General features: G+C 45.5%; 1 protein-coding gene across 1 annotated transcript; it reads left to right on the top strand.

Annotated features, from left to right (window-relative positions):
- The first annotated feature begins 37,186 nt into the window (after nt 1-37,186).
- On the top strand, nt 37,187-134,716 carry LOC129716224 (remodeling and spacing factor 1-like). The gene is made up of 16 exons (XM_055666094.1): nt 37,187-37,411; nt 81,190-81,281; nt 83,916-84,008; nt 87,630-87,835; nt 92,657-92,811; nt 93,344-94,689; nt 96,190-96,375; nt 98,566-98,670; nt 102,576-102,655; nt 107,389-107,443; nt 110,955-111,040; nt 113,889-113,956; nt 117,389-117,596; nt 123,069-123,262; nt 128,439-128,624; nt 133,796-134,716. Exons 1-16 carry the CDS (start codon nt 37,282-37,284, stop codon nt 134,383-134,385), a joined length of 3,780 nt encoding a protein of 1,259 aa, XP_055522069.1. The 5' UTR covers nt 37,187-37,281; the 3' UTR covers nt 134,386-134,716.
- Nucleotides 134,717-144,179: the final 9,463 nt, after the last annotated feature.

Below are 144,179 nucleotides of genomic sequence, written 5' to 3'. Positions count from 1 at the left end.
AGAAGGGCCGTCCGTCTGCGTGCGCGTCAATCTTCAAAGCAGCGGTGTTAAATCACAGATAAAGAGAAGACCTGAGAATAGTAAGATTGTGAAGAAACTAGGACTTCCATATGACCTTGATAGTATGAGGGTGGGAGCGGTGGGCACGTAATCGCCCATCGTAACTCCTCATAAAATCAAGATCAAACGTCAAACTGGTAAGTTTTCATTTAATCTTACTATTTTACTTCGGAGTCACATGAGTGACTATATGAAGATTTCAAAGCTCTGTGATTTCATGCCGGTTACGAATCCAGGCGTCTCACACTAAATGAATTGACCGTGGATGAGTATAGTTCTAAAAGCATTCAGGCATAACGTAGTTAAGTAATGACACTTGAAAATGTTTTTTTTTTAATAGTTACCCCTCCCAACCTGGGGGAAATAGGAAAGAACTTAAAACGGTACGTGCAAACACCCCCGGTCCGGTTATAGGTTTATTGTAAAACCGGTGGAATATCCGTTCATTCGCTCATCCTGCAGACACTAGGATGTCGTCGAGGGGCACGTCCATTGCTCTTGCTGCCGATGTAGATGCAGCCCTGGTGGAGTGAGATTTTAAAATGTCAATGTTCCCTCCCGCTTCCGCCATTACCTCCTTTAACCATCTGGAGATGGTTTGTGTTGATACCTTCTGATAAGGTTTTTTGTGACTAATCAGGACCGATTGCTCAGAGCCTCTGAGGCTCTTCGTAACTCTCAGATAATGATGGAAGTATGTTACCACACATAACCGTGGGTCCTCCGGATGTGCCAAGAGCTCTATTTTTATCACTGGCATTCCTGGCCTGCTCTGTTTTATCAGGTCCCTGATGACAAAAGTTATCTTGTTGAAATTGGTGGTCCTGTAGTCCAGTCGCAACTTATGCAAAGTCTGGACTCTCTGTGCTGTTACCAGTGCCATCAGCATGACCACCTTCAGGGTGAGTTTTGATAATGGTAAGGCCATCGGCGGTCCGCACTGTCGAAGTAGAGTTAGCACCACGCTCACATCCCAGGTGTCCATGTACCTTGGCCTTGGAGGTATAGAATTGTAAATACCCTTCATAAATTTGATTATGAGAGGGTACGTTCCTATGGACCCGTGCCCTGCCTCCAGCATGAAATAGGAGGATAGTGCGCTTCTGGCACTATTGATTGCATTATAGCTTAATTTATGGTCATAATACAGGGTGGATAGGAACTCTAGTACATCCGTGATCCGAACTGTGTCGTATGAAATTTTGTTGGCATTGCAGAACATTTCCCACTTCTTTATATGTTAGATGTACTGGTTTTTAGTACTGTCCCTCCACACTGTAGTGATCACATCCACAGTTCGTTCGGACAGTCCAAGACCTCCTCAGAATCTGCAAACCAATAAATTAATTCGGTCATGTTGTGGATGATTGCTCCCTGTAATTGGGTCCAATAGGAGGTCCCTGCTCTTGGGTACAGCCATTAATGTCTGGGTTATAATTCCCAAGATTTTCGGGGACCAGGCTTGTGTAGGCCAATCTGGCACTACCAAAATGCCTGTGGCTTTGTCTTGCTTGATTTTTGTCAAGCACCGGCTGATGAGACAAAATGGAGGAAATGCATACATAAACATTCCTTCCCAATTGAGGGAGAAAGCATCCACTGCCACTGCTCCTGGATCCGGCTCCCAGGACACATATCTAGGTAACTGATGGTTTCGTCTGGATGCAAACAGGTCAATTTCTGGAATGCCAAATCGTGTGGTTATTTCGTTAAATACTGCACGATTCAACATCCATTCTGTGTTGTCATTAAATATCCGTGACCTGGCATCTGCCACCGTGTTATATCTACCTGGTAGATAGACAACCGTGACCCAAATATCTCTCTTGATACACCAGTGCCAAATGAGATTTGACAATTTGTCACAAGATACAGATTTAACACCACCCATGTGATTGATATATGCCACCGCTGTAGTGTTCTCTATCTGAATCTGAACATGTACATGTTGCATGTTCCTACAGAAAGTATTGAGCCCATAATGTGCCGCCAACAATTCTAGGTAATTGATTCCATGTTGTTGAAGAATGACAGACTCCTGCTCATTCCATCTGCCCCCACAGCTCTTGACTGTGTCAGTGGCTCCCCTTCCTACACAGCTTGCATCGGTTTGTAGGACCATCGATGGGGTTTCGAACAAGATTTCCCTTGAACTATGACATATGTTTCATCATCCACCATTGTAATCCACCATTGGCCTCAGATGGCAATCGCATAGGTTTGCCAAATTGACCCGAGTGGGATCTGAGTGCTCGTTCCTTTGCTCGTTGTAAATTTTGGTAATGCAATGGCCCATAACGTACTGCTGGAAATGCAGCTACTAATTTGCCAATCACACTCGCTGTCTGCCTGACAGACGGCTTATATAAGGTCATTGCAGGCTTTTGTTAGATCTAGTTGTTTGCCCCTGGGCAACGTCACCAACATATGAACCGTGCTAATTGTAAACCCCAGGTAATCAATAACTCTGGTAGGTGTCAATTTTGATTTAACTGGATGAATGAGGAAACCGTTTCTCAAACATGGTTTTAGTTGCTATGACTGATGATTCTGCCAATTCTTTGGTGACTCCAAAAATAAAAATGTCATCCAAATACGCCATGACTATGTGATTCCGAGACCGTAATAGACCCAGAATTGGTTTCAGTAGTTTTGTGAATAGTCTGGGGGCTGACGTCAGCCCATTTGGCAGTGCATTGTATTGCCATTATTGACCCATCCAATTAAACTTCAAATATCTCCTGTAGTCTTTGTGGATAGACACCGAATAGTATGCATCCTTAAGGTCGATGCATGCCATGTAACCCTTTTTGGAAACCAACTGAATAGCTGTTCCAAAACTATCCATTTTGAAAGGTTTATAGTGCACATATGTATTGAGTTCCGTAAGATCTAAAATGATACGACACCCTCCATCTTTCTTCTCTTTTGAGAAAATATTGGATATGAATTGGTGAGGTTATGTATGTGACCTTTCAATTACATTTTTGTCAGATAAAGTTACAATTTCTTTCTGTATATCCATGGTTTCTTGGTGAGAGAAAACATATGTGCGATTAGATGAATGTTGTGTGGGTGGTAATGAATACAAATTGAACTCAATTTTGAACCGTTGTGTACTGTGCAGAATAAACAGATCCGTCGTGACCCAACACCATTCATTCAAGAAGTATTTCAACCTTCCTCCCACTGGAGGAACGTGAGGCCTGTCTGTAATGTTCCCCAAGGAACTGGTTTGACTCACCTCTGACGTTACTGGCGGTATGGCGCTGGTTTCCGTTCGCGAGGTTTGGAAGGTTGAGCTGGTGGTTGCTCTCTCCGCATCCTCGCTGTGAGCCGGCTGGGGCCTGCCCCAAAAAAAGACCTTGATGATTCTTGTGTTGGTCTTCCACCAGTGCCTGGCCCGCTGGGCGTGAATCGCCCGGAGCTGTAAGGGTGCATCCTTTGAGATGGACCCTTTTGAGTGGTCTAGCCTCTGTTTATGAGGCGGACTGTTTTTGCCTCATCGTCCAAATCCCGTACCTGCCTCGGCAGGTCTTCCCCAAACAGGTAGTTTACTGGTTGGACATTACTGGCCTTGCATAGCACAGCAAAGTGTGAGTTAATTGTTGGCCTTATTGCGTTCTTTCGCAAGCAATTTATCTCGAAATGGGCATTGCATAATAATGCCATTGTGTCTTGCTCTCTATTGCTGAGAAGTCCTCCTTCAACTCCTCCTGCGAATGATGTTATGCCAGAAGCCACTAATTTTAATACTTTTTTGGAATTTCATCTCCTGATTCCTGATAGTTGGTCCAATCTGTCCCCAGATGGCATGATTTACAGCTTGGACATTTAGGGAAGCACAGTTAGCAGGGGGGGGGGGGGGGGGGGGTACCTATTCATGGTTTCTTCCATGGCCAGGTCTTTTAACTGATGGCCTGCTAAGTAATTGATGTTGCTGGCCAGATCTTCATCCAGGGAAGCACCCAGTGGCGTTGTAATGGCAAACCTGGATGACTGCAGAGGCACTTCCTCTCCACGTCCCTGGGAATGTTCCCCCACTGTGCATCCATATTCCGATTCAGGATAATGTCTCCCTGATGAACTTCCACCTTCCATGGGGAAGACATTGTGCTGCCCTATATAAGAGGCTGCTGGCACGGTCTGCTGTGGAGACCAGTGCTGATACTGCTCCCTCCTACGGAGCAGATCATTGTGGAGCAACTTCTCCCCAAGTTGCTCCATGTGGGAGAGTCGTCCACGGATGCTCCCCGTTGAGGGAGGGTATCCCTCTTCCCCGGACTCATCTGAGTCAACGGGTCTGGTAGAATTATGTGTGGCTTTATGCCCCGCCGGGACCACGCAATGTCGGCGAAAGAGACTGTCGCCCGCTACCCGGAATACCGCGGTCTTCGGTAGCCGACTTCCCCGCGGACCGTCTCTTTACTTTGGACATCTCGGGTTCCTGAAAATACAACAATTTTCACACCCGCAAAAGACCGCAGATACGTTTTAAAATCCTTACCTGCCACTTTTTAAACGTAACCGCTGGGAGGCCGCAGCACCCCTGCCAGTCGGTCGTTGCGCGTAGCTTTCTGACGTAATGACGCACACGCAGACGGACGGCCCTTCTTCACATAGTCACTCACGTGACTCTGAAGTAAAATCATCAAGGACCCGCACCATCTCACCACTGCCATCAGGAAGAAGATACAGGAGCCTGAGAACAGTAACGTCCAAATGCGGGCAGGTGGGACCAGTGTAGATGGGACATGTTGGCCGGCTTAGGCAAGTTGGGCCGAAGGCCCTGTTTCCACGCCGTGTCACTCAATGACTCTGCCAAGCTAAGACAATTCTCCTGTGTTAAAACATTACTGCTTACCTCTAATGACTGTGCAACGGGTGGGAGATTGCAACCTTCACGTGGTCCGCCCTGTTTTGACGAATGCAATCAACCCGGCGTGCACAATCAAATAAGAACTTTAGGCTGTGCTCACCATACGCAAGAAAAAAAGGAATGAGCAATCTTAAATTTTATTTTCTCTACAATGCAGTGAAAATCTGGCAATAACTATCCATTTTATTTGGTGTGGTATGGTATGGTACGGTATGGTATGATATGGTACGGTATGGTATGGTATGGTACGGTATGGTATGGTACGGTATGGTATGGTATGGTATGGTATATACGGTATGGTATGGTATGGTATGATACGGTATGGTATGGTATGGTATGATACGGTATGGTATGGTATGGTACGGTATGGTATGGTACGGTATGGTATGGTACGGTATGGTATGGTATGATACGGTATGGTATGGTATGGTACGGTATGGTATGGTGGTATGGTATGTACGGTATGGTATGGTATGGTACGGTATGGTATGGTACGGTATGGTATGGTACGGTACGGTATGGTATGGTACGGTATGGTATGGTATATGGTATGGTATGGTATGGTATGATACGGTATGGTATGGTATGGTATGGTATGGTATGGTATGGTATGGTATGGTACGGTATGGTATGGTATGGTACGGTATGGTATGGTATGATACGGTATGGTATGGTATGGTATGATATGGTATGGTATGGTATGGTATGGTATGATATGGTATGGTATGGTACGGTATGGTAGGGTATGATACGGTATGGTATGGTATGGTATGGTACGGTATGGTATGGTATGGTATGGTACGGTACGGTATGGTATGGTATAGTACTTTATTTGTTTACTGAGGTACACTGAAATTCATTTTTACAATACAATACAATTATTTATTGTCATTTGAACCTCAAATGAAGTTCAAACGAAATTTGGTTTCTGCAGACATACAACAAGAAGTCACACAACCAACACAATTTACAGAAACATCCATCATAGTGAATCTCCTCCTCACTGTAATGGAAGGCAAAGTCATTGTCTCTCCCCTCTGTTCCATTCTTCTCCCGATGTTAAAGCCCCCGGTGGGCGATGGCAAGACCCCCGGCCGTTATTATATACAGTCCAGTACAAGTATCACCATACATAATCACATAGAGATACGGTACATTGTGGTGGTTGGACCACTAGCTACACAAACACTCAGGGGGGGGGTGGGGGGTGGGGGGGGTGGGGGGGGGGGGGGGGGGGGGGGGGGGGGGGGGGGGGGGGGGGGGGGGGGGGGGGGGGGGGGGGGGGGGGGGGGGGGGGTCACGTGACTGTGCAATGGCAGGGAAGAGTTGTCGGGGTATAGGGGTGTGTACCGGGGACCACTCTCCCTGTCTCATTGAGCTGACTGGCTCTCATCTCTCTTTGGGTGAGTGTCCTGGCACCTCAGCAGGGGCTCAGCTCGAGCCCATGAGGCTACAGTCTTGCAGCAGCAACAACAACATCTTTGTGTTACATGGACAATAGGTGCAGGAGGAGGCCAGTCGGCCCTTCGAGCCAGCACCGCCATTCATTGTGATCATGGCTGATCGTCCCCAATCAATAACCCGTGCCTGCCCTCTCCCCATATCCCTCGACTCCACTAGCCCCTAGAGCTCTATCTTAAGGGCCTGTCCCATGAGCAAGTGCGACCAAACCGGAAGCGGGGGCCGCGCGGAGGTCGAGTGATCCCCGTACAGGGCCGGTCCCACCAGCATGCGTCTGCAGGCGGCGAGCTCGAGCAAACCGGAAGCGGGGGCCACGCGGAGGTCGAGTGAGTGGCGTGAAGTTCGAGCGAAGTCTGCGGGAAGTTCGCGCGTGACGTACGGCGTCAAGACGCTGCGTATTGCGTCAAGACGCTGCATCAAGGCGGCTGCGGGCCGGCAGGCCGTTGCCGCGCGGAATTTTTGAACACGGTCAGTTTTTCGGAGCCCCGCGCGATGTCGGGACCAGCTCCGCACAACTCCATACGGTTCCAGCGATCGAAGTGGGACCGGCCCCGCGAGGCCATACGGCTCAAGTGACCACGTTAAGTCGCGCTTGCCGCATGGAGTCACATGCTCGTGGGACAGGCCCTTAACTCTCTCTTAAATCCATCCAGTGACTTGGCCTCCACTGCCCTCTGTGGCAGGGAATTCCATAGATTTACAACTCTCTGGGTGAAAATGTTTTTTCTCACCTCAGTCTTAAATGGCCTCCCCTTCATTCTAAGACTGTGGCTTTATTCTAAGACTTTGTGTTAGAGGACCAATGTGTATGTATTTCAAACCGATTATGCCTGAATAAAGTTTATTCACGACGTTTGGTGCCTCCACAACATCTTAGATAAGCATCTCAGATACAGGACAAGTGTGCAGCAGCAGTGTAGATCTGCTCTGCAGAATACTAACACACACATGCCATACACCATTCGGATATATGATCCAGTCCGGGTTTTACCATACAGTCACCATATATTACTAGCGCTTCCAGACACTAGCGGGTAGTCGGGATGAAGCCACAGTGGTGACAACTTGTAGTGTAACTTTATTATATGCTAATAAACTTGTTGGATTGCTACTTTGCCGAGGGCCGCCAGCGTGAATCTCCGCCCGGCGCGGCCTGGGGACTTCGGGAGCCGCGGACTCGGGTGGGAAGCGGCGGCTGTTTTGGAGGTCCAAGCCGCTGAGGTTGTCCTCCCGTTCCGACGTCGGAGTTCCAACATCGCGGCGAGCGGGCCTGAGTGGCGCGCTGCCCGTAGCGGCGACTGTGGAGGGCTCCGCAGGCCCCGACCACGGGGGAACAACAGAGGAAGATGCCTTCCCTCACAGTGGGAAACTTTTGATTCTGCGGTGTGGGGATGTTTTATGTTGGACTCTATCGTGTGTTGTGTTCTTTATTTTATTGTATGGCTGTATGGTGAACACATTTCACTGTGCCAACTGGCACATGTGACAAATAAATGTATCTTGTACCTTGTGTATCTACTTGGAGTATTTGTTCATAGGTCTACAAGCAGCACTCTGAGACAGTGTACAGATTCGCCCGTTTGGTGCCATTTTCAGATCCCGGTTGGTGTATGTGCAGGGATCTTGACCAGACCATGAAGGCCCGTTGCCCTGGCGACGTTGCAGGGTCGGCCTGGCCAAGCATAGCCTTTCGCAGTTTGCTCTCTACTAAAAGAAGCTGAGGGTTAGGAGACATTTTCAGTTAAATTCCCATGAAATTCTATCATAAACAAGCATGTCATAGATTCCTGGAGTGATACAGCGTGGAAACAGGCCCTTCACTGGCCAACAAGTCACACCTACCGTAGTCCCACCTGTCCGCGTTTGGTCTATAACCCTCCAAACCTGTCCTATCCATGTGCCTGTCTAAAGGGCCTGTCCCACGAGCATGCAACTCAATGCGGCAAGCGCAACCTAACGTGGTCGCTTGAGCCGTACGGCCTCGCGGGGCCGGTCCCACTTCGATCGCCGGAACCGTATGGAGTTCTGCGGAGCTGATCGCGACATCGCGCGGGGCTCCGAAAAACTGACCGTATTCAAAAATTCCGCGTGGCAACGGCCAGCCGCCTCGACGCCGTACGTCATGCGTGAACTTTCCGCGGACTTCGCTCGAAATCCATGTCACTCACTCGACCTCCGCGCGGCCCCCACTTCTGGTTTGGTCACGCTTGCCGCATGCAGTCGCATGCTCGTGGGACAGGCCGTTAACTGTTTCAAGAGACAATAGGTGTAGGAGTAGGCCATTCGGCCCTTTGAGCCAGCACCGCCATTCAATGTGATCATGGCTGATCATCCCCAATCAGTACCCCGTTCCTGCCTTCTCTCCATATCCCCTGAACGTTTCTTAAACGTTGGGATAATCCCAGCCTCAACTACCTCCTCTGGCAGCTTGTTCCATACGCCCACCACTCTTTGTGCGAAAAAGTTACCCCTCAGATTCCTATTAAATCTTTTCCCCTTTACCTTAAACCTCTGTCATCTGGTCCTCGATTCCCCTACACTGGGCAAGAGACTGTGCATTTACCCAAGCGATTCCTCTCATGTTCTTATACGCCTCTTTAAGATCGCCTCTCATCCTCCTGCGCTCCATGGAAGAGACTCCTAGCCTAATCAACTTCTCCCTGTAGCTCACACCCTCTAGTCTTGGTAACATCCTCGTAAATCTTCTCTGTACCCTTTCCAGCTTGACAATATCTTTCCTATAACACGGTGCCCAGAACTGAACACAATATTCTTAATACGGCCTCACCAACGTCTTATACAATTGCAACTCCATTCTCAATACTTTTTGATCATCTTATCTACCTGTGACTCGACCTTCAAGGAACCATGCACCTGTACTCCTAGATCCCTCTGCTCTACAACACTACCCAGAGGCCTACCATTCACTGTGTAGGTCCTGCCCTTGTTCGACATCCCAAAATGCAACACCTCACACTTCTCTGTATTAAATTCCATCCACCATTCCTCCGCCCACCTGGCCAATCGATCCAGATCCAGATCCTGCTGCAATCGTTCACAACCATCTTCACTATCTGCAAAACCACTCACTTTTGTATCATCAGCAAACTTGCTAATCTTGCCCTGTATGTTCTCATCCAAATCATTGATGTAGATGGCAAACAGTAACGGGCCCAGCACCGAACCCTGAGGCCCACCACTAGTCACAGGCCTCCAGTCTGAGAAGCAACCTTCCACCATCACCCTCTGCTTCCTTCCATGGAGCCAATTTGCTATCCATTCAGCTATCTCTCCTTGGATCCCATGCGATCTAACCTTCCAGAGCCTACCATGCGGAACCTTGTTGAAAGCCTTACTGAAGCGATGCAGGGAGTGTTGTAGACAGCGCGGAAACAGGCCCTTCGGCCCACCGAGTCCTCACCGACCAGTGATCCCTGCACATTAACGCTATCCTACACACACCGGGGACAATTTACATTGATACCAAGCCAATTAACCTACAAACCTGCATGCCCTTGGAGTGTGGGAGGAAACCGAAGAACTTGGAGAAAACCCACGCAGGTCACGGGGATAATGTACATTTTTCAACATATTCTGATCCCACACGTCTTTGGGGTGTGGGAGGAAACTGGAGCAATCCCGTAGTCATTGGGAGAACGTGCAAACTCCACACAGACAGCACTCGAGATCAGGATCAAACCCAAGGCTCTGGCGCTGAGAGAATGCAGCAACTCTACTGCTGCGCCACCGTGCTGCCCTTGAAAGCACCACCTTCTCTCTCAGGTGCATATAAATACCTAACAGGCACCATTTTGAAAAGAGCAGGGAATTTCCTCCTAGAGGCTGCAGGCAATATTGATCTCAACTACTGTCATCAAACGAGTTTGTTGATATTATTAAGGGCAGCACAGAGTTACAGCTGGTAGTGCTGCATTCTCTCAGCGCCAGAGTCTCAGGTTTGAACCTGATCTCGAGTGCTGTTCGCGTGAAGTTTGCACGTTCTCCCAATGACTAGGGTGTTGCTCCAGTTTCCTCCCACATCCCAAAGACATGCGGGTTTGTAGGTTGGATGGTCTCTGTAACATTGTGGGAGTTGATGAAAAAGCGGAATAACGTATAACTAGCGTGAAAGAATATCGGCGTGGACTCGGGCCGAAGGGCCTGTTTCCGTCCTGTTTCTTACAATCAATTAGATCTTTCCACCTAATGGCACAGATAGGGTAGACAGTCAGAACCTTTTTTCCCCAGGGTGGAAATATCAAACATTAGAAAGCATAGCTGTAAGGTGAGAGGGGAAGATTTGAAAGGAAACTTGATCAAGTGGGTCCCTGTCACACGAGAGGCCTGGTCCCCCAACGCAACCCGTTCCACCAATGCAATATTCCACCACTCACCCATAAACCCCAACTGCGCAGAGGCGGCTCATCTCCCCTTATCCCCCAGAACTCCCTCCCCCTCCTCTTCAGCCTCCCTGTTGTTAAACTTTAAAACTCGCTGGCAGGACTCAGTGTTCTGTGATTGCAACATTGTTGCGGGCAGGGCCAGCAAGGATTTGGATCCCATTGTGACGTCATAGCTGTAACTGCCAGTGCAGATGGAAGACATTTTTCTCAAAGTGGGATTTTGTAAAGTTAAAAATGTGAATAACTTGTAAAATATAACACCAATCTGATACACCACAACACAGGACAATTGTGAGTAAGTTGGTCCAAAAATTGTAGCGCTATCGTGTACCGTTTTGGCGTAGTTCCGGGATCACATAGGCAGTTGGGCACACAAACACACACACGTATAGAAACAAACAAGATGCGAGTTTTAGTAATATACTAGACCAAGTACGTTAGGGTCTGCTACCCCAACACACCCGTTCCCGACCCGTAGCCCCCAAAGGAGGCGTGGTCCTCCAACTCAAGCTGTTCCCGAACGTAAGTGAAGCTGATCACTGCTAGCCGAGCCATTGTGACGTCATCAGTTGAAGCTGGTCGTTTTAAATTCAAAGTCTTTTGATTTTTTTAAACTTTTAATCAGTAACTAATCGAGAATAAGTCGAGAAATAAAGCATAAAATGTTCAGTGAAGGCGTTCTCTGCCTCGAGGGGAAAAATGTCAATCAGAATATGTAATCATTACCCCGTAGTGTTTTTGCGAAGATGTAAAGACAACCACATATACACCCACATATACACAGGTACAAGATCACAGTTTAATAAGTATATGATACAGGTGCACCAGGCAGTGAAGAAAGAGAATGGCGCGTGTTGGTCTTTATAACAAGAGGAATCGAGTATAGGAGCAAAGAGGTCCTTCTTCAGTTGTATAGGGCCCTAGTGAGACCACACCTGGAGTAATGTGTCCAGTTTTGGTCCCCTAATTTGAGGAAGGACATTCTTGCTATTGAGGGAGTGCAGCGTAGGTTTACAAGGTTAATTCCCGGGATGGCGGGACTGTCATATGCTGAGTAAATGGTGGCTATGCTTGTACACTCTGGAGTTTAGAAGTATGAGAAGGAATCTTATTGAAATATCTAAGATTATTAAGGGTTTGGACATGCTAGAGGCAGGAAACATGTTCCCGATGTTGGGGGAGTCCAGAACCAGGGGCCACAGTTTAAGAATAAGGGGTAAATCATTTAGACCCGAGACGAAGAAACACATTTTCTCACAGAGAGTTGTGAGTCTGTGGAGGTCGGTTCTCTGGATACTTTCAAGAGAGTGCTAGATAGGGCTCTTAAAGATAGCGGAGTCAGGGGGGTATGGGGAGAAGGCAGGAACGGGATACTGATTGGGGATGATCAGCCATGATCACATTGAATGGTGGTGCTGGCTCGAAGGGCCGAATGGCCTCCTCCTGCACCAATTGTAATATAATATAAAATATAATGAAATGATATAGATATAGATAGATATGTGGGGCAAGTCTTTTTCAACTTAGAATTTGGTGAGTACCTGGAACACACTGCCAGAGATGGTGGTGGAGGCAGATATGATAGTGGCATTTAAGACATTTTTAATGTAATCATTTTGATCCTCATTGAAACTTTCAGAATAGTGAAAGGCCTGGATAGAATGGATGTGGAGAGGATGTTTCCACTGGTGGGAGAGTCTAGGACCAGAGGTCACAGTCTCAGAATTAAACGGCTCTCTTTTAGAAAGAAGGTGATGAGAAACTTCTTTAGTCAGAGGGTAGTTAATCTGTGGAACCTATTGCCACAGAGGGCCGTGGAGGCCAAGTCAGTGGATATATTTTAAGGCAGATTCTTGATTAGAACGGGTGTCAAGGGTTAAACATAGAAACATAGATGCAGGAGGAGGCCATTTGGCCCTTCGAGCCTGCACCACCATTCATTGTGATCATGGCTGATCATCCACAAATGGGGGGAAGGCAGAAAAATGGGATCAGGAGGCAGAGATCAGTCATGATTGAATGGCGGGGTAGACTCGATGGGCTGAATGGCCTAATTCTACTCCTATTACTTGAAGGTGAACGTAAAGAATGGAGGGATATACCTGTAGATCATGTACAGTTGTTCTTGGGCTCATGTTTGGTGTGGACATTGTGGGCCATAGGGTTCCTGTGTGTCCTCCATGCTCCAATCACTATCACACTGGCACAAGCGAGATCTTACTTTGCAAGGACTAACTACCATTCCCATGATAGAATCATATATGACTTTGTAGAGTCATAGAGTTGTGCAGTGTGGTAACAGACCATTCGGCCCAACTTGCCCACACCGACCAACATCTCCCAGCTACACTAGTCCCACTTGCCTGCATTTGGCCCATATCCCTCTAGACCTGTCCTATCCATGTACCTGTTGAAATGTTTCTTAAACATTGTGTATCTGGAAACAATTGTAAATGAAGTCTCAAACTGAGAAATTTGTCTCTCCTATTGCTAACAATCCCTCGTTTAAACCGTCTACTTTAGATAAGCCGTCTGTGCAATTGAAAAGCCTAGGAATTAAAATGGTGGGAGACCTCTATATGCAGGCGACTTTCCTCTCTTTTCAAGAACTACAGCAGAATGATCATTTGAGAACAAGCAATTTTTTTTAGATATCTTCAAATCCGCGATTATATAAAAACACACACACAAGACTGTTGTTTCATGGGTCCAGATATATTAGACGATTGTTTGAATAGACATGCCGACACAATGGGAAATTATACACATTATATAATTATAGACATTATACAATGGGAAAGAATGGGAATCAAAACGCTCGAAGATCTGGATGAATTGAGGAATTTACTATCATTTCAACAACTACAACTGAAATATAATTTGAAAAATAACCAATATTTTAAATATCTTCAAATTTGTGATTATCTGAAAAAACACACAAAAGACTATCATAATATGCCTTTCGACTTATTGGATGAAGCAATGAAGACAAAGGCGGAATCAGCTAATTTAATATCGTACCTATATAATATCATTTTAAACATAGAAATACCCTCAACAGATGGAATTAGAAAAGATTGGGAACAAGAATTAGCCATAAAAATCTCAAAAGAGACCTGGGATAATCATTTACTACAGGTGCATAAATGTTCGATCAACGTACGATATACGCTCATCCAATTTAAAACATTACATAGATTATATTATTCAAAAACTAAATTAAATAAAATCTTCCCTAATGTTTCACCAATCTGTGATAAATGCCTGTGTCAAGAAGCTACCATAGCGCACTCTTTTGTTTTTTGTACAAAAATCCAAAAATTCTGGTGTGAAATATTTGATATTTTTTCAAAATTAATCAAAATAAAACTAGTACCAAAACCAGAATGGATTATCTTCGGAATATCGGAAGGTAACCCTGAACTAAACGTGTTTATTTAATTACGGGCTAATAATGGGAAAAAAGCTTATACTTAAATTCTGGAAAAATGCGCCCACACCAACAATAAAAATGTGGACATCAAATATGTTTGAAACACTACATCTGGAAGAGATGAGATTCCTCTTAGCAGGTAAAGCAGACCAATTCCAAAAGACGTGGTCTATGTTTCTGGACCTATTACAAGTATGAGGTGCAATAGTAATTTAAATAAACAAATAAATAAATAAGTGGTATCAGGACCTGGTAACGGGAGGTAAAACAACAAAAACAGACTTGGTTGGTAGTCCCCTTTCTGCGGAGTTTAATGTTATAATAGAGCGATTGTTCCTATTTTCTTTTTCTTTCTTTTCTAGGATCTATTTTCTCACTTTACTTCCTTCTCTAACTTCTTTTCTAAGGGGCTTTCTTTTCCCAACACTCTTGCACTTCACGACTCTCGCGCACTTTCTTTACTTTCCTTACTTCTACCTTTTTCTTAAAGCTCAAAAAAAATGAAGCGGTACAAAAAATGTATTAAGATATATGTGTTGTGTAGTATTGTAATTTACCGTACTTCTAATAAAAATAAAATAAAATAAAAAAAATAAAAAAAAAGACATGCCGACACAAGTAAATTAATATCTTACATATATAACACTCTCTTAAATCTGGATACCTCACCTTCTGATAACCCACCTTGCGAACATGGGAAGACGAGTGGAGGTCAGGGGATATGGGGAAAAGGCAGGAACGGGGTACTGATTGGGGATGATCAGCTATGATCACATTGCATGGCAGTGCTGGCTCGAAGGGCCGAATAGCCTACTCCTGCACCTATTGTCTATTGTCTGTTGCCTCTGGGGAGTGCTGTAGAGCAGAGGGATCTACAGTTCCTTCCTACACATTCATTGTGTCAGTCCTGCCTTTGTTAGACCATCCAAAATGCAACACCTCACATTTTTTGGTATTACATTCCAGAATAATAAGTGTTTTAAAAACTCTTAAGAGTAAATAAAAACGATTTTGTGGTCTGTGGAGAACTTTGGCAGAGGTTTTGAATGGAACCATGCATTCATTGCTAATGTTTTTACACATCTTAATCCTGAAGAACATACTTTTTAATTCTTGGTTTAGTTAGGCCTCAGCAGTGCCAAAACTCTACATTTGTTAAAGCAAACTCACCTTGATGGCTCACCTCACAGTCCTTCTATTCTGGGGCTGTAGAAAGCATCTTGTCCGGTAAAATCTCGATCTGGTTTGGGAATACAGAAACATAGAAACACAGACAATAGGTGCAGGAGGAGGCCATTCGGCCCTTCGGCCCTTCGAGCCAGCACCGCCATTCATTGTGATCATGGCTGATCATCCCCAATCAATAACCTGTGCCTGTCTTCTCCCCATATCCCTTGACTCCACTAGCCCCTAGAGCTCTATCTAACTCTCTCTTAAATGCATCCAGGAACTTGGCCTCCACTGCCCTCTGTGGCAGGGAATTCCATAAATTCACAACTCTCTGGGTGAAAAGGTTTTTTCTCACCTCAGTCTTAAATGGCCTCCCCTTTATTCTAAGACTGTGGCTTTATTCTAAGACTTTGTGTCGTCCAACATTGGGAACATTTTTCCTGCATCTAGCTTGTCCAGTCCATTTATAATTTTATATGCTTCTATAAGATAACCCCTCATCCTTCTAAACTCCAGTGAATACAAGCCTAGCTTTTCAATCTTTCCTCATGTGACAGTCCCGCCATCCCAGGGATCAATCTTGTGAACCTACGCTGCACTGCCTCAATCACAAGGATGTCCTTCCTCAAATTAGGAGACCAAAACTGTACCCAATACTCCAGATGTGGTCTCGCCAGAGCCCTATACAACTGCAGAAGAAACAGCTCTGCCCAGGACAGGAAGGCTCTGCAGAGAGTACTGAATTTGGCCGAACGCACCATGGGAACTACACTCGTCCCCCTGCAGGACCTGTACACCAGGAGGGGCAGATCCAGAGCCAGCAAGATCATGAAGGCCCCCTACCACCCCAGCAACGGACTGTTCCAGCTGCCACAGTCAGGTGAGTTGAAGAGAGTTTATTGTCATGTGTCCAAGATAGGACAATGAAATTTTTGCTTTGCTTCAGCACAACAGAATATTGTAGGCATAAATACAGAACAGATCAGTGTGTCCATATACCATTGAATATATATATATACACACACTTAATTAAGCAGATAAAGTGCAATGGGCTATTAATGATCAGAGTTTTGTTTGAGTTGAGTTTAATAGCCTGATGGCTGTGGGGAAGCAGCTATTCCTGAACCTGGATGTTGCAGATTTCAGGCTTCTGTACCTTCTACCTGAAGGCAGCGGAGAGATGAGTGTGTGGCCAGGGTGGTGTGGGTCCTTGATGATACTGCCAGCCTTTTTGAGGCAGTGACTGCGATAGATCCCCTCGATGGTGGGGAGGTCAGAGCCGGGGATGGACTGGGCAGTGGTTACAACCTTTTGCAGTCTTTTCCGCTCCTGGGCGCTTAAGTTGCCGATCCAGGCCACGATGCTCTCTACTGTGCACCTGTAGAAGTCCGAGAGAGACCTCCTTGACATACCAAACGCCTCCGCTGTCACGTTGCGAAAACAGGGAGGATGAGACGGAGTTTCTTCCCACAGGCCATCAGGACTGTAAACTCTGATCTCATCAGGGTGTAAATACCGATGTGTCTTTTAAAAAAAGTGTAAATACTGGTTCTGTTCTGTTCTGTTGTTTGCACAATCTGCAGGCATTGCCACTTTCATTTCACTGTACATCTTGTATGTGCATGTGACAAATAAAGTTGACTGGACTTGAAAATAAAACATAATCAGTTCTTTTCTGCTCTAGTTTCCACTTTTATAGGCTGTGAAGAGCTACTTTTTGGAAGGGAGTTTAGTTTAGTTTAGTTTAGTTTAGTTTAGTTTAGTTTAGTTTAGTTTAGTTTAGTTTAGTTTAGTAGAACGAGGGGAGGATATTGAAACATACCGAATAGTGAAAGGCTTATATAGAGTGAAAGCGAAGAGGGTGGTGAATCTGTGGCATTCTTTGCCACAGAAGGCTGTGGAGCCAACCCAGTGGATATATTTAAGGCAGAGATGGATAGATTCTTGAATTGTACGGGTGTCAGGGGTTATGGGGAGAAGGCAGGAGAATGGGGTTAGGAGGGAGATATAGATCAGCCATGATTGAATGGCGGAGTAGACTTGATGGGCCGAATGGACTAATTCTGCTCCTATCACTTATGACCTTATGAGTTTAGAAATGCAGACCTGAAACAGGCCCTTCGGCCCTCTGAGTTCATGGCAACCAGCGATCTCCTACACACAGTAGGAACAATTTACAACCTTTACCAAACCAAATGCTTTCAAGAGAGAGTTAGATAGGGCTCTTAAAGATAGCGGAGTCAGGGGATATGGGTAGAAGGCAGGAACGGGGTTCTGATTGTGGATGATCAGCCATGATCACATTGAATGGCGGTGCTGGCTCGAAAGGCCGAATGGCCTACGCCTGCACCTATTGTCTATTGTCTATTGTTAATCAACCTACAAACCTGTACTTCTTTGCAGTGTGGGAGGAAACCCACGCAGGTCACGGGGAGAACATACAAACTCCGTACAGACAGCACCCGTAGTCAGGTTCAAACCCGGGTGTCCAGCTCAGCAAGGCAGCAGCACTACTCGCTGCGCCACTGTGCCACCCATTTGCTCCAACTAAGCTCGTAACTGCTTGGACTTGGAGGCATTGGTTTTGTCTTTTTGCACTATTATTGGTTGTTTTTTATGTGTACGTATGTGTTTCAAATCCTCGCCAAAACCCCAATATAAGAAACACACCTCTAGGACATTGAACGTACGTAAGCACTTTGTATTATTCGTCCACCACTGGGTCAATAGACCATAGACACTAGGTTCAGGAGGAGGCCATTCGGTCCTTCGAGCCAGCACCGTCATTCAATGTGATCATGGCTGATCATCCCCAATCAGTACCCCGTTCCTGCCTTCTCCCCATATCCCCTGACTCTGCTATCTTTGTCTTCTCTGGTGATGCTCTGCCAGGCCTGTATTGCAGCCATCTTTAGGTTATACGTGTTTTGGGGGCTAGTCTACTTCAGTTTTCTCTTCAGCATACAAAAAGCATGCTCAATTGGGTTCAGATCGGGTGATTGTGACTTGGCCACTCAAGAATTGACCGTTTTTTAGCTTTGAAAAACACCTTTGTTGCTTTAGCAGTACGTTTGGGATCATTGTCTTGCTGTAGAATGAACCGCCGGCCAATGACTTTTGAGGCATTTAGATAATAGACAATAGACAATAGGTGCAGGAGTAGGCCATTCGGCCCTTCGAGCCAGCACCACCATTCAATGTGATCATCCCCCCAATCAGTACCCCGTTCCTTCCTTCTCCCCATATCCCCTGACTGCTATTTTTAAGAGCCCTATCTAGCTCTCTCTTGAAAGCATCCAGAGAACCGGCCTCCACTGAGGCAGAGAATTCCACAGACTCACAACTCTCTGTGTGAAAAAGTGTTTCCTCGTCTCCGTTCTAAATGGCTTACCCCTTATTCTTAAACTGTGGCCCCTGGCTCTGGACTCCCCCAACATCGGGAACATGTTTCCTGCCTCTAGCGTGTCCAAACCCTGAATAATCTTATGTTTCAATAAGATCCCCTCTCATCCTTCTAAACTCCAGAGTGTACCAGAGAGCGCTGGCGCCGTCTTGTCTCTTTTCTTCTTGTGCTGTTTTGGTCTGTGTTTATTGTGTTTATTTGTATGTTTTTAGTGTACCTTTAGTTAAGCTTATGGGGAGAGGGTGAGGGAAATCTTTTTTATCTCTTTCTTTGACGGAGATGCAAATTATTAATCGTATCTCCGTCCGCACTGCGGCTTTAACATCGTGGAGCTGGCGGTGCCTTTGTTAGAGATCAACTGTGGGAGCTCCAAACGCAGCAGCTTCGACCACCCCGACTGCGGGAGTTTCAATTGCCCCGACTGCAGAAGTTTCGATCGCCCCGACTGTGGGAGTTTCCATTGCCCCAACTGCAGGAATTTCAATTGCCCCGACCGCAGAAATTTCGATCGCCCCGACTGTGGGAGTTTCCATTGCCCCAACTGTGGGAGTTTCCATTGCCCCAACTGCGGGAGTTTCAATTGCCCCGACCGCAGAAGTTTCGATCGCCCGGACTGTGGGAGTTTCGATTGCCCCGACTGCGGAAAGTTTCGATTGCCCTGACTGTGGGAAGTTTCCATTGCCCCGACTGCGGGAGAAAAGGAGGAAAGAAGGTATCAGTTATTCACTTTCCATCACAGTGGGGAATGTGAGGTCATGGTGATGATCAGCCATGATCACGTTGAATGGCGGTGCTGGCTCGAAGGGCCAAATGGCCTACTCCTGCACCTATTGTCTATTGTCTATAAAGTGCAGAATAGATCATTGTTAGCTCGGAGAAGGTGACAATGAAGCATACAGAGATAAAATGTCATCAGGGGGACAGTCAGACTGGTCAGAGAACTAGGAGGGATGGAGAGAGAGAGGGATAGCGAGAGTTACTTAGAAAAGTTCGCAAAGTCAATATGCATACCGCTAGGGTGTAAGCTGCTCAAGCTGTGAATATGCTCTTCTAAGCTTCCACCCAGTCTAGATCAGTCAATAAAACACTGAGTCAAGTACTGGAACAACTAATCTTCACTTTTGGATAGAACAAATTACCCTATACGATACCTAAACCACCAGAGGTTCGATCCTTGTATCTGCCTGGCCAAGCCCTTCAGCCTTGTGCAAGCAGAAACACTCCAAAAGGTCACGCAGTCCCAACGCTCTTCCAAAAGATTGACCAAGGACCTCGTGGGGGCTGCCTTTTATAGGTCCCCGAACCTTGAGGGGCCGAACTACATTGATGTGGTCTTCTTTACAATCCAATCAAACCTTAACTACAACAAGGCCTTATTGACAGTTACCAGACCAATAACATAATCCCCCATACATTGTTTCAGGAGAAGCTTTTAGAGGAAGCTAACAACTTGAATAATGCACCATTTACCCTGGAATTCAAAACAACCCTGCCAGGGCTTAACACTTTTTGCCAATCAACAAACAGCGGGGTAACAGTCTAGCAACATTATTTACAATATGTACAATGCGTTTGCAGTAATCCAATCATTTCAGTGCTTTTAAGTTTGTTTGAAGAGTTTCTATACATTTTATCAATTTAGGGGAAATGAGGAGAACACCTGGATCCTTCACCATCCTGCATATTATTCTGAGGCTCAGACTAATCGGCGCCATCCAAAGCCTGTAATTTTCCACTGACAAAGGTTACGCAATTCTGACAAATGCAGGTATCCTCCATTTTATGGTGTCTTTAATTTGGCCAATATTAATATTCCCCCGTTTTATCATTTATGATAACCCTCATCATTAATGATAACTCAAAATACAATAACGACTACACTTTAACAAATGTTCGAACAAAAGGATGCCGATGTATCTTTCCCCGAACTTCATCAAGCTTCCCGAGTTTGCATGGGCATACCGTGATGATTTCTATCTGATGAGTCTTCACCTCCCGAGTTTTCGTGGGCACGAATCCCATCCATCAATCTTGATAGTTCATCTGTGCTTGGTCCATAATAGAGCCGACAGTTCCTAAGAAACCCTGGGATGAAATAAGTTAGCAATCCATATTCACTGATGCTTTCCTATGCATTCCTGACATCCAAAGTCAACAACAGGCCTCTCTCTCTCTACACTGCTAGTAATCTATGATACAATCCTTCCCATACTATAATCAACGCTAACATGTAGTCAGTTATCGCCGCAGTCATATGGTGGTTTCCAATGTATTCTTAATGAAGGTTGCTCATGTAAATTTCAGCTGGGTTCGGTCCATATTTCCCTAATGGAGAGGCGTGACTCTCATTCAAAATAACCATGGGGAATGCCCCAATTCACTCAGCCTTTAATTTACTATTTTGAGTTTCAAGGTCTGTCCTACCCCTTTCCCATCCACAGCTTGTGGTCGATAAGCACAATTAAATCCAATTACTGTGGAATTCCCAGCTATTTAATTTCATCCATTTATTTCCATATGTTGTGGATCATTACTTTAAATCAAGCCAATTAAGAATGCCAGATCTAGGGACAATTTTTACACAGACAATAGATAATAGACAACAGACAATAGGTGCAGGAGTAGGCCATTCGGCCCTTCGAGCCAGCACCGCAATTCACTGTGATCATGGCTGATCGTCCCCAATCAGTATCCCGTTCCTGCCTTCTCCCCATATCCCCTGACTCCGTTATCTTTAAGAGCCCTATCTAGCTCTCTCTTGAAATATCCAGAGAAACCGGCCTCCACCAAGGCAGAGAATTCCACAGACTCACCACTCTCTGTGAGAAAATGTGTTTCCTCGTCTCCGTTCCAAATGGCTTACTCCTTATTTTTAAACTGTGGCCCCTGGTTCTGGACTCCCCCAACACCGGAACATGTCTCCTGCCTCCAACATGTATCCAAGCCCTTAACAATCCTATATGTTTCAATGAGATACCCTCTCATCCTTCTAATGATGATTATTACTACTACTACTATGTAGTAGTAGTAATAATAGTAATACTTAATAATAGTAGCCACTTTATTATCAAGGGTTAGATAAATTTCGATTCACCGGTCAAATACATCGACTCTGACAACAAGTGCCCACTCCCCTGGTACTTCTTCCAACCTAATCAACTTTTTTTTCTAGTACGTTGAACAGACTCACAGACAATAGGGGTTCTTCCTGTTCTCCTCCTACCACTGAGTAACTTTCTGGATGGTTAGTATCGACCTCTCCGAGGGGAACTCGTCATTTGAAATTTCAGTCCACCTCACCATTCCGCACCACTACCTTACGTTCTCTGTTAAATCCACACCGTAATTTCTGATATCCACTAGGTTCTGCCTTTTTCTTGATAGTCACTGAACAGTCCTGCCCCATCTCCCGATTGTTCTCCTATGGGTGAGACAAGAAAAGATGCCAAGTCAATAATCTATTCTCCAATTATTTTTTAAACTATTTCCCAGAAGTCATTTCCAAATACTTAATTTTTAAATCATGTCTCACAATTAATCAAAATTTGGGCGCAAAGTAGGTTTCACCGAACCACAGAGGAGGTTTCATTCCAGATTCCCACATTCGGTAAATTGGAGCAATGGTCTCTAGAGGCTATCTGTATTTCTTCAAATTTCTAAGAAGTCGTTCTTCTCTTTTCACTGGTGTCAATTATCATATCATGTTGGTAAGGTTGGACGTATCACGTTGGTAAGGTTTATGTATATAGACAATAGACAATAGGTGCAGGAGTAGGCCATTCGGCCCTTCGAGCCAGTACTGCCATTCAATGTTATCATGGCTTCTTTATCTTCTTTAATTTGCAGGAGCAGGAATATCACTATGAGGACCATTCTTCTCTTTCTGTTGGCCTCTCCTGAATTGTGAACGTTAAAGGGACAGGACAGTATCACTTCCTTCTCTCTGTTGGTCTCTGTTTCTGGGGAGCTACTTGGATGGAAATAATGGTTACACATGCTACCTGAGCTGTATCTTCTGCCCATTCTTGAGGGTCCACATACTCTTTGACCTCACTCCCCAGATAGTGGAAGTACTGTCCTGAAAGCACAACAACTCCACATAAAGTTATTAAACCAGTTTCCACTTGCTATGGAGCAGCATCCCTCTTCCCATCAGAACTGCCCCCTCTATCAACTCTTTTAAGTCGAGACTTATTTCTACTCACAAGCGTTTCTTGAGGTCCTCTGAGGGAGCGCTGTGTGTATGTATTAATGTATGTATTGTTGATCTATGCACCACTGTATGTAACACATTAGGACCTGCACTGATGTAAAGCACTTTGGTCAACGAGAGTTGTGTTTAAATGTGCTATAGAAATAAAATTGACTTGACTTGCTCCTATTCCTCATTCCTGCATCTCCTGCACAATAGATTCCTTTCTTCCTTTCTAAGTTCTTTTTAGTCTTTTTTCTTTATCTTCTGACACCAGCTCCTTTGCCTTTGTCCTTAGTTTCTTTATTGCCCCTTGATTTCTCCTCCACTGCTGTATTCTGTCTTCTGGAAGGGCACTCTTTACTCCAATGACCTAATTGTGTACAGATACAACAAGCTCCCAAATTTACAGTGTTCTTTGCTTTCAGATGCTTCTCTGGGCAGTTATAATATTGCTTACAGTTCCATAGAGGGAGTACAGAGAAGGTTCACCAGACTGATTCCTGGGATGGCAGGACTTTCATATGAAGAAAGACTGGATAGACTCGGTTTGCACTCGCTAGAATTTAGAAGATTGAGGGGGGATCTTATAGAAACTTACAAAATTCTTAAGGGGTTGGACAGGCTAGATGCAGGAAGATTATTCCCGATGTTGGGGAAGTCCAGAACTAGGGGGTCACAGTTTAAGGATAAGAGGAAGACTTTTAGGACCGAGATGAGAAAAACATTTTTCACAGAGAGTGGTGAATCTGTGTAATTCTCTGCCACAGAAGGTAGTTGAGGCCAGTTCATTGGCTATATTTAAGAGGGAGTTAGATGTGGCTAAAGGGATCAGGGGGTATGGAGAGAAGGCAGGGATGGGAAACTGAGTTGGATGATCAGCCATGATCATATTGAATGGCGGTACAGGCTCGAAGGGCCGAATGGCCTACTCCTGCACCTATTTTCTATGTTTCTATGTTTCCTTCTTTTCTGATCTTCAGTCTTAATTATAATGGTACACCCAATTCTTTCATTTTGGTAGATTACTTGAGTGGGTCCAAGGGTAGGGGTCATGTTACTCTGTCCATAACTTCTGGACTGGTAGGTGTGTCAGGATTGTGAGAACATGTTTGTTTGTGAAAAAGGTGTTTGTCTTATTGGTTCCCGACATTTTAGCCAGCTCTCTTTGTGTTCTCTAGCAGTCTTCTGAATTTAAAGACCTCTTATAATTCCTGGGATCTTGGATGTTTCTATATCCTCTAGGATCCCGAATATCTCCATGACCCTGGAAGTTCTTTCCTTGAATCCTTCTTCCTACTCGCTCCCTTGTCGGGCAGGCTCGGCTCCAATGTCCCATTCCCCCACATTGATTGGGTAATGATGTTGGATTTCTTTTCTCACTTGGTCCCAGTAAAATTGGTTCTAAAATGGGAGTATGATTGTGATAATGATCTGGATATTCTGGGACTCTCATTTCTCCCATTCTGTACTTTGCTAACATTTGAGGACTCCATGGTCCTGAGCCAGAACTTGATCCCTCCTTCTTAACCACACAGTCAGTTCTTCTTCCAGTTACAGGATAATCTTCCTGTTTTCTACCATAATGGTGCCTCACAGCTCTGGCCATCTGACTGGCGCGGTTCTCAGACCAGTCCCTGTTATTAGTCTTAATTGAGTCAGTGGGGAGACAATTCAATAAGATGGCACAATATTGTGGGGGAACTCACTCCATTTTGATAGTTTAAATCACCTGATTGGTCCATGTATAATTTTGGGAATCGTTCAAAAAATTCATCTGCTCCCTTTTTTAGTTTTATCTCCAGGATTCTCATTAAATCGATTGGCTTCTGAATAGAATATAATAGAATAGAATAGAATAGAATAGAATAGAATAGAAGAGAATAGAATACCTTTTATTGTCATTCAAACAGCTTGGTTTGAACAAAATTGCATTTTCTAGTCTTATCTATATTACTAAAACTCTGTTCTTGACCGGTTTTGGCGATCTGTGCTGCAATTTCCGAGAGAATGCCGCCACCTACGGCCGTCATTTTTGGCCACCTCGCTCAGAGCCCCCCTCCGCCGCTGTGTGCTGAGGATTTTTCCAGTCGATGAAAAATGACAGATGAAAAATGATTAATGATTTTACAAAATTCCCCATTCTCTCTGCTGCCCCCGATGGAGGCAGGGGGGATGGACTATAAAACCAGGAAGTGGTGTGCCTCAATTAGTCTGCAAGCTGGAGGAAGGCAGAGGGTCACGTTTTTCTGAGTTGTGAATAACACTGAACACATGTGCACACAACTGTGAGTAAGTACCCTTAATGTGGTTTGAAAATGAAAATATGGTTAAAGTAAAAAAGCACTGCCTGTAAATGATTGTTTGGGAGGTTTGGGTTGAAATAAAAAGGCACTCTCTCTCCCCCCCCTCTCCTCTCCTCTCCTCCGTTCTCTCCCCCCCTCCCCCCCCCCCCCTCTCAGCACTCCCACCTCTCCTCTCTCCCCCCCTCTCCTCTCTCCCCCCCCTCCTCCTCTCTCCCCCCTCTCCTCTCTCCCCCCTCTCCCCTTCCCCTTCCCCCCTCTCTCCCCTATAAACTATCAAACCAGGAAGTGGTGTGCCTCAATTAGTCTGCAAGCTGGAGGAAGGCAGAGGGTCACGTTTCTCTGAGCTGTGAATAACACTGAACACATGTCCACACAACTGTGAGTAAGTACCCTTAATGTGGTTTGAAAATGAAAATATGGTTAAAGTAAAAAAGCACTGCCTGCAAATGGTTGTTTGGGTTGAAATAAAAAGGCACTCTCTCTCTCTCCCCCCCCCCTCTCCTCTCCTCTCCTCCCTTCTCTCCTCCCTTCTCTCCTCTCCCCCCTTCTCTCCTCTCCCCCTCTCTCCTCTCCCCCTCTCCTCTCCCCCCTCTCTCCCCTCCCCTCCCCCCCTCTCCTCTCCCCTTCCCCCCCTCTTCTCTCCCCCCCCCCTCCTCCCCCCCCCCCTCCCCTCCCCCCCCTCTCCCTCCCCCCCCATCCCCCCCTCCCCCTCCACCCCCTCCCCCCCCCCCCTCCCCTCCTCCCCTCCCCCCCCCCCTCCCCTCCTCTCCCCTCCCCCTCCCCTCCTCTCCTCTCCTCTCCTCTCCTCTCCCCTCCCCCCCTCTCCTCTCCCCCTCTCTCCCCTCCTCTCCCCCCCCCCCTCTCCTCTTCCCCCCCCCCCTCTCCCCCTCTCTCCTCTCCCCTCCCCCCCTCTCCTCCTCTCCTCTCCACTCCCCCCCTCTCTCTCTCCTCTCTTTTCTCCCTACACCTTTTCAGGGGGGAGGGATTCTAAAACCCGGAAGTGTGGGTGTGGCTCAGTTTCTACATGATGGTGGAGGGAGAGGTCATGAATCTGTCTGAGCTGTGAATCAACTGAACACACGGAATGTCTACTGAACTGTGAGTGTGGTGTTTTGTGTGGTTTTATGGCGGCCTTGCACCCTGCATGAAATGGTATGAAACTGCATTTGAATTTGGTGGCCTTGCATCCTGCTTGAAATGGTTTGAAACGGCACTTGAATTCGGTGGGCTTGCACCCTGCTTGAAGTGGGAGGAAACTGCACTTGAATTTGGTGGCCTTGCACCCTGCTTGAAATGGAATTTCAAGGAATAGCCGTGAGTCAACTGCCAGCCCACCAGCCGCGAGTGAGCTGCCAGCTCATCAGGCTTGAGGGACTGAGCTGCCACCCCAAGAATCCATTTGGCCCACGTTGTCCATACTATCCCTCTGGAGGCCAGTCCCTTCAACCCACAATACCCATACTAGTGCTCGAGAAAGCACCCCCCCCCCCACCCCCCACTATATTGTGAATTGGTGGAGAGGTGGAATATTGCGTCGGGGGACCAGCCCTCCCATGTGAACATGGGACCCAACGGGTCCCACTTAGTCTAATAGAGATAGAGAGTTGCAATTGCAAATATGTACAGAGTGTGTGTGTATATATATAAAATATGTATATATTTGCCATTGCAACTCTATACAAATATATATTTAATTTTTATTTAATTCTTTATTTCGAACAGAATAAAAAATAAAGCAAGTATGAAACGGCATACAAAAAAAACAAAACAAGAATATTTATAATGTGTCATAAACAATATGTATTTAAAAATAAATCGTATGTGTCTGAAAAGGAGCAGGAAGAAGCCAAAGCTTATTAATTCCCACCCATTATTCAGCTGCTTATAATTATCTTATACAAATTTAGCAGCTATAGAGTTGCAATTGCAAATATGTATAGAGTTACAATTGTAAATATATATATGTCCCAGATTTAAAAACAATTAAATCCAACATAATATATATAGACAATAAAACGCTCCTGCAATTGACTCAAAGGTACACAAAAAAAAAATTTCGGAGAGAGGAGGAAAACTTCTTCAAAGTAGGACTTGGATTTGGGGGCATTGGTTTTGTCTTTTTGCACTATTATTGGTTGTTTTTTATGTGTACGTATGTGTTTCAAATCCTCGCCAAAACCCCAATATAAGAAACACACCTCAAGGACATTGAACGTACGTAAGCACTTTGTATTATTCGTCCACCATTGGGTCAATAGACCATAGACACTAGGTTCAGGAGGAGGCCATTCGGTCCTTCGAGCCAGCACCGTCATTCAATGTGATCATGGCTGATCATCCCCAATCAGTACCCCGTTCCTGCCTTCTCCCCATATCCCCTGACTCTGCTATCTTTGTCTTCTCTGGTGATGCTCTGCCAGGCCTGTATTGCAGCCATCTTTAGGTTATACGTGTTTTGGGGGCTAGTCTACTTCAGTTTTCTCTTCAGCATACAAAAAGCATGCTCAATTGGGTTCAGATCGGGTGATTGTGACTTGGCCACTCAAGAATTGACCGTTTTTTAGCTTTGAAAAACACCTTTGTTGCTTTAGCAGTACGTTTGGGATCATTGTCTTGCTGTAGAATGAACCGCCGGCCAATGACTTTTGAGGCATTTAGATAATAGACAATAGACAATAGGTGCAGGAGTAGGCCATTCGGCCCTTCGAGCCAGCACCACCATTCAATGTGATCATGGCATCCCCAATCAGTACCCCGTTCCTTCCTTCTCCCCATATCCCCTGACTGCTATTTTTAAGAGCCCTATCTAGCTCTCTCTTGAAAGCATCCAGAGAACCGGCCTCCACTGAGGCAGAGAATTCCACAGACTCACAACTCTCTGTGTGAAAAAGTGTTTCCTCGTCTCCGTTCTAAATGGCTTACTCCTTATTCTTAAACTGTGGCCCCTGGCTCTGGACTCCCCCGACATCGGGAACATGTTTCCTGCCTCTAGCGTGTCCAATTCCTGAATAATCTTATGTTTCAATAAGATGCCCTCTCATCCTTCTACACTCCAGAGTGTACCAGAGAGCGCCGGCGCCGTCTTGTCTCTTTTCTTCTTGTGCTGTTTTGGTCTGTGTTTACTGTGTTTATTTGTATGTTTTTAGTGTACCTTTAGTTAAGTTTATGGGGAGGGGGTGATGGAAATCTTTTTTATCTCTTTCTTTGACGGAGATGCAAATTATTAATCGTATCTCCGTCCGGATTGCGGCTTTAACATCGTGGAGCTGGCGGTGCCTTTGTTAGGGATCGACTGTGGGAGCTCCAACCGCAGCAGTTTCGATCGCCCCGACTGCAGGAGTTTCGATTGCCCCGAATGTGGAAGTTTCGATCGCCCCGACTGTGGAAGTTTCCATTGCCCCAACTGCGGGAGTTTCAATTGCCCCGACCGCAGAAGTTTCGATCGCCCCGACTGTGGGAGTTTCCATTGCCCCAACTGCAGGAGTTTCAATTGCCCCGACCGCAGAAGTTTCGATCGCCCCGACTGCGGGAGTTTCAATTGCCCCAACTGCGGGAGTTTCAATTGCCCCGACCACAGAAGTTTCGATCGCCCCGACTGTGGGAGTTTCGATCGCCCCGACTGTGGGAGTTTCGATTGCCCCGACTGCGGAAAGTTTCGATTGCCCTGACTGTGGGAAGTTTCCATTGCCCCGACTGCGGGAGAAAAGGAGGAAAGAAGGTATCAGTTATTCACTTTCCATCACAGTGGGGAATGTGAGGTCATGGTGATGATCAGCCATGATCACGTTGAATGGCGGTGCCGGCTCGAAGGGCCAAATGGCCTACTCCTGCATCTATTGTCTATTGTCTATAAAGTGCAGAATAGATCATTGTTAGCTCGGAGAAGGTGACAATGAAGCATACAGAGATAAAATGTCATCAGGGGGACAGTCAGACTGGTCAGACAACTAGGAAGAGGGAGGGTTGGAGAGAGAGAGGGATAGCGAGAGTTACTTAGAAAAGTTCGCAAAGTCAATATGCATACCGCTAGGGTGTAAGCAGCCCAAGCTGTGAATATGCTCTTCTAAGCTTCCACCCAGTCTAGATCAGTCAATAAAACACTGAGTCAAGCACTGATCTTCACTTTTGGATAGAACAACAAATTACCCTATACGATACCTAAACCACCAGGGGTTCGATCCTTGTATCTGCCTGGCCAAGCCCTTCAGCCTTGTGCAAGCAGAAACACTCCAAAAGGTCACGCAGTCCCAAGCGCTCTTCCAAAAGATTGACCAAGGACCTCGTGGGGGATTCCTTTTATAGGTCCCCGAACCTTGAGGGGCCGAACTACATTGGTGTGGTCTTCTTTACAATCCAATCAAACATTAACTACAACAAGGCCTTATTGACAGTTACCCAGACCAATAACAGAATCCCCCATACATTGTTTCAGGAGAAGCTTTTAGAGGAAGCTAACAACTTGAATAATGCACCATTTACCCTGGAATTCAAAACAACCCTGCCAGGGCTTAACACTTTTTGCCAATCAACAAACAGCGGGGTAACAGTCTAGCAACATTATTTACAATATGTACAAGGCGTTTGCAGTAATCCAATCATTTCAGTACTTTTAAGTTTGTTTGAAGAGTTTCTATACATTTTATCAATTTAGGGGAAATGAGGAGAACACCTGGATCCTTCACCATCCTGCATATTATTCTGAGGCTCAGACTAATCGGCGCCATCCAAAGCCTGTAATTTTCCACTGACAAAGGTTACGCAATTCTGACAAATGCAGGTATCCACCATTTTATGGTGTCTTTAATTTGGTCAATATTAATATTCCCCCGTTTTATCATTTATGATAACCCTCATCATTAATGATAACTCAAAATACAATAACGACTATACTTTAACAAATGTTCGAACAAAAGGATGCTGATGTATCTTTCCCCGCACTTCATCAAGCTTCCCGAGTTTGCATGGGCATACCGTGATGATTTCTATCTGATGAGTCTTCACCTCCCGAGTTTTCGTGGGCACGAATCCCATCCATCAATCTTGATAGTTCATCTGTGCTTGGTCCATAATAGAGCCGACAGTTCCTAAGAAACCCTGGGATGAAATAAGTTAGCAATCCATATTCACTGATGCTTTCCTATGCATTCCTGACATCCAAAGTCAACAACAGGCCTCTCTCTCTCTACACTGCTAGTAATCTATGATACAATTCTTCCAATACTATAATCAACGCTAACATGTAGTCAGTTATCGCTGCAGTCATATGGTGGTTTCCAATGTATTCTTAATGAAGGTTGCTCATGTAAATTTCAGCTGGGTTCGGTCCATATTTCCCTAATGGAGAGGCGTGACTCTCATTCAAAATAACCATGGGGAATGCCCCAATTCACTCAGCCTTTAATTTACTATTTTGAGTTTCAAGGTCTGCCCTACCTCTTTCCCATCCACAGCTTGTGGTCGATAAGCACAATTAAATCCAATTACTGTGGAATTCCCAGCTATTTAATTTCATCCATTTATTTCCATATGTTGTGGATCATTACTTTAAATCAAGCCAATTAAGAATGCCAGATCTAGGGACAATTTTTACACAGACAATAGATAATAGACAACAGACAATAGGTGCAGGAGTAGGCCATTCGGCCCTTCGAGCCAGCACCGCCATTCAATGTGATCATGGCTGATCATCCCCAATCAGTACCCCGTTCCTGCCTTCTCCCCATATCCCCTGACTCCGTTATCTTTAAGAGCCCTATCTAGCTCTCTCTTGAAAGTATCCAGAGAACCGCCCTCTGAGGCAGAGAATTCCACAGACTCACAACTCTCTGTGAGAAAATGTGTTTCCTCGTCTCCGTTCCAAATGGCTTACTCCTTATTTTTAAACTGTGGCCCCTGGTTCTGGACTCCCCCAACACCGGGAACATGTCTCCTGCCTCCAACATGTATCCAAGCGCTTAACAATCCTATATGTTTCAATGAGATGCCCTCTCATCCTTCTAAGGATAATTATTACTACTACTACATAGTAGTAATGGTAATAATAGTAATACTTAATAATAGTAGCCACTTTATTATCAAGGGTTAGATAAATTTCGATTCACTGGTCAAATACATCGACTCTGACAACAAGTGCCCACTCCCCTGGTACTTCTTCCAACCTAATCAACTTTTTTTTCTAGTACGTTGAACAGACTCACAGACAATAGGGGTTCTTCCTGTTCTCCTCCTACCACTGAGTAACTTTCTGGATGGTTAGTATCGACCTCTCCGAGGGGAACTCGTCATTTGAAATTTCAGTCCACCTCACCATTCCGCACCACTACCTTACGTTCTCTGTTAAATCCACACCGTAATTTCTGATATCCACTAGGTTCTGCCTTTTTCTTGATAGTCACTGAACAGTCCTGCCCCATCTCCCGATTGTTCTCCTATGGGTGAGACAAGAAAAGATGCCAAGTCAATAATCTATTCTCCAATTATTTTTTAAACTATTTCCCAGAAGTCATTTCCAAATACTTAATTTTTAAATCATGTCTCACAATTAATCAAAATTTGGGCGCAAAGTAGGTTTCACCGAACCACAGAGGAGGTTTCATTCCAGATTCCCACATTCGGTAAATTGGAGCAATGGTCTCTAGAGGCTATCTGTATTTCTTCAAATTTCTAAGAAGTCGTTCTTCTCTTTTCACTGGTGTCAATTATCATATCATGTTGGTAAGGTTGGACGTATCACGTTGGTAAGGTTTATGTATATAGACAATAGACAATAGGTGCAGGAGTAGGCCATTCGGCCCTTCGAGCCAGTACTGCCATTCAATGTTATCATGGCTTCTTTATCTTCTTTAATTTGCAGGAGCAGGAATATCACTATGAGGACCATTCTTCTCTTTCTGTTGGCCTCTCCTGAATTGTGAACGTTAAAGGGACAGGACAGTATCACTTCCTTCTCTCTGTTGGTCTCTGTTTCTGGGGAGCTACTTGGATGGAAATAATGGTTACACATGCTACCTGAGCTGTATCTTCTGCCCATTCTTGAGGGTCCACATACTCTTTGACCTCACTCCCCAGATAGTGGCAGTACTGTCCTGAAAGCACAACAACTCCACATAAAGTTATTAAACCAGTTTCCACTTGCTATGGAGCAGCATCCCTCTTCCCATCAGAACTGCCCCCTCTATCAACTCTTTTAAGTCGAGACTTATTTCTACTCACAAGCGTTTCTTGAGGTCCTCTGAGGGAGCGCTGTGTGTATGTATTAATGTATGTATTGTTGATCTATGCACCACTGTATGTAGCACATTAAGACCTGCACTGATGTAAAGCACTTTGGTCAACGAGAGTTGTTTTTAAATGTGCTATAGAAATAAAATTGACTTGACTTGACTTGCTCCTATTCCTCATTCCTGCATCTCCTGCACAATAGATTCCTTTCTTCCTTTCTAAGTTCTTTTTAGTCTTTTTTCTTTATCTTCTGACACCAGCTCCTTTGCCTTTGTCCTTAGTTTCTTTATTGCCCCTTGATTTCTCCTCCACTGCTGTATTCTGTCTTCTGGAAGGGCACTCTTTACTCCAATGACCTAATTGTGTACAGATACAACAAGCTCCCAAATTTACAGTGTTCTTTGCTTTCAGATGCTTCTCTGGGCAGTTATAATATTGCTTACAGTTCCATAGAGGGAGTACAGAGAAGGTTCACCAGACTGATTCCTGGGATGGCAGGACTTTCATATGAAGAAAGACTGGATAGACTCGGTTTGCACTCGCTAGAATTTAGAAGATTGAGGGGGGATCTTATAGAAACTTACAAAATTCTTAAGGGGTTGGACAGGCTAGATGCAGGAAGATTATTCCCGATGTTGGGGAAGTCCAGAACTAGGGGGTCACAGTTTAAGGATAAGAGGAAGACTTTTAGGACCGAGATGAGAAAAACATTTTTCACAGAGAGTGGTGAATCTGTGTAATTCTCTGCCACAGAAGGTAGTTGAGGCCAGTTCATTGGCTATATTTAAGAGGGAGTTAGATGTGGCTAAAGGGATCAGGGGGTATGGAGAGAAGGCAGGGATGGGAAACTGAGTTGGATGATCAGCCATGATCATATTGAATGGCGGTGCAGGCTCGAAGGGCCGAATGGCCTACTCCTGCACCTATTTTCTATGTTTCTATGTTTCCTTCTTTTCTGATCTTCAGTCTTAATTATAATGGTACACCCAATTCTTTCATTTTGGTAGATTACTTGAGTGGGTCCAAGGGTAGGGGTCATGTTACTCTGTCCATAACTTCTGGACTGGTAGGTGTGTCAGGATTGTGAGAACATGTTTGTTTGTGAAAAAGGTGTTTGTCTTATTGGTTCCTGACATTTTAGCCAGCTCTCTTTGTGTTCTCTAGCAGTCTTCTGAATTTAAAGACCTCTTATAATTCCTGGGATCTTGGATGTTTCTATATCCTCTAGGATCCCGAATATCTCCATGACCCTGGAAGTTCTTTCCTTGAATCCTTCTTCCTACTCGCTCCCTTGTCGGGCAGGCTCGGCTCCAATGTCCCATTCCCCCACATTGATTGGGTAATGATGTTGGATTTCTTTTCTCACTTGGTCCCAGTAAAATTGGTTCTAAAATGGGAGTATGATTGTGATAATGATCTGGATATTCTGGGACTCTCATTTCTCCCATTCTGTACTTTGCTAACATTTGAGGACTCCATGGTCCTGAGCCAGAACTTGATCCCTCCTTCTTAACCACACAGTCAGTTCTTCTTCCAGTTACAGGATAATCTTCCTGTTTTCTACCATAATGGTGCCTCACAGCTCTGGCCATCTGACTGGCGCGGTTCTCAGACCAGTCCCTGTTATTAGTCTTAATTGAGTCAGTGGGGAGACAATTCAATAAGATGGCACAATATTGTGGGGGAACTCACTCCATTTTGATAGTTTAAATCACCTGATTGGTCCATGTATAATTTTGGGAATCGTTCAAAAAATTCATCTGCTCCCTTTTTTAGTTTTATCTCCAGGATTCTCATTAAATCGATTGGCTTCTGAATAGAATATAATATAATAGAATAGAATAGAATAGAATAGAAGAGAATAGAATACCTTTTATTGTCATTCAAACAGCTTGGTTTGAACAAAATTGCATTTTCTAGTCTTATCTATATTACTAAAACTCTGTTCTTGACCGGTTTTGGCGATCTGTGCTGCAATTTCCGAGAGAATGCCGCCACCTACGGCCGTCATTTTTGGCCACCTCGCTCAGAGCCCCCCTCCGCCGCTGTGTGCCGAGGATTTTTCCAGTCGATGAAAAATGACAGATGAAAAATGATTAATGATTTTACAAAATTCCCCATTCTCTCTGCTGCCCCCGATGGAGGCAGGGGGGATGGACTATAAAACCAGGAAGTGGTGTGCCTCAATTAGTCTGCAAGCTGGAGGAAGGCAGAGGGTCACGTTTCTCTGAGCTGTGAATAACACTGAACACATGTGCACACAACTGTGAGTAAGTACCCTTAATGTGGTTTGAAAATGAAAATATGGTTAAAGTAAAAAAGCACTGCCTGTAAATGATTGTTTGGGGGGTTTGGGTTGAAATAAAAAGGCACTCTCTCTCCCCCCCCCTCTCCTCTCCTCTCTCCTCCCTTCTCTCCTCCCTTCTCTCCTCTCCCCCCTTCTCTCCTCCTCTCCCCCTCTCCTCTCCCCCTCTCCTCTCCCCTCTCTCCCCCTCCCCCCCCTCTCCCTCTCCCCTTCCCCCCCCTCTTCTCTCCCCCCCTCTCCTCCCCCCCCCCCCCTCTCTCCCCTCTCCTCCTCTCCTCTCCCCCCTCTCCTCCTCTCCTCTCCACTCCCCCCCTCTCCCCCCCCCCTCTCCACTCCCCCCCCCTCTCCCCTCCCCCTCTCCACCTCTCCTCTCCCCCCCCCCCCCCCCCCCCCCCTCCCCCTCTCCCCTCCCCCCTCCTCTCCTCCCCTCCCCTCTCCTCCCCCTCCCCCCTCTCCTCTCCCTCTCCTCTCCTCTCCTCTCCTCTCCCCCCCTCTCCTCCTCTCCTCTCTCCACTCCCCCCCCTCTCTCTCTCCTCTCTTTTCTCCCTACACCTTTTCAGGGGGGAGGGATTCTAAAACCCGGAAGTGTGGGTGTGGCTCAGTTTCTACATGATGGTGGAGGGAGAGGTCATGAATCTGTCTGAGCTGTGAATCAACTGAACACACGGAATGTCTACTGAACTGTGAGTGTGGTGTTTTGTGTGGTTTTATGGCGGCCTTGCACCCTGCATGAAATGGTATGAAACTGCATTTGAATTTGGTGGCCTTGCATCCTGCTTGAAATGGTTTGAAACGGCACTTGAATTCGGTGGGCTTGCACCCTGCTTGAAGTGGGAGGAAACTGCACTTGAATTTGGTGGCCTTGCACCCTGCTTGAAATGGAATTTCAAGGAATAGCCGTGAGTCAACTGCCAGCCCACCAGCCGCGAGTGAGCTGCCAGCTCATCAGGCTTGAGGGACTGAGCTGCCACCCCAAGAATCCATTTGGCCCACGTTGTCCATACTATCCCTCTGGAGGCCAGTCCCTTCAACCCACAATACCCATACTAGTGCTCGAGAAAGCACCCCCCCCCCCACCCCCCACTATATTGTGAATTGGTGGAGAGGTGGAATATTGCGTCGGGGGACCAGCCCTCCCATGTGAACATGGGACCCAACGGGTCCCACTTAGTCTAATAGAGATAGAGAGTTGCAATTGCAAATATGTACAGAGTGTGTGTGTATATATATAAAATATGTATATATTTGCCATTGCAACTCTATACAAATATATATTTAATTTTTATTTAATTCTTTATTTCGAACAGAATAAAAAATAAAGCAAGTATGAAACGGCATACAAAAAAAACAAAACAAGAATATTTATAATGTGTCATAAACAATATGTATTTAAAAATAAATCGTATGTGTCTGAAAAGGAGCAGGAAGAAGCCAAAGCTTATTAATTCCCACCCATTATTCAGCTGCTTATAATTATCTTATACAAAATTTAGCAGCTATAGAGTTGCAATTGCAAATATGTATAGAGTTACAATTGCAAATATATATGTCCCAGATTTAAAAACAATTAAATCCAACATAATATAAATATATATTGCAGGAGCGTTTTATGTTATAGATAGATAGATAGATATATATATATATAGATAGATATATATATATATATATATATATATAGATATATATATATATATATATATATATACATATAATATATAAATATATATATATCAATATATATATATATATATATATATATATATATATATATCTATATATATACATATATATATATATATATATCTATATATATATATATATATATATAGATATATATATATATATATATATATATATATATATATATATATATATATATATATATATATATATATATATATAGATATATATATATATATATAGACATATATATATAGATATACATAGACATATATATATACACATACATACACATATATATATAGACATATATATATATAGATATATATATATAGACATATAGACATATATATATATATAGACAATAAAACGCTCCTGCAATTGACTCAAAGGTACACAAAAAAAAATTCGGAGAGAGGAGGAAAACTTCTTCAAAGTAGGCATACCTTGAGCACTGTCTTGTTGAACTTTCAAGAGGCCATTACTTCCATTTCCCCCCCCCCCCCCCAACCTTCTGAGGGGTTGCTAGGGAAACGGTTGCCCCGGGCAACGGCCGCCGGGGGCGGGGAATCGGCGCCTGTGGTGGGGTGGAGCCGCGGTGCTGGACGGGATACTGGCGGAGTCGTCCTCCTCCTCCCACCGCCTAGTGAGTGTTTGGTAGCAGCCGCGGCCGCCGTGTGTGTGTGTGTGGGGGGGGTGGGGAGCAGCAGCCACCACCGCTGCACGCCGGGATCGCGGAGGAGCCGCGCCGGTCCTCCGGACAGTAAGATGGCGGCCGTCGCCTCCAAGCCCAATTTCGCCGTCGTCTGCTCTTTCCTGGAGCGCTATGGCGCCTCGCTGGAACTGCCCGAGTTCACCTTCCCCGAGCTGGAAGAAGCGCTGGAAAATAAAAAAGCGGGTAAGAGACAGGCAAATTAGATGCCACAAGATGGTCACTGTGAGGTAAATAGACGGTCCAGGTCCAACACCAGCATCATCATCCCCCCCCCCCCCCCCCCCCCCTCCATGTCCACTAAATGTGAGGCTGATTGAACCGTGCATTGTTAGCACACACACACACACACACACACACACCACAAGTAAAACATCAAAAACTCATTACCAAATTAAAAAAATACCCCAACTTATTTTACCAACCAATTACAAATGAATCGAATCCCAATTAGCCTTTTTTTCCCCCAGGCGCCTTTTAACAGTGCGCATGCATCACTTACGACTTCCTGTTAAAAGTAATGGGGGGAAAAAGAATCAAATTGTTATTTTCCCTTTTTTATTTTTTTATTTCTCTTAGATCGCCATTTTGCCTCATGTTTTTGTTTTTTTGTGTGTTTTTATCTTTCCCTCTTCATCTCTATCGCTTTCCCTCTTTTCTGCCCAGGATGCGTTCCCGTCCTCTCTCTCTCTCTCTCTCTCCCGCCTTCCCTCTTTTCTGCTCCCTGGATGCGTGTGTCTGTCTCTCTCTACCCTGCCTTCCCTCTTTTCTGCCCTCTGGATGTGGTTTTTCCCCCCCCCCCCCCCCCCCCTTCCCCTTCCCCTTCCTCCATTCATTCATTCCTTCCGTTTTTAGGTTTGTTTTTACTGTATTATGTTATCAATCTGGGTAACTTGCTGCAAGAAGGCACTTTTAATGTGGGTGCCTAAGGGTTTTTTTGTGTATTCCTTGCTTTTATTTTTGCACATGACCTCTTTGAAACCCCGCCCACCCTCCCAACCCCAAGCAAATCAAACACTTCGCAGTCAAATCGTGGTTCTCCGGCGTGTGATTCACAACAACGCGAGAAAGATCTGTGTGCTCTGTTTTTTTACCATTTATGTACACCAGGAGGGATCCTCTGATTCAAATATGTAGGAAAGAACTGCAGATGCTAATTTACACTGAAGATAGACACAAAATGCTGGAGTAAATCGAGAGGAATAGGCAGCATGTTCTGGAGAGAAGGAATGGGTAATGTTTCGGATCGAGACCCTTCTTCAGATTCACCGAAGATAGACACAAAATGCTGGAGTAACTCAGCGGATTAGGCAGCATCTCTGTAGAGAAGGAATGGGTGACATTTCGGGATGGTTCGTGAAATGTCACCCATTCCTTCTATCCAGAGATGCTGCCTGTTCTGCTGAGTTACTCCAGCATTTTGTGTCTATCCTCTAATTCAATCTGTTGTGACATCACTGTTAGCTAAATTGATGATGGAGACCTGTTGATTTTGCTTGAGTCACTTTGAGGTGATTATGACTCTACTATTGTTGCGTGGTAGCAGCCCACCACAAATCAAATTCTTGCAGTAAATAGTCTGTTGACTAAATGTGTGCATGGTGTGTGGTTATAATAAAATGAATATTCTATAATAATTACATTAAAAATAGAAGTGGTAGTAAGGTCCTACCCCTTAAATTTCCAAGCAACTAAATATCTGTCCATCATGGCTAATAAACATCCAGAGTCTGAAGAAGGGTCTCAACCCGAAACGTCACCCATTCATTTTATCCAGAGATGCTGCCTCAGTTACTCCAGCTTTTTGTGTCTTAACGTCTACAGGCTGTTGGGAATTGCGAGGCGAAGAAATTTAGCCTCTTCTCAGCACAAAATGGCTGACCTGTTAGACTAGGCCTTCTGGTTGTAGAAAGTGAAATGATGGGATAGATGTTTTGTTCCCTGTATGGATCTAAGCATAGCTGGGCAAAGAATGGAAAACAAAATCACCCAGGCATTCTGGAAATATACTTGTGAACAGGATTATGTAGTGATTAGGCTTGTGCAGAAATAACAAATGAGCTATTATCTGTACTTGTAGTGCTTAACGAAGCCTGAGGAATTTGTGTTGGTAGAAGGAACTGTGGATGGAAATATATTAAAAGTTTTTTTTAATATGTTGGTGGGGTAACAAATAGGATGGAGCAATTGGTGGTTCTAGTTACATCTGGAGTATTGTGTATAGTTTTGGTCTCCTAATTTGAGGAAGGATATCCTTGTGATTGAGGCAGTGCAGTGTAGGTTCACGAGATTGATCCCTGGGATGGCGGGACGGTCATATGAGGAAAGATTGAAAAGACTAGGCTTTTATTCACTGGAGTTTAGAAAGGCTGAGGGGGGATCTTATAGAAACATATAAAATTAAAGAAGGACTGGACAAGCTAGATGCAGGAAAAATGTTCCCAATGTTGGGTGAGTTCAGAACCAGGGGCCACAGTCTTAGAATAAAGGGGAGGTCATTTAAGACTGTGAGAAAACACTTTTTCTCCCAGAGAGTTGTGAATTTATGGAATTCCCTGCCACAGAGGGCAGTGGAGGCCAAGTCACTGGATGGGTTTAAGAGAGTTAGATAGAGCTCTAGGGGCTAGTGGAGTCAAGGAATATGGGGAGAAGGCAGGCACGGGTTATTGATAGGGGACGATCAGCCATGATCACAATGAATGGCGGTGCTTGCTCGAAGGGCCGAATGGCCTCCTCCTGCACCTATTTTCTATGTTATTGGCACGTGGAAACACCAGGCATACTATGGAATGGTGGGCTATCTTATATATCTATAATATAAAAGCAAGGAAATGTTGCTATTTTTGCACAAGAAAGTCTCAGACCTCAACTTGACCATGGAAAAAGGTGAATGTAAAGCTGGTCAAATTGGCAGCTATCATCCTTAAAGGCAAGCTACTATATTTCAGGTGTTCACAGTCAGAGACATTATAAGCTCTTTATATTTTCAGCACAGTTGTACATTATTTTCTGTGTTTATCTCGGATTGTTTGCAATCCAGTAATTTGTAAGCATTATCTTGAGCTGCAAGAGTCCATTAATTGAATTCTTGCTATTGAGGGAGTATTCTTGCTATTGAGTGCAGGTTTACAAGGTTAATTCCCGGGATGGCGGAACTGTCATATGCTGAGAGAATGGACTTGAGTTTAGAAGGATGAGAGGGCATCTTATTAAAACATGTAAGATTATTAAGGGTTTTGACACGCTAAAGGCATGAAACATGTTCCCGGTGTTGCAGGAGTCCAGAACCAGGGACCACAGTTTAAGAATAAAGGGTAAGCCATTTAGAACAGAGACGAGGAAACACTTTTTCACAGAGAGTTGTGAGTCTGTGGAATTCTATGCCCCAGAGGGCGGTGGAGGCCAGTTCTCTGGATACTTTCAAGAGAGAGCCAGATAGGGCTCTTAAAGATAGCGGAGTCAGGGGATATGGGGAGAAGGCAGGAACGGGGTACTGATTGTGGATGATCCGCCATGATCACGCTGGCTCGAAGGGCTGAATGGCCTACTCCTGCACCTATTGCCGATTGAATCTCTTACAGCAGTTACAAAGAGCGTGTAAAACAAAATGCTGGAGTAACTCAGCAAGTCAAGAAAACACAGATAGGTGACGTTTCAAGTCAGGACCCGTCTTCAGAGTTCATAGGTGAAAGTTGATTCTGTCGGGAAACAATCAATCAACATTGCTTTAGAATGATGGATTATGTGATATTTTAGATGGGTTTGTTTTTATGTCTCTAGCATAAATGGTATCCCTGGATTACTTATTGGATATAGTATATATTCAACTAATTTAATTATGTATGGTGTTAAGGTGATTATTCAGTACAATGAAAGAACTATAGAAGTGTGTATGTAGTGAGATTGGATATGAAAATGAATATATGGTGTAATCTGTTTACGGATTGCTCTCGGGAACAGAACCTTTTCAAGTTTCGGGACAGTTGGCTATTTGTCGATGCTCGCGATGTTGGGGGAGTCCAGAACCAGGTGTCACAGTTTAAGAATAAGGGGTGGGCCATTTAGGACGGATGAAGAAAAACATTTTTATCCAGAGAGTTGTGAATCTGTGGAATTCTCTGCCACTGAAGGCAGTGGAGGCCAATTCACTGGATGTTTTCAAGAGAGTTAGATTTAGCTCTTTGGCTAACGTAATCAAGGGATATGGGGAGAAAATGGGAATTGGGTACTGAGTTTGGATGATAAGCCATGATCACATTGAAGGTACAGGATACTGAGTTGGATGATCAGCCATGATCATATTGAATGGCGGTGCTGGCTCGAAGGGCCGAATGGCCTACTCCTGCACCTATTGTCTATGTTTCTATGTTTGATCTAGGGACTGCCTCTGCTCAATTAAAATAACAAAGTTCATTGGTATGTACCGTTAAACAGCATCCAACCTCTACAGAAGAACATGGCTAGGTGACGTCTCGGGTGAGGTCCAGTCCAGACCTGAAACATCACCTACCCATGTTCTCCATGGATGCTGCCTGTCCCACTGAGTTATTCCAGCATTTTGTGTGTGTTTTGTTTTGTAAACAGGCATTTGCAATACCTTGTTTCTACATCCCTCCTCTACAATACAGAGATCTCAATTATAAGGATCAAGGTAAATTATTTAAAGGTAGACAAAACTGCTGGAGAAACTCAGCGGGTGCGGCAGTATCTATGGAGCGACGGAAATAGGAAACCTTTCGGCACGAAACGTCACCTATTCCTTCGCTCCATAGATGCTGCCGCACCTGCTGAGTCTCTCCAGCAATTTTGTATCCCTTCGATTTTCCAGCATCTGCAGTTCCTTCTTGAACAATAAATTATTTAAAAGTGATCGCAAATACATTTTGTTCTTCTCGTTGTGTAGCAGTCATAAATTTAAAATCTATCTATTGGGAGGGATATTTAAGAAAAACTGGGTCTTGAGGGATGTGGATGGACAACCCTGTTTTTTTTAATTTATTTTTTTAGCTGTTGTTTACAAAAAATGCTGGAGCATCAGTGCTATTAATGGTGACAATGGTGTTTAGTCAAGCTTGCACAGTGAACCTGCAATGGAAGTGTTTTGATTGTAGCATTCCATTCCTGACTTGTTTCAGAAGCTCGCACACTTTATTGTGGTCTGTTAGTTTTGTTAATCCTAAAGTTGCAGCCAAGACAGATTTAATTATGCATGGGATGTGTAAGCGTTTGTTAAAAACGTGTCACTTTGCAGGCTGTTATGTGAAGCAAAAATGCTGTAAATACAGTGGTATTTTCTTCATAATAGATCTGAATACAGATTTCAGACCTGGAATATAGGTTTAAGGTTTTATTAATACTCTTTTTTTTTTTTTTTTTTAATGAAGCCGTGTGAAAGTTAGCTTTGGTTTAAAAAGTATTTCTTAAATTGGAAAATTTCATCTTGCTGCAAGTCATAAAGGTTAAGTACAGATCCAGTGTATGTATGATCTGGTGGATTGGTCATAAAATTGTGGTGACTGAATGTCTTATTTGTTAATGTATTGTTCACGATCGATTGTATTTTGCACCAGTAGCTCCAATCCTGTCCAATTGTTTTCCTATTTCTCAACATCCTGATTTATGTGGAAGGCAAGATTGCAAAGGTAATTCGCATCTTTCCACTCCTCTTTCCCCCCCCCCCCTTATCTGACAACCTTTTGTCTCCTTCTTGTCATCTTTAGCATTTGTTACTTACTCCACCCATCTGCCAAACCCCTCTCACCTGATTCCACCTATCAATTGGAACTTATGTCTGGAGAAGGATCCTGATCCAAAACATCGTCTATCCATAACCTCTAGGATGCTACCTGACCTTCTGTTACTCCAGCACTTGGTGGATGAGATTTCAGCAACTGCTGCTCCTTGTCTCCAGCTATCACTTGCTAGACTTCATCCTGCCCAAAGATCCTATAGCGAGCAAGATAGTCCACTCCTGCTAATTGCAATGGGTGACGTGTAGTACGCAACGGAGCTGAACGTGGGCCATTTCTTCGTCCATTTCAGTTAGCCGACCCGACTTTGTATATCCCTCTCGCAGTGTAATTAGCGTTGTGGGCGAACAGTTTGCGTGTGTCATATAGGGTTAGATTCATAATTCTGTTCAATCATAATTCTGTTCAATTTTGTTAAAGATTAATATGTTAACAAATTATGATTCTGTTAATTGTCTTTTTTATGTTTTTTTAAAAAGCTTTTCTTTTTAAATGACTCGTGTGCTGTGTTTGAGTTTGAGTTGATTTTTGTATTACTCTTGCACTCTGTAATTCATCTAATCACACTGTTCACAACTGCGGTATTTGGAAAATAATAGCAATATGAAGATTCCAGTTGCTCTGATCTTGGAATGTTCCTTAATTTTTTTTTTTGTGTCTATGGAATTGTTTTTCAACAATAAAATGGGTCTGGTCTTCCCAATAGCCAGAGAGTGGAATGAGATCTGTCTGTAATGGTGGGGTTATCTAAAGGAAGTACAGGTGCACAACCTTTTATCCGGTGTTCCGGAAACCGAAAAACTCCGAAAACCGGCCATTTTTTCCAGATGTCGTCTGCGCACCAAAGCTCGCGTTTGGCGCCAAACTTGACCCGAAACTACCCACGGTCAGCCCAGGTCTGTACTACTGTAGCGGCTGCCTCCTCCCCGGAGACCGGGAGACGCTTAAACATCTGTAAATCGTTGCTTAAATGTCAAAATGTTAGTCAGTTAGTTTGGAGGGCTTTAATGTGAAGGGGGGGGTGAAGGGGTAAACTTTAATTTTACTCAGTCCCCTACCTGGTCGGAGAGGCGGGGAGCGGTCAATGCCTTACCGGGTCGCCGTGCAGTAAGCTCCGCAGCGCTGTGGCCGGTGGGGCAGCGGGGCGGCGCCGGTTGTAGCTCCGACCCCGGCACCTCTACCCCTGGCTGCGAGGCGCTCCAAATCCAGCGCGGCCCGCGGCCGGACGCCCCAGCTCCGCGAATGTCGGGAGTCGGCGGCGTCGCAGCGCTGGGATACCAGTGGGGAACGGGCAATGCCTTACCGGGTCGCCGTGCGGCAAGCTCCGGAGCGCTGTGGCCGCCGACCCAACGTTCGCAGAGCGTCGCTGGATTTGGAGCCGCGCAGCCAGGGGTAGAGTTGCCGGGGTCGGAGCTACAACCGGCGCCGCCCGCGGCCGGATGGAGCCCACAGCTCCGCGAGGTTGGGAGTCGCCGACCAGGTAGGGGACTAAGAATTAAAGTTTCCCCCTTCACCCCTACTCCACCACCACCACATAAAATCCCTCCAAACTAACTGACTAACATTTATGCAATGATTCTCCCGGTCTCCGGGGAGGAGGCAGCTGCTCCAGACTTTTCAAGCCGCCCGCGCTACCTACCTAATCTACGCTAAAAATCTTCCATTTGGAAATCCGAAAATGTCCGAAATCCGACAAGTGTCTGGTCCCAAGGCTTTCGGATAAAAGGTTGTGCACCTGTATTTAACAAAAATAAATTTGTTTTGAGCTAGATTAAAAAACGATGTATAACTCAAGGATGGTTTTATTCAGCGACCATACAACTGATTAGATTGTGTAGGAAAGAACAAACATACACATATATTTCTCCAGATTTGTATATATAATGATAAACTTTATTTCGGACACAAGGCCAAGACAAGGGGCAACATTACATAAAAATACATTGCAACCTCCCCGCAACTTTACTCTGGCGTCCCAGCCATGCTGATCCGAGCCAGACTTCCCACACGCTGTGGAAGGAACATAGGCATCATTTTGCTTTTTATTGGGAGGCAGAAAGAAAATGAGAAGATTTTTACCAAAGATGTTTGATTTTTACGAGGATGTTTCAGTAACCGGCTTCTGCCTCTGCACTAGTATCTTTGCTCCACCATGGCGGATAAAGATGGCGGAGACGGAAGCATGTTACGGAAATGGGGCCGAAATTTACCCATGAATCTGCCGATGACTGTACTACGTCTTTTTTGTCGAGTGGGCTATCTTGCTTCATTTGGGAGATCAATGGCTCAATTAACTCTAGTCATACAACAGATTTTAATTTAGAGATACAGCGCGGAAACAGGCCCTTCGGCCCACCCGGTCCGGGCTGACCAGCGATCCCCGCATACTAACACTATCCTACACACATTAGGGACAATTTACAATTATACCTTGCAAATCTGCACGTCTTTAAGTGCAGGAGGAATCCGGAGCAACCGGAGAAAACCCACGTAGGTTACAGGGAGAACGTAAAAACTCAAACAGGCAGCATCCGTAGTCGGGATCAAACCCAAGTCCCTGGTGCTGCAAGGTAGCAACTCTACCGCTGTGCCACCATGCCGCCCTTGTGACGGGTTCTGCCAATAGACAATAAGTGCAGGAATAGGCCATTCGGCTCTTCGAGCAAGCACTGCCATTCAATGTGAAGATGGCTGATCATCCCCAATCAGTACCCCGTTCCTGCCTTCTCCCCATATCCGCTATCGTTAAGAGCCCTATCCAGCTCTCTTGAAAGTATCCAGAGAACCGGCCTCCACCTGAGACAGAGAATTCCACATCCAGCAGAGTTAATACCTTCTGTGAGAATTAATACCGTGATAATATTGTAAAAGGATTCCAAGATGGCACTGATTTGGCGTGCTGGTCCCTGAAGTGGATCTGCAATCGTACATTACAATCGCTCCACTCTTAAATCATTATTTATTCCCTTTATCCTGTGTCCACATTGTGGAAGGCTTAATTATAATCATGTATAGTCTTTCCACTGTCAATAATAATAATGTGACTATAATAATAAACAAAATTCAGCTCTCGGACACCACCTCCTACTCTCCCCTGGACCATGACGTCACAGATGAGCTCCATGCCATTATCTCACAGACAATCTCCGATTTTATCACTTTCACTGTCTGCTGTCCAACCTGATCGTTCCCCAGCCAGGCACGTTACCTTCTCCCCCAAAATCCATAAACAGAGCTGCCCTGGCAGACCCATTGTTTCTGCATGCTCCTGCCCCACTGAATCATTGCCACTCCAAAGAGGTACAGGTTTGTAGGTTAATTGGCTTGATAAATGTAAAAATTGTCCCTAGTGGGTGTTAATGTGTGGGAAATGCTGGTCGGCGTGGGCCGAAGGGCCTGTTTCCGTGCTGTATCTCTAAACTAAACGAGATAAGGACACCATACTATGTCCCCAGGTCCAATCCCTCCCGACCTGTGTCCAAGACATGTCACACGCCCAGCTGATGAAGGGTCTTGACCCGAAACGTCACCTATTCCCTTTTCTCCAGAGATGCTGCCTGACCCGCCGACTTACTCCAGCATTTTGTGTCTTATCTACGGTGTAAACAAACATGAATATTAATGATTTAGACGAGGGGGTTGAAGGCTTTGTGGCCAGGTTTGCGGATGATACGAACATAGGTGGAGGGGCAGGTAGTGTAGAGAAAGCAGGGACTCTGCAGGAGGACGTGGACAGGTTGGGAGAGTGGGCAGAGAAGTGGCAGATGGAATACAGTGTAGCAAAGTGTGGAGTCGTGCATTTTGGTAGTACAGGTGCACAGCCTTTTATCCGAAGATCCAAATAACGAAAACCTCCGAATAGCGGACATTTTTTCAGTCCTTGAAGAAAGGTCCTTGAAAACGTTCACCGAGGGCGGCCCACAGAGGTGACAGCGGAACCTCCGGTCGGTCCTGGAAGAAAGGGGAACTAAATCCCCTTCATAAAAGAGAAGTGGAGGGTATATTGCCCGGGAGGGTATATCGCCTACCTGGAAGAAACCGGACATTTTTTCCAGGATGTCGTCTGCACACCAAAAAGCTCACGTTTGGCGCCAAACGCACGTCGCCTCTGCTGCACACGGATATAAGAGTGTGAAAATGTCGCCTTAGGCCGCCTAAGGGCATGTAGCCCCGCTAGGGTGACATGAGTGCGGGAGGTGATTCAATGCTGCGGTCACATTTACAAATTCAGGAATTCATTCAACACACTGCATTTCATACAGACATTTATTCTGCAAGAAAAAACTACATTGAAGACTCAAACTCGCGACCGAGGAACTGCCGGGATCAAGGCGCAAACTCGCGACCTTGCGGATATGAGCCGAGCACTCTACCACTGAGCCAGCCATTAAAATCTACGCTAAAAAATTTCCATTCTGAATGCCGACAAATTCCGAATTACGAAAAGTGTCTGGTCCTAAGGCTTTCGGATAAAAGGTTGTGCACCTGTAGGATTAAGGCGTAAACGGTTTTCTAAATGGGGAGAGAATCCAGAAATCGGAGGTGCAAAGGAACTTGGGAGTGCTGGTGCAGGATTCCAAATTAGTTTATCTGTGTCGAATCGGCAGTGAAGAAAGCAAACTCAATGCTACCACTTATTTCAAGAGGGATGCATTGTTGATGCTCTAATGTGCAGGGAAAGCCGCATTTGGAGCATTGAGTGCAATTTTAGGCACCAGATCTGAGGAGGGGTGTGCTGGCTCTGGAGACGGTCCAGAGGAGGTTTACAAGAATGATCCCAGGAATGAATAGGTTAACCAATGGTGAGCGTTTGTTGGCACTGGGCCTGTACTCGCTGGAGTTGAGAAGAATGAAACGTACAGAATAGTGAAAGGCTTGGATAGAGTGGATGTGGAGAGGATATATCCTCTAGTGGGAGATTCTAGGACTAGAGGTCATAACCACAGAATTAAAGGATGTTCTTTTAGGAAGGAGATGAAGGAGAAGGAGATGAACTTTAGCCAGAGGGTGGTGAATCTGTGGAATTCCTTGCCTCGGAAGACTGTGGAGGCCAAGTCAGTGGATATTTTTATGGCAGAGATAGATAGATTCTTGATTATTATAGGTGTCGGAGGTTATGGGGAGAAGGCAGGAGAATGTGGTTAGGAGGGAGAGATAGACCAGCCATGATTGAATGGTGGATTATACTTAATGGGCCAAATGGCCTAATTCTACTGTTATCACATGACCTTGTGATCTGCAGTCCCTCCTTGCACACTAAATTAAAACTAAACTTGGTCAACTCGTGGTGAAACTTTCTGGCAGCATATGATGTAACTATGCTTAACATTAAGATTTAAATATTAGTAATTGAATATTTTAAAGTTTAGGTTAGAAATACACTGTGGAAACAGGCCCTTCTGAGTCTGCACTGACCATTGATCACCCGTTCATATTAGTTATATGTTATCACTCCCTACACACGAGGGAACATTTTTACAGAGGCCAATTAACCCTCAAGCGCGCACATCTTTGGGATGTGGGAGGAAACCGGAGGATATCCATGGGGAGAACATGCAATCTCCGCCTGAGGTCAGAATCAAATCCGTGTCTCTGTTGCTGTGAGGCTGCAACTCTACCAGTTGCGCCACTCTGCCACCCTATTTGGTCTTTGAATTTAAATATTTATTTCCTTTCGACACATATGAAACTGATCCTGGAATTTAAAAAAACAAGGCATCGGAGTATCTCAGCAGGTCAAGTGGCATCTATAGAAGCCGAGATTGTTGAAGTTTCAGATTGGGATATGCGGGGTCAGGTCTCAACCCAAAGCAATAATCTGCTGTCTGACCCACTGTGATCCTCTGGCAGCATATTTTTTGAATTTCTTCTCAAGGGTGGCCACATCGTTAAGTAACTGAACAAAACAAAATAACTGAAGATGCTGAAAAACTGAGATGTAAAAATAACAAATGCTTGAAACGCCCTGCAGGTTCGGCAGCGGGTTGGAGCCAGATGCTGCCTGAGCTGCTGAGCGTTTCCAAGATATCCTGTTTTTATACCACATCCTTCATGCTTGGCATTAACCATGCACTCACTGAAATCTTGAGGACTCGACCTGAAAATCATTTGGAATCTTACAATAGCTTGTAAGAATGTGCCGCCATTTTCAAGAAAAGCTTGTTCCCTTGTTATCAGACTCTTTGACAGGGGCCTAGACACTAAATGCTGGATGGAATAACTTAGCAGGTCAGGCAACATCTCTGGAGAGAAGGAATGGGTGACATTTCAGGCCGGGCCTGAAGTAGGGTCTCGACCCGAAACGTCACCCATTCCGTCTCTCCAGAGATGTTGTCTCGCTGAGTTACTCCAGCATCTTCGTTGTAAACCAGCAACTGCATTTCCTTCCTACACAATCTTTGACGGACCTCCCATATAATAAGAATGTATCCGTGATCTTCCTTGCCGTGTCCTTTGCACTTTTTAGCTGCACTTTTATTTGTAACTGTAATGCTAAGTTTTGCACTCTATTTAATTCCTCTTTTGTACGATCTGCTGTGCTCATGCATGGTATGAGTTGCCTGCATAGCATGCAGAACACTTTTTTTCACTATCCTTGTACATGTGACAATAATAAAGCAATATCAATAATTGTTTGGGAATTTGATAATTTTAAATCACCACCACTTCTATTTGTAAAGCTGCTTTATCATATTTGAACACTCCCTAGGGCTTCACCTGAGTGCTGGCAGACCATTTTGATACAGACTAGTGGAGTCAACAGGACATAACAAAAAGTCAGTCACAGTAGGTTTTAGCAAAAGAGAGACAATAGACAATAGGTGCAGGAGTAGGCCATTCGGCCCTTCGAGCCAGCACCGCCATTCAATGTGATCATGGCTGATCATCCCCAATCAGTACCCCGTTCCTGCCTTCTCCCCATATCCCCTGACTCCGCTATTTTTAAGAGCTCTATCTAGCTCTCTCTTGAAAGCATCCAGAGAACCGGCCTCCATGAGGCAGAGAATTCCACAGACTCGCCACTCTCTGTGAGAAAAGCAGGGAGGTTGAGGAAGATCATTCTAGAACCAGGAGCCTGCATTGTGATATTAGGGGGTGCAAGATCACAGATTCTAAGAAATGCGAGTTCTCGCAGAAGTCGTCTTCCTCTTCTTGCGAATGAAACATAAACCAAAGGAATGGTTAGCTCTCAAGCCGGGTGTTGAGCAGCCAGGTTGTTGTCTCTGCGTCAATGTCTGCCAGGCCCTGAACTCCATTTGGTGGGTGGTAAAGCGGGCACCCAGAGATGACATGGTTGGCTGTCTGTTGTTCTGCTCCTCATTCACAGACTGGGCTCTAGCGGAAAGAATTACCTACCTAAGTAATGGATTTCTCATTACAATGTGAAGATGCATGCCTCAGAGATGTTGCCTTTCAGTTGGATTCACAAAACTCTCATCGAAACCCATAAGGCTGATTTTAGCACCCGTATCGTCCATGCTGACTGGTGACAAGAAATGAAGGAGATGTAATGCAACGGGATAGAGTCATAGAATGAAACAGCGTGGAAACGGGCCCTTCAGCCCAACTTGCTCACACTGGCCAACATATCCCAGCTACACTAGTCCCACCTGCCTGTATTTTTTCCTCCAAACCTGTACTATCCATGTACCTGTCCAACTGTTTCTTAAACGTTGGGATAGTCCCTGCCTCAACTACCTCCTCTGGCAGCTTGTTACATACACCCACCATCCTTGTAAGAAAATGTTACCCCTCAGATTCCTGTTAAATCTTTTCCCCCTCACCTTAAACCTATGTCGTCTGGTCCTCGATTCACCTGCTCTGGGCAAGAGACTCTGTACATCTACCCGATCTATTCCACTCGTGATTTTATACACCTCTAAGATCACCCCTCATCCTCCTGTGCTCCAAGGAATAGAGTCCCAGCCTACTCAACCCCTCCCTATAGGTCAGACCCTTGAGTTCTGGCAACATCCTCGTAAATCTCCTCTGTACCCATTCCAGGACTGAAACATGATCAAAAGTTGAGTGACTTATCTGTTTAGAAGGCTAAGAATGTTTATAAAGGCAACCTTTGATGTGTGCTGTTTAAGAAGGAACTGCAGATGCTGGAAAAATCAAAGGTAGACAAAAATGCTGGAGAAACTCGGTGGGTGAGGCAGCATCTATGGAGCGAAGGAATAGTTTCTCCAGCATTTTTGTCTACCATTGATGTGTGCTGGTTTAGTTCATGAGCAAATTTTCTTTAAATAAACAAATGTTTAAGTTGCTAGAACAATTCCTATGAGTGCACCTTTATATGAGCAGAAGCAATTGCATTAAATAAAGTATTGCCAATGGTTTAAAGAACCTTCGTGGTATTTTCTAAATCACAAATAAAACAAATGGTTATGTGGAATTCTCTGCCTCAGAGGGCGGTGGAGGCCGGTTCTCTCGATGCTTTCAAGAGAGAGCTAGATAGGGCTCTTAAAAATAGCAGAGTCAGGGGATATGGGGGAAGGCAGGAATGGGGTACTGATTGGGGATGATCACATTGAATGGCAGTGCTGCCTCGAAGGGCCAAATGGCCTAATCCTGCACCTATTGTCTATTGTTGGGGAAACTCCATGCATTATATAATATATTTTTGTTTTGATCTAAAGCTACCAAATTTGCATATATGCTTAGATTTTATTTACTCCTATTTGACATTTACAACATCTGAGGGGTTATGGCAATTGTCAGTTCTAAATCGATTTTTATCTTCTCCTTAGCCCTCTGTCCTAACGTGGTATCCAATGGTTACCATTTAAAATTCCATCTAACCTGAACCAAGCCAAACAATACTGTAGATCTGACAATGTTTAGAGTGGACATCAAGAAATGTGCCACCATGTGCTTAGTAGTGACTGTTTCATTTAAGAAACACCTCTTTAACCAACCCCGTTCCTCCCCCAGGCCCTCTACCATCCCCCAGATTTCCTGCAGGCAGTGATTAATTTTCTCACTGTCAGAACATAGATTTGAGCTGGACACAAAATGCTGTAGTAACTCAGCGGGACAGGCAGCATATCTGGATAGAAGGAATGTGTGATGTTTCAGGGTCTCGACCCTAAACGTCACCCATTCCTTCCATCCAGAGATGCTGCCTGTCCTGCTGAGTTACTCCGGCATTTTGTGTCCATCATCGGTGTAAACCAGAATCTGCCGTTTCTTCCTGTGCATAGATTTGTGCTATATCACTCTTGTTTACGGCAAAGACCAATGTTTGACTTTGTGCAATTTCTTCAGGTCAAATTTCAGCTACAGGTGTTTGAATTGCTGCAGATGTGAGTTTCTGTAGTATCCTGATTTAATAAAGTAACATTGCATACTTTGAGATCTACCTACCATTTTAAAATGTATGCAGGTAGACAAAAATGCTGGTGAAACTCAGCGGGTGAGGAGCGAAGGAATAGGTGACATTTTGGGTCGAGACCCTTCTTCAGACTGACCTACCTTTTTAAACTGTATTGCCCTTTTGTTTATATTATTATGCTAAAAAAAATGATTGCCAGTATATTTCTTCATCTTTGAGTTATATGCATTATATTATCAGAATAGAGCTGATTGGAGCTGAAAAATACCTTCCTTATTACATTGTCAGCTAATGTATGCTAAATACTAGCGACATAAGGAACTGCAGATGCTGGTTTACCAAAAAAAAGACAGTAACTCAGCGTGTCAGGCAGTATCTCTGCGGAACATGGCTAGGTAATGTTTTGGGATGGGACTGGTCTTCTGAGATGGTGGAGAGCTTGATCACAGACATCAAACAGGGCAGCAGAAATTGTCCTCATTGAATATGGGGAAGAATATAAGAAGAACCAGTGTACTTTCTGCAGGCCACACACACCATGTAGACCACTGTGTAGGAAGGAACTGCAGATGCTGCTTTACACAGAAGACACAAAATGCTGGAGTAACTAAGCGGGACAGACAGCATCTCTAAAGAGGATGAATGGGTGACATTTCGGGTCAGGTCTAAAGAGTCTTGACATAAAACGTCACCTACTCCTTTTCTCCAGAGATGCTGCCTGTCCCACTGAGTTACAATAGACAATAGGTGCAGGAGTAGGCCATTTGGCCCTCCGAGCCTGCACCGCCATTCAATGTGATCATGGCTGATCATCCACAATCAGTACCCCATTCCTGCCTTCTTCCCATATACCCTGACTCCGCTATTTTTAAGAGCCCTATCTAACTCTCTCTTGAAAGCATCCAGAAAACCTGCCTCCACCGCCCTCTGAGGCAGAGAATTCCACAGACTCATCACTCTCTGTGAGAAAAAGTGTTTCCTCGTCTCCGTTCTAAATGGCTTACTCCTTATTCTTAAACCGTGGCCCCCGGTTCTGGACTCCCCCAACATCGGGAACGTGTTTCCTGCCTCTAGCGTGTCCTAGCCACTAACAATCTTATATGTTTCAATGAGATCTCCTCTCATCCTTCTAAACTCCAGAGTGTACAAGCCCGCTGCTCCATTCTCTCAGCATATGACAGTCCCGCCATCCCGGGAATTAACCTTGTAAAACTAAGCTAGGGACTAGGGGAGATTATGTGTTCGGCACGGACTAGAAGGGTCGAGATGGCCTGTTTCCGTGCTGTAATTGTTATATGGTTAAGCTGCACTCCCTCAATAGCAAGAATGTCCTTCCTCAAATTGGGGGACCAAAACTGCACACAATACTCCAGGTGTGGTCTCACTCGGGCCCTGTACAACTCCAGAAGGACCTCTTTGCTCCTATATTCGATTCCTCTTGTTATAAAGGCCAACATGTCATTCGCTTTCTTCACTGCCTGCTGTACCTGCATGCTTACTCCAGCATTTTGTGTCTATTCCGTAGACCACTGCTACTTTTAATTGGAAGAATGTGTGTGTTTAATATGGAAGCATATATAAGCATGGATGGTATAGATTTTTAGATTACTGAATTAAAAATCCATTGCAGATAGTATTTAGCACATAGAAACATAGAAAATAGGTGCAGGAGTAGGCCATTCAATATGATCATGGCTGATCATCCAACTCGGTATCCTGTACCTGCCTTCTCTCCATACCTCCTGATCCCTTTAGCCACAAGTGCCACATCTAACTCCCTCTTAAATATAGCCAATGAACTGGCCTCAACTACCTTCTGTGGCAGAGAATTCCACAGATTCGCCACTCTCTGTGTGAATTTTTTTTTCTCATCTCGGTCCTAAAAGACTTCCCCCTTATCCTTGAACTGTGACCCCTTGTTCTGGAGTTCCCCAACATCGGGAACAATCCTCCTGCATCTAGCCTGTCCAACCACTTAAGAATTTTGTAAGTTTCTATAAGATCCCCCCTCAATCTTCTAAATTCTAGCGAGTACAAGCCGAGTCTATCCAGTCTTTCTTCATATGAAAGTCCTGCCATCCCAGGGATCAGTCTGGTGAACCTTCTCTGTACTCCCTCTATGGCAACGATGTCTTTCCTCAGATTAGGAGACCAAAACTACACAATACCCCAGGTGTGGTCTCACCAAGACCCTGTACAACTGCAGTAGAACCTTCCTGCTCCTATACTCAAATCCTTTTGCTATGACTGGTATTCAAGGTTGTATCGGTACTCCTTCAATCGGAAATAACCACAGTGTCTTATTTTCCCATTATATTCTTTGCCATTATTTCCATGCAAGCTGTTGCTTCCATTTCAGCTAATGCCCCGGAAGCCAGTTCTAAATGTAATCCTTTAGAAGCCTGTTCTAAAGGATTACATTTACATCTAACCATCTGAGATTCCAAGTGTCAGCTTGGCTCACTGCTAAAATATTTGCCTCCAGGACAGCGAGGGCCATTGGATTTGAGTCCTGTTGCAGGATTGAGTGGCATAATCAGGGCATAGACAAGTAGATCAGAAGCATCAACATTCGGGGCAACTTGGCGGCGTAGCAATAGAGCTGCCTTACAGCGCCATAGACCCAGGTTCAATCCTGACGACGGGAGCTTGTCTGTACCAATGTTCTCCCCGTGACCTGTGTAGGTTTTCTCCGAGATGTTTGGATTCCTCCCACACTCCAAAGATGTACAGGTTTGTAGTTTAATTGGCTTGGTATCAATGTAAAATTGTCCCTAGTGTGTGTGGGGTGGTGTTAATGTGCGGGGATCGCTGGTCGGCATGCTCGGCAGGCCGAGGGGCTTGTTTTCATGCTGTATCTCCAAACTAAACTAAATTTGGCTGAGACCTTTGGATTTCAGTGCAAGCTCCAGATTTAAAATGAAATCGTGCAATTCTCTTCTGGTGCAGGTCATGAGTTTCCAAATACGATGGAAAGAGAGTGCAGTGAAATTAAAAGATTGATGGGTTTACTTTGAACAGGAGGGAAGATGAACTCTTTTTCCTTTGATCGACGGCAGCTGGGCAGGTGTATATAAGTTGCTGCTGAGGAAATGAAGATGCTAAGATAGACGCAAGATGCTGGAGTAAATCAGCAGGACAGGGGAGAGGGAATGGGCAATGTCGGGGGAAACTTTTTCTAATCTCTTACCTCGAAGGAGATTTTTTTTTTTCCCCGTATCGTGTCTCCGTCCACACTGTGGCCTAACATTGAGGAGTTGGCGGCCTTTGCTAGAGTCCGACTTCGAGAGCTCATCCGCGGTAGTCTGCGAGCTTTAACATCGCGGAGCTCGCGGTCTCTGGTTAGAGACCGACTTCGGAAACACCAAGCCGCAGGATCTTTGACTGCCCCGACACGGGGACTTCGACCGCCGGCTGCGGGAGCTTCGATCACCCCGACTGCGGAAGGTTCGACTGCCCCGACCGGATGAGGAAGTGGGGAAAAGTGAGGAAGAAGATTGGACTTTATTGCCTTCCATCACATTGAGGAACGTGGGGCAATCCGCTGTGGTGGGTGTTTATGTTAACTTTTATGTTAACGTAAACATCCCTCCCCCACATAAAACAAAGCTAAAGAACGCTAAAAACATACATTTAACACATACAAACAAGCAACAAAGAAGGAAGGGCCAGACAGACTGTTGTCCAGGCAGCTATTGCTGATGGTTAAAACTTGCAAATTGTGAAGCCAGAGGAGGGAATGTAGGGAGAGGGGGCACCGGGAAAGGGAGGAGGTAGAAAGCGGGGTGTGGGGATCAAAGGGGAGTACGGAATGTGAAAGGTTAGCTAAAATTGAAGAATCTGACGTTTATGCCATTGGTATGAATGGTAAATACATGCTATATGCCGTCTATGTGAGAACATCACTAATTGCAAGACCCAGCTTTTAACGATAGAGTTAGTGTGAACATCTGGGAGACGTTTACATTAATAAAATTGTGAACAGTTGTCACATAAAAGCTGATTGCAGATTTGGGGAGAGTAGATGTTAGTAATGTTCTGTCTGAATAGTTTGGACCTCAAGTAGCATACCCACTCCTCAGATACTTTCATTCATGGAATGTCCTTTGTTTAAAAAATATTTAACTTTGAAACTCTGATAATGGAGTTCGCATCTTTTTATGTTTAAAAAGAACTGCAGATGCTGGTTAAATTGAAGGTAGATACAAAATACTTGATTAATTCAGCAGGTGAGGCAGCATCTATTGAGAGAAGGAATTGGCAAAGTTTCGGGTCGAGACCCTTCTTCAGACTGATGTATGAATATGCGAAAAGCGGAAGATCGACTGTCGGAACCTACAGTCTGGGTTGGGTCCCAATTGGGAGGTCTGGAACCGGAGCTGGAATCCACGAGGTAAAAGATGGAGGCGCAGGCAAGTCCCGAGAAAACACACATGGCTGTGGTAACTGGTTTGGGTTAAGACGTGGTGGTAGAGTCGGAGGGAAGGAGGAATCACAGAGGGGGAGCAGTGAGAGAGGATGTTGCTAAACTCTCATCGGAGAGAGGAGGGGAACTTCTTCAAAGTAGACATACCTTGAAGAGATTTCGCAGTGCATTGGACAAAATGTTTAAGAGAGAATTGCAGATGCTGGTAAAATCGAAGGTAGACACAAAACAGTCTGAAGAAGAGCTTTGACCCGAAACATCGCCAATTCCTTCTCTCTAGAGATGCTGCCTCACCCGCTGAGTTACTCCAGCATTTTGTGTCTACCTGGGATCTCTTTATGGTGTGAATGAAGTACTGTCTATGCTGTTGGGGGGCAGGGCAGAAAGAGTCCTTGTGTTGAAATCAATTACTTTTTTTAGTTGCAGACTGGCCCTTTGCTGGCCCTTTGAATCATTGTGTCCGTTGGCCATCAAATATCTGTCTGTACTAGTCCTTTTTTCCAGGCTACAGTTGACCAGGCCAGGACAATTCAAATGATCAACTAAATACGCATTTAGTTGCAGACACCTTCAGGCTGGCAAAATGTTTGCCCTTTTGATAGGACTTTCAAGAGAAATCTAGATAGGGCTCTTAAAAATAGCGGAGTCAGGGGATATGGGGAGAAGGCAGGAACGGGGCACTGTGTGTTTGGTAGTTGTAAGAAGATCATAAGCGATAGGAGCAGAATAAGGCCATTTGGCCCATCAAATCGACTCCGCCATTCAATCATGGCTGATCTACCTCTCCCTCCTAATCCCATTCTCCTGTCTTCTTCCCATAACCCTTGATGCCCGTCCTAATCAAGAATCTAGCTATCTCTGCTATAATAATATCCATTGAATTGTCCTCCACAGCCTTCTGTGGGAAATAATTTACTCAGTTACACCACCCTCAGATTAAAGAAATTCCTCCTCATCTCCTTCCTCAAGGAACATCCTTTAATTCTGAGGTTATGACCTAGACTTTCTAACTAGTGAAAGCATCCTCTCCGCAACCATTCCATCCAAGCCTTTCACTGGTTTAGAATTGTGAGTGAAGGGAGTGAATAAAATATAAATGGATCTGAATTGCAGGGCAAGATTAATGTTTCAGAGTATTTTGGGTAAAGTCTTCCTCTTTAAACATATAAGATTACATAGATACATGGAAAATAGGTGCAGGAGTAGGCCATTCGGCCCTTCGAGCCTGCACCGCCATTCAATATGATCATGGCTGATCATCCAACTCAGTATCTTGTACCTGCCTTCTCTCCATACCCCCTGATCCCTTTAGATTGTTAAGGGCTTGGACACGCTAGAGACAGGAAACATGTTCCCGATGTTGGGGGAGACCATACCAGGGGCCACAGTTTAAGAATAAGGAGTAAGCCATTTAGAACGGAGACAAGGAAACACTTTTTCTCACAGAGAGTGGTGAGTCTGTGGAATTCTCTGTCTCAGTGGAGGCAGGTTCTCTGGATGCTTTCAAGGGAGAGCTAGATAGGGCTCTTAAAAATTGCGGAGTTAGGGGATATGGGGAGAAGGCAGGAACGAGGTACTGATTGGGGATGATCAGCCATAATCACATTGAATGGCGGCGCTGGCTCGAAGGGATTAGTAAGTATGCAGATGATACTAAGATAGGTGGTGTTGTGGATAATGAAGTAGATTTTCAAAGTCTACAGAGAGATTAAGGCCATTTGGAAGAGTGGGCTGAAAGATGGCAGATGGAGTTAATGATGATCAGTGTGAGGTGCTACATCTTGGCAGTACACATCAAAATAGGACGTACATGGTAAATGGTAGCAAATTGAGGAATGCAGTTGAACAGAGGGATCTAGGAATTACTGTGCATAGTTCCCTGAGGGTGTAATCTCATGTAGATAGGGTGGTAAAGAAAGCTTTTGGTGTGCTGGCCTTTATAAATCAGAGCATTGAGTATAGAAGTTGGGATGTAATGTTAAAATTGTACAAGGCATTGGTGAGGCCAATTCTGGAGTATGGTGTGCAGTTTTGGTTGCCAAATTATCGGAAGGATGTCAACAAAATAGAGAGAGTACAGAGAAAATTTACTAGAATGTTGCCTGGGTTTCAGAAACTATGTTACAGACAAAGGTTGAACAAGTTGGGTCTTTATTCTTTGGAGCGCAGAAGGTTAAGGTGGGACTTGATAGAGGTCTTTAAAATGATGAGAGGGATAGACAGAGTTGACGTGGATAAGCTTTTTCCATTGAGAGTAGGGAAGATTCAAACAAGAGGACATGACTTGAGAATTAAGGGACAGAAGTTTAGGGGTAACATGAGGGGGAACTTCTTTACTCGGAGAGTGGTAGCTGTGTGGAGTGAGCTTCCAGTTGAAGTGGTGGAGGCAGGTTCGATTTTATCATTTAAAAATAAATTGGATAGTTATATGGACGGGAAAGGAATGGAGGATTATGGTCTGAGCGCAGGTAGATGGGACTAGGGGAGAATACGTGTTCGGCACGGACTAGAAGGGCCGAGATGGCCTGTTTCCGTGCTGTAATTGTTATATGGTTATATGGCCGAATGGCCTACTGATGCACCTATTGTCTATTAAACTTTAAAATACTGATTCCATATGTTAAATTAAATTTCCACTTCACAGATCATGGCTCGCATACTTGAAGCCTGTTTCACCATTTGGTTATGTTGCTGCTGATTTTTCTCTCATCTTTCACAGCCTATTAATGTGGGCTGTACATGACCACTTGAGGCCTATCCAAGACTCCATGCTAATGAAAACAAAGTGTGAACTTACCAAAGGCTGAGGGTCAGTCAATGACCTATGAAATATCAAATAACTGATCAATAGTTGCTGTGTCTTTGATGTGAGATCCGGCCTGCAGCAGTTTATTTGGTCCGACCTTACCATTACACCTGACCAACATGGAGATAACATAGACACAAAATGCTGGAGTAACTCAGCGGGGCAGGGCAGGCAGCATCTCTGGATAGAAGGAATGGGTGAAGAATTCTTCTGAAGAAGGGTCTCGACCCAAAACGTCACCGAATCCTTCTTTCCAGAGATGCTGCCTGTCCCGCTGAGTTACTCCAGCATTTTGTGTCTATCTTCAGTATAAGCCAGCAGCTGCAGTTCCTTTCTACACATGAACATGACATAACTGGTTAACCATCCAGTTTAAAGCAAAACCTCAGACCAGACACTAATCTCACGGTCCACCAGGCGGCGACTGTATCCCTGCTTCTGACTTGGATTATCTGCAGTTGGTACTTTAGTGATGGAAAGATAGCCGATCCTCTGTTTTTCACTATAAGAAAACTAATACCCTCTCCATGCGTTGGGAACAGACAAAGACCTTGGTCAAATGACAGACAATAGACAATAGGAGTAGGCCATTCGGCCCTTCGAGCCAGCACCGCCATTCAATGTGATCATGGCTGATCGTCCACACTCAGTACCCCGTTCCTGCCTTCTCCCCATATCCCCTGACAACGCTATCTTTAAGAGCCCTATCTAACTCTCTTGAAAGCATCCAGAAAATTGGCCTCCACTGCCTTCTGAGGCGGAGAATTCCACAGATTCACAACCCTCTGTGTGAAAAAGTTCTTCCTCATCTCCATTCTAAATGGCTTACCCCTAATTCTTAGAAACATAGACATAGAAACATCGAAAATAGTCGGCCATTTGGCCCTTCGAGCCTGCAGCGCCATTCAATATGATCATGGCTGATTATCCAACTCCGTATCCTGTACCTGCCTTCTCTCCATGCCCCCTGATCGCTTTAGCCACAAGGGCCACATCTAACTCCCTCTTAAATATAGCCAATGAACTGGCCTCAACTACCTTCTGTGGCAGAGAATTCCAGAGATTCACCACGCTCTGTGTGAAAAATGTTTTTCTCATCTCGGCCCTAAAATACTTCCCTCTTATCCTTAAACTGTGACCCCGTGTTCTGGACTTCCCCAACACCGGGAACAATCTTCCTGCACCTAGCCTGTCCAACTCCTTAAGAATTTTGTAAGTTTCTATAAGATCCCCCCTCAATCTTCTAAATTCTAGTGAGTACAAGCCAAGTCTATCCAGTCTTTCTTCATATGAAAGTCCTGCCATCCCAGGAATCAGTCAGGTGAACCTTCTCTGTACTCCCTCTATGGCAAGAATGTCTTTCCTCAGATTAGGAGACCAAAACTGTACACAATACTCCAGGTGTGGTCTCACCAAGGCCCTGTACAACTGCAGTAGGATCTCCCTGCTCCTGTACTCAAATCCTTTTGCTATGAATGCTAACATACCATTCGCCTTCTTCACTGCCTGCTGCACCTGCATGCCTACTTTCAATGACTGGTGTACCATGACACGCAGGTCTCGTTGCATCTGCCCTTATCCTAATCGGCCACCATTCAGATAATAGTCTACTTTCCTGTTCTTGCCACCAAAGTGGATAACCTCACATTTATCCACATTATACTGCAGCTGCCATGCATTTGCCCACTCACCCAACCTATCCAAGTCACCTTGCAGCCTCCTAGCATCCTCCTCACAGATAACACTGCCCCCCAGCTTTGCGTCATCCGCAAACTCAATTCCCTCGTCCTAATCATTAATATACATTGTAAATAGCTGCGGTCCCAGCACTGAGCCTTGCGGTACCCCACTAGTCACTACCTGCCATTCTGAAAAGGACCCGTTTACTCCTACTCTTTGCTTCCTGTCTGCCAGACAGTTCTCTATCCACATCAATACTGAACCCCCAGTTCCGTGTGCTTTAAGTTTGCATACTAATCTCTTATGTGGGATCTTGTCGAAAGCCTTCTGAAAGTCCAGATATAACACATCCACTGGTTCTCCCTTATCCACTCTACTAGTTACATCCTCGAAAAATTCTATAAGGTTCGTCAGACATGATTTACCTTTCATAAATCCATGCTGACTTTGTCTAATGATTTCACCACTTTCCAAATGTGCTGCTATCCCATCTTTATTAACTGACTCTAGCATTTTCCCCACTACCAATGTTATACTAACTGGTCTGTAATTCCCCGTTTTCTCTCACCCTCCCTTTTTAAAAAGTGGGGTTACATTAGCTACCCTCCAATCATCAGGAACTCCAGAATCTAAAGAGTTTGAAAAATTATCACTAATGCATTCACTATTTCTGTGGCTACTTCCTTAAGTATTCTGGGATGCAGACTATCTGGCCCTGGGGATTTTTCGGCCTTTAATCATAGAAACAGAGAAATTAGGTGCAGGAGGAGCCAGCACCGCCATTCATTGTGATCATGGCTGATCAGCCTCAATCAATAACCCATGCCTGCCTTCTCCCCATACCCCTTGACTCCACTAGCCCCTAGAGTTCTATCTAACTCTTTCTTAAATCCATCCAGTGATTTGGCCTCCACTGCCCTCTGGCAGGGAATTCCATAAATTCACAACTCTCTGGGAGAAAAAAGTTTTTTCTCACCTCAGTCTTAAATGACCTCCCCTTTATTCTAAGACTGTGGCCCCTGGTTCTGGACTCGCCCAACAACTTCCCTGATTTATTCTTTTGCCAAACTGGGATGAACAATTGTTGTAGTTCATCCATGCAGTCTTTTAATGCCTTCCATTGCATAACCACCGTCAACCCTTTAAGAATCAATTGCCAGTCTATCTTGGCCAATCTTAAAGTGTGGCCTCTGGTTCTGCACTCCCCCAACATCGGGAACATGTTTCCTGCCACTAGCGTATCTAATCTCTTAATAATCTTATATGTTTCAATAAAAAATCCCCTCTCATCCTAAATTCCAGAGTATACACTGGGAGTGCACACCACCCAGCTGTCCTGTCTGGCTTGTCCTGTCCCATTTGTGGAAGGGTCCATGGTTCTCATATTGGTATCATTACCCTGAATAGGCTGCTTTTTTCCCTGGAGTGAAGGGGACTGAAGGGGGAACTTGATGAAGGTATATAAAATGCGAGAAGGTGTAGATAAGGTTGGGAGAATCAAAATCCATCCCCCATAGTACAGATGTTGAAAACAAGACTACAGTAGTTTAATTACAGTCTAGTGCTGGAGAATGGGATTGGGAATAGCAAAAAACACTAAGTGCTGGAATAACTCAGTGGGTCAGGCAGCATTTGTGGAGAACATGGAAAGGCGACATTTCGGGTTGGGACCCGTCTTGGACTGAGAGACAAAGCCAGGCAAAAGGGTTGGCATGGATCTGAAGGGTCTATTTCTATGCTCTAGAATTCTTTGACTCGATGATTGCTCAGAATCTACAAGGCACCCTCAATCCTGAAGAGCTTCCATAAAGAAGGTTGAAGCACCACTGTAGACTAACGTGATCTTTATTGCAATGCTGTACCATATAACCATATAACAATTACAGCACGGAAACAGGCCATCTCGGCCCTACAAGTCCGTGCCGAACAAATTTTTTTCCCCCTTAGTCCCACCTGCCTGCACTCATACCATAACCCTCCATTCCCTTCTCATCCATATGCCTATCCAATTTAGGCATATATGTTACCAATGAATTGTAGAGCTGTTTCATGTCATTTCCAATTGAGACTTGAAACCAAGGTCTTCTCTGCTTTCCCGGCGGAACAATTTTTTAGAATGACGGAGCATTCTCCTGTTACCTTGGCCAATGCTTTTTTTCCCAACCAATCTTTAAATTCATCTTTTCATAATTCATAATCGTGAAATGATCATGTTATGTGATATGTTTTCTTTTAAAATCCCTTCTGGTTAGCTTCGCTCATTTGCAGGTAGAATCTGGATATTTCTTTCAAATGTCAAGTATCTGGATGAGCCTTTAAGTCACCATGACCCAGACTACAGACCAAGTGCTGGTAGATGTGATTAGTATAGATGGGTATGATGAAAATGACCGGTTTCTATACTCTGTGCCTCTATAGATCTAAAAGGGATACTTGCTCTGCCAGTTATTTTGTGGGGAAGGGAATTTAAAAGATGGCCTTTCTGGCCAATTTGTGACATGTTTCAGTTTGAGTTTAGAAACATAGAAATTAGGTGCAGGAGGAGGCCATTCGGCCCTTCGAGCCAGCACCACCATTCATTGTGACCATGGCTGATCGTCCCCAATCAATAACCCATGCCTGCCTTCTCCCCATATCCCTTGATTCCACCAGAGCTCGATCTAACTCTCTCTTAAATCCATCCAGTGGCCTCCACTGCCCTCTGTGGCAGGGAATTCCACAAAATTCACACCTCTCTGGGTGAAAAAGTCTTTTCTCCTCAGTCTTAAATGGCTGCTCCTTTATTCTAAGACTGTGGCACCTGGTTCTGGACTCGCTAAACATTGGGGACATTTTTCCTGCATGTAGCTTGTCCAGTCCTTTTATAATTTTGTATGTTTCTATAAGAAAACCCCTCATCCTTCTAAACTCCAGTGAATGCAAGCCTAGTCTTTTCAATCTTTCCTCATATGACAGTCCCGCCATCCCAGGGATCAATCTCGTGAGCGTACGCTGCACTGCCTCAATCACAAGGATGTCCTTCCTCAAATTAGGAGACCAAAACTGTACACAATACTCCAGATGTAGTCTTACCAGAGCCCTATTCAGCTGCAGAAGAACCTCTCTACTCTTATACTGAATTCCTCTTGTTATGAGACTATTGTCACATGCGACGAGGTACAGTGAAAAGCTTTTGTTGCGTGCTAACCAATCAGCGGAAAGACAATACATGATTACAATCGAGCCCACACTCCAAACTTTCCAAATTGACTGTGCCTGAAGCGCTCTGTCGGTGGATCACCAGCTTCCTGACGGACAGGAAGCAGCATGTGAGGCTGGGAAAGCACATCTCGGGCCTGCAGACCCTCAGCTAGGCTGCATACTCTCCCCTCTCCTGTAATCTCTCTACACCAATGACTGCACCGCCACTGACTCCTCTGTCAAGCTTCTCAAGTTTGCGGACGACACAACCCTGATCGGACTGATCTGGGATGGGGAGGAATCTGCCTACAGACAGGAAGTGACACAGCTGGCGTCTTGGTGCCATCGCAACAACCTGGAGCTCAATGCTCGTAAGACAGTGGAGTTGATTGTAGACGTTAGAGCTCCCCCTCCCCTCACCCCACTCACCATCAACAACACCACACTCACGTCTGTGGGGTCATTTAAATTCCTGGGAACCATCATCTCCAAGGACCTTAAATGGGGGAATACCATCGACTCCACAGTCAAAAAGGCACAACAGAGAATGTACTTCCTACGGCAGCTGATGGTCCAATTGTTATACGGCCATCGTAGAGTCTGTCCTCACCTCCATAATGGTCTGGTTTGGCTCAGCCACCAAGCACGACATCCGGAGGCTGCAGCGAATTGTTGGCTACAACCTTCCCTCCATTGACGGACTGTACACTGCAAGGGCCAGAAAGCAAGTCGGTAAGATCATCTCTGACCCCTCTTACCCTGGCCACAATCTCTTTGAATCATTTCCCTCTGGAAGGCGACTCCGGACTTTCAAAGCTGCCACAGCCAGACATGAAAACAGTTTTTTTCCACGTGTAGTAGCTCTACTCAACAACCAAACATCTGTAGCCTCCTTTTGCTCTGGTATTTTATTTAATTCGGATGTTTAATCGATAATGTTTTATTATTAATGTTTAATGTTTTATGAGTCATTCCTAACTATCACTGTATGTCATGTTGTCACTTGCGGGCGGAGCACCAAGGCAAATTCTTTGTATGAATACTCTCGGCGTTTGGAAATCAAGATAGACACAAAATGCTGGAGTAACTCAACGGGTTTGGAAGTCTGAAGAAGGATTTTGACCTGAAATGTCACCTATTCTCTGCCACAGAAGGTAGTTGAGGCCAGTTCATGGGCTATATTTAAGAGGGAGTTAGATGTGGCCCTTGTGGCAAAAAGGGATCAGGGGGTATGGAGATAAGGCAGTTACAGGATATTGAGTTGGATGATTAGCTAAGATCATATTATTGGCAGTGCAGGCTCGAAGGGCCGAATGGCCTACTCCTGCACCTATTTTCTATGTTTCTATGCTTCTATTCCTTTTCTCCAGAGATGCTGCCTGACCCGCTGAGTAACTTCAGCATTTTGTGTCTACAGTGTAAACCAGCATCTGCAGTTCCATCCTGCACATCTTCGTAAGTGGTCTTTGCGCTCGCTGCAGCTTAATGGCATCTTTCCTAAAGCACCCATATCTAACTGAAGTTTAAATCAAAACTTGATTACAATTACACAATTGGGCAGTTTGCACCCCAGCGGTATGAACATTGACTTCTCCAATTTCAGGTAGTCCTTACTTTCTCCACCCCATCTCAGCTCTTCCTCAGCCCACTGGCTCCACCTCTTCCTTTCTTCTTCCCCCCCCCCCCCCCCCCCCCCCCCCCCCTAACATCAGTCTGCAGAAGGGTCTCGACCCGAAACGTTGCCTATTTCCTTCACTCCATAGACGCTGCCTCACCCATTAAGTTTCCCCAGCTCTTTTGTCTACCTTACAATTGCACAATATTTGTTTATTGTTGGATTAGGGTTTGTTGTTATTTCTAGTGTGTCTAAATGTATGTTTTAATGTTTCTCAGTATGTCTTATATGGGGGGGGTGTGGGGGGGGGGAAGAGGGGGAACAGTTTTTCAGTCACTTACCTGGACGGAGATGCGTCTTTTCTCCATGTCGCATCTTCACCCACCCTTGCGGCCTACCAACTGGATTGGTGCGGCCTTTCCGACCGGAGACCGGCTCAGAGCTTCAGCAGCAGGCGTAGCGCTGAATTGCCATCGTGGAGCCCGGGATCCTGTCGAGGATCGCCAGTGTTGGAGCTCCTTCAGGAGGGTTCTAGGCCTCGACCACGGGTGAACAAAGAGGACGATGACTCTAATTTATTGCCTTCCATCACAGTGAGAAACGTTGATTCCGCTGTGGTGAATGTTTATGTTAAATTGAATTGTGTATTGAGTTATTTTTATTCATATGGCTGTATGGTAACTCAAATTTCACTGTACCAATGTGACAATAAATGTTATAAATAAAAAATTAAAAAATAAAATTATTTTTTAAAAAAAGGTTTTGCTTTGAACATTCTTCATGTTGGGCTGGACGAGTGTCCAGTTATTAAACATGAATGGAGCTATTCAGCAGCTCAGGCAGCATGTATAAAGAGAAAACCAGTTAAAGCTTCATGTTGACTCATCTACATGATCAGACCCCCAGGTTATTTTCTGTCTATTCCCCTGCTTGGGAGTGTGTAATTCTACTCCGTTGCTCACCTTGGTGTTTTATATTGCATTGTTAATTATTTGGATGAGGGGATTGAAGGCTTTGTGGCTAAGTTTGCAGATGATACGAAGATAGGTGGATGGACTGGTAGTGTAGAGAAAGCAGGGACTCTGCAGAAGGACTTGGACAGGATGAGCGAGTTGGCAGAGAAGTGGCGGATGGAATACAGTGTAGCAAAGTGTGGAGTCGTGCATTCTGCTAGTAGGAATAAAAGTGTAGACTATTTTCTAAATGGGGAGAGAATCCAGAAATCGGAGGTGCAGAGAGACTTGAGAGTGCTGCTGCAGGATTAATTTGCAAGTTGAATTGGCAGTAAAGAAGGCAAACGCAGTGCTAGCATTTATTTCTAGAGGACTAGAATAGTGTAATCCTGAAGCACTGGCCAGGCCACATTTGGAGTATTGCGAACATTTTTGGATCCCTGTATCTGAGGAAGGATGTGCTAGTTCTGGAGAGGGTCCAGAGAAGGTTTACGAGAATGATCCTAGGAATGAGTGGGCTAACATATGATGAGGGTTTGACGTCACAGGGCCTAGACTCCCTGGAGTTTAGAAGGATGGGGGGGGTCTCATTGAAACTTACCGAATAGTGAAAGGCCTGGTGGGAGTGGAGCAGTTTCCACTAGTGGGAGAGTCTAGGACCAGAGGTCATAGCGTCAGAATTAAAGGACATTCCATGAGGAGGAGTTTCTTTAGTCAGTGAGTGGTGAATCTGTGGAATTCATTAACACAGAAAGCTGTGGAGGCCAATGGATATTTTTAAGGCCGAGATAGAGAGATTCTTGATTAATAAGGGTGTCAGGGGTTAAGGGGAAAAGGCAGGAGAATGGAGTTGAGAGGGAAAGATAGATCAGCGATGATTGAATGGCAAAGTGGACTTGATGGGCCGAATGGCTTAATTTTGCTCCTATCACATGAACATGAATATTGGTCTATTCCTGCATTTTCATTGGGAAAGATGAAAACATGTATAGCTCTTGAAAGGGACAATGAAGATTTAATTCAATAATCTTTAATAGATCTCAAAACCATTTAAAAAGATGTCTGCTTTCCCTAGGCCTTTTGTCCAGTCTCTATATTAGCAGATGCAGTGTCGACTAACAGCGTGTCAAGCAGCATCCCTCGAGAATGTGGATAGGTGCCGTTTAGGGTTGGGACCCTTCTATCGACTGAAGGATCTCAACCCGAAACGGTATCTGTCCATGTTCTCTAGGGATGCTGCCAGACCCACTGAATTACTCCACCACTTTGAGTCCTTTTTTTGTAAACCAGCATCTGCAGTTCCTTGTTTCCAGTCTTCCCGTATTAGTTCAGTGTGTATTTGAGATATGGGGGGGGGGGGGGGGGACAGATAACATATTGCTTTAGTAATAACCCAATGCAAATACCTAGGAGATGCAAGGAACGGCAGATGCTGGTTTACAAAAAAGGGGCACAAAATGCTGGAGTAACTCAGCGGGACAGGCAGCATCTCTGGAGATCATGGATAGCTGACTTTTCTAGTCGAGATCCTTCTTCAGACTGATTCTAGGTGGGAAGGGGAAAGAAAGCTGGAAGAGAGGAGTGGCAGGACAAAGCCTGGCAGGTAATTGATGGAGGTTACAGAAAAGCTGGTGAGGGTGAGCGGGTGAGCAGCATCTATGGGGAAGGGGGGGGGGGGTGATCGGGCCAGACCCTTCTATGGATACTGGTGAAGGTGAGGGGGAGGGGGGGGGGGGGGGGGGTTGATAGGCAGATGATTGGACAAAGGCCAAAGATGAAAAGGTGGAAGGTGAGAGACAAAATGGTTGAAGAATTGTGAAGCTAGAGAAAGGAATGTAGGTAGGAGGGGGGGAGGGGAGAAATAGGTACGAGGCCAGGTCGCTCACACGGGACACAAACATCCTGATTTGGCACTTCGATTTATATTGGTGAATTTGTACCTCTTGCATTGATGGTGCTGCCTACAGTCTTTTTTTTTTAACTAAAATCCAGATAACTTGCCATTTACTAAATAATATCATTATAGAAGAATCATGTTCTGCTGCATGCTTTAATTTTAAGTATCAAGGAACTGCCGATGCTGGTTTACCAAGGAAAGACACAAAATCTGTCACTGTATGTGTAGACTATTTTCTAAATGGTGTCAGACAAAATATGTGTCTTTCCTTGGTAAATCACTATCTGGAGTACCTTGTTTCTACATTTTGACTGGTCCACTGCAAAATCTCCTCTGAAGAACGGTCCCGACCCAAAACCTCACCTCTCCATGTTCTCCTGGGATGCTGCCTGACCTACTCCTGCACTGTGTGGCTTGCCCTGCTTTAGTTTTAAACCTGTTTCTAAGTCAAACAATATTCTTAGCCCCCCTGCGGTCATGGCTGTCCATGGGTGTCTCCAGAGTTGGAAGACGCCTGTGCGTGACTTTGTTTAACGTTGGGAGACTGGTGCACAGACAGCCACCCCACGGTCCTTGACAGATCTGGGTCAGGATCCAGTGGCATGGAGTCCAAGACGACCGGAGACCCTTTTCTGCTGCAGCCTTCATCCGCCTTCCCAGCCGTTGTGACGCTCCAGTAAGGTCAGCCACCGTCCTCCACCTTTTCCACCGTTGAGGTCTTGGTTGGATTGGCTCTTTGTCAGAGACCTCCCCCTCGACCTTACCGCCATGGGTGGCCCTACCAGGAGCATAGCTCCAGACGGCATCGCTCTCAGGATCTCAGGACCACACAAGCTTCTCCACCACGAAAAGGTGACAATCCATGGAGAAGCAAACTCCGTTGTTATTAAAGCAAACAATATACTTGTGTTCTATATATCGTAGCTAGCTGTTTATTTTGCTCCTTCTTGGGCAGCAGACTGTCCTGGAGCTAGGATGGGTTTCATTCATTATTGTAGTTTTGCACTGAGCATATTGTTCACAATTAAAACATGGGTGGTTTTATCATCAAGGATTCCCACCACCCTCTTTTGCCCTCTGTGCCCTCTTTTCACCACTACCACCAGGCAGAAGGTATAGAAGCCTGAAGTCCCACACCACCAGGCACTTTCCTACACCTATCAGGCACTTGACTGACCTGTACAACCCTAACCCTACCTATGGAACAGAACACTATGGATCACTTCTCGCACTACCATGAACATGTTTATTTCCAGTTGTGTTTTGCACTAATGTATTCCTTTTTTGCGTAGTCTGTTTACTGTTGAATTTTATGTTCAATCTAAGCCTTTGTCTGAATCTGTGTCTCGAATGCTGCTGCAAGCATGTTTTTCCATTATATCTCTACCATACCATATTGCTGCCTGTAACGATAACAATAATGGTGCAATGGTAGAGTTGCTGACTTACAGCGCCAGCGACCACGGTTCGACCCTGAATACGGTATGGAGTTTGTATGTTCACCCTGTGACCATGTGGGTTTTCTCCGGGTGTTCTGGTTTCCTCCCAACCTCCAAATACATGCAGATATGTAAGTTAATTGGCTTCTTTAAATTATAACGTCCCTAATGTGTAGGATAGTGCTAGTGTACGGGGTGATCGCTGGTCAGTGCGGACCCGGTGGGCCGAAGGGCCTGTTTCCACGCTGTACCCCTTAAAGTCGAAAGTAAACTAAGCAAACTAATAAACTGTAAACATCAGCGTGTAAAACGCCAATTTGTGATTTTTCCAGGTGTCAATGTGGCTGAGTGCGTTATGTGCTCACCAGAATGAAATATGTGTTGGTTCATGTCTCACATGTGAAAAGTAAGCGCTTAAAGTCTTGAGATAAATTGATATAATTTGGGCATGTACTACTTTTTAGATTTAAACATAACATTGAGACTCGCCTGACACTAGTTTGAAGAATGAATGAATGAATTAATTAATAGTTTATTTCGGTCATACATTAAAAAGAACAAAACTTTACAATCTGTGTGAATATGAACCAACACTGTATCCATTTCACACGACATTTACATAATCAATGACCGAAAAAGGAATAGGCTGAAGCCACAAAGCTTATTTTTGCCTATCCTATACAGGGGTAAAATTATTCCTGGATATTCTGACCAATATTTATTCATTAATCAATGCAATGCAATCACATTGTTTTTGTGCAAATTCACTGTTCACAAATTGGTCGCTCATTTTCAATATTCCAATGTGTGCTACATGGCTTCTGTAGTGGCCATTTGGCTTCATTTTGTGTATCATAAATTATGGCATTTGCCTTTAAATTTTGTCTGCCTGTAATTACGTGGGTGGGATTTATTACGTAGTCGGAGGCGTGTTTGCTGCTGGGATTCTTGGGCAGAAGCTTGTCGTTTTTTAGTTAGTTCGGAGGAAGCATGGTGGGACGGCATAGCTTTCGACCATGGATCAGAGCTTTCCAACACTAAAGAAGTTTTCTAACGTTTCGGAGCCACGTGCTGGAATTTGACTAAGATTAAAATATTCTTATCAAGAAGAAGTTTGGATGAATATCTTACTGTTTTACTTCGATAATAAAGAAACTATTCATCAAGAAACTGTGTGTTGAAGATTTGTCTTTCAACGGTTTTGAATGTCTCGTGGAGAGCTCACATGTGTAAATGAAGCTATCTCCTTACCCCCTTGTCATCTCCTAGTGGCTAGAGGGAGCAATTCCTTGAACGATATAACAATCTGCCACTATAGTTTCAAACTGCAGTGCGACGATGAGGTTGTGAATGTGACTATGGCAATACGAACATTCCTTTTTCCTCTTTTATAAATAGTGCCATGGATTCTTTTTTACATCCATCCAAAAAAGCAGACCAAACTGTCCGACCCGCTGAGTTACTCCAGGATTTTGTGTCCTTTTGCTTGCAAACTTGTTAAGTTGTAATGATGCGATCTGTGTACTGAACATTAAAAAAATGGCATGATTTTTGAAGTTGGGTTCAGACACTTAAAATAATTGTTTTGTTTTATTTTAATGGGAAGGCACAAAGTGCTGTAGTACCTCAACAGATCGGCAGCATCTCTGGAGAACATGGATTGGTGACGTTTTGGTGATGATTTGTCTGAAGAAGTGTTCCGACCCAAAACGTCACCTATCCATGTTCTCCAGAGGTGCTGCCTGACCTGCTGAGTTACTCAGGCACTTTGTGTCTTCTTTTGTAAGCCAGCGTTTGCAGTTCCTTGTTTCTACATTTTGTTTACATTTTGTTGAAATGCACAAAATTCTTAAGGGGTTGGACAGGCTAGATGCAGGAAGATTATTCCCGATGTTGGGGAAGTCCAGAACTAGGGGTCACAGTTTAAGGATAAGAGGGAAGACTTTTAGGACTGAGATGAGGAAATCATTTTTTACACAGAGAGTGGTGAATCTGTGGAATTTCTGCCACAGAAGGTAGTTTGCCAGTTCATTGGCTATATTTAAGAGGGATGTGGCCCTTGTGGCTAAAGGGATCAGGGGGTATGGAGAGAAGGCAGGGATGGGATACTGAGTGGGATGATCAGCCATGATCATATCAAATGGCGGTGCAGGCTCGAAGGGCCAAATAGCCTACTCCTGCACCTATTTTCTATGTTTCTATGTTTTGAATGTTCATTTAAGCTTCTCATTAAAAAAAACCCAATTGATGTAACAAAACCATGATTTCAAATAAATTTGCCCTGATTTTGAATTTCCTTTTCTAAGCCTCACGTCACTTTGATCTTTTTCAAAGAGGCATCACGCTTTAATGTTATGCTGCCAGTTTTAATTTTTAAACATTCCAGCTGACCTGCCCCCTCCCATGTTGTACCATATAATTTCTGAGATCCTGTTCTTGTTTCAGTCTCGGTTTTGGTTTTTACCTGTCTTCGGGAATCGAAGTGATTTTTGGGTGGTGTTGCGGTGTGCGACAGTTTCTCGGTGTTTTGGGATTGTTGGGAGAGAGCGTCGTTTAGTTTGGTGTCTGCACAGTGTGGGAGGAAACCGAAGATCTCGGAGAAAACCCACGCGGTCCTAGGGAGAACCTACAAATTCCATACAGGCAGCACCCATGCTGTCTGCCTGGGTCTCTGGTGCCGTGAGGCAGCAACTCTTACCGTTGCGCCAGTGTGCCACCCGGAAAAGAAATCGCAGATAATGGACTCGGTTAAGATCTGCCAGACTTAAGATCTCCCTGTTTCCTGCTAAACCTATCTAAAGAAAAATTCCAACTCTACCTCAAATCCTGCTGGGGCGGTTCCTTGAGCCAAACAACAAGTGCCGGAGCAACTCAGTGGGTTTGGCCCCATCTGCGGAGGGAATGGATAGATGACGTTTCGGGTCGGGACCCTGTGCGGTTAATTGATTCATGAACAAACCTGTTTGCAGACCCATACACAAATTCATAGCAGTCATGTTCCATATTCTCAATTAATATATTTATTGGCTGTAAGCATGGGATCATTGATTTATTAATCTTCTGCTTCTGCTATAGATATACTAATATTCAGTTGCTCGCTGCAAAATAGGGTTTTTTTTTCATCCCTCCTGTGACTTTTGACATTTATTTTTCCTGGCATCTGTTTCCACCGCCCACTGTTCTTTGAATTTATTCAGTGCTAATTGCCCCTTTAACGGATTAACTAACCATGGACATGATTAGTTATCATTGCTGTGAGCAACTTTTATTGATGGTTGTATTGATGTGTCCGTATTTACCTACTTTTTTAAATATATGGCATTTTAGAAGTCTAGTTTATATTCAGATGCACAAGTACAGTGAGATAGAAGTACAATGACAGGTGTACATGCACAGCATCACAGGCACATAGACAACACACAGAAACATATAGCTGCAAGAATAATTTGAGGAAGGACATTCTTGCTATCGAAGGAGTGCAGCGTAGGTCTACAAGGTTAATTCCCGGGATGGCGGGACTGTCATATGCTGAGAGAGTGGAGCGGCTGGGCTTGTATACTCTGGAATATGGAAGGATGAGAGGGGATCTCATTGAAACATATAAGATTATTAAGGGTTTGGACACGCAAGAGGCAGGAAACATGTTCCCGACGTTGGGAGAGTCCAGAACCAGGGGCCACAGTTTAAGAATAAGGGGTAAGCCCTTTGATCAACTTTGGTCAATGAAAGTTGTTTTTTAAATGAGTTATAGAAATAAAAATGACTTGACTTGATTTAGAATGGAGATGAGGAAACACTTTTGTCACACAGAGCGTTGTGAGTCTGTGGAATTCTCTGTCTCAGAGGGCGGTGGAGGCCGGTTCTATGGATACTTTCAAGAGAGAGCCAGATAGGGCTCTTAAAGACAGCGCAGTCAGGGGATATGGGGAGAAGGCAGGAACGGGGTACTGATTGGGGATGATCAGCCATGATCACATTGAGTGGCGGTGCTGGCTCGAAGGGCCAAATGACCTACTCCTGCACCTATTGTTTAAAAAAAAAAAGACACCATTATGGTAGTACAAGAGGTGGTCTGTGGAATTTTGTTGGCGAGGTAGGATTAGGGATGTGCAGGTCAGTTCAAGAACCCTAACCCTAGCTACCCTTGTAGGATAGCACCTGTTCCTAAAACTGGTGGTGGGGGACTTCGGGCTTCTGTATCTCCAGCCCAATAGTACCAAGGAGAAGGGATCATGGCCTAAATGATGGGGGATTATTGATGAATGGTGCCATCTTCTTGAGGCAGTGCCTCGAGTAGATGTTTTTGACTGCGGGAGGGCTGTGCCTGCGATGGACCGGGCTCAGTCCACTATTCTCTGCAGCCTTTCACTTTGCTGTGTGTTGGAATTGTCATTGGCATGCCATTATGCAGCCAGACAGAATACGACAAACAAACAATAATCGTGCAAAGATAAATTAAAAAATGCCCCCAAGTCTATGTAATTTGGCTTAGTTGAAGGTTGTAGTGTTCAATAACCCGATGGTTGTTGGGATGAAGCTGCCCTGAACCTGAACATTAGTATTCAGATTCCTATATTACCACCTTGATAGTATGAGTGAAATGAGATTGTGACCAGGGTGGTGTGGGTCTCTGATCCTAGCTGCATTTTTGAGGCAGGGACTCCTGTAGATCCCTTCGATGGTGGGGAGATCAGTACCTGTGATGGACTGGGCGGTATTTGCCACATTTTGCGAACTTCTTCTTTAGTGAGGTTTCGGCAACGTTGTTGGATTCATCCTCATCAAAGTCAAAGTCAATTTTATTTGTCACATGCACCCAAAGGTGCAGTGAAATGAATTTGCCAGCAGCGATACGCTTAAAAAGAACACACATCTCCTTCAAAAGAGTAGGCCGTGGCAATTCAATTCAACTTTGCTCTCAGATAATAAGTTTGTAGAGTTTATCAAAAAAGAGATAGCCTTTTTTCTTTCCACTAATATATCCCCTGAAATCTCTAGCCTGATCGTATGGGATGCCCTTAAGGCTTACCTTAGGGGGCAGATGATAATATGTCCATACCTGCACTACTTGGTTCCTCACTTCCACTCCGCTCAATTAAATCTGTAAAGAAATCCAGTGGTTAAACACTCTTTGAGGACATGGGCTCAATTCAGGAAATGTTTTGGGTTGCATAACCTTTCTCTACTGTGCCCTATTGCATCAAACCACCTTTTTAAACCATCAACTCAGGACGCTGTCTTTAAAGAATGGCATAGGAAGGGTATTGTGCGCTTCAAGGACCTGATTATGGGTAACACTGGAGCATCATTTGAACAATTAAGCAACAAAATTCAATCTTACAAAGTCAGATTTTTCCCGATACCTGCAAACAAGACACGATGTGTTCTATAAACTGCCCAGCTCTTCTATACCAACAGACACAACCCTTGTTGATACAGTTCTTTCTTTAAACCCCTCAGAATAGACTTGTCTCAACTTTATATGGCAGGATGTTGGATCTAAGGCGTGCCCCATGGACAAGCTCAAGGCAGCATGGGAGGAAGACTTGGGCTCCTCTCTCTCGGAAGATACATGGAGTTCCATTCTTAAACTGGTTCAATTCCACCTCATGTGCTCGTCACTGTCTGATCCAATTCTAAGTGGTACATAGGGCTCATATCTCAAAAGCCAAATTATCTACTATTTACCCTGAGGTTAGTCCATTCTGTGTTAAATGTAACATTTCTGAAGCCTCTCTTGTCCATATGTATTGGTCATGCTCCAGCCTTAACAAGTCCTGGCTAGAGGTCTTTCATACATTATCCCAGGTGTTAAACATCAAATTGGAATTAAAGCCTCTAATCGCTCTTTTTGGGGTCACTGGTGAGGAGGTTAGATTAATTGCAGATAAACGCCGCACTATATCTTTTGCTTCTCTTCTGGCTCGGCGAATAATCCTGCTCAGGTGGACGGAACCTACCCCGCCCACTCATACACAATGGCTGACAGATATTATGTCCTGCCTAAAGCTCGAGAAAATCAGGCACTCATTTCAACATTCAAATGGAAGGTTTCAGAAAGCATGGGGACCTTTATTAAATGCATTCCAGACTTTGTAAGTGCTTGATCATCAAGCACAGTTTAACAGCTTAACAGTACCCATTCATTTTTCGTGGATTATTGTTGGGACAGACTGATATTTGCATATGCTTACTGGCAGTGACTGGGGAGGGATTATTTTTGGTATCTCGTTTTTCTTTCATTGTTGTTGCCTCGTTATATGTTGGCATACGTTGTTTTTTATTTATTCTTTTCGTACACTCTGTCTGTAACAAATGGACAACTTTGCATTTGTTATGTCCTGAAAACTAAATAAAAAGGTTTTGATTTTATTTTTAAAAGAACACACAATACGTAATAAGAATTAACGCAAACATCCGCCACAGCATTCTTCACTGTGGTGGAAGGCAACAAAGTTCAGCGAGTCCTCCCTTGTTCACCTGTGGTTGGGGGCCATAGACCCTCTGTAGTTGCCGCTACAGACGGCCCTCGATGTACAGGCCCTCTTGTCGGGATGATCTAAACCCCGATGTCGGGACGGTGAAACACACTCTGCGGCTTGTAGGTCCCGAATCGGCATTTTCACACCGGAGACCGCGGCTTCGGGATGTTATAGGCCGCAGGCTGGTGTGTCGGAGCTCTTCTCTGGCGATCCATAGCGAGGGATCCCGTGCTCCGGATGGTAAGTGCACGGCCTGCCCGCGGCTAGAAGCTCCGCAGGCCGCGGCTTCAGGATGTTATCGGCCACTTATTTTTATTGACAAATTTCTCCATCCTTGTGTATTTTAGTTTAGTTTATTGTCACGTGTGCCGAGGTACAGTGAGAAAGACAATACATGATTACCATCGAGTCATCCACAGTGTAAAAAAAACATAGAAACATAGAAAATAGGTGCAGGAGTAGGCCATTCGACCCTTCGAGCCTGCACCGCCATTCAATATGATCATGGCTGATCATCCAACTCAGTATCCCGTACCTGCCTTCTCTCCATACCCCCTGATCCCCTTAGCCACAAGGGCCACATCTAACTCCCTCTTAAATATAGCCAATGAACTGGCCTCGACTACCTCTGCGGCAGAGAGTTCCAGAGATTCACCACTCTCTGTGTGAAAAAAGTTATTCTCATCTCGATTTTAAAGGATTTCCCCCTTATCCTTAAGCTGTGACCCCTTGTCCTGGACTTCCGCAACATCGGGAGCAATCTTCCTGCATCTAGCCTGTCCAACCCCTTAAGAATTTTGTAAGTTTCTATAAGATCCCCTCTCAATCTCCTAAATTCTAGAGAGTATAAACCAAGTCTATCCAGTCTGGATAGATACAGGATGAAGGGAATAACATGAAAAACATTTAGTGCAAGGTAAAGATAGTCCGAGGGCTTCCCATGAGCTAGATAGTAGCTCAGGATTGTTCTCTAGTTGTTCGGAGGATGGTTCAGTTGCTTGATAACAGCTGGGAAGAAACTGTCCCTGAATCACGTATGTAGTACATGTAATGTCAAGTTGCAGTTATGCAATCCTACCAATACCAATACCTGTACCACCAGGAGCCGCTGAATGTAATGTTTTAAAATGGGCGTCTTCATTATTGTATGTGTGATTACGCAAGTAGGTTAGTATAGTTTAGAGATATAGCGCGCAAACGGGCCCTTTGGCCCACCGAGTCTGTACCGACCGGCGATCCCCACATATTAACACTATTCTACACACACTAAGGGCCATTTACATTTATACCAAGCCAATTAACCTACAAACCTGTACCTCTTTGAAGTATGTGAGGAAACCAAAGATCTTGGCGAAAACCCACGCAGGCCACGGAGAAAATGTACAAACTCCGTACAGACCGCACCGGTAGTCAGGATCGAATCCAGGTCTCTGGCGCTGAAAGGCAGCAACTCTACTGCTGCACCACTAGTGCCGCCCCTGAGTCTTAAAATAAATATATTGAGATTAACAAAATGGGAACTGAATCCAGCCAGGAGATTGAATCCAGCCTGTGTACTGTAGTTCAAATATTCTCGGACATTTAACTCTCATGTGAAGCATCAGGTAGAATCAGGGAACTGCAGATGCTGGTTTATACAAATGGACACAAAGTGCTGGAGTAACTCAGCAGCTCAGGCAGCAACTCTGGAGAACATGGATAAGTGACGTTTCGGGTCGGGACCCTTCTTCAGACTGATTGTAATAGAGGGTAGAAAGATATCTATGTTCTCCAGAGATGCAGCCTGACACACAGGAGAACGTACTAACCAAAGATCCTATAGCGAGCAAGATAGATCACTCGACGAAAAAGTTGTAGTACGGTCATGGGCAGATTCATGGGTCATTTTAGGCCTCATTTCCGTAACCGGCTTCCGTCTCCGCACCAAAGATCCCATAACAGAGCAACGATAACTAGTGCGGTGACGGAAGCCGGTTACAGAAACACCCTCGTAAAAATAAAAGTTATTTGGGAAAAATCTTCTCATTTTCAGAATTTAAATTTATTAACGCAAACTGTTCCACCGCAACATTGATTACACTGCGAGTCGGGTCCGGTCGGGTTACTGAAATGGATGAAAAAAATGCCCACGTTCCGCTCCGTTGCATACTACACGTATGCATTTAGCAGGAGTGGTCTATCTTGCTATCATGCAGGCAGCACCCATAGTCAGGATGGAACCCAGTTCTGTGGCGCTGTAAGGCAGCAGCTCCACTGCTGCGCCACTGTGCCGCCGATATAGTCTGCATGAACTTCAACGAGGCCTTGGGTGCCGTAAGGGAGACTGGTCACACGCAAGAAGCTGTGAGATCCAGTGTCATTTGGTAAATTGGATCTAAAGTGGATTTGATGGTAGGAAGAAAGTGATGGTCGAGGGTTGGCTTGCAATTGAAAGCCTCTGATCAGTGATGAACATCAGTGATTGCTGCCATCCTCTTGCTGTTTGCTATTTCTGAATCTGAATCTGTTTGCTATTTCCATTAACAATTGGATATTGGCGATATAATTTGTGCAGGAAGGAACTGCAGATGCTGGTTTACAGACACCAAATCCTGGAGTAACTCAGCGGGACAGGCAGCATCTCTGGATAGAAGGAATGGGTAACTTCACAGATGTCATGAAACTTGGTGGTGGTGTTAGCGAAGAGCGTTGTGCAATGTTACAGAACAATATTGATGAGTTGAGATCAAAGAAATGACACTTGGATTTTAGTTCTGAAAACAAAACTGTATTTTAGTTTATAGACAATAGGTGCAGGAGTAGGCCATTCGGCCCTTCGAGCCAGCACTGCCATTCAATGTGATCATGGTTGATCATCCCCAATCAGTACCCCGTTCCTGCCTTCTCCCCATATCCCCTGACTCCGCTATCTTTAAGAGCCCTATCTAGCTAGTTTTGTTGCTTATTATCACGAGTACCAAGGTACAGTGAAAACCTTTTTTGTTGCGTGCTATCTAGTCAATGAAAAGATTATACATGGTTACAATCAAACTGTCCACAGTGTACAGACACAGGATAAAGAGAATAAAGGGCCTGTCCCACGAGCATGCGACCTGCATGCGGCAAGCGCGACCAAACCGGAAGCGGGGGCTGCGCGGAGGTCGCGTGATCCCCGTACAGGGCCGGTCCCACCAGCATGCGCCTGCATGCGGCGAGCGCGACCAAACCGGAAGGTCGAGTGAGTAACATGAAGTTCGAGCGAAGTCCGCGCGTGACATACGGCGTTAAGACGCTGCGTACGGCGTTGAGATGCTGCACACGCCCGTCGAGGCGGTGCGGGCCAGCAGGCCGTTGCCGCGCGGAATTCTTGAACACTCAGTTTTTCGGAGCCCCGCGCGATGTCAGGACCAGCTCCTCACAACTCTATACGGCTCCGACGATTGAAGTGGGACCGGCCCAAGCGACCACGTTAGGTCGAGCTTGCCGCATGGAGTCGCATGCTCGTGGGACAGGCCCTTAACGTTTAGCGAAAGACAAAGTCCGATTAGAAGGTCTCCGATGAGGTAGATGGGAGGTCACAATTGCTCTCTCATTCATGATAGGATGGTTCGGTTGCCTGGTAACAGCTGGGAAGAAACTATCCCTGAGGTGTGTGTGTGTGTTTTCAAATGTCTATACCTCTTGCCTGAAAGGAGAGGGGAGAAGAGGGAATGGCTGGGGTGAGACTGGCCCTGATTATGTTGCTGGCCTTGCCGAGGCAGTGTGAAGTGTGGATGGTGTCAATGCAAGGGAGGTTGGTTTGCGTGATGGTCTGGGCTACGTCCGCAACTCTGCAATTGTGGTCTTTGAGGGCAATGTTCTCAAACAATACTGTGATGCATCCTGACTTTTGGAATGACTGATTAAGTTAGTATGTACATGGTGAATGGTAGATCCCTTAGAAAGTGCTGACGAACTGAGGGACCTTGTCATACATACCCAAGGATCCAAAAGAGTTTGAGGTTTTTTTTCAACCAAAGGGCTTTTGAGGTGTGGAATGTATTGCCTGTGACAGTGGGTAATCCAATGTCATTGAAGTGTTTCGATGAGCATCTGAAATACTGTCTGTGGGATTCCCTGCCTCAGAGGGCGGTGGAGGCAGGTTCTCTGGATGCTTGTCTCTTGTCTATTAAGTATTTAGATGAGCATCTGAAACACTAGTAAACTACAGGCTGAGCGCAGGAAAATAAATTAGTCGAGATGAATAGTTGTTGAGCCAGTCATGGTGGGCGAAAAAGGACAGTTTCCATGTTGCATGGATGACAGGAATTATGAGAACATTAAAAAATATGATTTCCAGAATGTTCTATGTGATAAATAGTAACTGAATGTCCTTATCAATGTAAAGCAAGTGCTTAACTCGTGTTCTTGTTCCCTGCAGTTCCCCAGCCACTGGTTGACCTTCAGTTGAAGCTGATGAGGAAGATTGGAAAGTCTGTCAGCATTGATCGATGGGAAAAGTACCTTCTCAGGGTAAACTACTTTCACGTTGGATCTGATGGGGACAATGACGTAGACTCACACAGCGTGGAAACAGACCCTTCTGCCCCACTTGGCCACACTGGCCAACGTGTCTCATCTACACTAGTCCCACCTGCCTGCCTTTGGTCCATATCCCTCTAAATCTGTCCTATCCATGTACCTGTCTATATTTTTCTTAAAAATTGCGATAGTACCAGCCTCAAGTCAAGTCAAGTCAAGTCAAGTTTATTTGTCACATACACATACGAGATGTGCAGCGAAATGAAAGTGGCAATGCTCGCGGACTTTTGTGCAAAAGACAAACAACAAAACAACCAAACAAATTATAAACACAATCATAACACACATATTCTTTTACATAATAAATAATGGAAGGAAAAACGTTCAGTAGAGTTAGTCCCTGGTGAGATCGGCGTTTACAGTCCGAATTGCCTCTGGGAAGAAACTCCTTCTCAACCTCTCCATTGGCAACATATTCCATACACCCACCCTTTCTGTGAAAACGTTACTCCTCAGGTGAGTGGTGAGTCTGTGGAATTCTCTGCCTCGGAGGGCGGTGGAGGCCGGTTCTCTGGATACTTTCAAGAGAGAGCCAGATAGGGCTCTTAAAAATAGCGGAGTCAGGGGATATGGGGAGAAGGCAGGAACGGAGTACTGATTGGGGATGATCAGCAATGATCACATTGAATGACAGTGCTGGCTCAAAGGGCCGAATGGCCTACTACTGCACCTATTGTCTATTGTTCCTATTAAATCTTTTCCATTTCGCCTTCAACCTCTGGTTCTTGATTCTCCTATTATGGGCGAGAGACTCTGTGCGTCTACCCGATCTATTCCTCTCATGGTATGGGAATGCTATGAATCCTATAGCACACTAAAGCATCTATTCCTCTCATTCCTCTCAAAGGCATAGAGCCTTTGCTGGTCACCCAAACCACGTTACTCTGCGGGTTTCCACAGCAATTTTTGTCTACCTTCGATTTTTCCAGCATCTGCAGTTCTTTCCTAAACATTACTGTGCACTGTTCAGTACCCGTTAACCGGTACAACGAGAAACAACTTCTTTGGTAATACATATTGCAAAACAAAGTTGTTTTGTGCATCTTTTGGTAGGTTACCAGTTAGTATTAGAACTAGCTCATCCTAATTCTTGCAAATAGCGTGTTTGGTGTGACAGCTATTAACACAAACTCCAGCTTCCTTGTCCAAAGCACAGGTTGAAATGTGATCCCATCACCTTCTTTTATAGACAATAGACAATAGGTGCAGGAGTAGGCTATTTGGCCCTTCGCCATTTAATGTGATCATGACTGCTCATCCCCAATCAGTACCCCGTTCCTGCCTTCTTCCCATATCCCCTGACTCCGCTATCTTTAAGAGCCCTATCTAGCTCTTTCTTGAAAGTGTCCAGAGAACCGGCCTCAGAGGCAGAGAATTCGACACTCAAAACTCTGTGAGGAAAAGTGTTTTCTCATCTCCATTCTAAATGGCTTACCCCTTATTCTGAAACAGTGGCCCCTGGTTCTGGACTCCCCCAACATCGGGTACATGTTTCCTGCCTCTAGCGTGTCCACACCCTTAATAATCTTATACGTTTCAATAAGATCCCCTCTCATCATTCTAAACTCCAGAGTGTACAAGCCCAGCCGTTCCATTCTCCTAGCATGTGACAGTCCCGCCATCCTGGGAATTAACCTTGCTACTTTTGTTGAAAGTAACTGCAGATGCTGGTTCACCATCTTCTTTGCATGGACTGATTATGCTTAATTGAGTTTAGTTTAGGGATGCAGAGCAGAAACAGGCCCTTCGGCCCACCGGGTCCGCACCGACCAGAGATGCACATTAACACTATCCTGCACCCACTAGGGATCATTTTTGCATTTACCAAGCCAGTTAACCTACAAACCTGCATGTCTTTAGAGTGTGGGAGAAAACCGAAGATCTCGGGGAAAACCCACGCAGGTCACAGGGAGAACGTACAGGCTCCGTACAGACAGCACCCGTAGTCGGGATCGAACTCGGGTGCCCGGAAATGCATTAGCTGTGGGGCAGCAACTCTACCACTGCGCCTCAGTGACCGCCAACATATACAACATGAAAACACTTCAACAGGAATCTGATGAAGGGTCTCAACCCAAAACATAATCTATTCCTTTTCTCCAGAGATGGTGCCTGACACAATGAGTTAATCCAACATTTTGTCTATCTTTGGTGTAAGCCAGCATCTGCAGTTCCTTCGTGACCATGAAAATAGGCCCTTCAGCCCTCCGAGCCCATGCTGACTAATGATCACCCGTTTACACTAGTTTGATGTTATCTCAATTTCACGTCATTAGGGGCGATTAACCATACAAAACGGGGATGTGGTAGGAAACCGGAGCACCCGGAGAAAACCCACTCGGTCACAGCGAGAACGTGTAACCTCCACATAGACTGCAAATGAGGTCAGGATTGAGCCTGGTTCTCTGGCACTGTGAGGCAATAGTCCCGTCTCTTTATCAACAGTGTCATACAAGCAAAGCTATTAAAATTCAACGTTTAAATATTGGGGGGGTTTTCTGTTCTATTTTTTAATTTTTAACTTGAATATAAACTGAACACTACAAATTGTTTTTTCTCCAATAGATATGCCTGGAATATAACAATACTTGGGCCTGGGAGATGGAAAAAATCGGATACACTGAGATGGATGCTGAATGCAAACTTGGCCTCTTAAAGGTATTTTGTCAACAACGAGTGCATGAATGTCTTAATATTAACCATGGCACAGGATATCTCCGTGGATTGTCACCTTGTCGTGGTGGAGAAGCTTGTGTGGTCCTGAGAGCGATGCCGTCTGGAGCTATGCTCCTGGTAGGGCCACCCATGGCGGTAAGGTCGAGGGGGAGGTCTCTGACAAAGAGCAATCTAACCAAGACCTCAACGGTGCAACAGGCGGAGGGCGATGGCTGACCTTAGTGGAGCGTCACAAACGCTGGGAAGGCGGATGAAGGCTGCAGCAGTAAAGGGTCTCCGGTCATCTTGGACTCCATGCCACTGGATCCTGACCCAGATCTGTCAAGGACCATGGGGTGGCTGTCTGTGCACCAGTCTCCCCACGTTAAACAAAGTCACGCACAGGCGTCCTCCATATAGGGAATAGCACCCTGGAGACACCCATGGTCAGTCACGACCGAAGGGGGCCTAAGAACAGGATAGAAGTTGCAAAGCTGTACACATAACGATGGTGTAGGTCCACCACTGATTTTCCAGCAACTGATTGTTCATCGCATCCTTTAATCTGGACAAAATGAGCAGAACACAAAGTGCTGGAGTAACTGCGGGTCAGGCGGCATTTGTGTGGAGGGAATGAGATGGGTGACGTCTCCGGTTGGGACCATTATTCCTATTCTTGCTATCCTATGATTGATTTACTATTGTGACTGTTCTTTCAACTGGCATGAAATTTGACATCTCTTCTACTAATTCAGTCGGTGGAGTTTACCATTAAAATTGTCGAAGTAATGGCTGGAGAAGATGCAGCATAAACTGAGGAAACATTAAAATCTCCACTAAAGAGCCAGCAGTGGTCGTCGTGACCTTTTAAATATCCACAGGGAGTTATTGAGTTGTGACTTCTGACTCACAGTTTCGCATTCGTCTTAATTTGGATGTATTTCAAGCAGTCATGCTCATTTGTTTTTACTTTCATTCAAAATAAATTGAATAATTAATATGAAAGAAAAGGAAGTTTTACTAATTGTAAAATGAAAGTAAAAACGAATGAGGATGACAATAGACAATAGGTGCAGGAGTAGACCATTTGGCCCTTCGAGCCAGCACCGCCATTCAATGTGATCATGGCTGATCATCCCCAATCAGTACACCGTTCCTGCCTTCTCCCCATATCCCCCTGACTCCACTATCTTTTTAAAAAAATTTTTTTTTTAATTTTATTTTTATTAGCAGTACAGTAAATTACATTAATACATCGCATATATCTTATTACATTTTGTTGTACCACTTCCTTTTTTGAGCTTTAAAAAAGATAGAAATAAAAAGTAAGGAAAGTAAGCAAGAATCGTGAAGGTGCAGGAAAGTGTTGGGAGAAGAGAACCCCTTAGGGAAGGAATTAGAGATGGAAGTAAAGAAAATAAATAAGACCCTAGAAAGAAAAGAAAAAAAAGAAGGAAGGAAAATCAATCGCTCTATTGTAACACAAAACTCCGCAAAAAAGGATATACCAACCGTGTTTTTATTAAAAATTTATTTTATACCCCCCGTTACCAGATCCTGGTGGCCTTTATGTTTTAACTTATTATTGCACCTTATGCTTGTAATAGTTCCATAAATGCAGACCACGTCTTTTGGAAGTGATCTGCTTTGCCTGCTAGAACTAGCTATTAAAATTTCAAAAGAAAGCTGGGATAAACACTTATTATATGTGCATAAATGCTCGATCAACGTACGGCATACTCTAATCCAATATAAAACATTACATAGACTATATTCAAAAACTAAAATAAATAAACTTTTCCCCAATGTCTCACCCATTTGTGATAAATGTCAGCCACAAGAAGCTAACATAGCGCACTCTTTTGTTTTCTGTATAAAAATTCAAAAATTCTGGAACGAAATATTTGAAATCTTCACAAAATTATTTAAAACAAAACTAATACCCAAAGCAGAATAGATCATCTTTGGAATATCGGAAGGTAACCGCGAATTAAATATGTTTCAAAAGAACTTACTTAATTATGGGCTAATAATGGGAAAAAAGCTTATACTCAAATTTTGGAAAAATGCTCCAATACCAACAACAAAAATGTGGATTTCAAACATGTTCGAAACACTACACTTGGAAGAGATGACTCCACTATCTTTAAGAGTCCTATCTAGCTCACTCTTGAAAGCGTGAATTCTCTGAGGCAGAGAATTCCACAGACTCACCACTCACTTACTGGAAATAATGAATTAAAAATACCCTTTCGTTATGCTGTGTCTCGTCTCACGGGGGAAGAACTATGTAGTGTGGCAATATATACCTCTTCCCTTTTTCTGAAACTTGCCTCTTTTCCTGACTGTTCCTCGCATTTTAAAACTGAATCTTGAGTTTGATTACCCATTCTTCCTCAGTCAGCAAGTTTGGTGGCTGGTGGTCGAGATGAAGGGAGGTATTTTATCTGACTTGATGTTTTCTTTGCTGGCTCCACACTGCACACACTCAGGCAATTTACCAAAGCCAATTGACTAATAAACCCGCACGTCTTAGGAACGTGCAGCGTACGCTCACCTGGGATGGCGGGACAGTCATATGTTGACAGAATAGAGCGGCTGAGCTTGCATACACTGGAAAGAAGGATGAGAGGGGATCTTATTGAAACGTATAAGATTATTAAGGGTTTGGACATGCTAGAGGCAGGAAACATGTTCCCGATGTTGGGGGAGTCCAGAACCAGGGTCCACAATTTAAGAATAAGGGGTAAGCCATTTAGAACAGAGATGAGGAAAAACATTTTCACACAGAGAGTGGTGAGTCTGTGGACTTCAGACGGTGGAGGCTGGTTCTCTGGATGCTTTCAAGAGAGAGCTGGATAGGGCTCTTAAAGATAGCGGAGTCGGGATATGGGGAGAAAGCAGGAATGGGGTCCAGATTGTGGACGATCCATGATCACATTGAATGGCGGTGCTGGCTGGAGGGGTCGAATAGCCTACTCCTACACCTATTGTCTATTGAAACTGGAGCAACTGGAAAAAACACACGCGGAAACGTGCGAACTCTGTTGTCAGGATGGAACCCGGGTCTCTGGTGTTGCGAGGCAGCAGGTTTGCCAACTGTGCCATCTAAAATCTTTATTCTCCTGCCTTCTCTCCATAACCTTTGACTCCCTTGCTAATAGCCCTGTCCCACGGTAAGAGTTCATTCAAAGAACTGTCCCGAGATTCCCCTGATTCGAACTCGGAGATTTACGGTAATGGCCACCCATCAGTACTCGGGGCTCTCGTGGACATTTTTCATCATGTTGAAAAGTCTTCCCGAGCTTACCTGCCGTTAGAGAGTCTTCCCGAGTACCTGCCTTTCGCGTTATGAGCCGCTAAGAGACGTCCCCGAGCTCCGAGGTACCCGCTACGTTCATTCTCCGTGCCACGAGTTTTTTTTTTTTTAAACTTGGGAGAGCTCTTGGAATGAACTCGTACTGTGGGACAGGGCTTTTATCAATCAGTTCATTAAGTTCTTACTTGAGTTATTGCATAAGTTCATACTTATTCTGATTCAATCTTGCCCAATACCAGTCTGGATATAACCAGGGATGTGTAATCTCCCAGAGACATGTTACTAAGAGGTGCTTTTTGTTACAGTACCTTTGCGAATGTCAGTTTGATGATAATTTAAAATTCAAGAATGTGCTGAATGAAGAGGAGCCTGATGCAATGCGCATCCATCCACTCGGCTGTGATAAGGATGGGCTCATGTATTGGTACCAGTTGGACCAAGAGTTGAACGTCCGGTTGTACACGGAGGAACAAGATGATCAAGATGGCACCTCATGGAAGCTCATTGTAAGGTATCGGTATTGTTATTGGTTTATTATTGGCATGTTCAAAAGTTCCAGGAGCGGAATTAGGCCGTTCGGCCCCATCAAGTCTACTCCGCCGTTCAATCATAGCTGATCACTCTTTCCCTCTCAGCCCCATTCTCCGGCCTTCTCCCCAAAACCCCGGACACGCCTACTAATCAAGAATCTGGCAATCTCCACCTTAGAAATATCCAAGGAAATTCCTCCTCATCTCCTTTCTAAACGTTCGTCCTTTTAATCTGAGGCCATGACCTCTGGTCCTAGACTCTCCCATGGGAACATCCTCTCCACATTCACTCGATCCAGGCCTTTCACGATTCATTCAGTTTTAATGAGACAATGAGACAGTCACATGTACCAATATTCAGTATAAAAACGTTGCCTGCTGTCCAGTCGTAATATGCTATACTATGAGTGCAATCAAGCCATTCGCAAGTACAACAGGTTGCAAAGAGCAATATACCAGAGTGCAGAATGTAGTGTTACATTTTAAAGCATTATAGTGTTACAGTCACGTAAAGTGCAGATAAGAAAAAGTGAAAGGGACACAAAAAGTAGGTTGGAAGATCGGGACTACAGCCTAGCTTATGAGAGGACCCTTCAGTAGTCTGATAACAGCGGGGAAGAAGCTGTTCCTGAATTTGGTGGTGCGTGCTTTCAAGCTTCTGTATTTTCTGTCTGACTGGAGAGGGGAGAAGAGGGAAGTAAATGTGTAAGTGGTTCTTGATGATGTTGGCTACTTTCCTGAGGCAGCGTGAATGAAGATAAAGTCGATGAGAGGTGAGGGAGGTTGGGGTCAGGCCGGTTTATGTAATGGGCTGGGCTACATCCACAACTGCTTGCGATTTTGAGAACTCTGTGCAGAATGAAGCGGCTGGGCTTGTATACTCTGGAATTTAGAAGGATGGGAGGGTATCTTATTGAAACATATAACATTATTAAGGGTTTGGACACGCTAGAGGCAGGAAACATGTTCTCGATGTTGGGGGAGTCCAGAACCAGGGGCCACAGTTTAAGAATAAGGGGTAAGCCATTTAGAATGGAGATGAGGAAACAATTTTTACACACAGAGAGTTGTGAGTCTGTGGAATTCTCTGCCTCGGAGGGCGGTGGAGGCCGGTTCTCTGGATACTTTCAAGAGAGAGCTAGATAGGGCTCTTAATCAATCAATCAATCAACCTTTATTGTCATCTTGCAAGCAACAAGTACAGTGCAAAATGAAAAGACGTTTCCCAGTGAATAGCGGAGCCTCGCACATGAAATTTAAAACACTTCTCACATAATAACACTAAAAAAAACAATCCAGTCCCTGATGGAACAGAATAAATAGTTAAAATCAGGTAAAAAACACAATGTTAAAAACAGTAAAACAATCATAAAAAAATGTCCGGGGCCGCTGATTTGAGTGGCCAGTGCCAGTTATTAAAGTGTCCGTGCCAGCCGCAGAGTCAAGTCAAGTCAAGTGACTGTGAGTGCAGAGTGACTGTTTAGCAGCCTCACAGCCTGTGGTAGGAAGCTGTTTAGCAGCCTCGTAGTCCGGGCTTTGATGCTTCGATATCTCTTGCCTGATGGCAAGAGATCCAGGTGTGTGTGGAGGGGGTGCAGTTTGTCCTTGGCAATTCTCTGTGCTTTCTTCAGACAGCGGCTCTGGAACAGTTCTTGTACCGAGGGTAGGGAGACGCCAATAATCCTCTCTGCTCCCCTCACTACCCTCTGCAGAGCCTTCCTGTCCGAGCAGTTGCAGGTGCAGTACCACGTATTGATGCAGTACGTGAGTACAGACTCCACCGTGCCCCTGTAGAAAGTCCTGAGGATGTTGGTGGGGAGTGAGGCCTGTTTTAGTTTCCTCAGGAAGTGCAGTCGCTGATGGGCCCGTTTGACGGTCCCAGTGGTGTTCCTGGACCAGGTGAGGTTGTCCGTTATCTGCACACCGAGGAACTTTATGCTCTCCACTCTCTCCACTGCAGTGCCACTAATGTTGAGCGGTGTATGCTCTGGCTGCGCCCTCCTGAAGTCGACAACCATCTCCTTAGTTTTTTCGACATTCAATTCCAGGTTATTTTTGCCGCACCAGTCCACCAGTTTGTTCTACTTCCTCCCTGTACCTTGTTTCGTCATCTCCACTGATGAGTCCCACCACTGTAGTGTCGTCCGCGAACTTTATGATTTTATTGTCCCTGAATCTGGCAGCACAGTCATGTGTGAGCAGTGTGAACAACAGCGGGCTGAGCACACAGCCTTGAGGGGAGCCGGTGCTCAGCGTGATCGAGCCTGAAGTGTTCTTGCCAACACGGACTGACTGCGGTCTCTCTGTGAGAAAGTCCAAGATCCAGTGACACAGGGTGGTGTTGAGGCCCAGCAGGGTTAGTTTTCTCCACAAGTCTCTGTGGGATGATGGTATTAAACGCTGAGCTAAAGTCAATGTACAGGATTCTGGCGTATGTGTTCTTGTGTTCCAGATGCGCGATTACTGTGTGCAGCGTGGTGGAGATGGCATCCTCTGTAGAGCGGTTGGGGCGATAGGCAAACTGTAGGGGATCTAACGATGAGGGGAGGCTGGCAGTAATGTGGGGTTTCACCAGGCGTTCAAAACACTTCATTATTATTGGGGTCAAGGCGACAGGGCGGTAGTCATTTAGGCAGGCAACCACTGGTTTCTTCGCTATGGGGATTATCGTGGAAGTTTTGAGGCATGTGGGGACAATGGCCTGACTAAGGGAGATGTTGAAGATGTCTGTTAGCACATCTGCTAACTCCTCAGCACATTCCTTTAGCACACGTCCTGGGATGTTGTCGGGTCCGACTGCTTTCCACGGGTTGACCTTAGACAGGATTCTCCGTGTGTCCATTGTGTCTATGGTCAGGACTGGCTGGTCGGTTTGTAGGCAGTGTCTGGTATCTGGCTGTAAAGATAGCGGAGTCAGGGGATATGGGGAGAAGGCAGGAATGGGGTACTGATTGGGGATGATCAGCCAAGATCACAGTGAATGGCAGTGCTGGCTCGAAGGGCAAAATGGCCTACTCCTGCACCTATTGTCTATTGTATCAATACAGAAATGTGGTTGAATGGGACTTGTTGTGAATTAAGATATTGTTAGATGGAATTCAGCTAAGCAGTTCATAGCGATTGGAAGATGGCAGATGGATGAGGAAGGGATAGAATCCGACACTGAACAAGGAACTGCAGCTGCTGGAAACTTGAGCAAAACACGAAGTGCTAAAGTAACTTATCGGGGCAGCTGGATCTGTAAAGGGAATTGACAGACGATGTTTCAGGCCAGGGCGCACCCCCCCCTCCAGTCTAAAGAAAGGACCCAACCCAAAGCGTTGCCCATTCATTCCTTCCACAGATATTGCTTAACCCGCTGAATCACTTCATCACATAGTATCTAATCAGAGCGCTCAATGGGATTAGACAATAGGCAATAGGTGCAGGAGTGGGCCATTAGGCCCCTCGAGCCAGCAACGCCATTCAATGTGATCATGGCTGATCATCCCCAATCAGTACCCCGTTCCTGCCTTCACCCCATATCCCCTGACTCCGCTTTCTTTAAGAGCTCTGTCTAGCTCTCTCTTGAAAGTATCCAGAGAACCGGCCACAGAGAATTCCACAGACTCACAACTCTCTGTGTGAAAAAGTGTTTCCTCGCCTCCGTTCTAAATGATGACCACAAGCTTGAATGTTGAGCAAGTTTACTTCATCATTTGAGGAATTTATGTTATAAGAGCAGAATCAGGCCATTCGGCCCATCAACTTTTTTTCAAGTTCAAGGTTACATTTATTGTCACTGTACCATTGGTACAGCGAGATTTTACTCCGCCATTCAATCATGGCTGATCTATTTTTCCATCTAAACTACATTCTCCAACCTTCTCCCTAAAAACCCCCTGACTCCCACACTAATGAAGAATCTCTCAATATCTGCCTTAAAAATATCCATTGACACAGCCTGCACCACCCACTGACTAAAGAAATTGCTCGTCATCTCCTTTCTAAAGGTACGTCCTTTTATTCTGAGGCTGTGCCCTCTGGTCCAAGACTCTCCCACTAGTGGAACCATCCTCTCCACATCCACATCCAAATTGATTGAGTTGGATGTGTATTGATTAGAGAGCAGCCCCACTGTGATGGGACCTGCATGTACACATCCCAGGTGGGAGAATGAAAAGACTCAGAGTAGGTTTGGTAGCAGATCTTACCTCCTCTCACCTCTAAATGACTACAAGATGGCTAAATCCGTGAAACACGTTCACTCCATAGGAAGGAACTGCAGATGCTGGTTTAGACCAAAGATAGACACAAAGAGCTGGTGTAACGCAGCGGGTCAGGCAGCATCGCAGGAGAAAAGGGATAGGTGATGTTTCGGGTCGACGACCATTCTTGAGACTGAGAGTCAGGGGGACTGATTCAGCCCGAAGAAGGAGCTCGACCCAAAACGTCACCTATTCCCTTTCTCCAGAGATGCTGCCTGACCCGCTGTGTTACACCAGCTTTTTGTGTCTATCATGGCATTCACCCATGAACTTCTCTCTCTCTCTCCTTCCCCCTCTCCCTCTCTCTCTCTCTCTCTCTCTCTCTCTCTCTCTCTCTCCTTCTCTCTCTCTCTCTCTCTCCCCTCTCTCTCTCTCTCTCTCTCTCTCTCCCTCTCTCTCTCCCTCCCTCCCTCTCTCCCCCTCTTTCTCCCCTCTCTCTCTCTCGCTCCTTCTCTCTCTCCCTCTCTTTTCCTCTCCCTCCCTCGTTCTCTCCCCATCTCTCCCTCTTTCCCTCCCTCTCTCTCCCACTCTCTCTCCTCTCTCTGTGTCTCTCAGGGACCGCAATGAATTGGCTGAAACCGTGCAGCTGCTGAAGGGCCAGATAGATCCAGCGTTACTGACCAAACTCATCCAGGAAGAAGTGTCCTCTCGCACCAGCCCTGCACCAGAAGATGAAGATTGCAAGAAGGAGCTTGAAGAGCACGGGCGAGGTATCTATTCCCTGCGCCGCTGGTGCTGACATCTAGTGACCATTTGTGGTTGCTCTTGGAGCTGATATTGTTATAGGTGGAAGGGCGCAGCTGGTGGAGCCGCTGTCGCACAGCGCCAGAGACCAGGCGTCAAAGCTGACCCCACGGGTGCTGTCTGTGGAGTTTGCACGTTCTCCCTGGGAGTTGCCCTTGGTGTGTAGTGAGTGATTGCAAAAATGGATAGCAGGACCTTCAGTCCACTGAGTCCACACCACACTAGCGGCAATTTATATTACAAAGGCTAATCGACCTGCCTACTGGAGCATCTGGAGGAAACCCGCGCACCCACAGGGATAACATGCAAACTCCACACAGACACAGCACCCAAGGTCAGTATTGTTACCTGTCTCTGGCATTTTGAGGCAGCAGTTTTTCTAGCTGCACCACTGTGCCACCTCAAATTGAGGTATTGTTGAGAAACAATCATTCTGACGGCTGAAAGTTTTGGTCTCAGATTAACATTGGTGCATAATTTTTATTTTTTTTTGAACAGAAGAAATGCTGGGAAAGCAGCAAACTAAACTAGAACCAGTGGTAGAATCAAAGCCGGCATTGCCTGTGGCATCGACCTCTCCAGAAGAAGACGACAAGAAAGCACATTCAGTCATCAAGCAGCTGGTCGGAGGGGGGGTAAAGACAGAGCTGCCAGTTAAGGTAGAGCCTGCACTGGAGACGAACAGTGAGAAAGCTGTCGTTGCTAAACTAACCAAAGACGGCAACCTTGAGCGAGCGAGTGGCGAGGAGGGCAGAGCCAGCCGAGGCGAGGTGGTGAATCGGAGAAGCTCGGGGGACGGGAAGGCGTGCTCGGCTCGGCTGACGGGCGTGGAGTGCGAGAAGCTGGAGATCAGCATCAAGGTGGAGCCGATCGACGGCATCAAAGAGAAGTCGTCGGAAGAGCTGGAGAGGGCGCTGAGGAACGTGAAGCAGGCCAAGCTCCCTGTGAAGAAGAGGGAGATCAAGCTGGCCAAGGACTATGACAGCGGGGTTAAAGGCCCCGTGGGCAAGCCCGTCACCCCCGTCACCCCCGTCAACGAGCTGCTGAGGGAAGGTTTGAGAGTGGCGGTCGAGGCCGGGAGGCCGGCGGCGGCGGAGGAGGATGGCAAGCAGCTGGTGAACGGCGAGGTCCCCCCGGCGAACCGGCACAGAGCCGGGGAGGATAAAGCCGGAGCTTCCGCTCCCTCGAAGACCGAAGAGCCCAAGAATGGACAAGGACCTGAAGCCACGCGCCCGGCAAAGAAGGAGGAGGAAAATGGGATTGACGGGCCCGGCGCAAAGGGCGACGCGTCGGCGGCCAGCGCCGCCAGGGAGAATCACGCAAGCGTGATAAAAATCAAGGTCAGCCAGAACTGCGTGGCGAAGGAGAAGGGTGCAGAGCCCGGCCTCCTGGAACTCGGGAAGTCCCCCGACCAAACCAGGTCCAAGTGCGAGGATGAGGATTCTTCAAAGTGCTCCATCGACACCAACCTGTCCGACAAGACGTTACCAGATAAGAAACGGGTGGATTGCCCCAAAGGTGCGGAGGAGGGGTGTGGCGACAAGGTTCCCTTGAGGAAGACGAGAACGTCCTCGAAACCGCAGAGTCCGGCAGAGAAGAGCCCGGCAGAAGATGCGCCGGAGAAGGTGGAGCAAATGGAGGAGGGGAAGAAGGAGGAGATGGAGCAGAGTGAAGTCAGATGCTTAAGAAGGTCGCTGAGAATATCCAAGCCCACCATTAAAGTGACTGAGAATCAAGAGAAGAGAGCGAGCAAGAAGGAAGAAGCGTCGGCAGCCCAGAGTCCAAGTAAAGATGAGAGCCAGGGCAAAGTGGAGAAAGATTCCTCTCTGTCAAGAGGAACCAAGGTACGTGGCATGCTTTCCAAAATCCAAACGACTTTGGGTGTATTTTTTAAAACTCAAATCTTTCTTAATAGTCAAGTCAAGTTTATTCGTCACATACACATACGAGATGTGCAGTGAATGAAAAGTGGCAATGCTCGCGAATTGTGCAAAAAAACAAACAAACTACAAAACAGAATGGATCAGAATCACATAGTCACATATTACATATTTGTGGGAGGGAAAAAAAGGAAAAAAACAGCAATTTTAAAAAGACACCACACAACAGTGAATTGGTTCAGTAAAGTCAGTCCCTGGTGAGATAGGAGTTTACAGTCCTAATGGCCTCTGGGAAGAAACTCCTTCTCAACCTCTCCGTTCTCACAGCATGGCAACGGAGGCGTTTGCCTGACCGTAGCAGCTGGAACAGTCCGTTGCAGGGGTGGAAGGGGTCCCCCATGATCTTATTGGCTCTGGAGTTGCACCCCCTGATGTATAGTTCCTGCAGGGGGGCGAGTGAAGATCCCATAGTGCGTTCGGCTGAACGCACTACTCTGTAGAGCCTTCCTTTCCTGGGCAGAGCAGTTAGAGGGGGAAGGGGACGGGGGGTAGAGAGGGGAGGGGAGGGGAGAGAGGGGAGGGAGAGTAGAGGGGAGAGAGGGGGGGGGGAAGGAGGTGGAGGAGAGGGGGTTGGAGAAGGGGAGAGGGGGGGGTGGCGGAGGGAAGAAGGGGGGGAGAGGGGGGGGGCAGACAGAGTAAAGGGGAGAGATGAGGTGGGGAGAGAGGACGGGGGGTAGAGAGGTCCCTCGGCGGCCAAACAGGCGCAGTCTCCGAGGGGCGTGGCGGCCAATCACCGACCAGCTTCCCTTACTGAAACAGAAGATGGCTGCTGATCGGGAGTGCGAGAGAGAGAGCGCACGAGAGGGGGAGAGAAAGAGAGAGAGAGTGAGAGAGAATGACAAAGAGAATGACAGAGAGAAAGAGAAAGAGAAAGGAAGAACGAGATATAATAATAATAATTTTATTTATAGAGCACTTTAAAAACAATCACAGTTGCAACAAAGTGCTGTACATCACTAACCATTGACAAAAAAGTTAATACACACCAATAATAACAATCAAAAGAAATAGTAGGAAAAGATATGTAAAATAAAGAAACATTAAAACAATAAAAACAGAAGCAAAGTCTCAGGCATGGTCAAAAGCCAGGGATATAGAGCGATTCTAGCCCCTGAACGTTTCCCCAGGCCATTGGGAAACGTTGCTACCAAATGTCACTCCGTCAACCCGCGCACTCAGAGTAACATTTTTAATTTTGAAACGTTGGCATGTATGTCTACCCCATGACGGACATTGGACGTCTGACGAAACGATGCATCACAGAGCTGAGAACTGTATTCTCTCCATTGACCACGAGGCCAACTTGATTGTATCTGTGTATGGTGTGTGATCTGTGTGGATGGCTTGCGAAGCTCTACCTCGGGACATGTGGCAATAATGAGACCTAAACCCACTTCTGCGCAGCGCAAGGCTAAAGCCAATCGAAGGGCCAGGTGGACCAAATCGAGGGGCAGGCGTAGACAGGAGGAGTCGAGTGAGGAGAGCGACAGCGACCAAGATGACGAGGAAGCAGATGAAGCCGGCGAAGGGAAGCCAGCAGAAGATGATGAGCCCTGTAAAAAATGTGGCTTGTCCAACCACCCCGAACTGGTAGGCAACAATTATCAACAAGCGGCTGATTTTTGTCTTTGTATTCTTCCAAGATTGTGCTTTCAGAAAGAACTGCAGATGCAGTTTAATGTGGATAAATGTGAGGTTATCCATTTTGGTGGCAAAAACGGGAAAGCAGATTATTATCTAAACGGTGGCCGATTGGGAAAGGGGGAGATGCAGCGAGACCTGGGTGTCATGGTACACCAGTCATTGAAGGTAGGCATGCAGGTGCAGCAGGCCGTGAAGAAAGCGAATGGCATGTTGGCTTTCATAGCAAGAGGATTTGGGTATAGGAGCAGGGAGGTTCTACTGCAGTTGTATAGGGTCTTGGTGAGACCACACCTGGAGTATTGCGTGCAGTTTTGGTCTCCAAATCTGAGGAAGGACATTATTGCCATAGAGGGAGTGCAGAGAAGGTTCACCAGACTGATTCCTGGGATGTCAGGACTGTCTTATGAAGAAAGACTGGATAGACTTGGTTTATACTCTCTAGAGTTTAGGAGATTGAGAGGGGATCTTATAGAAACTTACAAAATTCTTAAGGGGTTGGACAGGCTAGATGCAGGAAGATTGCTCCCGATGTTGGGGAAGTCCAGGACAAGGGGTCACAGCTTAAGGATAAGGGGGAAATCCTTTAAAACCGAGATGAGGAGAACTTTTTTCACACAGAGAGTGGTGAATCTCTGGAACTCTCTGCCACAGAGGGTAGTTGAGGCCAGTTCATTGGCTATATTTAAGAGGGAGTTAGATGTGGCCCTTGTGGCCAAGGGGATCAGAGGGTATGGAGAGAAGGCAGGTACGGGATACTGAGTTGGATGATCAGCCATGATCATATTAAATGGCGGTGCAGGCTCGAAGGGCCGAATGGCCTACTCCTGCACCTAATTTCTATGTTTCTATATTTACAATATGGAAAACAGAGGGTGGCACGGTGACGCAGCAGGTGGAATTGCTGCCTCACAGTGCCAGGTCCCGGGTTCGGTCCTGACCTCGGGTGTTTCCATGCTCGTCCTGTGACCGCGTGAGTTTCCTCCCACAACCCAAAGAAGTGCGGGGCAGTAGGTTACTTTGCCCTCTGTAAATTACCTCTAATGTATTGGTTAAGAAAGAACTGCAGATGCAGGAAAAATCGAAGGTAGGCCAAAAAGCTGGTGAAACTCGGCGGGTGAGAATGTGAGTTCCACCGCAATTGGAGGAGCAGCACCTCATATTTCGCTTGGGCAGTTTACACCCCAGCGGCATGAACATTGACTTCTCCAATTTCAGGTAGTCCCTGCTTTCTCCCTCCTTCCCCTCCCCTTCCCAGCTCTCCCACTCTCTCCGCCTCTTCCTTTCTTCTTCCCGCCCTCCCCATCCACATCAGTCTGAAGAAGGGTCTCGACCCGAAAACGTCACTGATTGCTAAATAGTTTTCTTCAAGTAATAATCTTCACCAATTGATATAGATCATAAGTGCTAGGAGCAGAATTTGGTCATTCGTCCCGTCTACTCCGCCATTCAATCATGGCTGATCTGTCTCTCCCTCCTAACCCCATTCTCCTGCCTTCTCCCCATAACCTCTGACACCCGCACTAATCAAGAATCTATCTATCTCTCTGCCTTAAATATATCCACTGACTTGGCTTCCACAGTCTGAGGCAAAGAATTCCACAGATTCGCCATCCTCTGACTAAAGAAATTTCTCCTCATCTCCTTCCTAAAAGAACGTCCTTTAATTCTGAGGCTGTGCCCTCTAGTCCTAGACTCCCCCCACTAGTGGAAACATCAATAGACAATTGACAATAGGTGCAGGAGTAGGCCATTCGGCCCTTCGAGCTAGCACCGTCATTCACTGTTGTCATGGCTGATCATCCCCAATCAGTACCCCTCATCTATATCCTCACCACATCCACTCTATCCAAGCCTTTCATTATTCTGTAAGTTTCAATGAGGCCCCCTCCCTCATCCTTCTAAACTCCAATGAGTAGAGGCTCAAACGCTCATCATATGTTAATATCGTATAGGGATCAGTTTCCTCGATGTCTCACACTCGCAGCCTATGCTTGCGTACCGAGTCGGGGTGTGTGTGACTTGGAAGGAAAGCGGGTGATGGTGTTAGCATGTGGCGGCTTCCCTTGTCCTCCAGGTGGGTGTGGGACGAGCTGTTGGAAGACTCGAGCGATTAATAGTGATCTTTCTTTCTCCAAGATTCTGTTGTGTGACTTCTGCGACAGCGGCTACCATACAGCATGCCTTCGGCCTCCGCTGATGACCATCCCAGATGGTGAATGGTTCTGCCCTCCTTGCCAACATGTAAGTATCTGCCACTGTATGAGGGACAAGAATTAGAATTTGCGTGAGGCCTCCGTTAGCATCCATTCTCTCCATTAGAAACATAGAAACATAGAAAATAGATGCAGGATGAGGCCATTCGGCCCTTCGAGCCAGCACCACCATTCATTGTTCACAAACATAATTCTGTTTAAAAAGGTACAAAAACACTTTTTTAAAAGGATATTGGGATGAGGATAGGTGATTGTCAGTGGGGATATTTTATACTGATTGTATATACTGATTGTATTGGGATGGGTGATTATAAGATACTGTATAGTGGAGGGTTTTTTTTGTATATATATGACTAAGATTTGTATAGTGATAATTATAAATTTTTTTTATTAAGTTTATTTCAGATCTAATTTGGTTAATTTAGGTTTATACTGTTATACGCTTTGTTTGTATAATATTTGACTAAGATATTGTATAAAGGGTTTTTATTTTATTTTTTATTTTTCTCTCTTTCTTGTATGGCTTTGTAAATATTTGTTTAGTGTATAAATGTAAATAATTTGGTGTACATATAGCTGCTGGTGTACATATAGCTGCTAAATTTGTATAAGATAATTATGAGCAGTTGAATAAGGAGTGGGAGTTGATAAGCTTCTTCCTGCTCCTTTTCGGACATATACAATTTCATTTATTTATAGATATTGTTTATGACGCTTTATAAATATTCTTGTTTTGTTTTTTTGTATGCTGTTTCACACTTGCTTTTTATTCATTTATTCGGCTCGAAATAAAGAATTAAATAAATAAATAAATAAATAGATTGTGATCGTGGCTGATCGTCCCCATCAATAACCCGTGCTTGCCTTCTCCCCATATCCCTTGACTCCACTAGCCCCTAGAGCTCCATCTAACTCTCTCTTAAATCCATCCAGTGACTTGGCCTCCACTGCCCTCTGTGGCAGGGAATTCCATAAATTCACAACTCTCTGGGTGAAAAAGTTTTTGCTCACCTCAGTTAAATGACCATCCCCTTCGAGCCAGCACCGTCATTCACTGTTATCATGGATGATCATCCCCAATCAGTACCCCTCATCCACATCCTCACCACATCCACTCTATCCAGGCCTGTACTCGCTGGAGTTTAGTCTTTATTCTAAGACTGTGGCCCCTGGTTCTGGACTCGCCCCAACATTGGGAACATTTTTCCTGCATCTAGCTGGTCCAGTCCTTTTATAATTTTATATGTTTCTATAAGATCCCCCCACCTCCTTCTAAACTCCTGTGATTACAAGCCTAGTCTTTTCAATCTTTCCTCATATGACAGTCCCGTCATCCCAGGGATCAATTTCGTGAACCTACGCTGCACTGCCTCAATCACAAGGATGTCCTTCCACAAATTAGGAGACCAAAACTGTACACATTGTGGCGGCACCTGGTGGCAAGCCACGGGCACAGCGAACCCTCGGCTTTGGAAGGAGGCGTCTCGGTGTGGGAGGCACCAGTCACCGGGTTTTTACCTGAGTGGGTATTTAAGCCCGTGGACCAGTGAGGAGTAGGGAGCAGTACTGTAACAGAATTAAATACGTCTCGTTCGTACAACTTGTGTTCCGCTTGGTTTTTAGCTGGAGTCCTGCGAGTCCCCACTACACTGGATCACGTCGGGGTCCAGAGCCGAGGGTTCATTGTGCCCCTAGCTTGCCGCCAGGTGCCGCAACTCCATAGCAATGTAACATATCACATTCTTCCCAGCTGTTATCAGGCAAACAGAATCATTCTACCACAACCGGAGAGCATTACTGAACTACTATCTACCTCTTTGGTGACCCTCGGACTATCCTTGATCCACATTATAATGCATTTACTCACACACCCAACCTATCCAAGTCACCTTGCAGCCTCATAGCATCCTCATCGCAGCTCACACTGCCACCCGGCTTTGTGTCCTCCGCAAACTTAAAGAGATGTTACATTTTATTCCCTCGTCTAAATCATTGATATATGTTGTAAACAATTGGGATCCCAGCACGGAGCCTTGTGGCACCCCACTAGTCACTGCCTGCCATTCTGAAAAGGACACGTTAATTCCTACTCTTTGCTTCCTGTCTGCCAACCAGTTCTCTATCCATGTCAATACCCTGCCCCTACCACCATGTGCTCTAATTTTGCACACTAATCTCTTGTGTGGGACATTGTCAAAAGCTTTTTGAAAGTCCAGATACACCACATCCACTGGCTCTCCCTTATCCATTCTACTTGTTACATCCGCAAAAAATTACAGAAGATTAGTCAAGCATGATTTCCCCATCATAAATCCATGCTGACTTGGACCAATCCCATCACTGCTTTCCAAATGCGCTGCTATAACATCTTTAATAATCAACTCCAGCATCTTCTCCACTACCGATGTAAGGCTAACTGGTCAATAATTCCCCGTTTTCTCTCTCCCTCCTTTCTTAAAAAGTGGGGTTACATTGGCTACCCTCCAGTCCACAGGAACTGATCCAGAGTCGAGAGAACATTGGTAAATGATCACCAATGCATGCACGATTTCTAGGGCCACCTCCTTGAGTACTCTGAGATGCAGACCATCAGGCTCTGTGGATATATCTGCCTTCAATCCCAACCGTTTACCTAACAGCATTTCCTGACTAATGTGGATTCCCTTCAGTTCCTCCCTCCCACTAGATCCTCGGTCCCCTAGTATTTCCGGGAGATTGTTTGTGTCTTCCCTAGTGAAGACAGAACCAAAGTACTCGTTAAACTGTTCTGCCTAGACGTCACTGATACCGCACACACAGAGTCGCCACGTTCCTGGCGCCTACACAAGGTTTCAAAGTTCTGTAGAGTGCAGAGTATTTTCTTGGCCTTAAAGGCCCGTTGCCACGGCGACACTGATCCTCTCCTTCCGCCGCCATCTTGAAGACGGCCCTTGTTCCGGTGTCCGTCGCCAACTCCCTCCACCCTCCTCCCCGCTTCATAGTCTTCAGGGTTGAGCAGGAGATGGTGGGGGGTGGGGGGGGGAGGGGAGATGAGGGGGCATAGCGGGAGATGGGGGGGGGGGGGGGGGGGATGGTGCAGGAGACGGGGCTTGGATGTCTCCAGGTGGGTTCCCGGTTCCACGGCGTAGTAGAAACATAGAACTATAGACAATAGGTGCAGGAGGTGGCCATTCGGCCCTTCGAGCCAACACCGCCATTCAATGTGATCATGGCTGATCATCCCCAATCAGTACCCCGTTTCTGCCTTCTCCCCATATCCCCAAGTCTCTCTTGAAAGCATCCAGAGAACCGACCTCCACCGCCCTCTGAGGCAGAGAATTCCACAGACTCACAACTCTCTGTGAGAAAAACTGTTTCCTCGTCTCCGTTCTAAATGGCCTACTCCTCATTCTTACTCCTTATCCCTTGACTCCACTAGCCCCTAGAGCTCTATCTAACTCTCTCTTAAATCCATCCAGTGATTTGGTCTCCACTGCCCTCTGTGGCAGGGAATTCCACAAATACACAACTCTCTGGGTGAAAAAAAATGTCTCACCTCATTCTTAAATGGCCTCCCCTTTATTCTAAGACTGTGGCCCCTGGTTCTGGACTCGCCTAACATTGGGAACATTTTTCCTGCATCTAGCTTGTCCAGTTCTTTTATAATTTTATATGTTTCTATAAGATTCCCCCTCATCCTTCTAAGGAGATCCCCCTCATCCTTCTAAGTAGTGGAGAACCTAGCCTTCTAGAAAGGTGTGGCCACAGCTCACTGGGAGCTTCGCACTGCAAATATTTGTCATGGAAAGAGTTTAGTTTATTGTCACATCTGCCGAGGTACAGTGAAAGGCTTTTGTTGCATGCTGGTGAGCAATCGGCATTCATCTGTAAATGGGGTTGAATGTATGACTGCAATTAAAACTTTCTTTTTCCATTCATTTCCTTTGCCTGCAGAAATTTCTGTGCGACAAACTAGAAGAACAGTTGGAAAACATAGATATGATGATAAAAAAGAAGGAAAGAGCTGAGAGAAGGTAACAAAATAAAATCCGGCCTGCATTTTTGAGACGTGCTTGCAATTTTACTTATCACAATAGACAATAGGTGCAGGAGTAGGCCATTCGGCCCTTCGAGCCAGCAACGCCATTCAATGTGATCGTGGCTGATCATCCCCAATCAGTGCCCCGTTCCTGCCTTCTCCCCATATCCTCTGACTCCGCTATTTTTAAGATCCCTATCTAGCTCTCTCTTGAAAGCATCAAGAGAACCTGCCTCCACTTCCCTCTGAGGCAGAGAATTCCACAGACTCGCCACTCTCTGTGAGAAAAAGTTCCTCGTCTCCGTTCTAAATGGCTTACTCCTTATTCTTAATGCTTAATCCTTCTGCTGTTGTTACAATTCAAAATCGGGTGAGGCAATTTGCCGCAGTCTGCTTGGAATTTACCCTGGTGTTCCTGGTTCTTCAATCTTGCCTTATTTCATTTATTCCTACCTTTTTGGTTTTGCGACTGTTGTGGCTCTTTGGTTTGTCAAGAGTCAAGTTAAGAGTGGTTTATTTTCTGGTTTAGTTTCGGGATACAGCATGGAATCAGGCCCTTCGGCCCACCGATTCTCTGCTGACCACACTGACGCTACACTACACCCATTAGGGGCAATGTACAATGATACCAGGCCAATTAATGTACAAACCTGTACGTCCTTGGAATGTGGGAGGAAACCGGAGATTCTGGAGTAAACCCACGCAGGTCCTGGGAGAACGTGCAAACTCCGTACAGACAGCATCACGTAGTCGGGGTCGAACAGGAGTCTCTGGCGCGGTGAGGCAGCAACTCTACCGCTGCCCCACCGTGTGGTTGGAGTTGGGAGAGAGGGAGTCGTCGAGAATCTGGATGAGCTTGTGCCTGCAGTTGAAATTTGGAGTTCATAAACAGTTTGGCACGGGGACAAAAGGACACAAAGTGCTGGAGTAACTCACGGAGTCTGGCAGCATCTCTGGAGAACATGAATAGTGACGTGTGGGGTCAGGACCCCTCTTCAGATCTTAGTCTCCCGTTATCCAGAGATGCTGCCTGACTCACTGAATTACTCGAAAACTTTGTGCCCTTTTGTGCGAACCAACATCTGCAGTAACTTGTTTTTACATGGAATAGGAACTGGCCTTTCCAGTAAACCTCTTAGAATAGGGCGACCAGAACTGCGCACCAAAACACAGCCTTAAGCAAAGTACTTTAGAAGATAGACGCAAAAAGCTGGAAGTAACTCAGTGGGACAGGCAGCATCTCTGGAGAGAAGGAATGGCTGACGTTTCGGGTCGAGACCCTTCGTCTGAAGAAAGACTGGATAGACTCGACTTGTACTCGCTAGAATTTAGTAGATTGAGGGGGGTTCTTGTAGAAACTTACAAAATTCTTAAGGGGTTGGACAGGCTAGATGCAGGAAGATTGTTCCCGATGTTGGGGAAGTCCAGGACAAGGGGTCGCAGTTTAAGGATAAGGGGGAAATCCTTTAGGACCGAGATGAGAAAAACATTTTTCACATTGGAACTCTCTGCCACAGAAGGTAGTTGAGGCCAGTTCATTGGCTATATTTAAGAGGGAGTTAGATGTGGCCCTTTTGGCTAAAGGGATCAGGGGGTATGGAGAGAAGGCAGGTACAGGATACTGAGTTGCTTGATCAGCCATGATCATATTGAATGGCGGTGCAGGCTCGATGGGCCGAATGGCCTACTCCTGCACCTATTTTCTATGTTTCTATGAGTTGTCACCCATTCCTTCTCTCCAGAGATGCTGCCTGTCCCGCCGAGTTACTCTCAGCATTTTGTGTCCATCTTCCGTGTAAACCAGGATCCGCAGTTCCTTCCTACCACAAAGTTATAGAACTGTGACATAACTTGAGCCTTGTACGCATATGCCCCAACCTAAGAAGACAAGTATACCATAGGCCTTCTTTACCACTCTCTCAATTGTGTTGTCACTTGCACAGAGCTGCGATCTAGAGCCCAAGAGAGAATGGGAGTGTCTTTATGTTAATTGTTTACTATGTCGATGCAGTGGTTTTAGTGTAGCTCACTGTAGAGATACAGCGTGGAAACAGGCCCTTTGTACGCACCGACCAGCGATCCCCGCACACTAACCTACACACACTAGGGACAATTTCACACATATACCAAACCAATTAACCTATAAACCTGTACGTCTTTGGAGTGTGGGAGGAAACCGAAGATCTCGGAGAAAACCCACGCGGTCACGGGGAGAACGTAGAAACCTCCGTGCAGGCAGCGCCCGTAGTCGGGAACGAGCCCGGGTCTCCGGCGCTGCAAGCGCTGTAAGGCAACAACTCTACCTCTGCACCACCATGCCACACCATTTCTGAGCTGTTTTATTCTTTACCAGCAGCCTGTACCCCTATCCCTTACTAACGATGAGGATGGTATGAACAAGTAAATGTTTAAAAATATCCATTCTCTGAATTTTAAAGGCTAAAACAACCCGCTGTTAAATTTCCAACAAATAACAAAATGCAGTGAACGTAATGACTTGGCTTTACCCCTGGGAGCCAGTGTCTCCGACTCATGTAAATGGGGCCTGTCCTGCCTGCACTAGCTTTAACCTGGCATAGTTCCCAGCCTGAGAGCTGAGAGATCTTCTGAGGGTTGTGCTACTGTGGATGCTCATGCTGAAGCTGGAACTTCCATGGTGTGGGTGTCGGAAGGAACTATAGATGCTGGTTTAGTGATGACACAAGTCAGAGGAGCAGAATTAGGCCATTCAACCCATCAAGTCCACTCCGCCATTCAATCATGGCTGATATATCTCTCCCTCCTAACCCCATTCTCCTGCCTTCTTCCCATAGCCTCGGACACCCGTACCAATCAAGAATCTATCCATCTATGCCTTAAAAATATCCACTGACTTGGCCTCCACAGCCGTCTGTGTCAAAGAATTCCACAGATTCACCACCCTCTGACTAAAGAAATTTCTCCTCATCTCCTGCCTAAAAGAACGTCCATTAATTCTGAGTTTATGATCTCTAGTCCTAGACTCTCCCACTAATTGATAAATCCTCTTCACGTCCATTCTATCCAAGCCTTTCACTCTGCTGTATGTTTCAATTAGGTCCCCCCCCCACCCCTCCCCTCATTCTTATAAACTCCAGCGTATACAGGACAACATACAAGATTAAAGACAGGTAAAGATATATAAGACAGGTAAACATACAAGATTATTAACGGTTTAGACACGCTAGAGGCAGAAAACATGTTCCCGATGTTGGGGGAGTCCAGAACCAGGGGCCACAGTTTAAGAATAAGGGGTAAGCCATTTAGAACGGAGACGAGGAAACACTTTTTCTCACAGAGAGTGGTGAGTCTGTGGAATTCTCTGCCTCAGAGGGCGGTGGAGGCCGGTTCTCGGTAAACTTTCAAGAAAGAGCTGGATAGGGCTCTTAAAGATAGTGGAGTCAGGGGATATGGGGAGAAGGCAGGAACGGGGTACTGATTGTGGATGATCAGCTATGATCACGTTGAATATCGGTGCTGGCTCAAGGGGCCGAATGGCCTACTCCTGTACCTATTGTCTATTATATCTTGTTTTCTGAGAGTTGGGTTGAAGTTTATTTTGTACACATGTACTAAGATAATAATAATAATAAATTTTATATGCGAGTGCCTTTCAAAGTCTCAAGGACACCTTACAGAAAATTAACAAGAGAGAAAAAACATATAGTCGGAGTAAAATAAATAATAAGGACATCACCAATACACAAATTAAAGACAGAATTCACTCCAAAGACAAAAAAATCAAAAATACAATGTGAAGAGAGAGCAGCGGCAGCTAAAGCGCGCCAGCGTCCACTCTCCCTTCCGACAGCCATCATGGACACAAACTAACGTAATCACATTACACACAGAAAATCATCCCCCCACAATGGATACCACTGTGGGGGAAGGCACAATGTCCAGTCCCCATCCCCAGTTCTCCCAAAGTCACAGGGAAACGCTTTGTTTTGCATTCTATCCAACCAGATCAAATAATACTACATAGGTTCACAATCAGGCCAAACTCAAGTACAATAGGAAGAGCTAAGGGGAAGATACAGAGTGCAGAATGTAGTTCTCAGCATTAGTTCATAGTACAGGTATGATGAGCCGTATACCGCCGTTAAAGCAGTAGCCTTACACAATTATCTACCCCATTTGTATTTGGAAATGAAATAGTCACTGTGACACCACAGAGTGCTGGGAGCAGATAATCATACAAGTCGCTGTGGTAGAGTTGCGGCCTCACAGCACGGAGTCATGGGACCGATCCTGACCACGGGTGCTGTCTACGGAGTTTGTACGTTCTCCCTGTGACTTGTGTGGGTTTTCTCCGCGTGCTCTGGCTTTCTCCCACATTCCAAAATCGTGCAGGTTTGTAGGTTAACTGGCTGCTGTAAATTGTCCTTGACGTGAAGGGTGGTGCTAGTGTACGGGGTGATCGATGGTCGGCGCAGACACGTTGGGTCCTAGGGAGCTGTTTCCACGCTGTATCTCGAAACCAAACTGAACAAAAGTAACTTTAATGCTTTGGAGTAAAATACTTCCAGTTTTTGCACTGATTGTGCAGACCTTTTCAAATGCTAAACATTCCCTTCCTTTAAGTCCTTACAAACTTGGTATTGTCCTTCAGTGATTCAGAGTTTATTTAAAAACATGGTTTACAAAATGTTGATTGGAACTGGATTTTAATATGACACAATGCTAAAATTGACGCACTTTCCATTGCAGGAAAGAGAGGCTGGCGTTTGTGGGAATTAATGTTGAAAATATCATTACTCCAAAAGTAAGTATATTTTAAGTATGGAAAGACCTGGTATTATTTCCAAAATATATGAATTACTTTGTACTTGGAAAAATATTCTGAGTTAGAATCTTGAGTAATAGACAGAAGGTGCAGGAGTAGGCCATTCGGCCCTTCAAGCCAGCACCGCCATTCAATGTGAACGTGGCTGATCATCCACAATCAGTTACCTGTTCCTGCCTCCTCCCCATATTCCCTGACTCCGCTATCTTTAAGAGCCCTATCTAGCTCTCTCTTGAAAGTTTACCAAGAACCGGTCTCCACCGCCATCTGAGGCAGGGAATGCCACAGACTCACAACTCTCTGTGAGAAAAAGTGTTTCCTCGTCTCCGTTCTAAATGGTTTACCCCTTATTCTAAAACTGTGGCCCCTGGTACTGGACTCCCCCAACATCGGGAACATGTAACAATATTTAAAAGTCCCGGGCAGGTATGCAGCGACTAGTGGGGGTGCCACAAGGCTCGGTGCTGGGACCCTAGTTCCTTACAATATATATTAATGATTTAGACAAGGAAATTGAAGGACCTTTTCCACTTAGGTGACTCTTTAGGCACCTACGACACCTGGCGACAACCTACGACAGCACCTACGCCAACCTACAACAACCTACGACAGCAAATGTTGTCGCCACTGTCACCGAAAACTTTTCAACATGTTTAAATTTTTTCGGCAGTCGCCTGTAGTTGCCTAAAAAAATCGCCTACGTGGGACAGGCCCTTAAATGTGACATCTCCAAATTTGCGGATGACACAAAGCTGCGATGAGGATGTTAAAAGGCTGCAGGGTGACTTGGATAGGTTGGATGTGGGCAGATGCACTATAATGTGGGTAAATGTGAGGTTAGCCACTCTGGTGGCAAGAACAGGAAGGCAGATTATTATCTGAATAGTGTCAGATTAGGAAAAGGGGAGGTGCAACAAGACCTGTGTGGGCTTGTACATCAGTCACTGAAAGTAAGCACGTAGGTACAGCAGGCAGTGAAGAAAGCTAATGGCATGTTGGCCTTCATTGCAAGAGGATTTGTGTTTAGGAGCAAAGAGGCCTTACAGCAGTTGTATAGAGCCTTGGTGAGACAGCACCTAGAGTAAAGGGTAGGCCATTTAGGACTGAGATGAGGAAAAACATGTTCACCCAGAGAGTTGTGAATCTGGAATTCTCTGCCACAGAAGGCAGTGGAGGCCAATTCACTGGATGTTTTCAAGAGAGAATTGGATTTAGCTCTTAGGGCAAACGGAATCAAGGGATATGGGGAGGAAGCAGGAACGGGGTACTGATTGTGGATGATCAGCCATGATCATAGTGAATGGTGGTGCTGGCTTGAAGGGCCGAATGGCCTACTCCTGCATCTATTTTTCTATGTTTCTATAAGGATAGGAACGGTTTCGAGGAACATGGGCCAAACGCTGGCTTGTAGGACAAGCATAGACGGGACATCTTGGGCTGAAGAGCCTGTCTCAGTGTAATATAACTCAATTTTAAAACTTTGTGTCTGAATTCTGAAGTTTAAAGCTCTGGATGCTTTCAAGAGAGAGCTAGATGAAGGTCTTAAAGATAGCGGAGTCAGGGGATATGGGAAGAAGGCAGGAACGGGGTACTGATTGTGGACGATCAGCCATGATCACATTGAATGGCGGTGCTGGCTCAAAAGGCCGAATGACCTACTCCTCCTGCACCTATTGTCTATTGTCTAAAGGTTAAAGAAAAAAGTTTTAAGTATTAAGGTCCTATCCCACTTTGCGATTTTTTTTTGACGACTGTGGGCGCCAGTGACTGACATCTCCTGCCTTCACAACACATGAAGATTACACTGAAGTATAATCACATTGTAAATGAACTAATCTACAATAAATCTAAGAACCAATAACTTTTTAAGAAATAAATTGTTTATTTAATGTCAGCGTGGCTTAAAAATAACATTATATTGAGAAACAACAATTCGTTTGATAAGAAAGGTTTAACTTCAACAAAAGTAACTGTATATATTTAACGGCATATTTCAAAGACCATCATACTGAAGCAAAAATGTTATTCAACAACAATTGTCAGATCTGACAATAACATTACAATTTACATCAACTCCAGTAAACTTCGACAAGACAAAAAGATCTTTATTTTTTCACCACACTAGAAAGAACATCATTTATGTACTTTTGTACTTTTCATTCTTTATGGGACTTAGCCCCTGGCTATCTTCAGCCAAATAATCTAAAAGGGTCTGAAGAAGGGTCTCGACCTGAAACGCCGCCTATTTCCGCTCCATGGATGCTGCCTCACCAGCTGAGTTTCTCCAGCATTTTTTGTGTACCTTCGATTTTCCAGCATCTGCAGTTCCTTCTTAAATAAAAAGTTTTGAAAGTCGGCGCTTTGTCTATCCGCGTCACTGAGCGTCACCCGCAGGACAGCGTACGCCAGCGTGTGACAGGGAGCATGACATGATGAAGCACCCAGATGTCGCCTGAACATTCCAAAATCCAGGGGCGACAGGGAGGCACCGCGCGTCACTACATGCGCCACCCCACGCCACGCCGCGACAGCCTCTTTTCAGGCTATCGCCGATAATGTCGCCCAAGTGGGACAGGCCCTTTACTACTGACAGTGCGCAAATGGTCAGATGAAGGAGAGGGATTTAATTTTGACTTAAAATTAAACAGTTAACAGGAACAAGAACATTTTCTCAGTATCGCGCTGTGTATTTTCTAAGTTCATCCAAAATGGTTAGTAGATGATTATATAGCTACATAACACATTTAAAAAAAAATTAGTAGCTCCCAGAGGAAAATGAATATAGCACAGAAACAGGCCCTTCGGCCCGAGTTGCCATGGTGCTCCATCTACACTCTGCACATTTAGGCCTATAAATTTGGGATTAGTGTAAATGGGTGGTTGAGGGCTGACATGACGATGGGCCAAAGGGCCTTTTCCCCATGCTGTATGTGTAGGCGAATAAAAAGATGTCTGGACAAGCTCAGGCTTGTCTGAAATGTTTATTAGCTTGCTGATGTTTACAGCACAGTCTGACTAAGAGAGGAAGGGATGTAATGATAATGAACTGCATGAGCTGGTTTCTACCAAAGACAGGCACAAAATGCTGGAGTAACTTAGCAGGTCAGGCAGCTTCCTTGGCGAAAATGGAAAAGCGATGGGTCGGGTCGGGTCTGAAGAAGGCTCCCGACCGGAAACGTCACCTATCCATGTTCTCCCGACCCTCTGAGTTACTCCAGCATCTGGTAAAGTGAGGAAGGGGGAGGGGGATCGTGTCAGGATGGGAGTGGGTGTTGAGGGGGTTGGTGAAGAAATTGATTGGGGAGTTGAAGGGACAGAGGGAATGCTCTATAGAAAGTCCTCTAGTTTACGTTCTTCCAGGCGTGGAGGATGCTGCCGTACGCAGCTGGAAAGGGCCATGAATCCCGTGTGAACGCTGTAATGGATGTGCGTGACCAACATAAAAACTCATTCCTGCAAGATGTTTTATTTGTTTTTTAACTTCTCTCAGGACTTAGTACCAGAAGAACCGGAAATAAAAGACCTGAAATCCTTGGAAAGGCGATCAGGACGAACAAGGAGATCCATTAATTATAGGTACGGTTTTCAATGCTTGTGCAAACGTCATTTACCGCAGAGTGTATCATCATATGTCATATCAATAAAGAATCATCATCATCATCATCATCGGTGCTTGAAGGAGCTGATGGCAGTCAAGGTAATTCCCACCTGATAACTCCAGGTATTTCCCACCTGATAACTCCAGGTACTTCCCACCTAGTAACCAAAGATCCTATAGCGGAGTAGACCACTCCTGCTAAATGCAATGGGCTGACGTGTAGTACGCAACGGAGCGGAACGTGGGCCTTTTTTTCCATCCATTTCCGTAACCCGACCAGACCCGCAGTGTAATTAACGTTGCGGGGGAACAGTTTGTGTTAATAAATTAAAATTCTGAAAATGAGGAGAATATTTTTACCAAATAACTTTTTAGTTTTACGAGGATGTTACTGTAACCGGCTTCCGTCTCCGCACTAGTTATCTTTGCTCCGCTCTGGTGGGATCTTTGGTGCGGAGGCGGAGACAGAAGCCGGTTACGGAAATGGGGCCGAAAATTACCCATGAATCTGCCCATGACCGTACTTCGTCTTTTTCGTCGAGTGATCTATTTTGCTCGCTATAGGATCTTTGCTAGTAAATCCACTCTGTACCACAAAATTGAGTGATCTCAGACTCTGTCCCGAATTCGGGTCCATTAAGGGCGACGCAGTGGCGCAGCGGGTAGACGCAGTGACCCGGGTTTGATCCTGGCCTTGTGTGCTGTCTCTACGGAGTTTGCACTTCACCCGGGCGCTCCTACACTCTAAAAACGTGCAGATTTGTAAGTTAATTGGCTTCAGTTGAAAATTGTTCCTCGTGTCATAAGGCCATAAGGAATAGGAGTAGAATTCAGGCCATTCGGCCCATCAAGTCTACTCCGCCATTCAATCATGGCTGATCTATCTCTCAATCCTAACCCCATTCTCCTGCCTTCTCTCCATTTCCCGTACTGATCAGGAATCTATCTATCTCTGCAATGGAAGACCATTTCCCTCCTCAGAAAAATAGTTCCATCATATCATATCATATCTGTCTCTGCTTTAAAAATATCCACTGACTTGGCCTCCACAGCAGACTGGCAAAGAATTCCACAGATTCAACACCCGCTGACTAAAAAAATTGCTCCTCATCTCCTTCCTAAAATAACGTTCTTGAATTCTGAGATGTTATGTATGACTAGTCCGAGACACTCTCACTAGAGGAGTCATCCTCTCCACATCCACTCTTAAGCCGTTCACTATTCTGTAGTATGTAGGATACTGTTAGCGTACGCGGTGATCACTGGTCGGCGCGGACTCGGTGGGCCGAAGGGCCCGTTTCCGTGATTCATCTCCAAAGTCCAAAAGTCTAAATCAATGCAAAGATTTGGATAATTAACTTGGGAGGGGGCTGCTTTGACACACTGGGTACACTGGGGATGTTTAGCTGTGCAAAAGCACTGCGGAGCTGCGGCAGAGAGATCTCTGCCTTAGATCCGACATGCAACTTGTTTCCCCATTACACTGGTCAATTTCATGGACTGCCTCCCCTCTGAATGGGCACATTAAATACTCAGCATAAGACAATTACTGTTCAGTTTTAGAGATACAGCGCGGAAACTGGCCTGTATCGGCAATTTCTTAACTTTCCAATGACCAACTTTTGATTGCCATTGCTACTCGGAGATGTAGAAGAGATACAGCTTACGCACTCGCAGATAGTAAAAAAACAATCTTTCAGTCATTATTTCTTGATTAAGTAATGCCCCTGTCCCACTTAGGAAACCTGAACGGAAACCTCTGGAGACTTTGCGCCCCACCCAAGGTTTCCGTGCGGTTCCCGGAGGTTGCAGGTGGTTGCCGGAGGTTGCAGGTAGTGGAGGCAGGTAGGGAGACTGACAAAAACCTCCGGGAACCGCACGGAAACCTTGGGTGGGGCGCAAAGTCTCCAGAGGTTTCCGTTCAGGTTTCCTAAGTGGGACAGGGGCATTAGTAAGTAAGTTTTTTGGCCATGTATTCACATACATGGAATTTGCCTTGGTGCTCCGCCTACAAGTAACAACATGACATACAGTGACAGTTACGGATGACTCAGAAAACATTAATAATAATAAAACATTAATGATAAAACACCATTGATCAAGCATGTGAACCAACAAAATACCAAATTGGTCCTCTATTACAGTAGCACAAACAAAGAAGTGATTCGTATGAAGTATTTCTTATTCCAATACAAATTGTAGCTTTTCGTTCTTACTAACTTTCATCCGTGTCGTGGGGTAAAAACCTTTGTCTCTTCCATCCCTCGAGGCCAAACTGACTGCCCACTCTCTGTGGCTACGCTAGCCTCCTCAGATGTAGACACACACTTCTATATATCAAATCCCACCCATAAGCTTACAAAAAAGATCCAGCTAGAAATATATGGACACGGCTATAATATACTAACAGTACCTAACTAGCAAGCCCCTACATGGCCCCTTGGCCCACCTAGTCCGCACCGACCAACGATCCCTGTACGTATCCTACACTCACTGAGGATAATTTATAATTATTCCAAGACTATGAATCCTCAGACCTGTACGTCTTTGGGGTGGGGGTGTGGGGGGGGGGGGGGGGGGGGGGGATCTGGAGCACCCGGAGAAAATCCACGCGGTCACAGGGAGAACGTACAAACTCTGTACAGACAGCACCCGTGGTCGGGATCGAACCCGGGTCTCCGGCGCCGCGATGGTTGTAAGGCAGCAACTCTACCGCTGCGCCACCTTGTCGCCCTTTGCTCTCATAACCTGAGACGTTGCTGGGTCGAGCTGTGGATTTATGACCAGTTCAGACGGTAAGCTTCAGTGCGAGCCTTTCTTCTGCAGGTTCGACGAATTTGATGACGCAATCGATGAAGCAATTCACGAAGACATACAGGAGGCAGAGGGCAAAGGTCAGAACCACGTTCACTGTTTGAAAGTCTTTCACGTTTAAATGTACTGTGCAGATACAGCGGGCAAGTAAGCAATTGTTTTACTTGCCGCGTAGGGGTTTGATTAGTCCGCATCGGGTGTCAGAGGTTGTGGAGAGAAGGCAGGAGAATGAGGTTAGGAGGGAGAGATAGATCAGCCGTGATCGAAGGCGGAGTAGACTTGATGAGCCGAATGGGCCTAATTCTGCTCCCATCACTTATGACCTTATTTGGACGATTGTGTGCAGTTCTGGTTGCTCCATTACAGGAAGGATATGGACGATTTGGAGAGGATACAGAAGAGGTTTACCAGAATGCTGCCTGGGTTTAGAGGGATTTGCTGTTAGGAGAGGTTGGCCAAACTTGGTGTGTAGGAAGGAACTGATGCTGGTTTATATCGAAGATGGATACAAAATAAAGGTTGTAAGGTTCTACGGTTTATTTATTGTCACACACACCAATTTGTGTAGTGAAATTCAAGTTGCCATTGCGGCACATTAATATAGAAAAATTAGGTGCAGGAACATCACATTATAAATATTTTTGTTTTGTTTTTTGTGTGCTGTTTCACACTTGCTTTTTATTCTTTTATTCTGTTCGAAATAAATAATAAAATTAAAATAAAATTAAAAAACATAAAACATAAAAACTTCCCCCCACAATGGTTCCCACTAGTCTAGTCTCCATCACCTTGTCCACCCATAGTCAGGCCTATTGAGGCCTCCACAGTCGTCGCTATGGGGCCCGATGTTTCGTCCCTTCTCGCCGGGTGATGGTGCTCCGGCATCGGGAGATCCTTCTCAGCGGCTTGGAGTATACTGGAGTATATCAGTGGGTCAGGCAGCATCTCTGGAGAAAAAGAATCGGTGACGTTTCAGGTCAGATGCCCTCGTCAGACTAAAGAGTCTGAAGAAGGGATCCGACCCAAAATGTTACCCATTCTTTTTCTCCTGAGAGGCCTATCCCATAGGCATTTTTTTAGGCGACTACAGGCAACTAGGCTGTTGCCTGTATGATTGTTAGCAGTCTCTCTCCTCAATCGCCCAAAGAGTTGTAGCGTCTTTCTGATCGCCTCTGGATTTTCAACGTTGAAAATTTTTCGGAGTAGGTCAGCGACAGTGGGTTTGACGCCAATGAGCGTAGCTTGACTTCTCCTGACGTAGGTGTTGTCGTAGTTGACGCCAGGTTAAGGTAGGTAGACAAAAATGCTGGAGAAATTCAGCGGGTGAGGCAGCATCTTCAGACTCGTCTGACGAAGCGTCTCGAGCCGAAACGTCACCCATTCCTTCGCTCCATAGATGCTGCCTCACCTGCCGAGTTTCTCCGCAATTTTTGTCTACCTTCAATTTTTCCAGCATCTGCAGTTCTTTCTTAAAGTTGAACGCAGGTTGTCGCCAGGTTAACGATGGCTGTCGCCAGGTGATGTAAGTTGTTGCCGGGGCTGACTTTTCTTTTGTTAAAGTAATGATTCTATTTCAAACTTTATGTCGAAGGGGGCTCCAGTCGCTGGTTTTTCAGCGACCTGCTATGACTATGACAGTTGCCTAAATATAGCCTAAGTGGGACAGGCCCTTAACCCATTCTTTTTTTCCCAGAGAGGTAACTTGCAACCCAAAGGTGAACATTGACTACTCCAATTTCAAGGAATAACCCCCTACTCCCTCTGTCTTCCCTATGCACCCCGCCCCCACCTATTTCACTATCTCCCACCCTCCCTGGTCCATTCTCCGTACACTCATTTGCAATCCCCTTCATTTTCTTTCATTTCCCCCTCACTCCCCTATCTTCTATCCCCCTTCCTTCCATACCCTTCCCCCCCCAGGGTTACATTTCACTCCTCTTCTTCTCTTCTCATCTGACCTCTCCTTCCCTGACACCCTTTTTGTCTCCTTTTCATCTCCATCCTCTGTCACTTAGTCCAACCCATCTGCCAATCACCCCCCTCACCTGTGTCCACCTGTCACTTGTTTTGCCCTACCCCCAGTTTTTTCCCTCCGACTACTATCGGTCAGAAGAAGTCCCGACCTGAAACGTCGCCTGTCTCCTCCCTCCACTTGACCTGCAGAGTTCCTCCAGCACTGTGTGAAACCCCAACAATTGCCTCTCAACTTCTGAGTTATTGAGTCTTGCAGCTTGGCATCAGGGCCGACGACACAACTTGCCCACACCGGCCAATATGTCCCTTCTACACGATTCCCACCTGCCTGCGTTTGGCCCATATCCCTCTAAACTTGACCTATCCATGTACCTGTCTAAATGTTCCTTAAATGTTGTGATAGCATCTGCCTCAACTACCCTTTGCATGAACTAGTTACTGCTCGGATTCCTATTAAATCTTTCCCTCCCCCACCTTAAACCTATATTCTCTGGTGTAGAGCTATTAACAAATACTCCAAGTAGCAATCCAACAAGTTTATTAGCATATAATAAAGTTACACTACAAGTTGTCACCACTGTGACTTCATCCCGACTACCCGCTAGTGTCTGGAAGCGCTAGTAATATATGGTGACTGTATGGTAAAACCCGGACTGGATTATATATCAGAATTATGTGTTGCATGTGTGTGTTAGTATTCTGCAGAGCAGACCTACAGCAGGCAGTGAAGAAAGCGAATGGCATGTTGGCCTTTATAACAAGAGGAACTGAGTGTAGGAGCAAAGAGAGCAGTTGTATAGGGCCCTGGTGAGACCACATCTGGAGTATTGTGTGCAGTTTTGTCCCCTAATTTGGGAAAGGACATTCTTGTTATTGAGGGAGTGCAGTGTAGGTTTACAAGGTTAATTCCGGGAAGGCGGGACTGTCATATGTTGAGAGAATGGAGCAGCTGTGCTTGTATACTCTGGAATTTAGAAGGATGAGAGGCGATCTCATTGAAACATATAAGATTATTCAGGGTTTGGACACGCTAGAGGCAGGAAGCATGTTCCCAATGTTGGGGGAGTCCAGAACCAGCGGCCACAGTTTAAGAATAAGGAGTAAGCCATTTAGAACGGAGATGAGGAAACACTTTTTCTCACAGAGAGTTGTGAAGTCTGTGGAATTCTCTGCCTCAGAGGGCGGTGGAGGCCGATTCTCTGGATACTTTCAAGAGAGAGCTAGATAGGACTCTTAAAGATAGCGGAGTCAGGGTATATGGGGAGAAGGCAGGAATGGGGTACCGATTGGGGATGATCAGCCATGATCACATTGAATGGCGGTGCTGGCTCGATGGGCCGAATGGCCTACTCCTGCATCTATTGTCTATTGTATTTAAAAGAAATAAAAATAACTATATTACACCTTCAATTTGAATTTATTTCCTGTTATTGCAGAAGAAAATCTACCCAACCCATACAAAAAGAAGAGACTCTGCCTTCATCCAGAGACATGTAACCAATCCTCATATGCTTATTTTCGCTACTCCTTTTCTTTAGGTTCTGGAAGAGGCAAAGACATGGCCAACATCACTGGACAATCACTTGGGAAAGATATCTCCACCATACTCGCAGAGGCGAAAGACAATAAGCGGCCATTACGGGAAGCTGCCTGCAGGCGCAAGAAAAGGCGAAGACTGAATGACCTGGACAGCGATAGCACACTTGAGAATGAAGAGAGCGAGGAGGAGTTCAAAATAAGTGAAAGGTGAAGCATTTTCTCCACAAACATCCCCACAGCACAGTAGTGTAGGAAGGATCTGCAGATGCTGGTTTAAATCGGAGGTAGTCGCAAAATGGTGGAGTAACTCAGCGGGACAGGCAGTATCACTGGAGAGAAGGAATGGGCGACTTTTCGGGTCGAGACCCTTCTTGGTCAATAAACGTATTCACATGTGAATACTTAGAAACATAGAAATTAGGTGCAGGAGTAGGCCATTCGGCCCTTCGAGCCTGCACCGCCATTCAATATGATCATGGCTGATCATCCAACTCAGTATCCCGTACCTGCCTTCTCTCCATACCCTCTGATCCCCTTAGCCTCAAGGGCCATATCTAACTCCCTCTTAAATATAGCCAATGAACTGGCCTCGAGTACCCTCTGTGGCAGAGAGTTCCAGAGATTCACCACTCTCTCTGTGAAAAATGTTCTTCTCATCTCGGTTTTAAAGGATTCCCCCCTTATCCTTAAGCTGTGACCCCTTGTCCTGGACTTCCCCCACATCGAGAGCTATCTTCCTGCATCTAGCCTGTCCAACCCCTTAAGAATTTTGTAAGTTTCTATAAGATCCCCTCTCAATCTCCTAAATTCTAGAGAGTATAAACCAAGTCTATCCAGTCTTTCTTCATAAGGCAGTCCTGACATCCCAGGAATCAGTCTGGTGAACCTTCTCTGCACTCCCTCTATGGCAATAACGTCCTTCCTCAGATTTGGAGACCAAAACTACAATACAATACAATACAATTTATTTCTCACTTGAACCTCATAGAGGCTCAAGTGAAATGTTGTTTCTGCAGTCATACATACAAGAAAAAAAAGACCCAAGACACAACACAATTTACACAGACATCCATCACAGCGCATCTCCACCTCGCTGTGATGGAAGGCAAAAAAAAACGTATCTCTCCCCTGCACTTCCCTCTCCCCCCGATGTCAGAGTCAAAGTCAGAGCCCCCGGCGGGCGATAACCATTGTCCCGCGGCCATTAACGCCGCGCCGGGTGATGCAAGGCCGCGCTCCGGGTCTTGTTGTTGGAGCCCCGGGCGGGCGCTGGCAAACTACACAATACTCCAGGTGTGGTCTCACCAAGACCCTGTACAACTGCAGTAGAACCTCCCTGCTCCTATACTCAAATCCTTTTCCTATGAAAGCTAACATACCATTCGCTTTCTTCACTGCCTGCTGCACCTGCATGCTTACTTTCAATGACTGGTGTACCATGACACCCAGGTCTCGCTGCATCTCCCCTTTTCCTAGTCGGCCACCATTTAGATAATAGTCTGCTTTCCTGTTTTTGCCACCAAAATGGATAACCTCACATTTACTTGGCCAATAAATGTATTCATTCATTCTTCTCAACCCGGAGCACCACCCATTCCTTCTCGCCAGATATGCCGCCTGCCCCGCTGAGTTACTCCAGCATTTTGTGTCGACCCACAAGCACAGTAGCGCAGCCTGTGGAGCTACTGCCTCACAGCGCCAAAAGCCCGTGTTCACTCCTGACCTCGTGTGCTGTCTGCGCGCTCTAGGACCGCGTGGGTTTTCGCCAGGTCATAGAGTGATACAGTGTGGAAACGTGCCCAACTTGCCCACACCGGCCAACAATGTCCAAGTTACACTAGCCCCACCTGCTAGCATTGAGCGCCAGGCGCTCCGGTTTCCTCACACGTCCCAAACACGTGCCGGTTTGCAGGTTAATTAGCCCTCGGTAAATTGTCCCTAGTGTGCAGGGAGCGGATGCAAAAGTGGGATAGCATAAAACTAGCGTGAACGGGTGATAGATGATGGGCATGGACTCGGTGGGCCGAAGGGCCTGTTTCTATGATGTATCTTTCGATTCAATTTCAAGGCATCCCCGCTGGGTGGAAAGCTTTTCAATCTTTCAAATATTTACTTATCTCCTGCTTAATTACTTCTATTGATCTGATATCAACTACCCATTGGGGCAGAGAATTCCAGAGATTCATTTCCCTCCTCTACATTGCCCAATCATTATTTTATTAATTGATTTTGGTTGATTGAATGAATGAAAACAGGCCCTTCGGCCCACCGAGTCCATGCAGATCATCGATCACCCGTTCACACTAGTTCTTTGCTATTCCACTTTCACACCCATTCCATACACACTCGGGCAATTTACAGAGGCCAATTAACCTACAAACCGACACGTCTTTGAGATGGGGGAGGAATTGGGAGCGACTGGAAGTAACCCCCACACAGCCAGGGGAAGAACGTGCAAACTCTTCACAGGCAGTAGCCGAGGTCAGGGTTGAACTAGGGTCCCTGGAACTGTGAGGCAGCAGCTGTGCCACCCTGCCACCAGGACACCGAGGGCCTGAGTTATAGGGAGAGGTTGAGCAGGCTGGGGGTTTATTCCCTGGAGCGCAAGAGGATGAGGGGTGACATGGATAGAGAAGTGGTTGGCAAACAGGAAACAAAGAGTAGGGATTAACGGGTCCCTTTCAGAATGGCAGGCAGTGACTAGTGAGGTACCGCAAGGCCCGGTGCTGGGACCGCAGCTATTTACAATATACGTTAATGATTTGGATGAAGGGATTCAAAGTAACATTAGCAAATTTGCAGATGACACAAAGCTAGGTGGCAGTGTGAACTGTGAGGAGGATGCTACGAGAATGCAGGGTGACTTGAACAGGTTGGGGGAGTGGGCAGATGCATGGCAGATTAAGTTTAATGTGGATAAATGAGAGGTTATCCACTTTGGTAACAAAAACAGGAAGGCAGATTACTATCTAAATGGTGTCAACTTGGGAAAAGAGGAAGTACAACGGGATCTGCGGGTCCTTGTTCATCAGTCTATGAAAGTAAGCATGCAGGTACAGCAGGCAGTGAAGAAAGCGAATGGCATGTTGGCCTTTATAACAAGAGGTCGAATATAGGAGCAAAGAGGTCCTTCTGCAGCTGTACAGAGCCCTAGTGAGACCAAATCTGGAGTATTATGTGCAGTTTTGGTCCTCTAATTTGAGGAAGGACATTCTTACTATTGAGGGAGTGCAGCGTAGGTTTACAAGGTTAATTCCAGGGATGGCGGAACTATCATATGCTGAGAGAATGGAGCGGCTGGGCTTGTACACTCTGGAGTTTAGAAGGATGAGAGGGTATCTTATTGATTTAGAAGGATGAGAGGGATACTTTCAAGAGAGAGCTAGATAGGGCTCTTAAATATAGCGGAGTCAGAGGATATGGGGAGAAGGCAGGAACGGGGTACTGATTGGGGATGATCAGCCATGATCACATTGAACACACTACTCCTGCATCTATTGTCTATCGTCTATTGTCTATTGTGAGAGGAATAAAGTAAGTAAGTAAGCACGTTTATAGGCCAAGTGTTCACATACAAGGATTGGGTAAACGCAGAGTCTCTTGTCCAGAGTAGGGGAATTGAGAACCAGGGGACATCAGTTTAAGGTGAGGGGGGGAAAAGATTTTATAGGAACCTGAGCATAACTTTTTTTACACAAAGGATGGTGGGTAGATGGAATGAGCTGCCAGAGGAGGTAGTTGAGGCAGGTACTATCACAACGTTTGAGAAACATTTGGACAGGTACACAGCCAGGACAGGGTAGGAGGGATATGGACCAAACGCGGGCAGGTGGGACTAGTGTAGATGGGTGACCGATACAATAAGCTGGTGTAACTCAGCGGGCCAGACAGCATCTCTGGGGAAAAGGAATAGGTGATTTTACGGGTCAAACCCCTTCTTCAGAACCCCAGATGGAGAGACCACCGCAGCATGTTCCAGGCATCCACCACCCTCTGTGTAAAAACACTTGCCCCGCACATCTCCTTTAAACTTTACACCTCTTATCCTAAAGCTACGCTCTTTGGTCTAATCAAGGGATATGGGGAAATAGAGGCATGGATTAAATGCAGGCAGATGGACATGTTGGGCCAAGGAGCCTGTTTCCACTCTGCTTCACTAATTATTTGCAGTAGAAATGTTTTTAATGTGAAAGCTGGATTAAATCACCATTTACTAATTCAATGTTGAAGAAGGAACTGCAGATGCTGGAACAATCGAAGGTAGATAAAAATGCTGGAGAAACTCAGCGGGTGAGGCAGCGTCTATGGAGCGAAGGAATGGGTGACGTTTCGGGTTGAGACCCTTCTTCAGACTCAATTTACTAATTAAAAGTACACATCCTTGGAATCTCAGTTCACAGTGCTGAATGAACATGATCCAGGGTGGTGAATCTGTGGAATTCTTTGCCACAGACGGCTGTGGAGGCCAAGTCAGTGGATATTTTTAAGGCAGAGATAAATAGATTCTTGATTAGTACGGATGTCAGAGGTTATGGGGGGGGAGGCAGGAGAATAATCCGATTCAGATTCAGATTCAACTTTAATCGTTATTGTGCAGTGTACAGTACAGAGACAACGAAATGCAGTTAGCATCTCCCTGGAAGAGCATCTCCCTGGAAGACTCCCTTGGCAGTCACCGAGGTACGTTGTTGAGTAGTGTAACAGCCGCAGGGAAGAAGCTGTTCCTGGACCTGCTGGTCCGGCAACAGAGAGACCTGTAGCACCTCCCGGATGGGAGGAGGGTAAACAGTCTATGGTTGGGGTGAGAGCAGTCCTTGGCGATGCTGAACGCCCTCCGCAGACAACGCTTGCTTTGGACAGACTCAATGGAGGGGAGTGAGGAACCGGTGATGCATTGGGCAATTTTCACCGCCCTCTGCAATGCTTTCCGGTCGGAGACAGAGCAGTGGCCATACCATACTGTGATACAGTTGGTAAGGATGCTCTCGATGGTGCAGCGGTAGAAGTTCGCCAGAATCTGAGGAGACAGATGGACCTTCTTCCGTCTCCTCAGGAAGAAGGGACGCTGGTGAGCCTTCTTGACCAGTTGAGGTACTGTGGGTCCAAGAGAGGTCATCGGAGATGTTGACCCCCAGGAACCTGAAGCTGGGAACACGTTAGGAGGGTTAGGAGTAATGGGGTTAGGAGGGAGAGATAGATCAGCCATGATTGAATGGCGGAGTAGACTTGATGGGCTGAATGGCCTAATTCTACCTCTACCTCTAAGACAAAAATGCTAGATAAACTCAGCGGGTGAGGCAGCATCTATAGCGAAGGAATAGGTGACGTTTCGGGTCGAAACCCTTCTTCAGACGGGTGTGGGGGTCAGTCAGCGACAGTGGGTTTGACGCCAATGAGCGTAGCTTGACTTCTGACGTAGGCGCTGTCGTAGTTGTCGCCAGGTGACGTAGGTAGACAAAGATGTTGGAGAAACTCAGCAGGTGAGGCAGCTTCTTCAGACTGGTCTGAAGAAGGGTCTCGACCCGAAACGTCACCTATTCCTTCGCTCCATAGATGCTGCCTCACCCGCTGAGTTCCTCCAGCGTTTTTGTCTACCTTCGATTTTTCCAGCGTCTGCAGTTCTTCCTTCAACGTTAATGTAAAGGGAAGTCATTTTAAAATTGTTTTTGCATTCGGCAGCGAGGAAGAGTTTGAGATCTCTGAGCGGGACAGCGAGGCAGACCCCGGGTCAAACGACGAGGATGGTTTTGACATCCCCCGGCGAGGAAGACATCACAAGTATACCGAGCCCATGAGGCGGAGTCGGAGGTTACGAGGGAGAGAGGTGAAGCGGTATTCAGACGAGGATGAAGAGGACGAAGATGAACGAGCAGGTGCACAATGTCCCATTTCCCTTTCCCGACTCCCTTCAACTTGTGTAAAGCTGTTATGTGTGGAAAGTGTCAAGTACCAGATAGAACAATGACATTCTTGTTTGCTGCAGCACAACGGAATAGGTCAACCGAAGATAGATGATGATAATAACAATAATAATATTAATAAATTTTATTTCGGACTCAAGGTCCAGACAATACTTAAATTTTGGAAAAATGCTAATATACCAACATTTAAAATAGATAGATAGATATAGATATGCCATTTATTGTCACTATACATGTACAATGAGATTAAAAGCAGCTCGTACTCAGTGCATACATATAATTTAGTACAAAAAACAAGAAACAGAAAACAAAACAAAAGGGGGAGGGGGGGGATAGGTGCACAATTCTGCGGCGCTATATACATATCTATAAAGGCAAAATGGTGAAGGATGAATAGGTAGTATTCTTAGGCAGATGTTTAAAGATTATATTAAATATTAAAAAAAAAATTAAAAATATTAAAAATTACAGTTACAATACACATTACAGTTCCAAATTTCAGTACGTGGATAGAATAGATGGAAGTCCGGGTGTTGGGCTGTGAAGTCAGTGCATGTGTGAATTAAGAGTAGTTATGACTTTCGGAAAACAACTATCAGTACTATGTTGGACACAGCACATTTGGAAGAAATGAGACTCCTCCTAATAGACAAACGAGAACAATTCTTAATGAGTTGGTCACCATTTATTGATCTCTTGGATTCATGTGGTGTTATAGTATCCTGAAAATTAAAAGTTTCAGGTATGAGTGAAAGACGATTTAGAATATAAAAAAACTCATCTCCTTGTGGCAATTGAGTTAAACCCCCTCCTGCTCTCCTTCTTCACTTATATTTCCTTTATCTGGTTCTCACTCACACTCACTAGTCTATCCTTCACTTTCTCCAATCTCCTTCTCCTTTTTCTCTTATTTGTCTCTGTAAAAAAAATTTAACATAATTAATTAATTAGAAAATTAAAAATGAAAAGAAAGAAAGGTCCAGACAAGGGACAACATTACATAAAAATACATTGCATATAAAAACATTGCATATAAAAACATCATGAAATACATATAAAATCTTAGTGTATCACTTATAAAAGCATCATAAATTATATATTTAAAAAAACACACAATACATGATTTAAAGTCCAGAATAAAAAAAGAAAAATCAGTGTCCTACAATGAGACAGTGATACCAGTGTCTCCACAACTGGGATTGGGAGCGTGTAGTGCTAAACCTTATGTTTGACAATGCCACGATCATTATTTTTAGTCAATTATCCTCCAAATGAATTATACATATGATTTCTTAGGATAGCTTCTAAAGTACTGACTCCTGCAGCCACAAACATGTTAGTAGCACTACACCATCTAGGTTTCCTTAGCAGTGTTCTCATGCCATCATTCTCGGCCAGCTTTAGTCTCTGCAAACTTGTCTGTCCGTAGTTCGACCACAGGTGCGCAGTACAGAGTGGTGTGCAATATGCTCGAAGCAGCGACGTCAGAAAGACACAAAAAGCTGGAGCAAACTCAGCGGGGACAGGCAGTGTCGCCCATTCCTTCTCTCCAGAGATGCTGCCTGCCCCCACTGAGTTACTCCAGCTTTTTGTGTGTAGAGTTGTTGCTGTGCTCCACAGGCACCAAGTGTGAGGCCGAATTGAAAGTCAGCGATATACGCAAAGTGCTCAGCGGGTCAGGCAGCATCTCTGAAGAGAAAGGATGGGTGACGTTTCTGGTCGGGATCCTTCTTCAGACACAATAGACCCAAAGTGCTGGAGTAACTCACTGGGTCAGGCAGCATCAATGGAGAAAAAGGATGGGTGACGTTTTAGGTCGGGGTCCTTCGTCAGACAGGTATTAACAGAGCTTCATTTATAGAGCGCCGTCCATGACATTAACGCATCTTTACAGCAAATTAATTATTTTCTAAAGTGCCTGAATCCTAGCCATTTTGCAAACAATTCATTATCCAATATCCTTGGCAGTAGACACAGGGAACTGCAGATGCTGGAGAATTGTAGCAAGAAAACGTACAGTGCTGGAGTAACTCAGCAAGTGCTCTGTTTTTTGCTGTGGCCTGTTGGGGAGAAGGCGCCCGAATAGCGGACAAAAACAGACTGGATAAGCTGATCAGGAAGGCCGGCTCAGTGGTCGGGGCTGAGCAATTAACGGTCCAGCAGGTGGCAGAGGCCAGAACTCTGAACAAACTAGGTTCAATAATGACCAACCCCACTCACCCACTCCACGCCCTGAAGGTGATCAAGAGCAGCATCTTCAGTCAGAGACTGATTGCACCAATGTGCAAAACTGAGAGATATAGGAAGTCTTGTATACCAGCTGCTATAAGGTTTTATAATGCACAAAAATAACTTTGGATTTTTTTAGTATTCATTCATTGTATTTTAATTTATTAAGTATGGAAGCTATCTGAGGAAATGTGTGGTGTTATGTCTGTCTTGAAGCTGTTGTGGCACTGTAATTTCCTGTAAAGGATTATTAAAGGTTATTCATTCAAGTCAGGCTGCATCTCTGAAGTATAGGTGATGTTTCCTGACCCAAAAAGTTGGCTATCCATGTTCTCCACAGATGCTGCCTGACCCGCTGAGTTACTCCAGCACTCTGTGAAACGTCACCTATCCATGTTCTCCACAGATGCTGCCTGACCTGCTGAGTTAAATCTCTTAAATGATGACAATCTGTGCACTTTGTTGAGCAAGACAATTAGGAATCTTAATTGCCACTGTTTTATTTTCCAACTCGGGTGCCAAGCGCTAATGCCTTTCCCAGCTGCCATTAGCCAGGCCCTGAGAGACTGAATGTCTGATATAGGCTGCACAATGCATTCATTTACACAATGTGTAGCTGTGGTCTCTTGTGAAATCCTTTAGTTGTAAGAAAAACAGAGTGTGTAATTGAGTGCTAGAAGATTGTGATTTGACAGCATATCAGTGGAAATTTTAAGCACAAAGAACTGAAGATGGTGTTTTATAAATAGACGCTGCTATCTTTATCTGCTAGATCTATCTGCATCTACTATCTACCTCATTGGAGACCCTCGAACTATCTTTGATCGGACTTTATTGACTTTATCTTGCACTAAACGTTATTCCCTTTATCCTATATCCGTATGCTGTGAACTGCTCAATTGTAATTATATATAGTCTTTCCGCTGACTGCTTGGCACGCAACAAAAGCTTGTCACTGTGCCGAGGTATACGTGACAATAAACTACATTAAACACTGAATAGACATAAAATGCTCAGCGGAACAGGCAGCATCTCTGGTACGGATGTCAGGGGTTTTCTTCAGTCTGAAGTTACTCCAGCATTTTGTGTCTACCTTTGATTTAAACCAGCGTCTGCAGTTCTTTCCTACTAGTTTTGAAGTAACGCAGCATCACTGGAGAACGTGGATAGAGGATGTTTCGGGTCGGGACCCTTCTTCCATCTAATCCATTGGAAAAGCTCTTTTCATTTTCCCGTCTCTGAAATAGTAGTAGTCTGTGCTCATAAATCCTCTCATTGCAGTGTTTTACAAAGCAAGGAGCCATTGAGACAACAGTTGAGGTTGCTTTTGCATAGGTGAATGGTGAAACACGTTCCGTTTAATGGGCAAGCTAGAATAAGCAATTAAGTTCAGACTATAGAAATACAGCGTGGAAACAGGCCCTTCAGCCCCACCAAGTCCCCACCGACCAGCTATCCTGCACAGTAGGGACATTTTACAATTTTACCGAACTTATACGTCTTTGGAGGGTGGGGGGAAACCGGAGCACCCGGAGAAAACCCACGCAGTCGCTGGGAGAACGTACCAACTCCGTACAGACGGCACCAGTAGTCAGGATCGAACCCGGGTCACTTGCCTGGCAGTTTTGAACGCGGAAGGAGGTTAGAGCACCAGGAGGAAACCCACATGGTCACGGAGAACGTGAAAACAATGAATCACAGTGATTGCTCACGAGGTTGGGATCAGTCCATGTCCCGAGAGCTAGGATCCAGGGACACGTTTAAATCTTGCGGTGGCACACTACAATACTTACATGGTTTGACCACTAGTATAATTTGTGGCCCAATGTCACACACAGATTTTCACAAGTTATAGGAGTAAAATTAGGTCTTTCGGCCCATCTAGTCTACTTCGCCATTCAATCATGGATGATCTCCTCCCCCTAATTGGGACGACAGATGACGCAATGGGCTAAGTGTTCGGCTGGCGACCGGAACGTTGCCGGTTCGAATCCCACTTGGAGTGCATACTGTCGTTGTGTCCTTGGGGCAAGACACTTCACCCACCTTTGCCTGTGTGTAAATGTAATGTAATTATGTGAAGCACTTTGGGATCAATGCAAGTTGACTGAAAATGTGCTATATAAATAAGATTATTATTATTATTATTATTATTATTATTATATTATTATTATTATATATTATATATTATAATTGTATTTTCCTAGCATCTCCCAATAACCCATGACACCCATTCTAATAAAGGACCTGTCTATCGCTGCCGTAACAATATCCACTGACTTGGCCTCCACAGCCCTCTGTGGCAATGAACTCCTAAGCCATTTAGGCCTTTATAGACAAGAAAGAGGACTTTATAGTCTACCCTGGATCTCACAGGGAATATAATACTGAGGTTATACTACGGAGGGTTCATGGCCCCAACCACGGGTGAACAAAGGAGGAGGACTGGCTGAACTTTGTTGCCTTCCACCACAGTGAAGAATGCTGTGGTGGATGTTTGTGTTCAATCTTATTGTGTATTGTGTGTTCTTTTTAAGTGTATCGCTGCTGGCAAATTCATTTCACTGCACCTTTGATGAATAAAGTTGACTTTGACTTTGGGTGATATGTACCCCATTCTTGGTATCTGTTAAGAGCCAGGCTGCGACATTTTGAATGAGCTGCAACTTGTTGATGGATTTTGAAGGCAGATGGGTAAATAATGCATTACAGTAATCAAGTTTGCTTGATATGAAAGCATGTATGAGTCTATATTGAAGCCGGGTCTCTGGCAATGACTCTACCGCTGCACTACCGGGCCCATCTATCGTAGTTTCCAATATGAAATGAATTGTTGTGTGATGACTGTGGGTTTATTTGTGTGTTTCAGATATACTAACGTGTCCGTCTCATTCTGCAGAGAGCGAAGGTTCAAGTTGTTACAGTGACCTGCTGGACATGAGGAGGAGGCGATCGAAACGGAACCAAGCCAAGAAGGTCAATTACAGAGAAGATTCGGAATCGGAGAAATCTATGAAGAGTGGTGCCAGTAGGAAGGAAAGACTTCGAGGGCACAAACGTAGGCTGTACATTACAATGAGCGACGGTAAGATCGCCCATACCATATCTTCATTGTTCCCTTTTCCGTGAATATAGCAATTAAAAGGACATTTAGATGGGTGTGTGTGTGCAGGAAGGAACTACAGGTGCTAGTTTGCACCGAAGATAGACACAAAATGCTGGAGTAACTCAGCGGGTCAGGCAGCATGTGGAATTCTCTGCCTCGGAGGGCGGTGGAGACCGGTTCTCTGGATACTTTCAAGAGAGAGCTAGATAGGGCTCTTAAAGATAGCGGAGTCAGGGGATGTGGGGAGAAGGCAGGAACGGGGTACTGATTGGGGATGATCAGCCATGATCACATTGAATGGCGGCGCTGGCTCAAAGGGCCGAATGGCCTACTCCTGCACCTATTGTCTATTGTGTATCTCTGGAGAGAAGGAATGGATGACATTTTGGGTCAAGACAAGTCCGAAGAAGGGTCTCGGCCCAAAACGTCACCCATTCCCTCTCTCCCAAGATGGTGCCTGTCCCGCTGTGTTCTATCCATGTACCTGCTTAAGTGTTTCTTAAAAGTTGGGATAGTCCCAGTCTCAACTACTGTACCTCCTCTGGTAGATAGACACAGAATGCTGGAGCAACTCCGCGGGTCAGGCAGCACCTCTGGAGAGAAGGAATGGGTGACGTCTCGGGTCAGAGCCCTTCAGGCACGGGTATACGAGTACTGACTCGGTACATGGATAGGAAAGGTTCAGAGGGATATGGGTCAAACACAGGCAGGTGAGAGTAGTTTAGAATGGGCATGTTAGTTGACATGGGTAAGTTGGGCCGAAGGGCCTGTTTCCACGCTGTATAACTCTGTCTCTTGATTTTGTAACTCATTTACCTAGGACTGCATGGGTTGTAGCCGAGCACATCTGGATTGTTGATGTTTAAGAGAGTTTGAGTAAGAAAAGGTGATTTTGCCCTTCAGACCTGCTCCACCATTCAATATTTTTATAGCTGATCGTCTACTTTGGGTAGGAAGGAACAGCAGATGCTGGTTTATACCGAAGATAGACACAAAATGCTGGAGCATCTCAGTGGGTCAGGCAGCATCTCTGGAGAACAAGGAATGTGTGATGCTTTGGGGGGGAACCCTTCTTCAGACAGACTCCACCCTGGGTATTTGTTCCTGTCTGTTCCCCAAATCCAGCGAGGGTACTGTCCCGATTCACCACTACCCCATTGTGGCCATTGGGCTTTGTCTCTGGAATGAATGGATGAATAGGTTTATTGGCCAAGAATTCACATACAAGGAATTTGCCTTGGTGCTCCGCCCGCAAGGGACAACAGTTAGGAGTGACACATAAAACATGAAACATCTATATATTACTAAAACTCTTCTCCTGTATGTGTGTGTGTGTGTGTCATCTGGGCACAATCTGGTTAATTCCTATTTTCTTCCAAACAGATGCGCTACAATGCTGAGAACTACATTCTGCATTCTGTATCTTCCCTTTTGCTCGACCTGTTGTACTTCAGTTTGGCAGTTATATATAGTGTATCTGATCAATTTTGCGTCAAGTTGGGAAAAGGGGAAGTACAACGGGATCTGGGGGTCCTTGTTCATCAGTCTATGAAAGTAAGCAGGTTACACAAAAAAGCTGGAGAAACTCAGTGGGTGCAGCAGCATCTATGGAGCGAAGGAAATAGGCAACGTTTCGGGCCGAAACCCTTCTTCAGACGTTTCGGCCCGAAACGTTGCCTATTTCCTTCGCTTCATAGATGCTGCTGCACCCGCTGAGTTTCTCCAGCTTTTTTGTGTAACCTTCGATTCTCCAGCATCTGCAGTTCCTTCTTAAACACTATGAAAGTAAGCATGCAGGTACAGCAGGCAGTGAAGAAAGCGAATGGCATGTTGGCCTTTATAACAAGAGGAATCGAGTATAGGAGCAAAGAGGTCCTTCTATAGTTGTACAGGGCTCTAGTGAGACCACACCTGGAGTATTGTGTGCAGTTTTGGTCCCCTAATTTGAGGAAGGACACTCTTGCTATTTAGGGAGTGCAGCGTAGGTTTACAAGATTAATTTGGTGGGATGGCGGGACTGTCATATGCTGAGAGAATGGAGCAGCTGGGCTTGTATACTCTGGAGTTTAGAAGGATGAGGGGGATCTCATTGAAACATATAAGATTGTTAAGGGTTTGGACACGCTGGAGGCAGGAAACATGTTCCCGATGTTGGGGGAGTCCAGAACCAGGGGCCACAGTTTAAGAATAAGGGGTAAGCCATTTAGAATGGAGACGAGGAAACACTTTTTCTCACAGAGAGTTGTGAATCTGGAATTCTCTGCCTCAGAGGGCGGTGGAGGCAGGTTCTCTGGATGCTTTCAAGACAGAGCTAGATAGGGCTCTTAAAGATAGTGATTTGGGGAGTCAGGGGATATGGGGAGAAGGCAGGAACGGGGTACTGATTGGGGATGATCAGCCATGACCACATTGAATGACGGTGCTGGCTCGAAGGGCCGAATGGCCTACTCCTGCTCCTATTGTCTATTCGGACAGCATGCAAAACAAAGATTTTCACTAACTTGGTACACGTGACAATAGAAACCTAAACTTAAATACTATCTAATAATATTTTTCACGTGGCGATAGTAAAAAAATAGTAGCCCGGATGTAGGGTGTAAGTTGCAGCAGGAGTTAAAACTGGCATGTAACAAAGGTAATGCCACTGTGGTGATGGGGGGGGATTTCAATATGCAGGTAGAAATCAGGTTGCTTCAGGACCCCAAGAAAGAGAGTTTGTAGAGTGCCTCCAAGATGGATTCTTAGAGCAGCTTGTAATGGAGCTGACCAGAGAAAAGGCAATTCTGGATTTAGTGTTGTCCAATGAACCAGATATGAAAAGAGAACTCGAGGTAAAGGAACCGCTTGGAGGTAGTGATCATAATATGATTAATTTTAATCTGCAATTTGAGAAGGAGAACGTTAAATCGGAAGTGTCAGTGATGCAGTTGAACAAAGGAGACTATGAAGGCATGAGAGGGGTGCTGGCCAAGGTAGACTGGAAAGGGATCGTAGCAGGAATGACGGTGGAACAACAATGGCAGGAATTTCTGGGCATAATCCGGAAGACGCAGGCTCACTTCATTCCAAAAAGGAAGAAAGATTTTAAGGGGAGTAGGAGGCAACCGTGGCTGACAAGAGAAGTTAGGGATAGAATAAAACTAAAAGAAAAGATGTATAACACAGCAAAGAGTAGCCGGAAGCCAGAGGATTGGGAAATTTTCATAGGACAACAGAAGGAAACAAAACGGGCAATACGGGCTGAAAAGATGAAGTACGATGGGAAGCTGGCCAGGAATGTAAAGAAGGACAGTAAAAGCTTCATTAGATATGTTAAGGGAAAAAGAGTAGCAAAGTCAAATGTGGGTCCCCTGAATGCAGACACGGGTGAAATTATTATGGGCAACAAGGAAATGGCAGAAGAGTTGAATAGGTACTTCGGATCTGTCTTCACTAAGGAAGACACAAACAATCTCCCAGATGTACTGGAGGACAGAGGATCTAAGGGGGTAGAGGAACTGAAATAAATTTTCATTAGGCGAGAAATAGTATTGGGTAGGCTAATGGGACTGAAGGATGATAAATCCCCTAGGCCTGATGGTCTGCATCCCAGGGTCCCCAGGGAGGTGGCTCTAGAAATAGTGGACACATTGGTGATCATTTTCCAATGTTCAATAGATTCAGGATCAGTTCCTGTGGATTGGAGAATAGCTAATGTTATCCCACTTTTCAAGAAAGGAGCGAGAGAGAAAACGGGGAATTACAGACCAGTTAGCCTGACTTCGGTGGTGGGAAAGATGCTGGAGTCAATTATTAAAGAGGTAATAATGGGGCATTTGGATAGCAGTAAAAGGATTAGTCCAAGTCAACATGGATTTATGAAAGGGATATCATCCTTGACTAATCTTCTGGAATTTTTTGAGGATGTGACAAGTAAAATGGATGAAAGGGTGCCAGTGGATGTAGTGTATCTAGACTTTCAGAAAGCCTTTGATAAGGTCCCGCACGGGAGACTGGTGACAAAAATTAGAGCACATGGTATTGGGGGTAGGGTGTTGACATGGATAGAAAATTGGTTGGCAGACCGGAAGAAAAGAGTGGGAGTGAACGGGTCCTTTTCAGAATGGCACGAAGTGGCGAGTGGAGTGCCGCAAGGCTCGGTGTTGGGGCCGCAACTGATTTGAAAGAGGAAATTAGGAGCAACACTAGCAAGTTTGCGGATGTCACAAAGCTGGGTGGCAGTGTGAACTGTGAGGAGGATGTTAGGAGGTTGCAGGGTGACCAGGACAGGTTGAGTGTGTGGGCAGATGCGTGGCAGATGCAGTATAATATAGATAAATGTGAGGTTATCCACTTTGGCGGCAAAAACAAGGGGGCAGATTATTATCTCGATGGGTTTAGGTTAGGTAAGGGGGAGGTGCAGCGAGACCTGGGTGTCCTTGTACACCGGTCACTGAAAGTTGGCGTGCAGGTACAGCAGGCAGTGAAGAAAGCTAATGGAATGTTGGCCTTCATAACAAGAGGATTTCAGTATAGGAGTAAAGAGGTTCTTCTGCAGTTGTATAGGGCTCTGGTGAGACTACATCTGGAGTATTGTGTACAGTTTTGGTCTCCTAATTTGGGGAAGGACATCCTTGTGATTGAGGCAGTGCAGCGTAGGTTCACGAGATTGATCCCTGGGATGGCGGGACTGTCATATGAGGAAAGATTGAAAAGACTAGGCTTGTATTCACTGGATTTTGAAGGATGAGGGGGATCTTATAGAAACATATAAAATTATAAAAGGACTGGACAAGCTAGATGCAGGAAAAATGTTCCCAATGTTGGGCGAGTCTAGAACCAGGGGCCACAGTCTTAGAATAAAGGGGAGGTCATTTAAGACTGAGGTGAGAAAAAACTTTTTTACCCAGAGAGTTGTGAATTTATGGAATTCTCTGCCACAGAGGGCAGTGGAGGCCAAGTCACTGGATGGATTTAAGAGAGAGTTAGATAGAGCTCTAGGGGCTAGTGGAGTCGAGGGATTTGGGGAGAAGGCAGGCATGGGTTATTGATAGGGGACCATCAGCCATGATCACAATGAATGGTAGTGCTGTCTCGAAGGGCCAAATGGCCTCCTCCTGCACCGATTTTCTATGTTTCTATGTTTCTAAACCCACGCCGATATTTTGCAGAGAGCTCGAGCGGCAGAAGTTCGGATGAAGAGCAGGAGGAGGAGGAGGAGGAGGGGAGGCCCCAGCGGAAGCGCCCGAACCGGATCGAGGACGAGGAAGACGAGGAGGACGAGCCGACGCTGGTGAGCAGGCTGACCGCCAAGCCGTGCAGGGATTACAGCAAGAAGCCCGCCTACCGGCTGATGAGCGAGGGGGAGGAGGAAGAGGAGGAGGAAGAGGAGGAGGAGGAGGAGGAGGAAGAGGAGGAGGAGGAGGTAGGGGTCGCGGCCAGCGCCAGCGCCAGTGCCAGTGCCAGCGCCGCCGCCGCCGACGAGAAGGGAGCCGGCCCCTTGGACTGCGGCGTGACCGAGCTGCCGCCTTCCAACGGACAGAACCTGGTCAGCAGGACCAGCGAGAAGAACCAAACGTCCAAGCCCGCGGCTGCCGCTGCCCCCGGCCCGGCGCTCAACGGAGCCTGCGACGGCGAGGTGGGTGCGGCGTCGACGTTGGCGTCGGCGTCAGGAGCGGCTGAAGCGGGGGACGAAGACGAAGATGACCTCTTGGGAGTAACTGATCTTGTAGAATATGTTTGTAATAATGAACAAGTATAAAAGAAAAACACTTTTTACACTAGTTTAAATAATTTATTCCATAGTAGCTGTACATCAGGCCAGTTATCGTGTCTATATTTTGGGTTGTATTCATTAAACCAGAGAGCGTTGCATCCATTTCCTCTCTTTCCCTCCCCCACCCCTTCCCCCCCTTCCCTCATTCCAGCTTGCTCCCCTCTTCTCTTAAAGTGACCAATTTTTAAGGTAATTAACACGGTAGGTCCCATTAACATTTTTTTTTAATTTAGCTGCGTTTCTTTTTTTGTGTGTGTTCTGTATAATTCAGTCGTCTATCGTGCGAAGAGTTTTTTAAAAAGAAAAAGATCTGCCTAACGTTTTCCCATGGGGGGGGGGGTTGGGTTGGGGCGGGCGAGTGGGGTGGGGGGAGGGGGGAGGGGGTAAAGGGGGCGGCCTGTGGAAAGAACATTGTCCTCATTCCAGAAAGATTGTTTTGACCCTATAATGTCTCTGTCTTTTTTTTTAAGAAAAAAATATATATATCTATACATAAAAACAAAAAAAAGACTTTTTTTAAAGTATGTCGTGTAGTGTCCTGACACCGTTTCGCCTGTACATGCTTGGATCTGAACGGCCAGATTTAAGTTATTGACTATGTTTTAGTGCTTTGAGCTATCAGAGCCTTTGGTGGTCGCATGTGCAGGGGGTGCCAAGCAGACGTGGGCATTTTGTAAACCTATCCAACCAACTACTGTGGTGATCTCTTTTGTACCCGTCAGCACGTTCCTTAACGACATTGACACTGTTTCCTGGTGTAATGGCCATATAATTGGCTCTGTGCTGTAAAATCTCTGATTATGCTCACATCATTGCCTTTTAGATTTAATTTCATTTTATATACATATATATATTATACACAAGACTGTTTCTTCCTTGGAGCCTCTGTATGAACTTCTTAAGCATCTAACCTACTGACAAGTTTGGATTGCAGGCTACTTTTAAATGTTCAATGCAGCCCACGATGCAACGTTGCTTATACAAGAAGGATTGGAAGGAAATTGCTGGACTGCAGAAGTCCCATCCACCCCACCCCCCCCCCCCCCCCCCCCCCCCCCACACATCTGAAGGATTCGCCAAAGAAAGTTTTAATTTAAGATTTATCTCTGCCTTGTAGCAAAGCATCACTGATCTCTCTCTCCCTCCCTCCTCGCCCCCCTCGCCGTCCCCCTTCCCCCCTCTCCACCCCCTCTCGCCCTCTCCCTTTCCCCCCTCCCCCCCGCCCCGCCCTTTCCCCCCCCGCCCCTCGCCCCCCCTCCTCTCCCCTTGCCCCCTCGCCCTCTCCCCCCACGCCCTCCTCCACCCCTCTCCCCTCCACCCCTCTCCCTCTCCCCCCCCTCCCTGCCCTCTCCCCCCCTCGCCCTCTCCCTCCCCCCTCGCCCTCCCTCTGCACCCCTCTCCCCCCCTCGCCCCTCGCCCTCTCCCCCCCCCTCGCCCTCTACCCCCCCTCTCTCCCCTCTCCCCCCCCTCGCCCTCTCCCCCCCCCCTGTCCCCCTCTCCCTTTCCCCCCCTCTCCCTCTCTCACCCCCCTGCCTCAAAACGTAGTGTCTACAGTGTATTCAGCTGTGAGTACCATTGCATACCTTCAGAAAAAGCAGGAATATTTCTTTATGTAGTTTCTTTTACTTGCATAATATCTGTTCATTGCACAGAGAGTTATATATATATATATATATATATATATATATCAGTGGTGGGGGGGGGGGTTGTAGGGGGAGGGGCAGCACAGTAGCGCAACAGTAAAGTTGCTGCCTCACAGCGCCAGAGACCCGGGTTCGACCCTGACTACGGGCGCTGTCTGTACGGAGTTTGTACGTTCTCCCCGTGACCGTGTGGGTTTTCCCCGGGTGCTCCGGTGTCCTCCCACACTCCGAAGACGCACAGGGTTGGAGGTTAATTTGTTTTTGGTAAAAATTGTTAAATTATCCCTAGTGTGTAGGATGACACTGGGTGGTACGGGGAGCGCTGGTCGGCTCGGACACGGTGGGCCTAAGAACCTGTTTTCATGCTGTATCTCTAATCTAAACTAAACAAAATGGGCGGCACAGTGGTGGAGGTGGTAGAGCTGCTAGATCTCAGCACCAGGGACCCGGGTTTGATCCTGACCTCGAGTGCTGTCTGTGTGAAGTTTGCAGGCACTTCCTGTTTCCTCCAGGTGCACCTGTCTCCTCCCACGTTCCCAAAGACGTGTGGGTTGCAGGTTATTTTGCCTGTGTAAATTTGTGTGGGGACTGGATGAAAGTGGGATAACACTATAATAGTGTAAACGGGTGATCATTGGTCGACACGGACATGGTGGGCCGAAGGGCCTGTTTCCATGCTCTAGTGGCAGTAGGCCCCCCCTCGGTCATGACTGACCATGGGTGATGCATCCCGGTTTGCAGTTGATGTGTGATCGGATGCAAGCCTGGGCAATGTCATATGGAGGACAGACAGGCTGTTGCCCATGCAGCACGTCCCCCCCTCCCCCCTCCACGTCACTGATCGATCCAAAGGAACAGCAGGGCCGTTACAGTTTGGCACCAGTGCCGTCGCAGGAGCTGCCAGAGCGAGGTTGTAGACAACGACAAACTGACTTAGGGACTCCGGATTTTCTTGAGGTTAACTCCAGGAGCCCTTTCCATGACTGGATATGGCCACAAGGCAGCAGAGGTTTTAAATCAGAGTTTTCCCTCTACTAGATGGACTGCCTTCCCAGGCTGACGTTTACCATGCTCTATCCCTGAACTAAAACACTAACGTGCCCGATAAGCATATCGCTCCTTGGTAGAATCTGTGGCGGACCATTGTCCTAAACGGGACCGACTATCTAATTTAATGAATACATTTTATTTTTTAAACTTTGGTAATTGTTTTGTAATAAAACTGAGAACTTAAACTTGGAGCGTAGACATTTTTTAAATTCTTAAGTATTTGAAAACCTATTTTTCTATGTTTTAGAAATGCCGGAATGCCGTACCTCCCCAAAAAAGAACACTGTATATAATGATGTGGTTCAATGGTCATTTGTTGCCATGTGTACCGAGCGTGGTACAGTGACATTTGATTTACCATACAGTCATACCAAAAATGCAACAAGATATCAAACTACGCAACACCATTTTCATTTTATTTATTTCTTTGTTTTTTTATGTTTTAAACAAAAAAATGTGATCCTTATAACCTAAATTAAAAAGTAGAAAGTGAAAAGATAGATTGAAGAAGAACAGAAGAAAATCCCCTAACTACCAAAGCAGTGTAGCACAAAGATAGAGACATTAAGAAAAGAAAAAGAATGGTGGAGATATACCTTGCCCCTCATCCCTCCTGCCTGCCTCACCCAACCCAGCAAAGGATTTAAATTTAAATTTGTGTTGCACCATAATATTAGTGTAAGAATTCGGTAAAGGAGAAATTGATCTGGTTTTTCCGCCAAGACATGCCTAATATTTTCCAAATGTAGTGTCTCGGACATGTCTGTGATCCACCCTACTTAACAATGTAAACATAAGCGGCCTCCATAACGCCGTGTGAGAATCCCCCTGGGCACACAGCATTAGCGGACACCGTGGCAGCCATCAGTCCCATGTCCGGGCCACACACACGCTCCCTCGCCGTGATGGGACCAGAGTTTAGTTTAGAGACACAGCACGGAAACAGGCCCTTCGGCCCACCGGGTCCGCGCCGACCAGCGATCCCCGCAAATTAACACTTATCCTACACCCACTAGGGACCATTTTTACATTTACCAAGCCAATTATAATACAAACCTGTACCTGTACGCCTTTGGAGTGTGGGAGGAAACCGAAGATCTTGGAGAAAATCCACGCAGGTCATGGGGAGAATACAGGCAGGATCGAACTCGGGTCTCCGGCGCTGCATTCGCTGTAAGGCAGCAACTCTACCGCTGCGCCACCGTGATCGCTCAGGTTGCACCGGCCGCCATCACTCCCTCTACAGTCCCTGTGCACCTGAAAGGTGAGAAAGCCGTCCTCACTCGCACCAGACTACAGGATGTTCTCACGACACAATGTCCCCGCAAACATCGCTGCACTCACGGGACTCCCTCCGAGTCCCCACCAGCGGAGTCAGCACGTCCAGCACGTGTTTTCGGCCACCTCGCATTCCCCGCTGTGATGGAAAGCGAATAACTTTTACCTTCGTCCTCCTTTTCTCCCGCGGTCGGGGCGGTCGAAACATCCGCAGTCGGGGCAAACGAAGCTCCCACAATCGCAGCCCCCTCGACGCGACGATCGAGGCAGTCGAAGTTCCTGCGTTTGGAGCTCCCAAAGTCGACTCCTAACAAAGGGACCGCCATGTTAAGGCCGCAGCGCGGAACGTAGATACGATATGGAAATAGTCGCAGGGAAGAGATTTAAAAAAAATTCCCCCAACACCCCCCACATAATGCAGATACACTAAAGATAAACTAAAACATACAAAGAAAACAGACTTAAAACAAACAAAAAAGAAGGACTAGACGGGCTCGTATTTTCAGATAGTGTCAACTCATATTCAAAGTGATTTTGTTTGTCCCAGTACCTCAGTTCTTTGGGGAAAATAAACATTTGTCTAATTTAGGTTCTGAAAGGAATATACTAAATATTAACAGTTAATGTTGGTAACAATTAAATTAGTTAGTGTAGTTTTGGTAAATCCAATGTCCTGTTTACAGGCTTCTTTCACCTATCTTTGTATTCTTCAATGAAATTGTCCCTGCTTTAAAGAAAACAGTTTTAGGTTGATCTTCAAGTCAGAGCTCGAAGGTTATTCTCATGTTACTTTTCCCCCATGTTCCTTTCGCTCTTTAGCTGTGGCTTTACGATTGTTTCATGTTCATTTGACATAGCATTGTACCAGCAAGTTGCAAACGCTATCTCAGCAAATGACCTGGGTGTGAACAAGGCATCTTAGATCTCACAAGGTCTATTTCTCAAAGGTGTTCGCAATTTCTCAAAAGTGTTACAGGAGAGTTTTCTCTAGCAATATGTAGACAATAGACAATAGGTGCAGGAGTAGGCCATTCAGCCCTTCGAGCCAGCACCGCAATTCAATATGATAATGGTTGATCATCCACAATCAGTACCCCGTTTCTGCCTTCTCCCCATATCCCCCGACTCCGCTATCTTTAAGAGCCCTATCCAGCTCTCTCTTGAAAGCATCCAGAGAACCGGCCTCCACCGAACTCTGAGGCAGAAAATTCCACAGAATCACAACTCTCTGTGTGAAAACGTGTTTCCTCATCTCCGTTCTAAATGATTTACCCCTCATTCTTAAACTGTGTGGCCCCTGGTTCTGGACTCCCCCAACATCGGGAACATTTTTCCTGCCTCTAGCGTGTCCAAACCCTTAATAATCTTATATGTTTCAATGAGATATCCTAAATTCCAGAGTATACAAACCCAGCCGCGCCATTCTTTCAGCATATGACAGTCCCGCCATCCCGGGAATTAACCTTGTGAACCTACGTTGTACTCTCTCAATAGCAAGAATGTCCTTCCTCAAATTAGGGGACCAAAACTGCACACAATACTCCAGGTGTGGTCTCACTAGGGCCCTGTACAACTGCAGAAGGACCTCTTTACTCCTATACTCAATTCCTCTTGTTATGATGGCCAACATCCATTCACGTTCTTCACTGCCTGCTGCAACTGCATGCTTACTTTCACAGAGGCCCCCCATACGTGAGAGGGAAACACTTGATCTAGTCTTGGGATAATGGCAGGAGCAAGTGAATGAAGTGTTGGTGGAGGTGCCTTTTGGGACCAGTGACCACTGTTTGATTAATTAGGTTGAAGATAGTTATGGACAGGGACAGAGAGGGCCCACGTGTTAAAATGCTACATTGGGGTAAGGCAAACTTTGATGGTACGAGCGAAGGTCTCGCTCAAGTTGATTGGGGCAGGTTGTTTCAGGAGAAAGGAACATCAGCCAAATAGGATGTTATTAAAAGAGTGCTGACAAAAGCTCAGGATATGTACGTCCCTATTAGAGTGACGGGCAAGGCAGGCAAACAAAAGGAAGCATGGCTGACGAGAGATATTGAGGCATCGGTCAAAAATAAGAATGACAGAATGGGACAGGTATAGGCATCAAGTGTATCCCTGGGAGAGTTTTGGGAACGAAGTTGAAAAGGAAATCAGAAATGGAAAAAGGCCAGGAGATAGCACTGGTGGACAGCATTAAAGACAATCACAAAATATCTTATAAATACACTAGACCAAGTCGGACCCGTTGGGGCCCCGTTCCCCCAACGCAATATTCCACCACTCACCCATAGCCCCCAACTGCGCAGGCGCGGCTCATTTCCACTCATCACCCTCCTTCTCTCCTCCACTCCCTCATTTCTCCCTTCCCCTACCCTCAGTCACTCCCTCCATAACCCCTCTCCCCTCCCTACCCCTCTCTATCTGTTTAAATAACATTAAACAATAATCCTCCTTGTCGCCTCCTCCACTGCTGCCTTTTTTTTAATGTAAATGAGATCCCATTGTGATATAATTGTCGGGTGGAAAACTGCTGATGGGCAGTTTATGTAAATGAAATCCCGTTGTGATGTCATAGCTGCAACTGCAACTTCAACTGATTATTCTCAAAGTGGGGTTCTGTGAAGTTGAAAATGTGATTAACCTGTAAAATATAACATCAATCTGAACGAAACTTTGATACACCTCACCACAGGACAATAGGGAGTAAGGTGGTCCAAATATTGTAGCACTTTCGTGAACCGTTTTAGGATCGCACTCACACGCAGACATCCAAACAAACAAGATGAGAGTTTTAGTGTGTGTGTGTGTATATATATATTAGACTAGACCCGTTGGGTTCCTGCCACAGGGGAGGCTTGGTCCCCCAAATCAATACTCCACCACGCACCCATAGTCCCCAACTGCGCAGGTGCGGCTCATTTCCCCTCATCTCCCAGCACTCGCTCCCCCTCATCTTCACCCCTCTCCTCCTCCCCTCCCCCACTCCCTCCCTCACCTCCCACTCTTTCCCCTCTCCTCCCTTCCCCACTCCCTCCCTCACCTCCCACTCCTCCCTCCGTAATCCCTCTCCCCTGCCTACCCCCATCCTCTCCCTGCTCAGTTTAAAAAAAAAATTAAATGAGATCCCATTGTGATGTCATTGTGCTGCGGATCATTGCTGATGGGCAGTTTATGTAAATGAGATCCCATTGTGACATCATAGCTGTAACTGCCAGTTCAAGTGATTTTTCTCAAACTGGATTTTGTAAAGTTTTAAATGTGAATAACTTATAAAATATACCCTCAATCTGAACGAAATGATACAAATCACCACATGACAACGGTGAGTAAGGTGGTGCAAAAATTGTGCTACCGTGTACCGTTTGGCGTAATTTGAGGACATCACTGAACAGACATCACAGGCACACGCAGACAGATGTAGAAACATACAAGATGAGAGTTTTAGTAATATATATACTGGACCAAGTGGGACCCGTTGGGCCCCAACCCAATCACCCCCATCACCCATTCCCCCAACGTAACCCGTTTGCCCAACACAATATTCCACCACTCATCCATAGCCCCCAACTGCGCAGGCGTGGCTCATTTCCCATCGTCCCCAATACTCCGCCTCTTCACCCTCACTCTTTCTCACCTCCTCGACTCCCTCCTTCACGCTCCCTCTCCTTTCCCCTACCCTCAGTCACCCTTACCCTCAGTCACTCCCTCCCACCCTTCATAACCCCGCTCCCCTCCCTACCCCCTCTCACCCGTTCCCAATGCAACCCGTTCCCCAAACACAATCAATCCTTCCCATGTTCGGAGGGCAGGGGATTGACATGCAGTCAGCGCTTCCCGCAGCCAATGAATGGGCTCGACTTTTGGGTTGACGTCGGCACTCTCGAGCCAATCAATCCCCACGTGGGGTGGGGGGGGGGCAAGAATCTCACTCCTTACTCCCCTTGAAGTTGCTGATCCCATTGTCTCTCTGACATCTCTCCCTCCTTTTCCCTACCCTCAGTCACGTCACGTCCTCCATCATCTCTCCCCTTTCGCACTCCCCCACTAAAGACAACGTTTAAATAATATTTCTTCTCCTCCCATCCCCCACTCCGTCAACTCTCACAGCTTGTGTATTGGCAGCAGAGATCACATTGTGATGTCTTTAATCAGTTTTCGGAATCTTCACGGCAGCGTGTGTGAATGAGATCCCATTGTGATTGGACGATTGTGAGATGCCATTGTGATATCACTGGAAGCTGCTGGAAAAGTTCCCCACTCACAGGCAGTTATTATTTTCAAAGTTGGCTTTTACTAAAAATTTAAATATCAATAACTTGTGAAATATAACATCAAATGTGAAGAAAATTGATTATAACGTCCATGCAAAAATGTTTGCGCTATAGTGTACCATTTTGGCATAGTTCCTTGATCCCACAGAAAAACAAGACTTTTAATAGTATATAGATACTAGACCAACTGGGACCCGTTGGGTCCCTGTCACACGGGAGGCCTGGTCCCCCAACACAATATTCCACCACTCACCCATAGCCCCCACGGGAGGCCTGGCTCCCCCCAATGCAACCCGTTCCCCAAGGCAATATTTCACCACTCACCCGTTACCGCAACAGGATGCCTGGTCCCCCAAGGAAATATTCCACCACTCACCCGTTTCCCCAACGCAACCCGTTCCCCCAATGTAATATTCCACCACTAAGCAGGGGCTGCTCATTTCACCTTATTCAAAATTCAGTGCACTGTGACTTTAAAATATTGGAAAAAATGCATTCTATCGGAATATACTTGATACTTGCTAAAATAAAAACTTGCTGGAAGAACTGAGTGTTCCTCGATTGCAACTTTGTTGCAAGCTGGGACAGCAAGGACTTTAGCTGCTAAATTTGTCTTAAACTTGAATTTCTAAAGGTAAAATGATGAATGACTTGTGAAATATAACGTCAATCTGAACGAAGCTTGATGCTGACCACCACAGGACAAGGGTGAGTAAGGTGGTGCTAACAAATTTAGCGCTGGTATATTGTTTTCGCGTAGTTTCAGGAGCTCAATCACACGCACGCACACGTCCAAACAAGATGAGACTTTTAGTATATATATATATAGATGGATGGATGGATGGGTGGATAGATGGATGGATGGATAGATAGATAAATAGGTTGGGGGGGGAAAGAGTAACTAGAGAGTGGAAACCCTCAGGAATCAAAGCAGTCAACTCTGTGTGGAGTCGCAGGATATGGGCAAGGTCCTCAATGGGTGCTTCTCTAATGAGCCTGTCCCACTTATGTGATTTTTTACTGCTGGCGACTGTCAAGTTGCCGGCAGTGGCCTGAAAAAGCAGGAACTGGAACAGCGGCTGTCAGAGTGGAATATGCACACACACAAACACATCGCAAAGGTGGGGGCCAGGGCAAGTGGGGGAAGAGTCTGAAATTCACACGGTGCAAAGCCAAGGTGATACAGACACGTACCGCGATGAACAGGAAGGTTGGCACTGTAATTAAGACGGCTAGCACAGTGTACGGGAAGTCCTTTGAAAGAGGGAGAGGGAGGAGTGGAGACAGCTTTTAAGGAGCCAGACAACTTTTAATAAGCCAGAGATACATGGCTGTGAAGTTCGGCGGACATTTAACATTACCGGTCGGTTATCCTTGATTCTGAAAACTGTTGCTTGCATTTTTTCCCCCAAGGAGCTAATGAAATTGCCCGATCAGCAAAGGCGATTAACTAAAACTATCTATGACTACCTCGACTACCTACAACTACATGGCGATCCCACTACAACTGCACCTTCAACTACAGGATTATCGATTATCT

Source organism: Leucoraja erinacea, unplaced genomic scaffold, assembly GCF_028641065.1.
Source record: "Leucoraja erinacea ecotype New England unplaced genomic scaffold, Leri_hhj_1 Leri_190S, whole genome shotgun sequence".
In the NCBI taxonomy this organism is placed as follows: Eukaryota; Metazoa; Chordata; class Chondrichthyes; order Rajiformes; family Rajidae; genus Leucoraja; species Leucoraja erinaceus.
This window is presented reverse-complemented; position numbering and strand designations above follow the sequence as displayed.

Coding starts and splice junctions, on each gene's coding strand:
- LOC129716224 (XM_055666094.1), top strand. CDS start 37,282: ATGGCGGCCGTCGCCTCCAAGCCCAATTTCGCCGTCGTCTGCTCTTTC. Junction 94,690..96,189: donor CTCTGTCAAGAGGAACCAAG/GTACGTGGCATG, acceptor ACTTCTGCGCAG/CGCAAGGCTAAAGCCAATCG. Junction 111,041..113,888: donor AGGAGATCCATTAATTATAG/GTACGGTTTTCA, acceptor TTTCTTCTGCAG/GTTCGACGAATTTGATGACG.